Raw genomic sequence first — 132,497 nt, 5'->3', positions numbered from 1 at the left:
TTGATGTCATGTAGGACTAATCATACTTCACATCAGCCATGCACACGTCAGAGGATCTCCAGGCTTTCAGTGATAAAGCCAAGCAGATGATGTGAACATAGCAATAGTAAAACATGCATCATAATCAGCTGTATGTGTCGACTATGTGGCACCTCAGTCTTGTTGGCATGAAGAAAAGTTGTGTAACATGTAGCATAAGGGCTGCAAAGACATCATGTAGACAGCAGTCGTCTGTTAGTCGTAACGTATCTCCTGTTAAAGAGTTAAATGTGCGTTCTCCATCTCTGTCCTCTCACAGCTCGCCGTACACCAACTCCAGCTGTGGTAACCATGGCTGTGCCCATCAACACGCTGAAGCTGAGACGCCACCCGTCACTATGGCGACTCCAATAGGGTTACCTGTCAGCTGTGGACGCATGAAAGGAAAACAGCAGAAACACAGACATGTTTACTGGAACATTTCCTATTGACAGCTTTATGGAAAAGTGGGTTTAAACACTTTTCTATGTTTTATTTTGTTTATTTATGGATTTATTGTGAAAGGAATTTCAAAGGTTTAATTTGACCTTTCCCCTGTTTTTCATACAGACTGGAGACGAATGGATGGTGCTTTCTTTGTTTGTCTAAAGATAATGAATAAAACTCTACAGACATCTTAAACCACCCTCCTTTCTATATATTTTGTTATATAAATGGAAAGTATATAAGACACAAACTGAGCTTATATGATACTAAGGACCCTGGAGGTCAGTCCACCTTTATAATTCAGCACAGCCTGGAGTCTCTTAGTCAAGCTTGTTTGTGTTTTCTGTGAGGAAGTTTTCAGCAGCAGCTCTTTTCTTGGATGTTGGTTCCCTTTGTTTCCATCCTCTGTTAAGATGTTTCAGTAATGTTGAGGTCTGGGGAGGCCAATCCATGGCTGACGTCCTGTGATGCTGCATTAGCAGTTTGTTCATTGTGAAAAATGAAGCCACTGCCAATCAGACATTTGCACAGTGGATCAACTTCTGATGGTACTGTCCTGAATTCCACATCTATAATATGTTTGCACATACTGATGAATATGTGCAGCTGATTTTCAGTCCAGTTCCTGTGTGACAGACGCCAGTCTTTCTGCCTGTGTCCTTCCTTAACAATAGAGCCATCCTTCCACTGAGACTGTTTCTGATGAGGCTTCACTGAGCAGTAGATGGATCCCTCAGCTCATCTAATCGTCCTATTTCTAACACATGACTGTCAGAAACTGTTAATCTGCTGCAGCTCTTTAACTCCTCCACTTCTTTTTTTGTAATCTCTTAGTTTCCTCATCTTTTAAGGTGGCACTGCACACCAGATCCAAAGTCAACATGCTGTTATATGATGGAGTTGAACCTGTAATGGAGTTTGATTTAAACCAATCAGCAATTAAGTGAATGATGATGAGCAAAGATGGTGGAGGTGGTGGATGAAGACCCGGACAGCTGTGGTTGGCTCCTCGTATAGAGCAGAGTGAGGTTGTGTTTGCACATTATTATAAAACCATGTTCATCATATATTTTAGCTGCAGACAATAACATGATTTCTTTGCTGTGGTGATTTTATTCCACTTTGGTAAAATGGAAAACCATCATTTCTTGCTGTAATTCACACATTATTCCAAGAGCCTCAACACGAGCCTTGTAGTCCGACCATATATAGACAAATCAATAGTTGTGTTTGTAACAGTTCACGAACATGAATCGTTCCACATTACTATAAAATCATTGTAAACTAAACTGGAATAAATGAGTGTTTATATATAGTTTTGTCTCAGCTGTTCATACACAGTGTTTCAGTTCTTATCAGAGTCCCACCGTCTCACTGTGGTGAACCTTTAGCTCTGTTGGAAGCGTGTTGTTAGACCAGGTTTCCCTCATTTAAAAATAATCTCTCATTAGAAATGGACATGATGTCTAAGACATAGAAATGCTTATTATGGGTTCACTTGATGTCACTGAAAAGATGCACATGGGTAACGTGCAGGCCATCCAGCTCCGAGGTTTATCTCCTCACCTCGAGTCTGCGACACTCTCTCCGTGTCCTCTCAGATAAGGGCGCGCACATTTCTGCACGATCTTCTAAATTACAAAGAGCGATTCACAAAACAGAAGCTCACAAAACACTCATCACAAACCAAAAATGGCTCCACTGAGCGTCAAACTGTCACCAGAATTTACTGATAATCTAAAGACTCACAGAACTCATTTTGTCTCATTGTGTCTTAGTTTGAGACATAAGTGCATGATCATAATACTGTGTAGTTAGATGAGACAGAGCTGATGCTTGCTCTTAATTATCCTCTTCATGTTTCCCGAGCCTCAGCAGTGGAAGCTACCATGGATAGAAAGACTATGACTCATCTTAAATCTCAAATCTTTGTCTCCAAAGAGCTGCTGATGTGTCCGATATGATCCACAAGCTTAAACTAGGATTATAAGTGTGTGCAGTGATGTGTGTGAAACCTCTGAGGACTCACACGTGTGTGCTTCAGCCCACACACACATATGAAGCACTGCGACCTCACACAGAAGTGTTTTACACATCCAGCCTGAATCCTGATCATTTCTACAGTTTATTAAGTTCAGCTTCACCTGAACATCAGTGATGAAGCTGCTCTGACTCCATCACAGCTCACAGCTGTTGGAATGAGTCAAACAATGAAGAAGGTTCAGAAACAGCTGATGATTTTACAGAAACATGATGCAAACATGAAAATGGACACATGATTTTTTATTAACAGACACCGTTTATGTTTCACTGTGCATGACGTCATCAACACTGACACCAGGGGGCGCTCATCACCAGCCTGAGGAACTGTGATAAGGGAGGGAGACGCAGTGTTGTGTGTACTGCAGTCGGACAGAAGGAAAAACTTCCTCCTGAAAACATTTTCATCCTTCCCAAAAGTGTTTGAGTCAAATGTTACAAATATATAAATACAATAAAACACAGGGTCTTACATAAAATTAGTGATGCAGTTGTGCACTGAGCACCTTTCCAATGTTCCTTCCTCAGATGAGTCCAGCTGCTGAACACATTAACATCTGTATGTAAATGTAGCCGAGAACCAACCTGAGCACTGCTGGGAAAATACAAAGGCAACCATCAAAGTGCTGTATTATCTTATTTATTCTGAATGTTGACTTAGATCCACACCACGATTTATGAAACTATAGAACTAAAATAACAACAATCGTCTGCTTCTTTAAAATTTCTTTCATTACATCAAACCAGTGAAAACTGAAAAAAACAAAGAGCTGTTAGCATGTTCAGACCAACTTTGAGACAGAGACTGTAAAGTTCTGCACTTTAAATCCTGCCTGTGTTCCTGCAAATGATTCACACTGAAAGTATCTTAGTTTAGTATTGAGTGAGCCACAAAGCAGCCTGATAGCTTTAAAACAGGAAAAGTAAATGAAATTGACAGTTTCAGTGTAGCTGGATCTATTATTGGGGGGTCATGACCCCCGTAACCCCGCCTGGTCCTGAGGTCAAATCCACCATCTTTGTTTCAGAGCTTCATGTTCTCCCGTGTTTGTGTGCGTCCTCTCCGGTACTCCGGCTTCCTCCCACAGTCCAAACACATGCAGTTAGTGGGGTCAGGTTAGCTGTGAGTGGTTGTGTCTCTGTGTTATTCCACCTTAATCAATGACTTCCTGTTAGCATGAAGTGCTTCTGTAGGACTGATGTCATTTTCATGGTTGGATCATTTAAATGAAGCTGGACTCAGATGCAGTAAATAAGCTGATTGATCATTAATGAATAAAGCTGGTCAAACACATCACGTGGACACATGTGATTGTGTGTTGTAGTATTGATCCCAATGCTGGTATCAGTCCTGGATCAATAACACTGGATGGATGCGTTCAGCATGGAGCCCCTGAGCTGTGTTACAGACAAACATGGAAACTGACAGGTCTGTGTCATTCACAGTCTGTAACACTTCTAAACAACAGAGGCTGACCCAAGTGCCTCAGAGCCAGGCACGCTCACATCACAGCTCTCTAAATAAGCCAGTTTCAAAATAAGAGCTGAAAGCTGTGTTTGCTTGTGTTAGCTTATTATTGTGGAGACTAACATTCAGTGATCATGTGTTCAGACTCATAATGATTACCAACAGCGCCTCCTGTGGTGAGAGGATGCAATAATGCAATGTAGCATTTTTCCACTCAACACTTGCAGTCATGGAAACTGTCTGTTGGATCTGTGTGACGTTGCTTTCTTGGTTAGAGTTCCTCACAAATGTCCAGATGATTCTTCTAATGAGGCGTCGACCATGTTTGCAGCTCTTTGGAAGAAAACGTCGCCCTTTGCCATCCTTACTTTTCTTTGACTTCTTCAAATGCAGCTGAACTCCAGCTGGTATTTTCTTGGACTTTGCAGCTGTTTCTGGTCATCAGTTCATTCCTGCAAACCTCTGAAGCTGAACAACAATGATGCTGCATTGCTGGCTGATCCCAAAAGGTTGATTCTGTTCATCTGGACCTTTTCAGAAACGTTTGCTCACTGATCAGGTGACTTCTTCAGTCTCAGCTGACTGCAGCTTTACAAGCTTACAAACAGCACATTTGCACAATGACTGAAAGCAGCAGCACCTGATATATATGATACTAATATAATACATATACATATATAATCCATACTAATGATGAAGGAACTGAGCTCACAGTCCATTGTTCATTCAGTGAACTACTCAGTTTATTTTGGGCCTCAGAAATGCTCACTCTGTTTGTACATCACTGTCAGCAATAGACTCATTCTGCTGTGTGGACAGGAACACATGTGACATCACTTCCTGTTTGTTTGTGACTGAAGAGGAAGAAGTTTACAAGGAATCATTTAGAAGAGTTTCAAACATCAACTGATTGAATCCATGAATCTGAAAACGTGTTTGTGAGTGAAAGAGACAGACATGTACAGACTGAACTATCTGTTCAACAGTCAGAGTGTTTCTGTAACAGGAGACACTCTTTACACTCCACTCAGCACAGGGACACTGAGGAACCAGGAGACAAGAACATAAACCCAGGATAAAGAGTTTGAGTGAATGTGGTGTTGAAGGTGTGGAGGTGGATCAGAGTGTCAGAGGAGACTCTGTAGAAGGACAGAGTGCCAGCAGGACAGTCCACATACACTGCTGCTCTGTTAGAGACAGAGGAGGAGGAGGAGGAGATGAGTGTTTGTCTGTTATTGTGCCTGACAGAACCAGGACCATCATCAGAGCAGAACAGACTCCAGGACTGATCATTGTTTCCAAACACACAGTCATCACTGCCTCCTTTCCTTCTGATGCTTCTGTAACTCACTGATATATAAACGCTTCCTCTCCACTCGACCTCCCAGTAACAGCGACCAGTCAGACCATTTCTACACAGCAGGTGAGGATAAAAACCATCAAATCTGTCTGGATGATCAGGATATGACTGAACCTCCTCCACACAATGTGCCTCAATGTTATTGATATTATTATTATCATTATTATATAATAACAAAACCTTTATAAAAAAACCACTAAAAACCTTTATTCTAGCGCAACTTGTAAGCGAACTTGACTTTCAAAATAAAAGCACAAAGCACCAAAACGTTGACTACAAAAAACAAACAGTAATGAACAGCTTAAACAATTTACAATCATGACATAGATCTTGAGATAAAGAAATAATCCAAATTATATACAATGTCATCATGCCAACAGTTACAACATCGATGGAGGATCTGTGTAAGCGCTGAGGATCGTCCTGATGGACAGAACAGAAGGAGAGTGAGACAAGTGAAGATATACTAAACAACACTGTGACATGAACTGAGCCACACACAGTTTGATTCAGAGGTGATTGACACATTATTTGACCACAAGTGTCTGTGAAGGTTCTCAGTCATCCAGGTCATCGTAGTCAAAGGAGCCTCTTTGCTGACTTTAAAGTCAGCAAAGAGGCACAGAAAAGAAGACCAGACACCAGCGAGGGAGGATAAGAAAGACAGACGCAACAACATTGTCATCCCCTATGTAGCCGGAGTATCAGAAAAACTCAGGAGAGTTTTCTCCAAGCATGACATCCTGGTGCATTTCAGACCCAGCAACACGCTCAGACAGAAACTGGTTCACCCGAAAGACAAAACGCCAAAACACAGACTTAACAACGTGGTGTATGCTGTACAGTGCAGCGAGGAATGCCCAGACCTCTACATTGGAGAGACCAAACAGCCACTTCACAAGCGCATGGCACAACACAGAAGAGCCACCTCCACAGGACAAGACTCAGCAGTCCATCTGCATCTTAAGGATAAAGGACACTCTTTCGAGGATGCCAATGTTCACATTTTGGACAGAGAGGACAGATGGTGGAGAGTCCCACTCTCCCACTCACATCCTGGGCCATCTGACCTCAGGAAATCACATGATAAGGTGGGGCCAGGTTTCACAATGAACTCACCCGAAACTCTGGCTGATTGGGACCCACACCCAGTTTCACACCTTGGCTCAGGCGATTAGAGGATCATCAGGGGGTCCTTTTGTCCCTCTGTGGGGGGTTACTCCCACTAGGTTTATATCTGGGACTCTCCACCATTTGACCTTAGAACTGAAGAAGCTTCTCGGATGAGAGGTGAAACGTCTTCAAGTAACTTAAAGAAGTCCAGACACTTTTCTTTGCAAGCTCCTTTGACATTTGACCACGAGCAATCTTTTCTGGTTTGACGCCGTCTTTGTAGCCAGAAACCAGCTCTCTCCTCGGCTTCCTCCACTACACGCTTCCCCCACTCCAGTCTCCTCCGTCACTATAAAGGGGAGAGTCATGAGCTCCATCACCCTCACCTGTGCCGTCCAACGTCCCGCCACCAGCCTCCACTGCAGCAGGCCAGAGACCACACCCCTGCCACAATAAGTAAAAGTATATCCTTGCTGTACCCTTAATGCTAAATGTGCTAAATTAACCGCTGCCTTTGCCCCTTTGGGATTATTCTTATGTCACTGGGATGTTGACCTTTGACCTTCACATTAGAGAGATGGGCAGACATAATTAGTGTATGAATTTTAAAGTAACAGGTAATAAAGAGAGTGCAGCAAATGTAGTCAGGTTTATTACTCTGTATCACACATGAGTGCCCGAGGGAGGCGGGGCTGACTGGGGAGACACAGGAAACAGAGAGACAGGGCTGACTCGACATGAAACGATGAAACGTGGGACACGGGAACAGAAACTAAACACAGGCTGAAATGAACACTGAGGGAGGGAGAACTAAGATTACTGAGAGCCTGATAAATAAGAAGAACAAAAAGCAAGAAAAACAAGAGTCAAAGAAAACCAAAAACACAAAGCATTGGGCCAGGACCCACTGCTGTGACATTTATATGTGATAAAAACATTAAAAACTGCTCAGATGTTGAAAACTTTCTACGTATACTTTAGGTTCAGCTCTCCAGCCTGGCATTTGGTTAAGCATGATTCAAACATTTGATTTTGTTTAACTGGTTTTAATTATAGTTACTTTTTGTGAACATTTGTTGCAGCATTTAAAAATACATCATTTATTTTCAAACTTTTATTTGATTTAGAGCATCATATTTGACCAACGTAAATGTTTTAATTTCATATAAAATAACTGAAACAGTGAACTAAATATCTGAAATCTTTCCTTCCTTAAAAGTTATAATCCTACTTAAGTTATAGTGCAAACGCTTAAGCAACAAATATACTTGATGCTAATTAATTAATATTTCCCTTTGATGTTGCAACTATGCGGTCACTTCTGTCTTTAAACAAAATAATATTTTCCAGTTACAGAAATCATAAAGTCCAAACTAAAGTGCTACTGTTGCTATATGCATTTTATATAAATCATGGATGATGGTCCTGACATGAAGGAAGAAAAAGTTACAGGTTGCATCCTTTGACTTTGTCTCCGTGCCTTTGGGCGATTTTCAGAAGGACAGATGTTTCTGTTCAATTCTTAAATCAATTTTTTCAAACACAAACACTATTTTAAAGCTTCTAGAGAGTAAAATATTAATGATAATTATAATAACAATAATAAAAACAAAAGCTCTCAGATCCATCAAACCAAGCAGCAGAAAGAACAATAACTGAAGAGAAAACTTTAACCTTGTAGACTTCATTATGTTCCAGCTGCTCTACAGACGCTGTGACCTCGAACTTAAGCAGGTCGTAAAGTATGTGCAGCTCAATAACTTCATAATCAGACCCTGTGGTATTTAGGCAGCAGAACAACTAAGAATAACAACTACAAATAATGTTTTTAGGTTTCTGTTGTACTGCAAGGTTCTGTACAGGAGAACCAAACCAAGAGCAAATATTACGTCTCATTTACACCTGAGCACGAAGAGCCATCAACATTTAGCAAATTGAATCATCTTTGTTTAGATGCAAGAAGAATCATATAGAAATGAAAAAGTAGAAATAGAAATCCAGAGCAAAGATATCCTCTAATTCAGCGTAGCACATGTGCAGCTGCTGCGATTCACGTAAGCATTCGGCTCGTCGCTGTTGCAGATTTTTCTCTCGCTGTTCTGGCTCACAGCGCTGCAAACACAAAAATAAATATCCCCAAAGCTGTGAAAGGGAGCTAATTAGTAAGAGTATTGTTACTCTCCGCAGGAGTCGTCCAGCAGTAGAAATCAGTCCAATAACAAGGTGTGTAACATCTAGCAGGGTGACAGAAAAACCCAGGGTAACTTCTAAGGACCTCAACGTCTCTCTCACATTGTGTTTTTTAAACATGCTTCCATTTGTCACTTCAGTCTTTACTCTGAAATACAGGAAGAGAAATCATGGCTGAAACAATTTCTCATGAAACCAGGGGTGTGGTCCAACAGTCAGTTTGGTGAGGAAGGTTCCTAACTGAGAGAAGTGACCCAGAAGTATCTGTGTAGCAGCCACAATGAATCCAGATCATGAGCTTTATTAACTGATCAAAGTCTCTTCTTTCATCTTCTGTATCATTCAGTTTGCATTGGTAATGCCCATTATTGTAATGCTTTTTTAAGACCAGCAAAACTTTATTTCACTTTGGGTTAGCTGGGATAAGTGATGGATGGAGGGAATTTTACTTCAGCCACAGAAATCCTAAACAGGAAGGAGGAGCAGAGTTACAGTGGATCACTATCCAGCAGGGAAACAAGGTTTATTTCAATTTCTTGGCCATGAGTGAGATTTACTGAGTGGGCAAATTAGGGAGACGACACCATCAGATCCCGAGCCCTCCATGTGTTAATCAAGAGACGGCTGCTGTGCTACATCCATAAATAATGAATAAATTAGGAGCTAAAGCTGAAAGGACAGTTTATTTGTACCATCTTCACGTGAACACATTCAAGAACATCACAGATGAAGAAACATTAAAAACTTCCACACTACATAAAGCAAGAAAAATAGTTTTTCTTTCAGGTGGTTTCAGAGAAACAGAAACATCAAACATCTCCAAGACTCTCTTTGAAAGAACTAAAAACCTTTGTTCTCATGGTCCAATCATGAGTGAACTCCCCGATGAAGCCTTGTGTGCTAAAACATGTCAGAGTTTTAAAGGTTAAACATGAGTTTCCAAAACGTTTTGCTGGAGAACAATGAACTATTTGACTGAGTTTCAATCATTTACAGACGAGCAAAACCAGGACAGAGAAAAAAAGGACAAAACTGACTCAGTAAAACAACAGAAAAGAAGATCCCATGTAGATCTGTATTATGTAGAAGTTCAGCCCAGCAACCAGTTCAGTTCAACACAAGTTTAAATGATTCTATCTGAACTCTGTGGAGCCTGATCTCAAGCTTTTTGAGTCTGACCAGAGGAAACCAGAGGATCTTTCTGTGTCTTCAGATTCACTGTGATCCAGTGATGGGAGTGATTTCAGCCCTGAGTGATCGCGCTGATGTTTGCACAGAGCAGACAATGAGGTGAATGTTTGGGCACATTGGTAACAGTGAAACAGTTTATTAGTAACGTGGGATCGTTTGTGTGCAGAGTATGAACTGAGATTCCTGAAGCTCTTGTCACACTGGTCACAGCTGTAGTTTCCTTCCATGTGTGCACGTTCATGAATGTTACGATGACCTGACTGTGAGAAGCTTCTCTCACAGTGTCTGCACTTGTGTGGTTTCTCTCCTGTGTGGACTCGTTTGTGTGTTTTAAGCTGACTTGCAGTGGTGAAGGATGACCCACACTGATCACAGAGGTGCTTTTTAACCCCACTGTGAATCAGTTCATGTTGTTTTAACTCACTTGGTGTGGTGAAGCTTCTCCCACATTCTTTGCAGTATTTCAGTTTGTCTCCAGTGTGTCTACGTTGATGTACTTTTAGGGTCTTTTGCCGACTGAAAGTTTTTCCACAGAGGTCACAATGAAAGTCTTTCCCACCACCACAGTGATGACAGGGTTGAGAACTGGATCCATCTGTGTCGCTCTGCTTCTAAACAAAGACACAAAGACAGTGTAAGTCAGTCCTTCAACATTTGTATCCTGAACGTCGCCTGAAATAAAGAGCATCTCTGCAGACGTCCAACTACATTTGACTGTTTCAGTTAACACACTCAGTTTACTGGGCTGCAATAACTACAATACTACCACCATAATACTACAGTAATACTAAAATCATAACTGAAAGGAAAATCTGAATAATCACTCAGAGCTGCTTTTCCATGCAGTAGAATTGCTAACATGCTAACACAGTTTAATGAGCAGAGTTGTTCCAAACAGTCAGGCTAAAATGACAAGATAACAATATAAATACATACCTCACAGTAGCTGCACTTGTAGAGTCTCTTTCTGGTGTGGATCTGTTGGTGTCGTCTCAGGTGACGTGGAGATTTAAAAGTCTTCTCACACAGGTCACATTGATAAGGTCTCTCCTCAGTGTGGGTAAACATGTGTCGTTGTAAGTCTGTGTGAGTTATAAACTGTTTGCCACACTGTTCACAGCAGTACACATCATGTCTGGTGTGAATGCGTAGGTGTGTATTTCGGCTCCCTCTCTGGCTGAAAGTTTTTCCACAGATGTCACAGCTGTATGCCTTAATTCCAGAGTGGGTAACTAGATGACTCTGTAAGTGGCTACTTTGAGTAAAAGCTCTCCCACACTGATCACAGCTGTATGGCTTAATTCCAGAGTGGGTAACTAGATGCCTCTGTAAGTGGCTACTGCGAGTAAAAGCTCTCCCACACTGATCACAGCTGTACGCTTTAACTCCACTGTGGACGAGTTGGTGTCTTTTTAGGGAATCCTTCCAGGAAAAAGACTTTCCACACAAGTCACAGCTGAACGGTCTCTCTCCAGCGTGGATGACCTGATGCTGTTTTAGTTTATCCCTCACAGTAAAACCCTTCCCACACTCGTCACAGGTGTGTTTTTTCTCTCCCTTTCTTCTGTGAGGTTTGTCGGCCTCCTGAGAGCGCTGACTTCTGGCTCCATGTTGGTCCTGCAGTGACAGAGATACAAACAGAGGCAGTGAGTGAAATGCAGTTGTGGAACAAACTCAACCTTCAAACTCCATTAACACTAGTTTTAAACCTGAAGGTGGAGCGTGGCACCAAACACCTTAAAGGTCTCTTATCCCCACCTGCTGGTAGTTCTAACACATTACATCCAACCTGCTGTTAGAGATAATTCATGACTGTTCAAACACTAAAATCATGCCCATCCCTCCTGATTGTACACACACACACACACACACACACACACACACACACACACACACACACAATTTTATAATTTAGATTATTTTGTTGTTTCCTATTACATATTTCTATAATTTGTATAGATTTATACAGAATTATTCAGTGATAATAAATCCTATGTTTGTTTATTCTAAAGGAACCCCGTTAGCTTCCACAACAGATGTTGCTCGTCTTCCATCAAATACTTACATAAAATATTACACAATAAAGTGGATTCAAGATATCCACATAATTTCACTCTTACATCCACAGTGAGGTTTCACAATTGTTCAAATATAAGCAATCAATAATAATAATAATAATAATATCAATAACATTGAGGCACATTACACAAATTTCAAAAACAAATCATGTCTTACAATATTTACAACAACTAAAAGCTCTGTAAATCGGCTTTTAAGTGTTCATTGAAGTTTTGAATAATTCTCTAATTTTTTAAGGCAACTTATTCCACTTAAAAGTTGCTCTAAATGTAACAGTTTTACAAAACGTTACTTTTAACTCGAGCATTTACTAAATTGCAGCTTGTTGAAAACTGTGTAATATGATGATGTATTTCATCTGGATACTGCAGCTGAGCAGAATAAATGTGGTGTGTTTAACAGAATTGCTTTCTTTAGAACTACAAGTAAGCCATAGAATATTTTAGCCTGTACAGGAAGCCAAGAAAGGTTATTATGCATTTGATCAATATTAGTATAGTATGAACATCTTCACACTAATCTGGACGCCTTATTCTGGACTAACTGAAGTCTGTTAAGATCTGCCTTATTAGCTGCTGACCAAATGATTGAACAATACTCCAGATGAGACATTACTAGTGCATTAATGACATCTTTCATAATGAAGAAGTGATACACAAAGAGCATTTCATAGCCATAGCTATGCCTTGTCGGCAGAGTTATGTGACATTAGTGATGTTTGTACTTTCAGCGTTAACTTGGTTTTAAAGCCTTTAAAATATACGCCGTTCAATAGTCGACCTTCATCTGACAGAGAATGTGATGATTTTGTGGATAATTAAAGTCAGTCATATATCCACAAACACAACAAGCTGAAAGTCAGTGATGCTGCTCGGTTTGCAGTCCTGAACATCACGGCACAAGCAGGATTCACTGCACTGTTAATGTTAGCTGTGTTATATTGCTGCCTCTGTTCGGTGGTGTCGAGCCAAACGCACTTTAACGTGTGTTTGAACGAGCTGACGGTTCACTCGTTAAGCTGAAAGAAAGATGCTTTAATCACAGCAGTCACACATGTGTCCACTGCACCATCTGGAACTCCTCTTGTTTACACTCGTAATAACACAAACACTAAATCCTGCTTCTCTGGTGCTGTTGTGTAGCAGTGTGTACACCTGAGACTGTCACCTGTCTGTCTGTCCTGCACTCTCTCTCTGTTTCTTTCTCTCTGATTGTGGAATAAAAGTATGAACATGTGTTTATAAGTTACACTTGTGTTTGAATCCTGCAGCTTATCACACATTTGATTTCCATGTGTGACGACTGCAAGTGTCCAGAGTGAGGACAGACTGAGGGACACACTGCTGCACATCATCTGTGAGGCTTTGCAGCCCTGATGATCCACCAGGACAAACTCAGCAGTGTGTGAGGAAGAGGAGGAGGAAGAGCCAGCAGCAGCTGACAGATGGAGAGAATAGACAGACTGTTCCCTGTTTGTGAAGGACTGCTAGGAAAGTTTAACATAACTGTCTGTGCTGAATCAGTCTTATTAGGTAATGTTCAAATAATGTGATCATCCCAGTGTTTCTGCTCCGTGGCTGCTGAGTGAGCCCTCATCTGGGACTCTCCTCAGCTCTTTCCGGGACAGTGGCGCAGCTGCCCCTCTGTTGGTCTTCCTTGGTCTCTTGTGTTCTGGGGGCCTCTGGATGTCTGGAGTTTTGATCTCCTCCACACCTGCTTCACGCCCTGGAGGACGGGGCTGTGGCCCCCCCACACCCTCTAGCAGATTATTACATGAAGGAACCTTTTAAAAAAAACAAAAAACAAGCGCGTCCATGCTCACAGGTGTACACACGGGTGATCACACCCACAAACTACACCCTTTTTGGCTCCTACCTCAAAGCACACTGTGTTCTGTTGATCTTATGTGCTGCACAATAATGTTTAACATTTAGTATTTACTGTCATATTCCCATATATCATTGTGATGTTGTTTATTCTATTACTCTTGTTCTCTTCTGCTTGCTTTCTTTTTTCTTTCTCAGCAGGTGATCCAGGTGATTGATATATGCATTTTTTTTCTCTGCCCGTTCTGTTGGTTTTTGTCTTTTGCCCTTCTCCCCCGTCCCTCTTCTCAGCTGTTCCTCTTTCCCTCTTTCTTTCTCCCCTTCTTTCCCCCAGTCAAGTCTGTCCCGTATTCAGTAAGTGAAAATAAAATAAACAATAAAAGGTGAATCAAATGGACCATTACGGCAAGGCTGGGATGGTCAGTTTGGTAAAGTAAATCCGTTGGGCATCTTTCTTTGCCTTTAGACAACAATTCTGATGCAAAAGAGCCAAACGGGACAGGCCAAAAAAAAAAAAAAAAAAAAAAGGTAATGTTCAAATAATGTGTCTTCAGTGTGGGAGAAAGTACTCAGAGTACTCAGGGCCTTCAAGTTACACACTATGAAAGGCAGCAACAAGTTTAATGTTCAGAAACCTAAAGTCTGTATCAGCAGCAGAATGGAGCTAAAAATAAATGTTGGTTTCAGTTCTATGAAGCTTTGAGTGTTTTGGATCAGTAGCTGCTGTGTTTGTTGCATCATATTGCTGTAACTGTTTATATGCTTTATATATTCTGAGCTAAGTTGATCTATAGTGTTACATCATATTCTATAAGGATGTTATGTGTTTGTAGACTTTCTGCCCAGTTTGACCCATTTAGCAGAAGTCAGCCTGTTTAAGGCTCTGATATCTATTCTGTGTGACTTACAGCAGTTATGACATGGTCTGATTTTCTCACCCAATAAAGGAATATTTCATATATCAGTCTACTCTTCATTCTATCAGACACAGTTATCACAGCTCCTACATTTGCTTTTTACACATATATGTAAGCACTGAGCCAAATTTAGTACCAACATATTAAATGAACAATATTTGTCTCTTATATATGATACATCTGTATACACACTGTCACAGATACTTGTCTGTGAGTGAAGTGATTAATATAATAACTATAATATTGGCCATATTATATTTACATTACCACAGTGAGGTGACTTTAGTCTCATGAACAACATCAGCTAATTGTTATTTACAGCTAATCTTAAACGACTGTTCAGCACAGAAATGAAGCCCAACAATCATGTTTCACAGTCCTGTGGTCTCAGCCTCAGATACTCATCAAATCACACAGAGCTCATGTAGAAACAAATGAACTAAATATGTTCTCCTTCATTTCTGTCAAACAAAGCTGTATGAAACGTTTCCAGCTGTTAGTATCATGGTTGCTAGGCAACCTGGGCAGCGCGACGGAGGCTAGACGTCCCATTTCACGAGCCTACGAGCCTCGCACTTCGGCCTTAGCGGTCTTTGAGTACGCGGCCCTTGAGGACTTTAAAGCTGCAGAACCTGAATCGGGATACAGCCATGATGATCTCCAGCCTCGTGCTCGCCAACATTCTCACCTGAGTTAAGAAGACGATCACTGAAATGGTCTCAGCAGGTCCTTTGATGACAGCAATGAAATGCAGTGGTAAGGCTTTTTGGGGATTAAGTTCGTTTTCATGGCAAAGAAGGACGATGCAGTTCATCTGATCACTCCTCATAACATTCTGGAGTGCAGGCAAAATGCTATTATAAAAACTTAAGCAGCAACTTCTCCAGGTTCCAATATTTATGCAATTCTCAAACCTTTTGGCCACGACTGTATAACCTCTTCTGAAGTTTAGTGGATATTATACATGGTTATGCTCAGGATGTGTCGGCCAGTTTCCACTGGAAACGCCTTTTGGTTAAACTGTCAGCGAGCAATTTGCATTTGCACTGTTACATTTTTATATAACTTTAATGCACATAAACAACAGCTGCTTGTTTCAGTGAAAATACATTGATGGGTTTTTAATAAAGTTGTGCAGCTGTAAAGTATTTTGTCTGCTGTCAATTCTATCGTCAGCTACATCGTTATGGCAAATGTTCAAATGTATATGGTGATAAATATCTTTGGTCATATGGTCCTGCTCTGTCTGTCACCTTCTGTGTTGAGCTCATTGTTTCCTCTGTAGTGGCTGAGCTGAGTCCAAGTAGCTGAAAATGTTCCTCTGCTGCTCCGTCAGACTCTCCTCCTCCTGCTGATCAGCTGGGACACAAAACAGATCTTTGTTAGGCTCCACACTGCACTGAAGAGTCAAAGTGTCTCATATGTTCATCTGACAAGTAAAAGAACACATTTTTGTTTCCCGAGGTGGGCAACTTGTTGGAAACAAACACAAAAGGTTTGAGCACTGATACCTGCCATTGCTGGCATTGAAAGATGCAACGCCAGCAATGTGGATTGTCAAGACTCAAACCAATCATCAGGCAAAAACAACAGGGATCAAATGTACCGCATTTTGATCCGGGACGTACTCTGCATGAAAACAAGCGCTCACTCTTCCTGCTCAACAAATGACAAGGGCGGAGCCTTATACCACGTGATACAGAAGCTGTGCCGTGTGATGCTAAAATTAGCAGGGAAAAAACAACGGAGAGCACGTCAGGGATGACGAGAAAGTGACAGGAGAAAATCCGTCCCGGTCAACCACCCAAACATCAATAACGGGAACCTTATACAGCGCTTCCCTATACACGTCGAACTCCCGCAGGCACAAAGACATCACGGAGGCTATCACTTATCACCTGACCAAAGATATGGCTCCATCAACACTGTGCAAAACGAGGGATTTAGGAAAACGATCAACACCCTAGACAAACGCTACACAGTGCCGTCCCGCAACTATTTTTCTATTGTTGCACTACCTGCTCTGTACACGCAGCGTCGAGCAACGGTGGAGACGGAATTTCAAGCAGGACAACATTTTGCTGCAACAACAAAACGTGAGACATTTGTTGTTTTATGTTTATTTATTGTTATGAGAGAATCATGATCTCAATTCTAAGCCAAAAAAATCGTGATTCTCATTTTATGCAAAATCGTGCAGCCCTAACATTAACACAAAACTATTGTTTCACCAGAGAAACACACATGAAGAGAGAGAGAGAGACAATAACAGCTACCAAACAGTCGTCATAATTCGTCACACAATGAGAAAAGGACAAATCAACAAGTAACAATGACTAATTAATATTAAAATCTGTAACATAATGTATTGTTTGGAGTTTAGTCTGATTGGTTCAGGATGAGCTGCCATTATCCAATCACACGTCTGCTTACCTGCATCTTTTCTCTTTTTTCTAACCTGAGCACCTGATGGCTTTGAACTTTTGTTGTCCATCTTCCATTGGTTTGAATTTTGCGCTCCAGTACAAACACAAATCCCCCAACCCGAGGATCAGCACAATTAACCTAACAGACCTACACCTTAGTTCACAGATTCACTTTGTCTAAGGTTGATTTCTGGGATTTCACACAACCCAGGATTCAGATCGTGAATCCATGATGGGCTTGGATTTACATCATTATAAATGAAATGTGCTCTACTTGGAAGCAGCCGGCCCCGCCCCTTTTGACGGGTTGTGTCAGACCTTAAATCATCAAACTGTAAATTATAAATTTAAATTGTTATTGATCCTTTACCCCGAGTCCTAAAGTGTAGATTTATTTTCTTACTCTTCTTATATTTATTGTTTGTTTACTTGCACCGCTGTAACTGCAGCCTCGTCGTCTCGTCTCTCTATATGCTGGACTGTCTGTAGCGGAGATGACAATAAAGTTTACTTTGACTTCAGCAGCGCGCAGGCGCACCGAGGGCTCTCGCGCTCACGTTATAGAATTTAGAAAAAACATCGGTGCAGATTATAAGTCTGTATCATAATATCTGTTTGTTGTGCTGTTTTTATTTTGTTTTGCGAGTTGGTTATTAGATGCCGCTCCAGCCAGCCAGAGACTCCCCGCCGCCCCGCCCTCTCCTCCCTGTGCCGCCAGCAGCAGGCGCACCTCGCAAACGGAGGGCGCCCTTACTCCCAGCAAATGGCTGATAGAAAACCGATCGGTGCCTACGAATTTCCCAATATGCGCTGGCATGACGTCGGGGAAGCATGGGTACGACCGATTATTTTATTTTTTTCTTGCCCGTGATGCCCCCCCCACCACGATGCATTCTATTGGTTTGCACACTTACACACACCCAGCTGTGGTTTCCTGTTTTGCTGGACTCTGGAGAGCCCCGCCTTTAACGCTCTTCTCTCACAGAGAGCAACAGAAAACTTGGAAAAACTCCAGATTGACTGAACTCAGTTCAAAGTTACCTTGACACCTTTAGATGTGAGACGTAGTGATGGTCCGCTTGAAGCTGACGCTCCGGTGCGTGTGTCAGAAAGATCAACGCGCTGCTTCAGAAGCACCGTGTCGAGGCTTGATTCGTTTGGCCAGAGTCACGTGATCAGTGACGTCTGAAGCTTCGTTTAGAACGTACCTTTTTTAAAATCGAACTTTATTGAAACACAATGAGTATACAACATACAAACAGATGAAGTTTACAAAAGAACAGAACATGAACATACAGAACCAGGAGTAAAAAAATTATGATATGAATAGGCGAAAAAAATCAACATATTGTAACGTGCAGTGGAGATGAAGCCAGCCGCGGAGGTGTGCAGGTGGATAGCGAATGAGCAACAGCTTCTGACTTTCCAAAAAGTACTCATTTATTTACAATATCAAAAATAAAAGTGCTACCTCTACCACACATTATGTCCGGTAAATCAAGTCAATGTCCGGTAAATCAAAGGGGAATGGCTCAGAGTCAATGTCAGTGTCTGCAGGGGGGCCAGGGTGGGCCTGAGAGTCAGAGTTCAGACCCTCTGCGGTCTCTCTCTCAGCAGGCAATGAAACAGAATGTTCTTTGGAAGTGAGAGAGTCCCGGGTATGGAACGGTTGCATGTTCACAACATGATAAACACCTGCATCCACACCGGAGTCCACCCAAGTGAGCCTGTAATTAACATCACTGAGTCTCTGAGATACGCACAATGGTCCCTGAAACAGTGGTACAAGTTTAGCAGTAAAGTTAGACTGAGCGTCTGACCTCACAAGGTCACCAACACGAAACGTGGCATGTCGATGTCTCAAGTCATAGTAATGTTTTTGTCTGTCATGGCTATAGTCCAAAGCTGCTTTGGCGTGGTCATGAGCTTCCTGCAGGGAGGCTCTCAGAGTCTCAGGGTAAGGCACACCCGGTTCATCAACACCTGCTGTAGAAGGCTCAGTGATAAGGTCAAGCGGGGTGTCTAACTCACGACCATAAAGCATCATGGCAGGAGTCATACCTGTACTGTCATGGGGGGTGGTGCGCAGAGCAAAGCTAATCTGAGGGAGAAACTTGTCCCATGACCTACATAAGCGCGGATTGCAGTTTTCAGAGTCCGGTTGACGCGTTCAGTAGCATTTGTCTGAGGGTGATATGCCGTAGTGAGTCTGTGCACTGAGCCTAAGGCAGAAACAACATGTTCAAAAAGCTCACTCACAAAAGGAGACCCTCTGTCAGAAATGAGGTAAGTGGGTGTACCATGCCTAGCAAAAATGTCAGTGACGAATTTACCAGCTGCTACCTGAGATGTAGCTTCTTTGACAGCACTGGCTTCAACCCATTTAGTCAAATAGTCAACAAACACGATCAAATAAGCATTACCAGTGGGGGTGCGGGGAAGTGGCCCAACAAAATCCACACCCACATACTGCCAGGGTTTCTGGGGGACAATGGGAACCATAAGACCGGCTGCTTTTTTCTGACTTGGCTTGGTGAGTTGGCACACTGAGCATGAAATCACATAGCGTTTCACATCAGCTGCCATTTTGGGCCAGAAAAACCTAAAACGCAGTCTAGCCAATGTCTTAGAAACACCCAAGTGACCTGCTGTGGGGTGGTCATGGTAATAGTCCAGCAAGGTGCCTCTCATGGAAGTAGGGGAAAACAGTTTCAGCTCTTTCAAAGGGTGCAAAGCACATGTGGACTTGGGTTCTCTGTGATACAAAAGAGAGTCATACACAACATACTGTAACAAGGTGGCGTTGTCCGAGCTGTTCAGAGAGTCTGCTTCAATGTCTCTGAGGAGTGGACCTGTGACATGATCGTCTAACTGCAGCTGTCTGAATTGTGAACGGTCAGCCAGAATGTCGGGGGGCAGAGTACGAATGTCCAGGCTGCCCATAACAGCATGATCTGGTAAAAGATCAGTCGGCCTGTCACAGGTCAGAGGCAAAGGGTTGCGTGACAGTGCGTCGGGAACTTTGTTCTGTGCACCAGGTTTGTGCACTATTGTGAAATCAAAGTCCTGCAAACGAAGTGACCAGCGGGCGAGTCGGCCCGTTGGGTTTTGACGAGACATGAGCCACCTGAGACTGTTGTGGTCAGTGAAGATAGTAACATGAACACCTTCAACATATGGGCGGAAGTGTTCCAGAGCCCATATCACAGCGAGGCACTCCTTCTCTGAAGTGCAGTAGGGGAGTTCAGCTTTGTGAAGGGAGCGACTAGCAAAAGCCACAACGTACTCACGACCCATGTCATCCTTTTGCATCAACACTATCCCAAGACCAATGTCACATGCATCGGCGTGAATGGAAAAGGGACGGTTGAAGTCTGGAAATGACAGGATCAGGGCTGATGTGACATGATCCTTCAAAGTGTCCATGGCCCTTCGACAGCTGTCGTCCCAGTGGAAAGCATTGTCCTTTCTGGTGATGGCGTGAAGAGGTTCGGCATGGCGGGCATAATTCTGAATGAAGCGTCGATAATAGCCAGTCAAGCCAAGGAACTGACGGACGTGTTTCACTGAGGTTGGGGTATCAAACTCCTTAACCGCCTTTACTTTGTCCAGATCGGGCTTAACACCTGATGATGTGATGCGGTACCCGAGAAAGGTGAATTCATCGAGGCAGAATTGGCACTTTTTGAGCTTCAATGACAAGCCAGCAGCCTGGAGTCTGCCCAGCACCTCCTCAAGATCCACTAAGTGCTGTTCAAAGGTAGGTGAGGCGATAACAATGTCATCCAGGTAGACTACGCACGTTTTGTAAATGAGGCCAGCAAGCACAGAGTTCATGAGTCTCTGAAAAGTTGCAGGTGCGTTGCAGAGCCCAAAGGGCAGCACCCGAAACTGGAAGAGACCGCAGTGAGAGATGAAGGCAGTTTTAGGCTTCGAGTCCTCTGCTACAGCAACCTGCCAATAGCCTCGCGCTAAGTCCAATGTCGAGACAAACTTTCCTCTTGCCAGAAAGTCCAAAGACTCATCTACACGAGGCAGGGGATAAGAGTCTTTTCGGGTAACTTGGTTGAGCCCTCGAAAGTCCACACAAAACCTTGGTTCCGTGGCCGCTCTATTTACAATGACTACAGGAGCTGCCCAAGGGCTTGTGGAAGGTTCAATGATGTTGTCCTTCAACATTTGTTGCACTTGTTCTTCAATCACACGTTTCTTAGCAGGTGACGTGCGATAGGGTGGGAGTTTGACAGGTGTTGCATTGCCAGTCTCTATGGCGTGCTCAGTGAGAGCCGTTCGACCAAGTTGACCATCAAACAAGGAGCTAAACTTGCTGAGCAGATTGAGTAAAGCATCCTTGTTGTTCTCTGAGAGACTTGCTTCAGACAGTTTGGCTGTTAAGTCTGAGCGAACCAAGTCCAAAGACATCAGTATTCCAGGTGAATGTGAGTAATCATTTTGAAGGTCCTCTTCATTGTCTGCGAGTGGGCAGGGGATGTCCTCAATATAGACTGTTCTAGTAGGAATGTGAATAGAAACAGAAGCTCTTGCCATAAAACCCATTCCCAGAATGAAAGGAGAGGACAAATCTGGTATTATGGCAAAACGCTGGTAAAAGTTCTTGTTCATGAATCCAATATTGAGCCAAATAACACCAACAGGGATACAGGGAGCATTATTGGCGAGGTTAACTGCAGGACCATTCCACTCACTTGGGTTTCTAGGGTAAGAGTCATTTACTTGAATGAGATCTGTTCGTACAGCCGAGAGGGAAGCACTCGTGTCGAGGGTAGCATCCACAGATGAAGCATTGAAGTTCACTTTCGTTCTTAGTGGGGTATTCCAGTGGACTTGTGAAAAATTGTCTTCCAAGTGTCCAAGACTGTGTCCACCCTGTAGTGAATCGGGCGTGTGAGGCTCCGTTAGTAACTGGGGGAAGATTGGCCTCTGTGAAATGTCCTCCCCCCCCCCCTGTAGTTTCCCGACTGCCTGTATTGTGGCTGGGATGTGGTGCTGCTTAATTCCACCTTTTCATGGCCAGGGTCAGAGGGGCCAGGTGCTGGCAATGGCTGGTATTAGATTATTCTGTTATTATATGTTACCTTATATATGTAATCAAAGTAGTTGAATTATGATACTGCTGTAGATCATATTATACCCTTTAATATAGAGTGTGTGATCAGTATGTAGTTTAGTCCTCATTATACTTTTGAGTTAAAAGAACATAATCATTTTGTAGTTCATTAGATAAATGTGCATCATTCTGTATCCTTGATCGGCTGTGAATGTCTTATACTGTTTTCTCGACATGCTTTACTGCTGAATCATCAAAAGAAGGTTGTAAGCAGGAGACTTGGTGTCTAGGGAGATAGACAACATTCCATACCCCCACCTTACAGAAAGCAGAGAAACAACTGCCGAGGTCATAACTTAGGCGCTGTAACAGAGAAAAAATGTGATGTTTTGGCTTTTACGACTAGCTGGGGGCCACTAGAGACTATAAAAAGCTGAGCAACCCGTCACCATTTTGAGACATGTGCCTGACCCTCTGGTAGCATCTCTCCCGTCCGGGCGTTGTAATGCTCTTATTGTTGAATTGTATGGAAATAAATGATTGTTGATTGAGCATTTATACACCGAGTATTGTCCCTCCTTCAGCCCAAAGATTCAAAGAATTGGGAGATTTCAACACTGGACTGGGCCATGCCTAGCGGTGTTCGAGGCTCGTTGTGGCAAATGAGGTTGGGTGTTACAGTTTGGGCAGGTGCGTGTAGTGAACCCTGGCTGAGAGCATTTGAAGCAGTAAGGTTCAGGCTTATAGTTGTCTTTGCTACATAAAGCAGGCTGTGGTCTTTGTGGTCCAAGCACTGAGTGAAGCTCATGAGCGCGTAGCAGCAGGTCCATTACAGAAGTGACATTAGCACCATACAGGGCAACTCTGTATTTTACGAGAGCATGTTTACTAATTAGGTCAATTCTGTCTTTTTCAGGTGGGGGGCTCTTCAGTTTGTCAAACTCACTCAACATGTGGGCGACAAACGTTGGGAGCTCGTCCTGAGCCTGAACACGATCCAAAATTCCAAGAATGCATCCTGAGAGGAATTTTCAGAATCAGAATCAGAATCAGAATACTTTAAAAATAATTTCCCCCAGGGATCAATAAAGTATTCTGATTCTGATTCTGATTCTGAAAATTCCTCTCAGGATGCATTCTTGGTTGTCGGAGGGCAGAAAAACTGTCTTAAACAGTTGACAGAATTGAGCCCATGATGTGATGTGGGAGCTCAGTGCCTTGAACCATTTCCCGGGCTCTTTTGCAAGAAAGTGTGGCAGTTCGTTTGGCAATTGCCCATCAGTTAGGTTCAATGAGGCTTTGTATGTGCCAACTGCATTTAACCAGTCCTCAGGTTGCACTTTTCCGTCCCCAGCATACACAGGAGGCTCCAGCTTTGCGTGATGTAAAGCTGCCGCAATCACTCTGGAAGTGCTGCTGAGTTCAAGTGAGTGAGATGGGAGGAAAGGATTTGTAGGTTGAAATGGGTTGCTGGGCAGGAACGGATTGGTACTGTTGGTGGGTTCAGTTTTGTCCATCACATGAACATGAGGTGTCGATGTGGCCATTGGGAAAACAGGAGACTGTGGGACTGCAGGAGGGGGAGAGTTCCCCGTTGTGAGTTGGTCCCACTGCCTTAGTAAACTCTGCTGTATGTTCAGTGAGTCACTTAAACAATCACTAAGCTTATTCACCTCAGTTCTTAACTCCACCACTTGTTGGCTAAGGCTAGGAGTCACATTTTCAACTATCTGGCACATAGGTAACGAGGTAAGTTCCATGTCTGAGTCAGAGTCGTCTGGGCAGTGTGCCATTGCGATTTCAAAAAAAATTAAGCCGCTCCAGGGCACAGAGCAGTTATTGATATAGCAGTAAAAGAGTCAGTTAGGTCAGACTAGAAAGACAAAACTGCAAAAATGCATTCAAGATTAAATTTAGAAAAACCACATAAAATTTCGCCCAACAACTGAAATTAGACTGGAGTGATCAGAACCATGTTATTACAATAGCATGTCTGCAACACTAGAGCTCAATGCAAGATTAGTTTTAAGTCGTTTCGTTATACTGAGCCGAAGACCAGCACCAACGGTTGTAGTCGGCCAAGCTATCACTTACATGTGCTACAGTCAGTCTCAGCAGAGGGAAAGGGGAATGAAAAGCCAGCAGAAATGTTCATGTCCAGGCTCTCCACAGAAGAATTAATCCTTAGAAGACGAAACCAACAACAAATAACAAATCCACGGAGTCCATTTGCGTCGCGGAGTCAGCTTCTCTCTTTTTCTTTCTCCCAAGCGGAGCAGCGGCACACCACGGTATCCAGAAATTAGTCGGGTCCCACCTGAGCTGAGGCTGCGGCCATGGCTGGAGAAAACGTCCGAGCGTCCGCAAAACTGGGGGGATTTCCGAGACAGTTCACGTGCTAGAAGAGAAGAATCCTCGGCGGGATGCAAAAATCGTCTGAAGTCCAAGGGGAAAAAGTTCGGGCGCCAGTTGTAACGTGCAGTGGAGATGAAGCCAGCCGCGGAGGTGTGCAGGTGGATAGCGAATGAGCAACAGCTTCTGACTTTCCAAAAAGTACTCATTTATTTACAATATCAAAAATAAAAGTGCTACCTCTACCACACATTACTAAAGAGCACACTAGTCCGCGTACACACGGGAGCATCCATTACAGGAGGAGTGCGAAGAAGAACAAAAAGGGGGTGACACCAGTCGTGAGACAGGAGGCGCCGCCATGTGCCGATACACTGCATTACAATAGCAACTGTTACAATATAAATATTGTTCTGAGAGGCTTTTTGTTGGTTGAGTCTGAAATTGATTGTATGTACAATTCATATCCTTATAAAAAGGCAGAAATATGGTGTTTTATTAATAAACTTACATTTATGGATATAAAATAGCTAAAAGTATTAACATGCCTCAGAGAAATCACTAATAACACTAAGGGCTGGACGGATTTGATTTGCATTCTTCAAGAAGAGTGTGGTGTCATCAGCTAGCTGGCTGATGATGAGCTCCTTATCAGCTGTGCTGATTCCTTGTATAACAGGTCAAATCTCGGGGTGGAGTCTTAATCATTTTAATTGAGCTATTGCCATTCGTGTACAAGGTTTTGATAGCTTTACAGAAAAATGCCAAATTTTTCCAAAGAGTGGAAAATAAATTGATGTTCAATTGTATCAAAAGCCTTTTAAAAATCCAGGAAGAGAATGAAGCTATAGTCAGATACCAAATCAGAGTAATCAAGTAGATCTAAAACCAGTCTCATGTTCTTAGAAAGGTGTCTGTTTCTCATAAAGCCTGATTGTGTCTCATCGATAATTGTGTCCAAGAACTCTTTTATTCTGTTAGCAAGTACTAAAGCCATAATCTCATAGTCATCATTGAGCAGACAGATGGGTCTCCAATTATCAATAAGAAGTAAGTCTTTGTTTGGCTTTGGAATAAGTGTTATGAGACCCTGAGTAAGAGTAGGAGGGAGGATGTTATTCTCTACACTTCCTATGAAAAGCTGCAGTAAGAACGGAGCCAGGAGATTAGAAAATGATTCATAAAACTCTGCAGTTAAACCATCTGTGCCGGGAGATTTGTTGGCCTTAAGTGCAGAAATAGGATTACAAACGTCCTCCACAGTCAGAGGGCTGTCACAGTGACTTCTATCTTCCACAACAATAGTTTTTAGGTTTTTAATATTATTGAGAAACAGCGTTGAGACATATATATATATATATATATATATATATATTCTACTTTTCTAAACGATTGACTATTTCAATGGAGAACCTAAATGACACGGACCTGTGTTTGTTATTACATATCTCCATTTTGAATGTGACAAGTCTATCATTGCCTGTTATTCATAGGTATTAACAGAGTTTTTGGCCTTTTTTCCCTCTATAAAAGTTAATTGACTCTTTACAGTGGCCTGCTATGGTTAATAATAACATGTTCAGTCATGAGTGAAATCAAAGCTTTTCTTCACTTTAGCATTTAACATTCCCAACAATATAATGTGATACCTTAATTAAAACACAGCTAATAAAACACAATTTTCTTAATGCAAACATCAGTGACTCAACATTAGCAACCAAAGGGTTCAGTCTGCAGCTCACACTCATGTGAAGCTACAGCCTCCCCCTTTAGTCTCTGTCATCCTTCTGCTCCTGCAAAAACAAAGCAAGACAAAACCTCCACCCTTCTTCTACAGGCTGGGTGAATTGTTGTGGACATTCACTAATCCTAAAGTCGGCACCGTTTTTGTCTCAGTATCAAGTCAGTTAAACTTTTAGTCGTCAGTCCATCACAGTCCAGTCACATGAATACATCCATATACTTTTTTCTCACATGTCCATCACTCCTACTCTCGTCTGGATTATTTTTTGGTCAGCGATCATGGTCCTGTATCTTTAACACTAATGCACAAGAATAATACTACGCCAAGAAAAAACTGGAGATTTAATATATCACTACTTAAAGATGAAGACTTTATTAAATATTTTAAAAAAGAGTGGACTTCATATTTGAACTATAATGACACTCCCGAAACATCAGCTTCTGTTCTATGGGAAGCAGGGAAAGCTGTGATGAGAGGTAAAATAATTTCTTTCTCATCACATAAAAAGAAAAAAGAAAACAAAAATATTCAGGAATTAGAAAAAAACATCAAATCACTAGAAGAAGCCTACGCGTCCCACCAAGATCAGGAAACATTGAACAAAATACGCAAAACAAAACTAGAATTAAATGAGATAATTGATAAAAAAACAAAATTCTTAGTACAAAGACTACGCCTACAAAATTATGAACATGGTAATAAATCCGGTCAATTTCTAGCAAACCAGCTAAAAATGAATAAAGAAAAAACAACTATATGTGCTGTTCAAGATTCATCTGGGAACACAATATATGAACCGATACAAATAAACAACATTTTCAGGGATTTCTATAAAACGTTGTATTCACCACAAATAAACCCATCTAAAAAAGAAATTGATCAGTTTTTGGACAACATAACTCTTCCAAAATTATTGGACACTCAAGCAATGGCACTGGATTCACCACTGACACCAGGTGAACTCCAGGAAGCCCTGATAAGTATGCACAATAATAAGGCTCCAGGTCCAGATGGCTTTCCTGCAGAATTCTACAAAGAATTCTGGTCGATTCTAGCACCAGTTTTCTACAGAACGTTGTTGGAAATTAAAGAAAAGGGCAGACTTCCATCAAATATGAATTCTGCAAACATTAATCTCCTGCTAAAACCAGGCAAAGACCCTGTATATCCCTCAAGCTATCGTCCAATATCCCTTATAAATGTAGACCTTAAAATAATCTGCAAAGCTCTCTCAAAGAGACTGGAGAAAATAACCCCCCTCTTAATTCATCCTGACCAAACTGGTTTCATAAAAGGTAGGCACTCATCAACAAATACACGTAGATTACTTAATTTGATAGACTACTCATACAGTAAAAACCTAGAAACTACAATATTCTCTTTAGACGCAGAAAAAGCATTTGACAGAGTTAACTGGAAATTTCTATTTGCAACTTTACACAAATTTGGTTTTGGATCCTCTTTCATAAACTGGTTAAAAATATTATATAATTCCCCAACAGCTTGTGTTAGAACAAATGACCAGACATCCTCCAGCTTCTGTCTCTTGAGGGGCACCAGGCAGGGATGCCCACTCTCCCCTTCACTATTTGCAATTTTTATTGAACCACTAGCAGCAGCAATTAGACAGAATTCAGTAATTAAGGGCATAAAATGCAAGAACGTGGAACATAAAATCAGCCTTTATGCAGATGATGTGTTACTCTTTCTCCAAAATTCACAAACCAATATCTCTGGGGTGATTGAATTGATAAACTCTTTTGGAAGAATATCAGATTACTCAATTAACTGGTCAAAATCTACAGTCCTACCGATTAATTGCTCCTTCCATAATTCCTCTTCTACACCACTGCAATCGGGAAATATAAAATATTTAGGTATTAATGTTTCTCCCAAGCTTGCAGATCTAACTAAATTAAACCATATCCCACTTTTAAAGAAGGTAGAAGATGATCTGGCTAGATGGAAATGTCTACCCATATCACTCATGGGAAGGGTTGCCGCTATAAAAATGATGGTCTTACCAAAAATAAATTATTTATTCTCAATGATCCCAACTAAACCGCCACAAGATTGGTTCAGATCTCTAGATTCATGTATGTCCAAATTCCTTTGGAAAAATAAACCCCCACGTATAAGCTTAAAAACACTACAAAAGACCAAGGATAAAGGAGGACTAGAACTGCCTAACTTTCAGCACTACTTCTTAGCCAACAGGCTTCAGTTTATCTCAGGATGGCTAAAACACACCCTCTTAGATGAACCTTGGCTAGATGTAGAACAAGCACTCTGCAATAATCTAGAGATCTCAGACCTACCATTTATCAGCTCAAACATCCAACGACATGAATGCTTTAAAAGCATCAACATCAGCTCTTCTCTGACAGCATGGTGGGAGTTTCTAAAATTGACGGCGTCTTCATTAATCCCATGCAAACGTACACCTATCTGGAACAACCCTGACATATTACAAAACAATAATATGATAAACTTTTCAGATTGGAGTGATAAAGGAATCAAATATTTAGAACATATACTAGAAGGAACAGAATTTATTTCATTTGACAGACTAGTTACACAATATGGGATCAACAAGAAAAGATTTTTAGAATATCAACAAATTAAATCCATAGTAAAAAAGAAATTTAAACCGGGTCAAGTTGAACTACAAACACCACCAAGTGTGGTTCAATTTCTTACTCTTAAACCCCCCAAATTACTATCCAAAATATACATAATGCTTTCTAAAACAGATGAATCAATATCACTTCCTATTGCAAAATGGGAAGCGGATTTATCAGTTAACTTAGACCTAAACTTCTGGTCTCAGATTTGCTTAAAAACCTTTCATCTAATTAGAAATCCCAGTCTTCAATTAATTCAATACAAAATATTACATAGAGTGCACTATACAGGTCATCGGATGTTCAAGATGGGCTTTACGTCTACCAACAACTGCTCACACTGCCAAACCAATTCACCGGACAATTATATCCACGCTCTTTGGTTCTGTCCACCAGTTCAGAAGTTTTGGCGCGAGATATCTGAAGACTTATCGAAGTGTCTGAAATGTAACATTCCAACTTCCCCCTTAGTGTGTTTGTTGGGCAGCTTAGATAATGTCACTTCAGAAAAGAATATCGCCCATATGGTTTTCACTGCCCTATGCATAGCCAAGAAAACTGTCCTCATGAACTGGAAAAATAAAAATAATCTTAATTCTAACCAATATAGAAATTATCTATTAGATTACATTAGTCTTGATACAGCCTCTGCCACCACATCAGATCAATTGCTCTGGGCTCCTTTGATCAGCTCCATCACCTAGTGGGGGTGGGGGGGTCATAGTTTGGTCCCGCCTTCACTGTTGTGATTGGTGTGGGGGTAGGGACAGGCTTAGGGCGTCGGGGGGTTCCCCGGAGGCATCTTCCTTGGGGAGCTCAACCCGGGGTAGCGGTCACGTCCGGTTAGGGGCTCTGTTGGCTCTCCGGTGACTGTTTCCTCGCGGCTGCGTGCAGCAGGGCTAGGGGAGGGTCTGTGCTGACGGACGTGGGTTACTGACCTGGTAGCCTGGCTGGGCCTGGGTGGGTCCGGGATGGGCGTGAGGTTCTGGGGACGCTCCGTCTCTGGGCTGGGACCCGGACTGGGCCTCGGGGGCTTGGGTCCTGGTTGGTGTGTTGCCGGGGTTGTGGGCGGGTGGGTGCATGGGGGCCCAGCCCTGGAGCAGGGTGCCGCCGGTGCGTCGAGCCACCTGGGGGGCTCTTCAACTGGTGGGGGAGATTGTCACATCTTGCAGGAGCTTTCCTCTCCTCAGGAGCTCCCTTTGCAGGAGGGGGAGATACAGGAGAGGTGGAGGAAGATCTCAGCCTGGGTGTTTATTGTCTTATGTAGTCTGGAAGATGAGTGGATGGTGGGGTGGGTGCAGTTTTCTCTGTGGTGGGGTTGGGTGGACTGTCCCGGGCTCTGTGGGGCCGGGCGGCGCTGCTGCACTGGGCCCGGTCTGGATGGGCCTGGGCCCCCTTTCCCTGGCGGGTCGCGGAGTATGGGGGTGCCTACTGGGGTCAGCGGGGGAGCTGGCCCCAGGGAGGGGTCACTTGCCCCTCCCTTCCTTCCCTCCCCATCTCCAGCTGCCTCCCTCTTCCCGCTCCACCACAACCACCCACACATGCAGGGCCTTGGAGTAGGGGTATGTCACCAGGGTGCAGAGGAGGCTACCCCCCCTCTGTCCCCTTCTGGCTGCCTCTGCCTCAATTTTATCCCACAACTTAGACATTCACATTACTCACACTCTCATTACACATACATATAGGATCTTGGGGGTGGGCACGATACACGGAGTCCAAAGTACCATCAGGGTGTATACCCCACCCCTGGCATCGTTGCCCACCTCTCAATTTTAAATACACGTAGACATTGAGGGCTAGCAGGAGGGACCATGCGCTTACCTGCTGCTCTCTGGCAGGTAGCTCCATGCCCTCCTGGGTTTTAAATGCACCTTAGAACACACATGCATCAACATTACAATGAGCGGGTGGAGGGAGGTTTGGAGTCTTCTCTCACCCCCGTTCTCTGCGACCTGCTGGAGCAGGGGGGCTAGGAGGAGGAGTTGGCCGTCCGACTGCGGTCTGGAGTGTGGAGCCTTCCTGCTGCTGCGGAGTCGGGGCGGTCTGCCTCCCCCCACCGCAGGGAAAAGGGTAACACCACCTGGGTCTGGGTGCAGTTCCCCCCTCCAGGGGCGAGGGCACCTAGACCCGGTTTGTAGAGTACGCTTGGGGAGTGTGATCGTGTGTACAACGTCTCTTTATGTCTGTCTCCACGTTGGTTGAGTGTGGAGTAAGTGCATATGAGAGCATGAGGGTGGGAATGGATGTTTGTATCTGTGTGTGCCTGTATGTCTGTGTCTATATGTCAGGTTGGGTATCAGACGCCACCTCTCTGGGGACATCTCAGGCCCTCCAAGGTTTGGAGGCCTATCTCCCCCTACCACCACTTCCCCTGCCAGTGGCGGACCCCCTCAGACATCGGTGCGTTGGTGGTTCTTTGTGTCCGGGGATGGGCGTCCAGGTACACACCGGCTCACTCCTTGGCGGCCGCTTATCGGGGCCTGGAGCCTGGGGCTCGCTCGGGCCACTTCGGAGGTGGGGTGCCCCCGGCCTCTCGGCCTGGGGCTCGGTCACTCAGGCGCAGCTGGCTGCCGGCGGAGCTCACGGGCGCGTCACTGCAACTCCCCCTGGCTTCTGCTCCGCGGCTGCTGAGTGAGCCCTCATCTGGGACTCTCCTCAGCTCTTTCCGGGACAGTGGCGCAGCTGCCCCTCTGTTGGTCTTCCTTGGTCTCTTGTGTTCTGGGGGCCTCTGGATGTCTGGAGTTTTGATCTCCTCCACACCTGCTTCACGCCCTGGAGGACGGGGCTGTGGCCCCCCCACACCCTCTAGCAGATTATTACATGAAGGAACCTTTTAAAAAAACAAAAAACAAGCGCGTCCATGCTCACAGGTGTACACACGGGTGATCACACCCACAAACTACACCCTTTTTGGCTCCTACCTCAAAGCACACTGTGTTCTGTTGATCTTATGTGCTGCACAATAATGTTTAACCTTTAGTATTTACTGTCATATTCCCATATATCATTGTGATGTTGTTTATTCTATTACTCTTGTTCTCTTCTGCTTGCTTTCTTTTTTCTTTCTCAGCAGGTGATCCAGGTGATTGATATATGCATTTTTTTTTCTCTGCCCGTTCTGTTGGTTTTTGTCTTTTGCCCTTCTCCCCCGTCCCTCTTCTCAGCTGTTTCTCTTTCCCTCTTTCTTTCTCCCCTTCTTTCCCCCAGTCAAGTCTGTCCCGTATTCAGTAAGTGAAAATAAAATAAACAATAAAAGGTGAATCAAATGGACCATTACGGCAAGGCTGGGATGGTCAGTTTGGTAAAGTAAATCCGTTGGGCATCTTTCTTTGCCTTTAGACAACAATTCTGATGGCAAAAGAGCCAAACAGGACAGGCCAAAAAAAAAAAAAAAAAGATAATGGAGTCTCACGCGCAACCTATTCGAGCCTCCATCACCAGCAAGTTGACGTCATCATTTTAAAGGAAAACAGCTCCTTGTTTTTGGACTGGATTGACTCGCTGCAATCCTTTTAGGCTCAGGACTTCTCATGTGATCAATGTCACATATCAGTGAATTTCTCCCAAGCCCATTATAATCACGGAGAAAAACAATTTGCCACTGTTTCCAGTAAGAATATTTTATAGCGCTTTAAAGTTCAACCTCTCAGGTCTGGATTAAAGAGCTGATTTGTTAAATGGGGAACTCACAAAATACCAAAATATCACCAGCGGTGGATCACACCTCTCAGATGTTCTTATCTCAGTGCACTGTAACAAAAGCACAAACAAACGCAACCAATAAAATACTAATAAAGTAACAAATACTGGGGCCCATTGCAAACATGTCCAAGCATAAAACCATCTTTCTCTCTCTTAGAGAAAGAAAACAATCCAAACCTCACTGATAAAATCAACCTAGTGTCAAGCAAAACCCAAAAATCAACCAAAACTTCACCAGAAAGTTTTCCTCCCTCCCGGGACAATATTGTGCAGGAGTACAGGCACCGTAACTCCTTTTGCACTGACAAAAACATGTTGGATTTACTTGATTCAATAGTGGACACTGGTTGCACACAAAGGTTTTGCTTTGGCAGAAACTTAAACAACTGAGTTAAATCAACACAACCTTTTCATATTCAGTAAACCTGCATGTTGTGTTCATAAAACACGATTGAAACATGTTCAGATGGAGTAAGTTGAGCTCCTGGAACATTTTAATCCTTCAATTGAAATTGAATGGGTCTACAACAACTACCATCCTCCTATCTCTATCCTGGTTGCAGCAGGGCTGGGAAATAACCCTGAAGTGATAGGTTACCAGGCAGGGTACACCCTGGACAGCTCACCAGTCTATCAGATAGAAACACACAGCCGTTTACATTCATGGATAATTTAGCCCAGGACCTTCTTACTGTGGAGCAACAGCACTAACCAGCATGCCAACAATGGAGGAAATACAGGAAAGCTATGATTTCCTGTATTTGAGGCAGAATTATTTTGTTCTTGCCCTTGACAGGTTAATCCACAATAAATAGCAACAGCATGCATGTGGTGTGTGTGTCGTTGTCTGCCTCTTATAACTCCAGTGATTTTCCTGTAGTTTGAAATCTTATGCGGTGTTGACACAATAATTTGTTGTAAACCAGGAAATTCCCAACTGTGGTAGAAAGCACAGCTTAGCCTGAGCAAATGTTCAAAGAAAAGTCGTCACGTCCTGATTTCTGCTTCACTGATAAATATTGTCACACTGGGGTTTTTGCAAATGATATCAGTGAGCACTGTGTGGCAGCTGGAGTCAGACAACTGAAGCTCCCACAATCAAGACCACAAACAGCTTTCAAAGGAGATTTGAAGCTTTTCTGGCAGCAAGCTTCATGATTTATGGGACTGGAACTGGAACAGAAACTACCTGATCACCAATGGTGAGCTGGCATGGAATTATTTTTATGACATTTTATCAAAGTTATAAATAAGCGTGCCCATTAACACATAGTGAGTGAGCATGTTGTCTTCCCACGCAGTGAACAGCGGATGCTAATGTTTTTGTCACTTTTTACAGAGTCAAACTCAAAGTAAGGTCAGTGCTTCCACGCTTTAAACGCTGCACGCTCACACTCTCTCCACACTCGATAGATTATCCATTGTTCATCTGCACACAGCTGCGGTTTTAGTAACGCAGTAACGCAGCGTGCTTACGGGAAAGTAACAGTAATCTAATTACCTTTTTTGCAATAGTAATCCCTCACTTTACTCGTTTCTTGAAAAAAGTAATCGGATTACTGCCCATCTCTGGTTGGAGCTGTGCACTTGTGGGTCCCACCTTGTGTACACGTTTATCTTTGCTGTGTGTACTTGTACCTCTGAGTGGAAGCTGAACTCTTGAGTTCGAGTATCGAAGCATCAGCTGTGACGTTAAAGTCCAAACAGCTCGTTCATTTGACGTGCAAATGAACGAAGGTAACGCCGTTTTCATGTGGATGTGTCACTGAGACACTTTCCACATCCACAGCTCACAAAATGGGAAAACTATAGAAGTATAACAATGAAGAAGTTACTATGTTACGGGTCCCAAGGATGAAGACCTCGATGACAAATATGTTACCTGTAAAAGCAGGTGAAGAGCAGAGTAAGGAAGACACGATGCGTCTCTGCTTTCCTCCAGAACGTGTCTGAGTCTGATTTATTTCACACAAATAAATGCTATAAAACACTAAACATGAGCTTTCAATATACTGTTCAGCTGGTTCCTCATTCACATCAATTACATTTACTTATTTCACAACATCAGTGAAATATACTCTTTTTAACTGGTTCAGTTTCTCAAGTTCACACTTCTTTCCATAACAGCTACATCCTTTTATCATATCAATAAACACATCACATTGTCTTCTGCAGTGTCTTACTGGCTAAACAGTTCTATTCAATAACAGCATTGGTAAATACATTACATTTGTTCCCTCCAGTAATTTACTGGCAAAATCACTATTTAGTGCATCATGAAACACAGCTTGTTGAATCAACCCATGAATGCCTCTGTTAGCTACACAGAGTTGCTCAGAGTGCTTGTGTTACACTAGCTAATCTACTCAGTCACTTTAACAGAACTATTAACATTCACATCTCACAGAACTGATTTGATTGGAGCATTACAACACGTTTGCACAGAGCATAGGAGCGCACTGACTCTGCTTCACGAGCGCTCCACCTAACGAGCGGGCTCGCGGTGCGGTCGCGCGGGACACTCCTCTGGTTTTCTCCCGTGTTTACATATAAATAACTTTGGCGGACCGCCTTAACTCTCCCATTCACATTAACGTGGGTAACCATGGTGACAATAAACAACATTTTCGGTGCGAGCACCGTGTACCGACCTGTAAAAGCAGGTGAAGAGCAGAGTAAGGAAGACACGATGCGTCTCTGCTTTCCTCCAGAACGTGTCTGAGGAAGCAGCGGAAGGTGGGCTCCACTTACTGCTCCCCGAAACCCCGGAGCAAGCACCAAAGTTCCGCCCTCACTGCTTTCTAACATAAAATGAATCCCTGTTACATGGATTTTCTATCCTCTTAAAGAAACTGAAAATAAATACATATAGCAATGAAAAATGTCCCGTTACATGAGTGTTTTACACAAAATAATATTCATGTGGTCATTCCCTCACAGGGGTGCCACAACTACACTGCTGTTTTGACAGAGACACAGTGTGTTTATCTAACTTGGCTGAAGCCAAAGTTCTCCAGACAAATTCAGTCTGTTTCTGCCAAGTGTGAACTCACTGGATGAGCACCAGATACACAGAATCAAAAAGGGATAAATTACTTTTCTTATGTCATGTTCCCGTCACAAACTGGCTCAAGGAGAGGGGAAGCAGGAGTCCACAGATGAAATGTTCCTATAAATAAAGTGGAATTTATTCAAACTTTACCAAAACTTCAACACATCAAATACAAGCAGTTCAGCAGGGAGTGGATGTGTGTTGCATGTGCCAGGTGGATGCAGAGAGAGGCCAGGGCCACGTTCAAACCTGAACACGCTGCACAGTGTTTTGTTCCATTTGTTAGGGATGAATGAAATGCTTCCTTGAAAGGATGTGTGCAGTCACCAGTGGGCGTGGAAGCATGTGCGCCCTCATTTGGTGGGTGTGCAAGAAAAGTCATCCTGTCACACAGCAATGCCTACATAAATCACACCACTCTGCTTAAAATAATAATGTTTAGTGAAGCAGGTGAAGCAAAGGGCTGCTTTTAATAGGCTGGGAGACCCAGGTGTGCTGCTTTAGCTGCTGAGCCTCTTATGACAGAACAGCGGAGAGTGGTAAGAAGGGAGGAGGGGGTCTGGCTGTGTTTGTGAACGATAGATGGTGTAACTCTGGGCATTTCTCTATCAAAGAGACGCTATGCTGTAAGGACATTGAGCTGCTAGCGGTTAGCATGAGACCGTACTATCTACCACGAGAGTTTACACACGTGATTATGATAGCTGTGTATGTCCCGCCCTCTGCTAACGCTGCAGCAGCCTGTGAGGTCCTGCACACTGTAACCAGCAGACTCCAAACACAGCGCCCTCAGGCCCTTTTCCTGATCTCTGGGGACTTTAAAGATGATGTAACCATTTAATTATGGTTACATAATTAATTATGTAATTAATTATGCAAAATGCAAAACGCTCAGCTGTGTCTCCAATCAAAGCTCTGTAACTTCAGAGGTGATGTTCATATGTTGACTAATGGTTTTCTTTCATTTTTGATGTACTGCAGAATATTTGTATAAAATCCAGGCCAGGAAAATCTCCTTCATGTGTTTCTGTGTTTTGTCTTCAGCTACGTTGACACAAAGGCCTCTGCTGTGACGCTCACACCTTTGATAAAGTCTGGAGAGTGTCAGCTTCCTGTTTATAGATACAAAAATATGTAATGTTGTGAACTCTGGCCGCAGCGGCGCAAGAAAAAGGAGAATTACGGGAAGCACTCACAACAGGTAAAATCAAAATAACAAAGTAAAGTAGGATAAAATAAAAACCAACAAAAGAACAACACAATATACTTCCCCGTACTGTTACTGCTAACCTCTGTTAACCTAGTAACTCTTACCTTCTAACTGACAGCTGGTCAATAAACGAGCTCCATAAACGCTCCATATTCACCTTTACATGGAATATAAAGGGAAAAGAAGAAACACAGTGCTGTGTCAGCGTTAGACATATAGATATATCCTTGCTTTTAATACATTTGAAGGTGGGTGGGAGAGGTGCTTCTCCGCGTAGTCTACGGTCTCTTTGGGATGGGTAAAGCTTTTCCTCACATCACCATGGGTCACTAACAGCTTTGCAGGGTATAGCAGTCTGTACCTGACGCCGGTCATCCCACGTAGTCTTCCTCTCATATTTGCAAATGCGGCTCTGCGTTTCCAACAGAGGGAGGGAAATCTGGGAGGATGTTTATTTTAAAAACCCTTATACATCAGGTTCTTGTTCTCTGCAGCTTTCAGCAGAATTTCCTCACCAATGTGGTAGTAGTGCAATCTCAAGATGATGGGCCGAGGAAGATGACTTTGTTTGGGACGCTGGCGATTCGCTCTATGTGCTCGATCGATGAGTGGCTTCTCCTCGAGAGATAGCGCCTCCGCCAACAGGTGTGAACCAACTCAGTCATCTTGGGTCCCTCTGTGCCTTCTGGTATTCCTGCAGTTCTTAAATGATTCCTCCTGGAGTGCCTCAAGAGCTCCACATCTCTCATCTAACTTCTTTACCTCCGCAGACAAACGCTCCACAGTGGCCTGGAGAGTGGCGATGGTGTCAGAGTGGTTCGAGGCACAGTCCTGCAGTTCAGTCAAAGTGTTATCATGCCTGGCCACGTCGCTTTTTATGTCCGAAATTGAGGGCTGGATGCTCTGGTTCAAGGATGATATCTCGCCTCCTATGGTGGTAGAAATCTCTAATATGCAAGTGTCCAGTGCTAGTTAGTTAGTTCTAGTTCTAGTGGTTAGTGGGGCTTTATTTGATGATTCTAGTGTGTGTTACATTGTTGTCATATTGTTGAGTCGCAGAGCTGTACAGTGTTACAGTTTCTGTAGAGTCTGGTATAAGGAACTCAGATCCCTCTGTGAATAATGTTCACTGAAACTGATCTGTAGTTAATGAACTAGTCAGGATTTACACTAGAGAATGTTTCTGCCATTACATGGCCTGTATTTGTAGAGCGCTTTACTCGTCCCTAAGGACCCCAAAGTGCTTTTTTGTCCAAGGACACAACGACCGAGACTGTCCAAGCCGGGGCTCGAACCGGCAACCTTCCGATTACAAGACGAGCTGCCAACTCTTGAGCCACGATCGGCCCACATATTGTTGTCTTTTGTTGCAGACACCAAGTGTTGAGATCCTGTCTCAACCTCCTACATTCTTCCAGCAGGTTACACATTATTTTTTGTATTTGGAATCAAATATATGTGTCAGTTGGGCCTAGTGCAGGGGTCAGCAACCTTTAACACCCAAAGAGCCTTTTGGACCCGGTTTCCACGCAAAGGGTCAGGGTTCGGGAAAACACTGGGAGCCGCAAATACTTTGTGACATCTAAAATGAAGATAACACTGTGTATATTGTTTTTACCTTTATGCTTTGTGTGAACAACTACAGTGTGTTGCTTATGAAATCCATGAAGTGCTACAGAGAAAATTACATTTGATTTATGTAATGAACACATTTTGAGCTCTTAAAGAAATATAACAAAGGAAAGCTGAACTACAATGATCCATGTAGCAAACACAAACTGTTATATCGCCTTTGGGCTTTTGGAGCCTTGACCTGACTTTTAAAAAAAGCGCGTTCATGCAAACATCGTCGGGTCTGCCGTGATATGTTTACAACGGGACTTCTGCTCCTGAACCTCTGCGCACAGCGTCTGCAGGTAAGGTAACTTTATTTATACCCAAAGGCAAGGTAAATTTGCTTTACAGGAAAATGACAGCATTTGACATCCCTTTAAAAACACACATACCTAGTAAATATATAAAACTCACTGTGACACATACTTTAATATTTCGAATCAAAAACAGTTCTTATTTAATTCAGTGACAGCAACGGGGACAAAGCTGTTTTTATAACGCTTTGTCCTGCATCTCGGAAATAGAAACCTCCGTCCTGAGGGAAGAAGCTGAAATTCACCCCTTAGAGGATGGGAACCATTTTTAAGGATTGATAAAGCCATCCTCTGTACCTGCTCAGAGTACAGGGAGGCTAAACAAGACTGTGGCTCACCTATCAGACGACTGGACCATCTCACTATCTGATTTAGAGAGTTTTTCTCTGTGACAGAGGTCTGACCGAACCATGCCACCAAACAAAAGGATAAAACAGACTCAATAAAAGAACGATAAAACAAAGATAAAATTTTTTGGTCAATGTGGAAATGAACAAGTTTCCTGAGGCAATAAAGGTGCTGGTGACCCTTTTTACAAACTGATTTGCAATTTTGATCAAAGTTCAGTTTTTCATTGATTATGGTCCCAAGATATTTATATGATTGTACTTGCTCTATTTTCTGACCTTTAATTAAAGTGACTCCGTGCCCATTTTGTTGCTTCCTAAAATCAACAACCATGTCTTTTGTTTTAGATATGTTCAGCTGGAGATAAGACTCCTCCCACCACTGAACAAAGTCATCAATGACTGGGCCGTGGTTAGTTTCACCCTCTTTCAGTAAGCTGACAATAACAGAGTCATCTGCATATTTAATAATGACCCTGTTTTCATGTCTGCCCTGACACATGTTTGTATAGAGAGTGAATAATAAGGGCGATAGGACGCAGCCTTGAGGAGAACCTGTGGAGGAGAACACTGGGTCAGACAGAACCCCATTTATTCTCACTCTTTGTGACCTGTCAGTTAGAAAATCTAAAATCCAGCCCAGCAGGTTTTTCCTGATTTCAAACTGTTCTAAAAGTCTTTTAATTAAAATGTGGGGCTGTGTTGTATTAAAAGCCGAAGAAAAATCAATGAAAAGAAGTCTTGCAAAAGTCCCTTTACTCTCTACATGTTTAAGAATCAGATTTAGTAAAGTCAAAAGTGCGTCCTCCACTCCTCTGTTGGGCCTGTATGCAAACTGCATTGGATCCAGCTGACCTTCAGTCTCTTCATAATCACATTTCTGATGATTTTTTCAAAGACTTTCATGACAACTGAAGTGAGGCAACAGGCCTGAAGTCGTTTAGATTTAGGGACAGGAACCACGACTGCTTCTTTGCAAAGAGAGGGCACATGTTGTGTTTGCAAGGATTTGTTAAAAATAACCTGAAATATAGGACTGAGTTCATCAGCACAAGATTTAATTAGGCGGCCACTAATATTATCAGGACCTGGCTCTTGTTCACATTGACTGTATGAAAGGCCTTTTTAACATCGCTGAGTTCAATGATAAAGTGCTGAGTATCTCTCAGTTTCTGTTTCAGTTCCCAAATATCCTCGCTGAAATCAGAAGAACTAAAACGAGCATAAAACATGTTTAAAGCATTTGAAAATCTCTGTCTGAATTAAAACATCTAAAATGACCTGACTGCTGCTCTGGGGATTTTGAAACCCTGCTATGGTTTTCATACAAGTCCAGGCAGACCCAAAAGTTTTTGCAGCAAATTTGCTTTCAAGAAGGTTTTTGTCTGTTTTGCTTTCAAGATCTCGATTTTCATTTCCTTGGTAGCTGTCTGAAAATCGGTAACAGCCCCTCTTTAAAGGCCTGTCTCTTTTTCCTTAAACAGGATTTGACACTTTTAGTGACCCATGGCTTATTGTTAGCGTACATTTTAAAACGCTTACGGGGTATAATCATGTCTTTACAAAATACTGCAGAGGAGCTAGTAACATCCACCAAAGCATCGAGATCATCGCCACAAGACTGAAGACGGGGCTGTACGAAGTCACTTTCTCTCTACAGGACTGTAAGCTGTCGTCTGTGAGGCGTGAGCGTGTTTGTTTGAACACAGTTCACGGTGGAGAACAGCTGCTGACATAATGTGGATCCCAAGATCCATAACTGGCCTACCTGGGGCTGAAAGTCTCCATAAATGCAGGCGTTTCGGCGGCTACACCGGCTTCCACGAGTGTGACGCTTATTTTGAGAAAATAATAGAATATAAATGTATTTTTATATTTCAATATCACAATAATCTTCCAATGTAGAACTACAAGTTAAAAAAGAAGTAACATAAATCAAATCCACTTCAGCTAAATACTTCTCATTTATTTCCATCTTACATGCTGTGACTGCAGCCATTCCCACATCTCTGTGAATGGGACTCATGGACATGGATCAGTGGTTGTTGATCAATGGTCCTGAGAATCTGCATAATTAAGATGAAGGAACGGAGCTCCCAGCCCATCGTTCCTGCAGCTGCTTTCAGTCTTTATGCAAATGTCCTGTTTGTAAGACTGAAACCTGCAGCTGAGACTGAAGACGTCACCTGATGATGACGACACGTTTCTCCCACAAAACGCTGCGTCCAGATGAACAGAAGCAACAGACTCACTTTCCTGGATGATTGAGATGCATCAAGACTTCATTGTGTGTTACTTCTCATTCAGCACAGACACATTATTCCTGTTAGGTCATGTCAGCTGTCACTCAGTACAAGCACAACTGTGAACAACACAAACTTCTCTTCAATGTGTCACAGAAACACTAAGTGTGAGAGCCTGTATGACACACAGGACAGACTGTAAGCTCTGCTGGCTGCACAGCACTTTGTAGCAGTTTTCCAACATGTCCTCCACCCGTGATGTCAGTGGTGGGACCCCAGTCACAGCACTCAGCACCACCTCCTTTAAATGGATTTTATAGCAGTTCCTCCCGTTACTCGGTGCAACGCTTCTTAAATGTGTTTTTGCAGGATAAAACACAGCAGGTGGTGTAGAGAGGACGTCAGCTGACGGAGCAGAGGGAGGCAGACTGTGGATAAATGACAGAGTGAGAGGAGAGCAACCATGACAGAAGCACAGGTGTGGCAGATAGAAGTGGCTTTATAGACACTTATTGTCAGTCCTCGTGCATGCTGTGGAAATAAGTGTCTGTGTCATGAGGTGACATGTGAGCTTATCTTTGGTCAATAAAGCTGAACGACCAGTTTTCACTTTGCTTGTTACGCTTGTTTAGTGACGTCTGGGTTTCTGTGGAGCCCGAATTTTGATGAGTTCTGGTGAAATCATCTGAGATCATCTGAGCATCGGTGAAGAGTCAGCAGAGAAAGTGTGGGACAGAAGTTTGCTTTGGACACATGGACTGAAATCAAAAAGTAACAAACAGGATTTCCAATGGACAGTATGGAGAAGTGAAAGTACACAAAGGCTGTGCTGGAACACGTGTGTTACACTTTTTGACAGCTGAGAACAAAACACAATATTTTGCATCATCTCTGCAGTGTCTCTTCTTTCCTCTGCTGTTGTGCTTTTAGCTCCAAACTGTTTCAAATGGTTTGTCAGCAAGCTGACCTCTGACCTCTGCAGTACTAACTCCTGACCCGTACAAAGAGCGGGCGTTTCTGACCTTTGACCTGCAGCTGTATGTCTCTCAGTCTCAGTTCTTCTCTCCGTCACTGATGGAGCAGGTGTAGTTGCTGCTGACAGTCAGTCGTTTGTTTTCTCAGAGCGAGGCTGAAGTCTGAACTGTTCAGAGCATCAGGTCTCATCAACGTGCGCTGCTGTAACGCCGCTTTGTCCTCTGAGATCACCAGGTATGAAACCTGAGTGCTGACAGAGCAGCATGTTCCCCCTCATTCACCTCCACCACCACAGCCAAGGCATGCTGGGAAACTGAGGACACACAGACGGAGAACTGAAGTGTCTGCTGTGTGTTCATCTCAGAGTCCTCACAGGTGACACATTAGCTCCAGAACACCAAGCCAGGTGTTTGAAGCCTGACAGGGATTCTTCCCATCCAGAGGGAGGATTTAGCTGCACAACAATGAACATTAGTGTGTAGTTTAGAAACACAGACTGTGCCTGCACTGCATCTAGTGAAGAAAAGTGTTACTGCCAGAGAACCAGGCTCCTTTAAAGCAGCTGATATTAAGGTTGAAAAATCAACAATAAGCTGATGTAATCAACGTTTCACAAAATGGTCAGCAGCTAAAATCTGGAGCCGTTCTTTGGTGGTAATTAACAGTTTGTTCTTGTTAGCTAATTATGTCATTAAAGGTAGCAGCAGAAGCCTTGTGTTGAAAGCCCATTCACTCACACATTCACACAGTATGTGTGTGTCTGTGTTACACTGTGGACATCCCTTCTGTTGGAGCGCCATCTTGTGGCAGGTTTAAGAAATGTTCTTCTTGTAAATCCAAACTGATGCACCTCCATAGCAGACTGTGGAGGCTTTCAGTGACATGAAGACTTGATTTATACTGTCATATTCTCCTGTTACACAAAGCACAGCACGCTGAACATGGATGAACTGAAACTCCCAGCATCTGACTGAGGAAAAGCACAAATCATTCTCACACTGACTCCTGCTTGATTTTAGATTTGCTTTCAAATCCTCACACTTTCATATGAAGCACTAAATGGGCTCCAGACTGTTTATCTCAGCTTCCTGTCAAACACACTGCTGCTCACACCGAGGCTCAGTTTACTCCTCCAGCCTGGCTTAACCTGCTGTCTGTTAAAAACAGTCCCACACTCCTCTGTTTAATCCTTCTGATCAGACTCTTTGATTTTGTATTGTTTTTACCTGAAGTTGTGTTTTTGACATGGTTCTGTCTGTGAAATAAAGCTCACACACACACTGCTACAGTCCTTCATACACTTAGAAACGAAGCTGCTCCTTTCCTCAGTGCTGACACATAAAGAAGAGTTGCTTTTATATCCAACACGTCTCTGTTCCAGAAAACAGCTTCAGCAGCCTCTGAGTCTGAACTTGGAGTTGGTTATAAGCCACAGGCCTGTGTGCACAGCAATGAGGAAATATAATGCAGTAAGTGAAACATGGATGTGTGGAACAGATTATCCCAAAGGTTGATTCTGTTCATCTGGACGTTCTCAGTGAAACATTTGGTCTCTCGGTCAGGTGACTCCTTTAGTCTCAGCTGACTGCAGCTTTCCAAACCTTTGTCACTGGATCACTCACTTCATCTCCAACGTGTCCCTGACACAGACAGCTGGAGCCGTTACAGCAAAATCATTGATCATCGTTTTTAGAACATTAGCTGGTGTTGGTGGGCATGCTAGCAGTGCTAATTGTTAGCACTAGTTCTGCTGCTCTCCCTTTGTCTCTGTTATTGTTGGTCTTTAGTGAACAATAGAAAGTGTCTTCATGAGACTGTTGCCTAATGTTCAAATGTAGATAACACCACCTGCACCAACCTGTTACACAGCACAACCCTCTGGTGTAGCTTTGGCTGGAGCACATATTGGCAGCTCCAGTGACATCACCACTCCATGGTGACATCATCTCTACAGACTGTGGCTGTTACATATCCTCACCTGGTAATAATAAGACTGTCCTCAGCTGCACACAGCTCCAAGATGAACAAACTGAAGTAAATACAAATTAGAGTTACGATAGATTGAAATCTTGTAATCAGAGCTAATTCTTAGTGAAACTCTCACAACATCATATCATGATCCTGGGTTAGTGTCTCGGTCTCAGATCACAACATCAGCACAGGCTTGGCTTGGGTGAGGTATTGAGTGGTTCTTGTCCATGACAGCTGCAGGTACAGTGCCATCAGCCATGCTGCACCACATGTCTGCCCAGGAACATTAGTGTGGCTGAGTCTCATGTAAACATTGTGCTAAAGTGGTGGGAAAGTGGCTGCAAGCTGGCTGCACTGTGTCCAATACTCTCAGTATGATATCCACAAACCTCTGAGTGTCACAGAGTGGGCCTGTGCTCAGCTCACTGTGCTCCATTCAATTCTACTTGCATAGTTTTACAAGTAAAATTAAAAGTTGCTCAATGATAAGTTATTGTAGTAACAACTAAGTCCATGGTCATTATTTGTTAATAGTAGCTTAAAGCTTCTGCACCAATCATGGAGCACCAGGTTTAGAGCATGTGGACCTACAAAAGTAAGTCCCAGTAAGATGGGCTGAGCCTTACATACTAGAAGAAACATGTCATTCCCAGCAGATGAAGCGCCCTTTAAAGCAGGATCTCACTTTAAACCTAAAGAACTTGCTATGAGCATGCAGTGCATTCATGGTTATTATTCATACGATTGTGGGGAGCTAATAAAGTGCAACTATCACATTACATTTTATTATTAAATTGTTGTTAACAATCCCTTCACTTCTGCTTATCTAATTCATGGTTGCAGGATGGCTGACAGCTTCCATTAGGCAGGAGGTAATGTCCATTCTGGCCACAGTGCAACCCACAATGTGTAACTGACACTATTATATTGCATTATGTTATCTTTTTAATAAATGATGACAGTCAGCTGAATTTGCTGCCCCCTTGGTGGAGGACATCAGGATCAGCAGCTGCTGCTCCATCACAAACACCACAGAAGAAGAACAACACTGGATCAGATTATCTGGACGTGTTTGACAGGGACAGTGTTCATGTTCATGGACATCAGGACAAAAACAGACGATGGAAACCTGCCAGATTTGAGCTAAACTGCTCGTTTCCATGTGTAGTCCCTGGGAGGTCACATGACCAACAAAGACACACAAGCTGTGTCCCAAAACGTCGGCTGCATCCTCCGGAGGCCGCATTTGAAGGCCGATGACGTCACAGCCAGGCGACGAAGGCTGTCCCGATTCCTCGACTCCTTCAAATGCGTCCTTCATTCCCCCGAGTTTGAAGGATGGGTCGGGTGTGTCCTTCGTGGCCCACCATATCCCAGAATTCATAGCGCGGCCCAGCCAAATTTCAGCTGCCAACAATGGCGGCCGCTACTAAGTTTTAAAATTTAACGAGGGAGTACTACTTACTTACAATGAATTCCTTACACTATATAATTTTCCCGTCAGTGTTGGGGAATTCTCAATGGTGCTTGGTGCCATACCCTCAGGGACTTTAATGTTATATAAAAACACTGACAGCTCAATATCTGCCTCAGTCACTCTCCCTGATCCAGCTGAGTCAGCAGTGGGAAAAATCTGCTTTTCACAGGAACTTGGTAACAGCAATAAGAGAATACGTAGTTTATTCCAAGAAGATATCATGTCTCTCCCATATATAGAATATCTTACTGGAACCGACATGTTCCAGATATCACCTGGAAGACAGTCTGGATGATCCCATAAATATCTAATTGTGAACAAGGTGAAGGAAATCTCATATAAAATTCTTCATAAATGTGACCCAGCCAGTCACTATATGGTAACATTTAAAAGAGACATAAATACTAATTGAACTTTCTGTGGGGATCATCCAGAAACTGTGGCACATCTCTTTTGGTTCCTCTACACAGAGATTCTGGAAGAATTTAGCAGTTTTGTTATTGTCCATATTTTAAGGGAGTTTTCTTTACGATGGAAAATGTTTTATTCTTTTTCTTTAAGTTCCCCAGGAAGAATGATAAATGTTTTTTATAAAAAATTTGTTAATACTTTTAGCTATTTTATATCCATAAATGTAAGTTTATTAATAAAACACCATATTTCTGCCTTTTTATAAGGATATGAATTGTACATACAATCAATTTCAGACTCAACCAACAAAAAGCCTCTCAGAACAATATTTATATGTAGATTTTTTTCGCCTACTCATATCATAATTTTTTTACTCCTGGTTCTGTATGTTCATGTTCTGTTCCTTTGTAAACTTCATCTGTTTGTATGTTGTATACTCATTGTGTTTCAATAAAGTTCGATTTAAAAAAAGGTACGTTCTAAACGAAGCTTCAGACGTCACTGATCACGTGACTCTGGCCAAACGAATCAAGCCTGGACACGGTGCTTCTGAAGCAGCGCGTTGATCTTTCTGACACACGCACCGGAGCGTCAGCTTCAAGCGGACCATCACTACGTCTCACATCTAAAGGTGTCAAGGTAACTTTGAACTGAGTTCAGTCAATCTGGAGTTTTTCCAAGTTTTCTGTTGCTCTCTGTGAGAGAAGAGCGTTAAAGGCGGGGCTCTCCAGAGTCCAGCAAAACAGGAAACCACAGCTGGGTGTGTGTAAGTGTGCAAACCAATAGAATGCATCGTGGTGGTGGGGGGGGGGGCATCACGGGCAAGAAAAAAATAAAATAATCGGTCGTACCCATGCTTCCCCGACGTCATGCCAGCGCATATTGGGAAATTCGTAGGCACCGATCGGTTTTCTATCAGCCATTTGCTGGGAGTAAGGGCGCCCTCCGTTTGCGAGGTGCGCCTGCTGCTGGCGGCACAGGGAGGAGAGGGCGGGGCGGCGGGGAGTCTCTGGCTGGCTGGAGCGGCATCTAATAACCAACTCGCAAAACAAAATAAAAACAACAAACAGATATTATGATACAGACTTATAATCTGCACCCATGTTTTTTCTAAATTCTATAAAGTGAGCGCGAGAGCCCTCGGTGCGCCTGCGCGCTGCTGAAGTCAAAGTAAACTTTATTGTCATCTCCGCTACAGACAGTCCAGCATATAGAGAGACGAGACGACGAGGCTGCAGTTACAGCGGTGCAAGTAAACAAACAATAAATATAAGAAGAGTAAGAAAATAAATCTACACTTTAGGACTCGGGGTAAAGGATCAATAACAATTTAAATTTATAATTTACAGTTTGATGATTTAAAGTCTCACACAAGCCGTCAAAAGGGGCGGGGCCGGCTGCTTCCAAGTAGAGCACATTTCATTTATAATGATGTAAATCCAAGCCCATCATGGATTCACGATCTGAATCCTGGGTTGTGTGAAATCCCAGAAATCAACCTTAGACAAAGTGAATCTGTGAACTAAGGTGTAGGTCTGTTAGGTTAATTGTGCTGATCCTCGGGTTGGGGGATTTGTGTTTGTACTGGAGCGCAAAATTCAAACCAATGGAAGATGGACAACAAAAGTTCAAAGCCATCAGGTGCTCAGTTTATGTATTTATTTTTGGCCTACATCAGTAAGAAATGCCAAATTATATACACAAAGTTACAGGAATCACCACTCCTGTTATTCATGATGATTTCAGTAACATCACATAATAACATGTAACGTTATTATGTGATGTGCGTACTGTTAATGCTGATGCTGTGGTGAAATTCTCTGCTTCTTTTGTGTATTCTGCATCTATTACGTCAGATTGTCTTACCCCTTATATGGTTGAGAATTTTGCCAATACCCTGTTAACTACATGTTCCTCCATCCTCGACACTGTGGCACCTATTAAAATGAAGCGCCCCAGAACTTACTCACAATGTTGGTTAAGTGACTCTGTTCGCGCTCTACGACGTGCGTGTCGGCGGGATGAGAGAAGGTGGAGGAAAGATAAACTCCAGGCATCTTACGACATCCTACGTACTAGTCGCTTGAAGTTTCAAACTGCTGCCAAAATGGCTAAAGCAGCTTTTCTTTCAAAAATTATCTCTACCAATGGTAACAATCCTCGAATTTTATTTAAAATTTTTAACTCTGTGGTCAACCCCTGCCCCACTATGCCGCTGCCGTGCTCCACGGTTCTTTGCGAACAATTTTTAAATTATTTTTTAGATAAAGTCTCATCTCTTAAATCTGCTCTTCCTTTAATGACAGGCTCTGCGTTTACCCCTGACTGTTCCTCTTCCTTCTATCAGTTTGAACCCGTTTCACTCCCTACTCTTAAGCGTCTGGTTGAACAACTGAACAATACTAATCTCGTATATGATGTTCTTCCATCTCGTATAGTTAAGGACTGTTTTAGTGCAATTGGACCTAGTATATTGTCCCTTTTGAACTCTTCTTTGCTCTCTGGTTGCGTACCATCAGCCTTTAAACATGCTATAATTCAGCCTGTTCTTAAAAAAAGGAACCTCGATTATAATGATTATGCGAACTATAGGCCGATTTCCAAGCTTCCGTTCTTGGCCAAAATTCTTGAGAAGATAGTGTTGCTTCAACTCCAGGCCTACCTGGATGAGAATAGCATTAATGATAAATTCCAATCGGCCTTCAAACCACATCATAGCACTGAGTCAGCGCTGCTCCGAGTTCTCAATGACCTTCTACTAATGGCTGACAATGGATGCTCCTCGGTCCTAGTGCTATTGGATTTATCGTCGGCTTTCGATATGGTTGATCATAAAATCCTATTGGCGAGACTTGAGCACGCTGTAGGCATCAAGGGTGTTGCCTTGGATTGGTTTAAATCATACTTCTCCAATCGGCTCTCCTCGGTTCACTTGGCCACTTCCTCTTCCTTCGCTGTACCTGTCTGTTGTGGTGTCCCTCAGGGATCTGTGTTAGGCCCTACTCTGTTCTCATTGTACATGCTTCCATTAAGCGCTATCTTTGAGAAATATCACATCGCTTTTCATTATTATGCCGATGACATTCAGATCTACTTTGAGTTAAATGATGACCTAGCTTTGTCCTTGAATAGTTTTCGAGAGTGCATGTGTGAGGTCAGGCAATGGCTCCTGGCAAATACTCTTATCCTTTATGATAAGAAAACTGAAATTGTGGTCTTTGGCAGTGACGTCCTTCGTGCCAAACTTTGTGATGCTTTTGGTTTTCTCACTAGCCCATTTTTTCGACACTGTTAGGAATTTGGGCGTGTTACTTGACAGCTCATTTAAACTTGATAGACAAGTGTCTGCTGTTGTTAGATCCAGTTTATACCAACTCCGCCTTATTTCTAAGGCCAGGCAGTACATCCCGCATAAAGACCTGGAAAAACTCATCCATGCCTTTGTAACTTCGAGGCTGGATTACTGCAATTCACTCTATTTTGGACTCCACTCTCCCTCCTCCATAGATTACAGACAGTCCAAAATGCTGCTGCACGCATTCTAACCAAAACTAAGAAGTTTGCCCACATTACTCCCGTCCTAGCTGATTTGCACTGGTTGCCTGTGAAATACCGTATCCAATTTAAAATTCTGCTGTTTACTTTTAAAATCACTAATAACACAGCACCGAGCTATCTTAAGGAACTCTTAAGCTTATATGTCCTGCTAGGGCTTTAAGATCATCCTCACAGTTACTGTTGGTGCAGCCTAGATCTCGGCTGAAGTCTAGAGGTGATCGAGCGTTTGCCCTGGCCGCACCAGAGTTGTGGAACAACCTTCCCATTGGCATTCGGGCGTCTGACTCTATTCAATCTTTTAAATCACGGCTTAAAACGTATTTGTTTAATCTTGCGTTTTCTACTGGTTAAATGCTGGCCTTGTCTGCAGTGATTTATTTTACTAATTTTCCTATCTTGCTTTTTATTTGCGCTGTGTATGTCTTATCCCCATTGTGTGTTGATGGCACAGTTATATTGTGCTATAGCTATGCGCTATAGTTATATTTTTTCTATTGGTGGCTTTTTCCTGTGAACATAATTCTACACTTTTATTTTTATGACTCTGATTATACTTGTGTTAATTTGTTCTATGTTAAGCACTTTGGCATGCCGTTGGTTTTTAAATGTGCTCTATAAATAAAGATTGTTGTTGTTGTTGTCCTGTAAGCACAGTCTGCCTGTGTCTTTTCTCTGCAAATGAACATTTTCAGCCAATATAGGTAATACATCAACATGGCTGCCGTGGCTAAGTTAGGAATATTTATAATGTCATTTCCAAAACTTGCATATGATCTGCAATTTGTAGCAGATCTACTGACTGTCACAGAGCAGCTGGAGCAGTCTCGAATGCAGGTCAGTCCACTGCTGCCCCCTGTGGCCAAGTGCCATAGCTACTGCTGGATGAACTCGTGACACATCTGCACCTGTTTCTATGAACACATTGAGTCTGAGTGGCTGCACTTACACTGGTGCATTCAAACATATTGAAAGATGCCAGCAATGTGGATTGTCAAGACTCAAACCAATCCACATTGCTGGCGTTGCATCTTTCAATGCCAGCAATGGCAGGTATCAGTGCTCAAACCTTTTGTGTTTGTTTCCAACAAGTTGCCCACCTCGGGAAACAAAAATGTGTTCTTTTACTTGTCAGATGAACATATGAGACACTTTGACTCTTCAGTGCAGTGTGGAGCCTAACAAAGATCTGTTTTGTGTCCCAGCTGATCAGCAGGAGGAGGAGAGTCTGACGGAGCAGCAGAGGAACATTTTCAGCTACTTGGACTCAGCTCAGCCACTACAGAGGAAACAATGAGCTCAACACAGAAGGTGACAGACAGAGCAGGACCATATGACCAAAGATATTTATCACCATATACATTTGAACATTTGCCATAACGATGTAGCTGACGATAGAATTGACACCAGACAAAATACTTTACAGCTGCACAACTTTATTAAAAACCCATCAATGTATTTTCACTGAAACAACCAGCTGTTGTTTATGTGTTTATGTACTAACAGCTGGAAACGTTTCATACAGCTTTGTTTGACAGAAATGAAGGAGAACATATTTAGTTCATTTGTTTCTACATGAGCTCTGTGTGATTTGATGAGTATCTGAGGCTGAGACCACAGGACTGTGAAACATGATTGTTGGGCTTCATTTCTGTGCTGAACAGTCGTTTAAGATTAGCTGTAAATAACAATTAGCTGATGTTGTTCATGAGACTAAAGTCATCTCACTGTGGTAATGTAAATATAATATGGCCAATATTATAGTTATTATATTGTTGGCATTACTAAATTTGGCTCAATGCTTACATATATGTGTAAAAAGCAAATGTAGGAGCTGTGATAACTGTGTCTGATAGAATGAAGAGTAGACTGATATATGAAATATTCCTTTATTGGGTGAGAAAATCAGACCATGTCATAACTGCTTTAAGTCACACAGAATAGATATCAGAGCCTTAAACAGGCTGACTTCTGCTAAATGGGTCAAACTGGGCAGAAGGTCTACAAACACATAACATCCTTATAGAATATGATGTAACACTATAGATCAACTTAGCTCAGAATATATAAAGCATATAAACAGTTACAGCAATATGATGCAACAAACACAGCAGCTGCTGATCCAAAATACTCAAAGCTTCATAGTCAAAGGAGCTTGCAAAGAAAAGCGTCTGGACTTCTTTAAGTTGCTTGAAGACGTTTCACCTCTCATCCGAGAAGCTTCTTCAGTTCTAAGGTCAAATGGTGGAGAGTCCCAGATATAAACCTAGTGGGAGTGACCCCCCACAGAGGGACAAAAGGACCCCCCTCCTCTAATCGCCTGAGCCAAGGTGTGAAACTGGGTGTGGGTCCCAATCAGCCAGAGTTTCGGGTGAGTTCATTGTGAAACCTGGCCCCACCTTATCATGCGAATTCCTGAGATCAGATGGCCCAGGATGTGAGTGGGCGTTAAGGCGTCTGGGAAGGGATCTCAAAACTGGATTATAGATGGCAGAGAGTTGGTGTCGTAAACCCCGCCTCTGTTCAAAGATGGCCGCTCACAGTGGACATAGATGGCTTCTTTCACTCCTCTTTCAAACCATCTGTCCTCTCTGTCCAAAATGTGAACATTGGCATCCTCGAAAGAGTGTCCTTTATCCTTAAGATGCAGATGGACAGCTGAGTCTTGTCCTGTGGAGGTGGCTCTTCTGTGTTGTGCCATGCGCTTGTGAAGTGGCTGTTTGGTCTCTCCAATGTAGAGGTCTGGGCATTCCTCGCTGCACTGTACAGCAAACACCACATTGTTAAGTCTGTGTTTTGGCGTTTTATCTTTTGGGTGAACCAGTTTTTGTCTGAGCGTGTTGTTGGGTCTGAAATGCACCGGGATGTCATGCTTGGAGAAAACTCTCCTGAGTTTCTCTGATACACCGGCTACATAGGGGATGACAATGCTGTTGCGTCTGTCCTTCTTATCCTCCCTCGCTGGTGTCTGGTCTTCTTTTCTGTGCCTCTTTGCTGACTTTAAGAACGCCCATTTAGGATAGCCGCACGTTTTGAGTGCTTCCTTTACATGTGTGTGTTCCTTCTTTTTTCCTTCAGGCTTAGAGGGAACATGTTTTGCCCGGTGGTGTAGGGTCCTGATTACTCTAAGTTTGTGTTCCAGAGGGTGATGGGAGTCAAAGAGGAGGTACTGGTCCGTGTGTGTGGGCTTCCGGTAAACTTCGATGTTGAGGTTGCCGTTCTCTTCAATGTGCACAGTGCAGTCCAGGAAAGGCAAACAGTTGTCCTTTGTGTCTTCCCTGGTGAACTTGATGTTTTTATCCACAGTGTTAATGTGCGCAGTGAAGGATTCCACTTCTTGTGTCTTGATTTTGACCCAGGTCTCGTCCACATATCTGTACCAGTGGCTGGGTACTCTTCCTTTGAAAGAGCCAAGAGCCTTCCTTTCCACTTCCTCCATGTAAAGGTTGGCTACAATAGGTGACACGGGGGAGCCCATGGCACAGCCATGTTTTTGTCTGTAAAAGCCTTCGTTGTATTTGAAATATGTAGTGGTGAGGCAGAGGTCTAACAGGGTGCAAATCTGATCGGCTGTGAAGTTGGTCCTGTCCTCCAAGGAGCTGTCTTCTTGTAGTCATTTTCTGACAGTCTCCTGGCTCTTTTTCCAGGGCTAGGTGTGGAGGGTTGTGTCCAAAGCAACTGTTCTTTTCTTTTCTTTTCTTTTCTTGCCTTCTTCGCAGCTACATGAGAGTGAGCCAACTCTCTTGCAAGCTCCACCAGGAAGTCCACCCGTCTTTCCTTCATCGTGTTTTATAACATGATTGACATGGCAGCACTGAATGCACATGTGCTGTATCAAGCATGCACCGGGATGAAGGAAAGACGGGTGGACTTCCTGGTGGAGCTTGCAACAGAGTTGGCTCACTCTCATGTAGCTGCGAAGAAGGCAAGAAAAGAACAGTTGCTTTGGACACAACCCTCCACACCGAGCCCTGGAAAAAGAGCCATGTGTCAGGTCAAACACAACTGCAAGAACAATCATGCCACTGTGCGATGTGTTCACTGCAACAGATACACGTGTGGTAAATGCAGACTACAGATACCATGGCAGTGCCAGGATTGTGAGTGATTGCTGAAAATGTTGAAATGTACTCATTCACTTTTTATTATTATTTGTAAATATGTGTACAAATGGTTGGTTTTTTGTACTGTTTTTATCAATAAATGTCAGCAACAAAGGACCTACACCCATGTGTGTTGATTTCTCCCTAAGATGGAAAACTGAAACACTCCACTCCCCCACCCCCTCAATCACACACCCCCACTCCCCTCCCTCCAGAATTCCCAGGTAACAACCTAATATACATATGAATGACTAGCCCATTTAGCTTCCACTTGTCTGAAGCTAAAGCCTAGCTAAAAGCCAAATGGCTGCTCTCCGGGGGTTTAAGTGGTGTTTGGTGCCACGCTCCACCTTCAGGTTTAAAACTAGTGTTAATGGAGTTTGAAGGTTGAGTTTGTTCCACGACTGCATTTCACTCACTGCCTCTGTTTGTATCTCTGTCACTGCAGGACCAACATGGAGCCAGAAGTCAGCGCTCTCAGGAGGCCGACAAACCTCACAGAAGAAAGGGAGAGAAAAAACACACCTGTGACGAGTGTGGGAAGGGTTTTACTCTGAAGGCTTCACTAAAACAGCATCAGGTCATCCACACTGGAGAGAGACCGTTCAGCTGTGACGAGTGTGGAAAGTCTTTTTCCTTCAAGCGTTCCCTAAAAAGACACCAACTCATCCACAGTGGAGTTAAAGCGTACAGCTGTGATCAGTGTGGCAGAGCTTTTACTCAAAGTAGCAGCTTACAGAATCATCTAGTTACCCACTCTGGAATTAAGCCATACACCTGTGATCAGTGTGGGAAGGCTTTTACTCAAAGTAGCCACTTACAGAGGCATCTAGTTACCCACTCTGGAATTAAGCCATACAGCTGTGACGAGTGTGGGAAGGGTTTTACTGTGAGGGCTAAACTAAAACAGCATCAGGTCATCCACACTGGAGAGAGTCCGTTCAGCTGTGACTTGTGTGGAAAGTCTTTTTCCTCAAAGGGTTCCCTAAAAACACACCAACTCATCCACAGTGGAGTTAAAGCGTACAGCTGTGATCAGTGTGGCAGAGCTTTTACTCGCAGTAGCCACTTACAGAGTCATCTAGTTACCCACTCTGGAATTAAGGCGTACAGCTGTGACATCTGTGGAAAAACTTTCAGCCAGAGAGGGAGCCGAAATACACACCTACGCATTCACACCAGACATGATGTGTACTGCTGTGAACAGTGTGGCAAATACTTTACAACAGACGCACAGTTACAACAACACATGTTTACCCACACTGAGGAGAGACCTTATCGATGTGACCTGTGTGAGAAGACTTTTAAAGCTCCACATCACCTGAGACGACACCAACAGATCCACACCAGAAAGAGACTCTACAAGTGCATCTACTGTGAGAGAAGCTTCTCACAGTCAGGTCATCGTAACAGTCATGAACGTGTACACATGGAAGGAAACTACAGCTGTGACCAGTGTGACAAGAGCTTCAGGAATCTCAGTTCATACTCTGCACACAAACGATCCCACGTTACTAATAAACTGTTTCACTGTTACCAATGTGCCCAAACATTCACCTCATTGTCTGCTCTGTGCAAACATCAGTGCGATCACTCAGGGCTGAAATCACTCCCATCACTGGATCACAGTGAATCTGAAGACACAGAAAGATCCTCTGGTTTCTGTGTCAGACTCAAAAAGCTTGAGATCAGGCTCCACAGAGTTCAGATAGAATCATTTAAACTTGTGTTGAACTGAACTGGTTGCTGGGCTGAACTTCTACATAATACAGATCTACATGGGATCTTCTTTTCTGTTGTTTTACTGAGTCAGTTTTGTCCTTTTTTCTCTGTCCTGGTTTTGCTCGTCTGTAAATGATTGAAACTCAGTCAAATAGTTCATTGTTCTCCAGCAAAACGTTTTGGAAACTCATGTTTAACCTTTAAAACTCTGACATGTTTTAGCACACAAGGCTTCATCGAGGAGTTCACTCATGATTGGACCATGAGAACAAAGGTTTTTAGTTCTTTCAAAGAGAGTCTTGGAGATGTTTGATGTTTCTGTTTTTTCTACATAAAGGAATAAACTATTTTTCTTGCTTCATGTAGTGTGGAAGTTTTTAATGTTTCTTCATCTGTTATGTTCTTGAATGTGTTCACGTGAAGATGGTATAAATAAACTGTTGTCAGAGATTTACAGTTATCAAGCAGTTAGGTGAATAAACAACACTGAGACACTTGGAGACGGTTAACGTGCTGCACGGGTGAGGGCTCAGAGAGGACTCACACCGAGCTGCAGTAGTCGTTTATTATTTATAGCAGGGTGAAACAAGCATAGCAGTTTCCTCTAATTTTGCATATATGTGTGTGTGTGTGTCTAAGTTCGTATAAATGTCATAGGGTGAACTTCCTCTTTCTATAAACAGAGCGAGTAGTACATTTTGTTCTTTTCCTATTAAGAGTAAAATATGAACATATACTTTAATGCAACATAAAACTCATTAAAGCGTTTCTTCTTTAACATCCCCTCCTGATGTTAATATTTTTCACTTAATCATACTTTATTATCAGCCAACAATCACTTGCTTATAACATTTTCAATTGTAGCATCATTCAGTATGTGTGTGTGTGTTTCTATACTAAATCTTCTTCATCCGGTTCATCTTCTAGTGGCAGTCCAACATAGGTAATTACTGTGGCCTGTACCATTTTGTCAATCATGGATCTTATGCATGGTAGGATACATGTAGAAAACAAGCATAACAATAGAAGCAGAACTCCTATCAGTACGAGTCCTTTTATCACGAGGGTCTTCCAGCTGCCACTCAGCAGCCAGGTCAGCCAGTCCTCATTGTTCGTGACATAGTCTTGTTGCTGCGCATTACTCAGTTGTCGCAACTTGTCTAGGGCGGTGGTCATGGTCAAGGAGTGCACGTTGTCCGGGATATAGGTGCAACAAGTGGTGTTGAATAAGACACAGAGGCCCCCTCTCTCAGCGAGAATCATGTCCAGGGCGACCCTGTGTTGCATGACCACTATTCTGATCGCGTCGATTTCCTCATTCTGAGCCTTATTTATCTTTGTTGAGCTGTTCAGGAAAAGTCCAAATTGGTAGTCAAGAGTCTCAATTCTTAACGTGTTTTTTCCAGTTCCGACCCATGGGAACAGTGAGTGCAGGACCTTCTGTCCGGTGGTCCACAACTTGAACTCCGCTGGTACATCACTGCCCCAGATTGGGTCATAGGGTTGCACGTCATCAGTGTTCCTCTTGCGTCGTGGTTGGTTCTGATGACACTGTATATGCTTCCTTTAAGTGTCATTTTTGAGAAATACCACATTGCCTTTCACTATTATGCCGATGACATCCAGATCTATTTTGAGCTGAATGATGATCTAGCTATGTCCGTGAGTAACTTTCGAGAGTGCATGTGTGAGGTCAAGCAATGGCTTCTGGCAAATTTTCTTATCCTTAACGATAAGAAAACTGAAATTATGATCTTTGGCAGTGACGCTCTTTGTGCCAAACTTCATGATGCTTTTGGTTTTCTCACTAGTTCTTTCCCTGACACTGTTAGGAATTTGGGTGTGCTACTTGACAGCTCATTTAAACTTGATAAACAAGTATCTGCTGTCGTCAGATCTAGTTTCTACCAACTTCGCCTTATTTCCAGGGCCAAACACTACATCCCGCACAATGACTTGGAAAAGCTTATCCATGCCTTTGTTACGTCAAGACTAGATTACTGTAATTCACTTTATTATGGTCTCCACTCTACCCTTTTACATAGATTACAGACAGTCCAGAATGCCGCTGCACGCATTCTAACTAAAACTAAGAAGTTTGCTCACATCACTCCCGTCCTTGCTGATCTGCACTGGTTGCCTGTGAAATTTCGTATTCAATTTAAAATTCTGTTGTTTACTTTTAAAATTACTAATAACACAGGGCCAAGTTATCTTAAGGAACTCTTAAATTCATATCTTCCTACGAGGGCCTTAAGATCTTCCTCACAGTCATTGTTGGTTCAGCCCAGATCTCGCTTGAAGTCTAGAGGTGATCGAGCGTTCGCTCTAGCTGCACCTGAGCTGTGGAACAATCTCCCGATTGGCATCCGGGCGTCTGATTCTATTCAATCTTTTAAATCACGGCTTAAAACATATCTGTTTGAACTTGCTTTTTCTACTAGTTAAATTCTCGCCTTGCTTCTAGTGAGTTGTTCTATTAATGTGTCTGGTTGTTTTGCGTTGTCCTGCGCTGTCAATGTTTTCTATCACTGTGTTTGATGGTACAGCTTTACAGCTTTACTCTGCTATAGCTGTGTGCTATAGTTTATTTTATTAGTGGTTTTACCTGTGAACATAATCTCTCACTTATATGACTCTGACGTTATAGTGCTAATTATTTTATTGTTGCGTAGCCTATGTCCTCTATCACTGTGTATGATGGTACAGTTCTACTTTGCTATAGCTGTGTACTATAGATTATTCCTATTAGTGGTTTTTACCTGTGAACATAATCCCACACTTATATGACTCTGATGTTTTAGTGTAAATCATTTTATTGTTTTATTGTTTCATGTAAAGCACTTTGGCATGCCCCTGGCTTTTAATGTGCTCTATAAATAAAGATTGTTGTTGTTGTTGTTGTTGATGGAATACTCTGAAGGTGTGGTCTGACACTAAAATTGGGGCGTAGAGTCCGGTACAAGAAAAGCTCACAACTAAGACAAAACTGCTCCTGCAAGGAAAGCTCACTGTTATGCATGCAAGGTGATCAGCTCTAGGTGAGAAGACATTTAAATCTCACACTTGTTCTGCTGCATTTTTGAAGCTCAATTCCAGGAACAGATTGCAGGGTTCATTTTTATATACACTGCAACTGCCATGAGGACAGGGCCATTTTTTTGTTGTTGTTTGTTTTTCCTTTTGCTCTGTGCAGCATTTTGGCAGCATTTTTAAATTTCTCTTTGTATTTTTTCTTTCTTTTACTAGTGAAGAGATGTAGCGTGAACAGTTATACAGTCTAAATATCCCATATGGGTCGTGTGAAATGGTGTTTTCAGTTTCATTCAGTTGAAGTAAAGAACGTTGAATATTTCTAAGTGTGCTGTTTTGAACCAACATGTCACAGTATGATCAGTGCTGTAATTTTTGACAGTCACTGTATCAATGTTATTTTTGCATCTCTTGAATAAAGGTTTTGACCTGCAAGTGCTAATTTCTTTAGTTATTGGGGTAAAATGGGTAATGTTAATAGGAAGGTGTTTGCCAATTCAGTAACCTAATTTAATGTTAATGGAAACTAACATTATCTCAAATTGTTTAGTTATAATTGTTGTTTAACTGAATCTTGATTTTTGATCTTGATTTGTTCTTTCCCAACATTTTTCAAAAGAAACAGTCTAATTTCTTTGCTGTGATTGATTCCAGAGAACACGGAAGAACTGACATTATTTAACTGTTGATTTATGTAGATTCAGTGGAGGAGTAATGTCAGTTTAATTCTTTACCTACTGTCAATGCAGTGAAATTAGACATTTTGTTTTGAAAGGTTACTGGTGGATGCCAGCAACCATCTTGGAAGAGAACAATATAATCTGTTATAAGGCCTCCATTTGAAAATTGTGTATTTGATACTAGAATATAATAGCAAAATGTAATTTGAAGATAACATGTAGTATTTAAGTGACCAAGTAGTATTGGGTAAAAGTTATTGAATGGTGTTGGGATAAAGTGAGAAAATTGTGAAGGATTAAAATATTCCAAGAGCTCAAATTACTTCATCAAAACATGTTTAAGTCACATTTTATCAACACAAATTGCACAGGCTTATTGAACTTGAATAAATTGTGTTAATTTAACTCAATTGTTTAAGTTGCTGCCAAAGCAAAACATCTGTGTGCAACAAATGTCCACCATTGAATTAAGTAAATCCAACAACATATTTTTTTCAGTGTAGTTTGGACTTTATGATTTCTGTAACTGGGAAATATTATTTTGTTTAAAGACAGAAGTGACCGCATAGTTGCAACATCAAAGGGAAATATTAATTAATTAGCATCAAGTATATTTGTTGCTTAAGCGTTTGCACTATAACTTAAGTAGGATTATAACTTTTAAGGAAGGAAAGATTTCAGATATTTAGTTCACTGTTTCAGTTATTTTATATGAAATTAAAACATTTACGTTGGTCAAATATGATGCTCTAAATCAAATAAAAGTTTGAAAATAAATGATGTATTTTTAAATGCTGCAACAAATGTTCACAAAAAGTAACTATAATTAAAACCAGTTAAACAAAATCAAATGTTTGAATCATGCTTAACCAAATGCCAGGCTGGAGAGCTGAACCTAAAGTATACGTAGAAAGATTTCAACATCTGAGCAGTTTTTAATGTTTTTATCACATATAAATGTCACAGCAGTGGGTCCTGGCCCAATGCTTTGTGTTTTTGCTTTTCTTTGACTCTTGTTTTTCTTGCTTTTTGTTCTTCTTATTTATCAGGCTCTCAGTAATCTTAGTTCTCCCTCCCTCAGTGTTCATTTCAGCCTGTGTTTAGTTTCTGTTCCCGTGTCCCACGTTTCATCGTTTCATGTCGAGTCAGCCCTGTCTCTCTGTTTCCTGTGTCTCCCCAGTCAGCCCCGCCTCCCTCGGGCACTCATGTGTGATACAGAGTAATAAACCTGACTACATTTGCTACACTCTCTTTATTACCTGTTACTTTAAAATTCATACACTAATTATGTCTGCCCATCTCTCTAATGTGAAGGTCAAAGGTCAACATCCCAGTGACATAAGAATAATCCCAAAGGGGCAAAGGCAGCGGTTAATTTAGCACATTTAGCATTAAAGGTACAGCAAGGATATACTTTTACTTATTGTGGCAGGGGTGTGGTCTCTGGCCTGCTGCAGTGGAGGCTGGTGGCGGGACGTTGGACGGCACAGGTGAGGGTGATGGAGCGCACGACTCTCCCCTTTATAGTGACGGAGGAGACTGGCGTGGGGGAAGCGTGTAGTGGAGGAAGCCGAGGAGAGAGCTGGTTTCTGGCTACAAAGACAGCGTCAAACCAGAAAAGATTGCTTGTGGTCAAATAATGTGTAATAATAATGAAATAAATAGGCCATTGGGAAAAACGGGATTTTGAAATAAAGACTGACTTTGAAAAAAGGGACATTTTGGATTAAAAATGGCTGGGAATAAATAAAATGCCTCAGGAATAATCTCTGTTATTGTGAAAAATAATGATCATGAAATAATATTTCACAATAATAAGTAAATTTACCGTATTTTCACGACCATAAGACGCACTGTGCTAAAAGGCGCAGTCTCAGTTATGTGTGCCCTTACTGTATTTAACACACACATAAGGCGCATTGGATTATAGGGCGCATACAAGTACCGTATGCGTATTTAAAAATAAAGCGGGAGCAAACCTGAGTTCGGTACCTTACTCACATTTTTATTACCAGTAATCGTCATCATCAACAACACACAAGCATACAAGTGTGCGTATTTAAAAATAAAGCAGGAGCAAAACAAAGTTTGGTACTCACATTTTTATCATCAATCAAACCCATCGAAGTCCTCATCCTCTGTGTCTGAATTGAACAGCTGCGCTAAATCTCCATCAAACATGCCAGGTTCACTTTCTTCACTGTCAGAGTCACTTTCCGTGCCGTGCGGCTCCTCGGAAATGATGCCGGCTTTTGCGAAAGCTCCTACAACAGTGCCAGCAGACATGTTAGCCCAAGCATCTACAATCCATTGGCAAATTGTGGCGTAACTCGCCCGGCGCTGCCTTCCACTCTTGGAGAAACTGTGGTCTCCATCGGTCATCCATCGCTGGATGTGTTTGTCGCCGATGTGTTTGCTGCAGTAGGAGCGGAAGATGGCCAGCTTTTCCTTATAATCCGCTGGAAGTTGCTGCGCTACCGTAGTCCTGGTCCGGATGGAAAAATGGCACCGTTTCATAAAAAGTGAAAGTGAAACTGCTTTTAGCCGAATGGTGACCGTCGAAACGCTTCTCCCGCTCGTTCTTTGCTCGATGATCGCCTTATGTCCGCGGAAACTCAGCTGCGTATTCTTGACCTGTCGGAGCTTGTTTTCCAGCTTCCTCCACTTGCGAACCATCGATTCATTAATCTTAAATTCTCTCGCCGCTGCTCGATTTCCATGTTCCTCCGCGTAGCTGATGGCCTTCAGTTTAAACTGTGCTTCGTAAGCGTGTCTCTTTGCCATTTTCAGGGTTGTTAAAACAACGGTGTCCTGCATAACGCACATACCTGTTCTTTTATACAGGTATGTGCAATAAAGTCAACGCACACACTTCACCCTTTAGCGTTCTCATGGTGTTCTCTACTACGTCCTCCTTACAATACAAAGGGCGCACTGCGCTATAGGGCGCGCCGTACTTTTTGAAGAAAATCTAAGACTTTTAAGTGCGCCTTATGGTTGTGAAAATACGGTAAATAGCAGAATGCAATATATTTCACAATAATGAGCTTTTTTTCAAAATGTGTTCAATTATTTCACAATATCATTCTCACATTACATATCTGTGTCTTATTTATTCACATAGTTATTTATTTCATCATGAGTTATTTATTTATTTAATTTTGAACACTTTGGAGTTCCTTATGGTTGTAGTGGGCTTGTAATGTAAATGTGTCTGATTAAATGTGACATTAATGCTGACGCTGCATCAAACCCTGATAAAACAGTTCTATTAGTGGGTCTGTGTGATCAGCATCAGTGGGTGAAGGTGTTTCCTTGACTAGTAGAACGTCATGTTGGTGTTTAACAACACATGAGCCAACATCAGACTCCGAGCGCTACGATGCTAAAGATCAGAAGATCCAGTGTGACATCATCGTTACCTGGCAACAGCAGCCCTCATCTGACTTTATTGGAGGATATTTACACCAGCAACACGGTTTAGTTTGATATGACGGATTAACAACATGCTGTGATATCCAGTTCATCTGTAATAGATACTGGATCTAATCAGTCAGCAGATATTTGATCAGCTTATTTATAATTATACTAGAAACAAACACAACTGTGTTGGTGATTCATGCAAACTTGCATATCAGCCTTTGAAGGTTTTGTAGTATTGAGAACAAAGAGGTTGTGTTAGGGCTGAAAAGCCCGACTTGTTCTCCTCTGCAGGTCATCAAATGCACCACAGAAGTTTGTATTTGCACAGCCTGTATATGTTTGCTGGCTTTATTATTCTCTGTTCAAAGACAGTAAATATGGAAAATGTCTCATGTAGTATCAGCTTCATTTAAAATGACTGCAAACATTTAGAGAACATGTGCTGCTGTTTGTCCTACATTTCAACACTGAATGAACCCTGAAAACATGATGGCAGCTGGCAGGTTGGAGTTCACATGAAATATCGGCTGTATGAAGACTGGAAATATAGATGATAAAAACATGCAGCCAAACATTTGTGGACATGGATAAACTATCTGATCCAAAAAGCAGGAAGTGACACAGCTAGAAAGTGTGTAACAGCTGAAGTCAAATGTAATGCAGAGTTGAATCTGCACTTGGATCCATCTGTGAAAGGTCCACATGTAGGGATCACATGAGTCCTGATGTTTGTCAGTCAGCTTGATAACTCCATCTACTGTGGCTACATATACTGGGCTGGTAGCTCCACAGTGTTGGAAAGAAACTATTAAATGTGCAAAGTTTAAAATCAGAGGCTCTTCTAACACAGGAGCCATGTTCAGTTTAGATCACAGCCGACCACCGGCAGTCTGAAATGGAATGAAGCCCATTGACAGCCAGCAGGTCTAAACAGGAACGCACCCATTTGTATGTGTGGCAATGATGTGGCTGCAGCTGACACAGGATTGGTTCAAACTAAACATCAGACACATTTCACAGAGTTCACAAATAAACTCACGTTTTTATTTTTGAAGATGATCATAAAGTAGAATTTATGGTCCAGTAGAAACAGCAGGAGGTTTGAGCCCTTCTGATGGTAAGGCAAGGCAAGTTTATTTGTATAGCACAATTCAACAACAAGGTGATTCAAAGTGCTTTACAGAGACATTAGAAACAAAAACAAATAAAAAGCATGATTTAAAATTGATTAAAACAAGCAAACAAACTAACTAACTAATTAACAAACAAACAAACAAAACAGTATATAAAATCAAAACAGATCAGAACAGTAGATAAAATCAGTAGTTAAATGTAAGTTTTGAAATTTAAGCTTAAAGTGTGGATTTGGTGCTTTATTCAAATGCAGCTGAGAACAGGTGAGTCTTCAACCTGGATTTAAATAAACTGAGTGTTTCAGCTGATCTGAGGCTTTCTGGGAGTTTGTTCCAGATATAAGGAGCATAAAAGCTGAATGCAGCTTCTCCGTGTCTGGTTCTGACTCTGGGAACTGATAAAAGACCGGATTCAGATGACCTGAGGGATCTGGAAGGTTCATACTGGGTCAGGAGGTCACTGATGTATTTTGGTCCTAAACCATTCAGAGCTTTATAGACCAGCATCAGAACTTTAAAGTCTATCCTCTGACGGACAGCCAGCCAGTGTAAAGACCTCAGAGCTGGACTGATGTGGTCCACTTTTTTGGTCTTAGTGAGGACTCGAGCAGCAGAGTTCTGAATGAGCTGTAGTTGTCTGACTGATTTTTTTTAGGTAGACCTGTAAAGATGCTGTTACAGTAGTCAAGCCTACTAAAGATGAATGCATGGACTAGTTTTTCCAGGTCCTGTTGAGACATCAGATCTTTTATCCTTGAAATATTCTTGAGGCGATAGTAAGCTGACTTTGTTATTGTCTTAATGTGTTTTTCTAAGTTTAGGTCTGCATCCATCACTACACCCACATTTCTCGCCTGGTTTGTGGTTTTTAGATGTATAGATTGAAGTTCTCTGGTGACCTGTAATCGTTTTTCTTTGGCGCCAAAGACTATTACCTCAGTTTTGTTTTTGTTTAGCTGGAGAAAATTGTACGGGGCCTCGGTCTCCTGGTGACATTGTGATATATATTTGTGTGTCATCTGCATAGCTATGACAGTTTATTTTGTTGTTCTTTATAATCTGTGCCAGTGGGAGCATGTAAATGTTAAACAGAAAGGGTCCCAAGATGGAACCTTGGGGAACTCCACATGTGATACTTGTCTGCTCAGATGTGAAGTTACCTATTGATACAAAGTATTTCCTGTTTTCTAAGTATGTTTTGAACCAGTTTAGTACAGTTCCTGAAAGACCTGTCCAGTTCTCCAGTCGTTTGAGTAATATGTTGTGGTCAACTGTATCAAATGCTGCACTGAGATCCAGTAAAACTAAAACTGACATTTTTCCACTGTGTGTATTCAGACATATGTCATTAAACAGCAGAAACAGGATTTGGAGGAAGATGTTAATAGATTAGAAAGAATTGTACACTGTGAATCAATGCAAGTCTTTCTATATAGACAGATCTGTAATAATCCCTCAGGTAGGTTCCTCTGGGACAGTCACAGATAGAGACACCAATTCTGACATCCTTTGAAAGCCTGACTTTGAATTTTCATCACTCGTCATGCACACAGATGTTAATTCTACATATTCCTGGTACTGAACTCTAAATCAATATGAAGAAAATGCTCCTGCTAATCTGCATCTATGTTGATATCAAATCCTTTTCCAGCACATGGATAAATCTCTATAAATCTTTCAGTCTGATCAGAATGGGCACAGTGTTGTTATTGCAGCTCCCTGATGTTTGAAAAGCTAAATGTCCATTTTAAAGTGCTCGTGTGTAGGATTGTGTTTCCTTCCTTTGTGCAGTTCTTACAGTAAACATGTTTGAATGTTTCCTGTTCATGTCATGACAAGTCATGTCAAGTCATGATGAAGAGATTGATTAGTCAGTCACAGTGTAAAGAGTCCTCCTGCCTGCATTGCTCGCCAGTATAAACAGACCTTTGCTTCTGGAAAACAAATATATCAAAGTCATGTTGTCCAAGAAATGCATTTTATCTCACTAGTGAATCAAAGAAAGTCTGTATGCTTTCTGAGAGTGAGAGGTGAACGTCAGACAGTTCTTAGAAAATGTAGTTTCTCTTTAAGCTTTTAACGTCTCTTTTACCCCCATTTGTCTAAAACTACTTGACAGCCCTTCATGTCAGAGGTTTATTACCTGTGCAGGATGGAGCACATGGTCTCAGTCAGGCTGGACATGATCACTCCTACAGGAAGTAAATGTGATTTTATTTCACCTGTGAAATGATGAAAAACAGCAGAATAGCTCACGCTAACAAACGGGTGTTGAAATGTTTCATTTTCTGCTGTTTCACAGGTCAAAAAGGGCGTCGAAGCAAACTGAAGCTGAGCTGCTGCTGCTGTTGTAGTGCAGCATCTGCTGTGTGCTTCATCAGAGAACCTTCTGTACACAGCAGACAGAGGCTGCTGCCACTGAAGTCCATCTGCTAGAGAGCTTTAAACACTGGTTATTGAAGTGGCTTTGATGATACTGATACACAGTCTTTGCTGCTGTCACAGGACAGGGATCCACCAGGGAGTAGTTGTCAGGATAAAGAGCCTTCGCTTCTCTAAATATAAACTGGATACTTGTAGGAAACTTTGGGAAGCAGCATTTTTCCTCATATCGTCTAAACTGAAGTTAGCTCAGGTGCTTCTTCCATACTTGCTCTGCAGAAAGCCAAAGAGTTTGGAGCTCTGCAAACATTTGCAGCACAGCTGGATGTTTGTAACTTTGGTCACCTCTGTATCATCCCTCAGATTCTTTCTGCACAGCTTTGAAACCACGACAGCACGAGTGATGCTGAGGAGACGTCCAGTTTAAACAGACCTTTATTCCTGGAACACAAACACATGAAGTGATGCTGCTAAAGAAGAACATTTAATCGCACTAATGAATCAAGCATCTGTATGTTTGTCTGTCAGTCTGTCAACAGTTCCTCTGATCGACTTCAGACTTGGTGGGTGTTTTGTTTTTGCAGCGGTCAAAGTCGATCAGCGTGTTGCTTTGTCTGCTGTAAATCTGCCTGTACAAAGGGAAACATGCATGTTTTAGATGCAAACTCACAACATGGCTGCATTTTTGTGATTATGTGTATTTTATATTGATTTATTCTATTATGTTTTGTATATGAATCTTTACAAGTGTGTCGATACAAAGGCTTGATTAAAACAAAGGTCTCAGCTGTGCTGTTAGGGATGCTCTCATATTTGTTTCAAATGTAACAAATCAAAGGATTTCAGGCTTTTCATCCTTTTTATTTGTTTGGTTCTAACAGCAGCTGGATAAAAACATGCAGGTGATGAATATAATTGTGTGATATTATGAGCATTGTGAATAAAGAAAGAGCAGAGATAGTAAAAAGGAAACAGGTGATGGACGTGAGATTTTCAGAACAAAAGCTCCTCAGTGAGACGATCACCTGGACACAAGGTCAGGCAGCTGGGACTCATCTAGAGAGCAAAATGGAAAAGTGATCTGTGCAGAACATCACTGTTGATTGCAGTTATTTACATCAGACTTCTTCTCTGAGATAAGAGCACCATTTGTGGGAAAGATGACAGTATTTCCAGGCTGGATGCTGTTTGCAGGGAGAACTGAATGAAAGTCTCCTGCACCTCAGCGCTGAGGTCCACACCTGTGAACACAGATGAGGTCAATCTGCTGCAGCACGTAGAGCTTTACTGATCAGCAGGTTCAAAGGATTCAGCAGAGCGTAGAGTCAGAGCTAAATGCCACATCACCATAGAGTTTGTTAACAACAGCTTTCTTTGCCCTTTGTCTCGATGGACTGAATCAGGGATACTCGTCATACTTCACCTCAACCACGTCACTGAGAGACCCCAGCCTGACACAGCAGCAGAGATGATGAAAGCAGAAACAGCAAACAGATGCTTCAGTTGTGTTTCTCTCTGTGTGTGCGCTCACGCCCACTTGTGTGTGTGAACTTTCCACGTACCTCAGCTTGTTTCTCCAACATGAGCCATCAGGGCTGAAAAACATCACTAACACATGAATTCTTTCTCTTTTTGTTATCACCTGTGATCATGTGTCTCATGTTTCTGTCATTCACCAGTTCTTGTAGAGTTACGTGTAACTAGACTTCTGTGGGACGTAAATGATTGTTTTGTATGCAGATCTGTACAAAGGATGGAAACACTTGATTACAAAGGAGATCTCAGCTGTGTTGTTGTGGATGGACTTCAACGTATTTGTTAAAAAAGAGAATAAAGCAAAGTGTTTTAGCTGTTTGGGAGTTTTTGTTTGATTCGATTCAGTTTTATTTCTATGGAGTCAAATAATAACAAAGGCTCTAGAACAGCCCTGAGTTTGTCCAGGTGACACTCCTCTGAAGAACAAAGACAAAGAGGAAGAAGGGGATTCGTTTTCAAGTCTTGTTTCTTTCAAAATAAAAGCTGAAATGTTTTGGAAGCATGATAATATTTCAGCCAGGATGCCGTCTCCAAGGAGACCTGCACCTCAGCGCTGAGCTCCACATCACGCCCTGTGAAAGCACAGATATAAATCTGCTGCAGTGAGAAGAACTTTACCCAACACAAGTGTAGAAGTAGACATTTGACTTTACCTACAACCTGTTAACAACAAAGCTTTCATTGCCTCTGCTGTTGATGTCATGTAGGACTAATCATACTTCACATCAGCCATGCACACGTCAGAGGATCTCCAGGCTTTCAGTGATAAAGCCAAGCAGATGATGTGAACATAGCAATAGTAAAACATGCATCATAATCAGCTGTATGTGTCGACTATGTGGCACCTCAGTCTTGTTGGCATGAAGAAAAGTTGTGTAACATGTAGCATAAGGGCTGCAAAGACATCATGTAGACAGCAGTCGTCTGTTAGTCGTAACGTATCTCCTGTTAAAGAGTTAAATGTGCGTTCTCCATCTCTGTCCTCTCACAGCTCGCCGTACACCAACTCCAGCTGTGGTAACCATGGCTGTGCCCATCAACACGCTGAAGCTGAGACGCCACCCGTCACTATGGCGACTCCAATAGGGTTACCTGTCAGCTGTGGACGCATGAAAGGAAAACAGCAGAAACACAGACATGTTTACTGGAACATTTCCTATTGACAGCTTTATGGAAAAGTGGGTTTAAACACTTTTCTGTTTTATTTTGTTTATTTATGGATTTATTGTGAAAGGAATTTCAAAGTTTTAATTTGACCTTTCCCCTGTTTTTCATACAGACTGGAGACGAATGGATGGTGCTTTCTTTGTTTGTCTAAAGATAATGAATAAAACTCTACACACATCTTAAACCACCCTCCTTTCTATATATTTTGTTATATAAATGGAAAGTATATAAGACACAAACTGAGCTTATATGATACTAAGGACCCTGGAGGTCAGTCCACCTTTATAATTCAGCACAGCCTGGAGTCTCTTAGTCAAGCTTGTTTGTGTTTTCTGTGAGGAAGTTTTCAGCAGCAGCTCTTTTCTTGGATGTTGGTTCCCTTTGTTTCCATCCTCTGTTAAGATGTTTCAGTAATGTTGAGGTCTGGGGAGGCCAATCCATGGCTGACGTCCTGTGATGCTGCATTAGCAGTTTGTTCATAGTGAAAAATGAAGCCACTGCCAATCAGACATTTGCACAGTGGATCAACTTCTGATGGTACTGTCCTGAATTCCACACCTATAATATGTTTGCACGTACTGATGAATATGTGCAGCTGATTTTCAGTCCAGTTCCTGTGTGACAGACGCCAGTCTTTCTGCCTGTGTCCTTCCTTAACAATAGAGCCATCCTTCCACTGAGACTGTTTCTGATGAGGCTTCACTGAGCAGTAGATGGATCCCTCAGCTCATCTAATCGTCCTATTTCTAACACATGACTGTCAGAAACTGTTAATCTGCTGCAGCTCTTTAACTCCTCCACTTCTTTTTTTGTAATCTCTTAGTTTCCTCATCTTTTAAGGTGGCACTGCACACCAGATCCAAAGTCAACATGCTGTTATATGATGGAGTTGAACCTGTAATGGAGTTTGATTTAAACCAATCAGCAATTAAGTGAATGATGATGAGCAAAGATGGTGGAGGTGGTGGATGAAGACCCGGACAGCTGTGGTTGGCTCCTCGTATAGAGCAGAGTGAGGTTGTGTCTGCACATTATTATAAAACCATGGTCACCATATATTTTAGCTGCAGACAATAACATGATTTCTTTGCTGTGGTGATTTTATTCCACTTTGGTAAAATGGAAAACCATCATTTCTTGCTGTAATTCACACATTATTCCAAGAGCCTCAACACAAGCCTTGTAGTCCGACCATATATAGACAAATCAATAGTTGTGTTTGTAACAGCTCATGAACATGAATCGTTCCACATTACTTTAAAATCATTGTAAACTAAACTGGAATAAATGAGTGTTTATATATAGTTTTGTCTCAGCTGTTCATACACAGTGTTTCAGTTCTTATCAGAGTCCCACCGTCTCACTGTGGTGAACCTTTAGCTCTGTTGGAAGCGTGTTGTTAGACCAGGTTTCCCTCATTTAAAAATAATCTCTCAGTAGAAATGGACATGATGTCTAAGACATAGAAATGCTTATTATGGGTTCACTTGATGTCACTGAAAAGATGCACATGGGTAACGTGCAGGCCATCCAGCTCCGAGGTTTATCTCCTCACCTCGAGTCTGCGACACTCTCTCCGTGTCCTCTCAGATAAGGGCGCGCACATTTCTGCACGATCTTCTAAATTACAAAGAGCGATTCACAAAACAGAAGCTCACAAAACACTCATCACAAACCAAAAATGGCTCCACTGAGCGTCAAACTGTCACCAGAATTACTGATAATCTAAAGACTCACAGAACTCATTTTGTCTCATTGTGTCTTAGTTTGAGACATAAGTGCATGATCATAATACTGTGTAGTTAGATGAGACAGAGCTGATGCTTGCTCTTAATTATCCTCTTCATGTTTCCCGAGCCTCAGCAGTGGAAGCTACCATGGATAGAAAGACTATGACTCATGTTACGTTCCCCTGGGGGGGGTCTAGGCGGTGAGGGGGAAGTAACAAAAGTGACCGGGTCAGAAAAAGGAGTCAAGAGGCGAAACAGTTAAATAAAACAGTTTTATTGAAGTAATTAAACTAAAAGAGGTGACCGAATACTTATTTTCCACCCTGATTTACGAATAAATTCTTTACAAATCCTACCATGTGGATTCATGGATTTTTTTTTCACATTCTGTCTCTCACAGTTGAAGTGTACCTCTGGTGCAAATTACTGACCTCTGTCATCATTTTAAGTGGGGGAACTTGCACAATTGGTGGCTGACTAAATACTTTTTTGCCCCACTGTACATACGTCAAATCAAAACCACAATGACTTTTAACACAGTTTGAAAAGAACATTATCTCTATCTTCATGGCAGATGTTTCCTGTCAACCTTTTGACTGCCGCTTCTCCAAAACCACAGACCATGCTCTGCAGTAAGATACCACTTCTGCACGCCCGCAGTTGCAAGCAAACATGATTAACCTCTCACCTATAACTGAATGTATCTACTATGTGTGTGTGTGTGTGTGTCACGACCTCACTTGGCACTCTGTGTCACCTCTCACCTACTAACGCTCGCAGTCAAACAGAGGCCACTCTCACATGTGTTAGCAGTTTACTAAAACTATATATGTAGTATATTGAATAAATGTTTTAATCAAGAACCTCTACTAGAAGCTTAATAACAGAATATAAAAGTATAAAAGATAATAATGAACAACCTGGTTATTCAAATAGCATCATCCAAACAGCTCCTCAGAATCAGCTGCACTTACACTCTGCTTTTAGTTTCACTTTTGCAAAAGCACGCTCTGCAAACCTGCAGTTTCCTGTCAAGACTTTGCACAGAGTGTCCTCAGAATCAACAGAATCAGCCCATACACACTTAAGATTATAACAAGCATTCAAAAGCATTTAAGATCATAGATTCAACTCAACAGTTTAAAGTGGTTATAACTGCACCTGTAGTAAAGGCTAATTGGGTACCAAAATGTTTAAACATCTGAATGCAATATCAATGCTGTAGATTATATTATTAATGCAATGGTAATGATGATGATTATTAACAGTAGCAACAAAATAATTTCCCTGATCTCCACATTATATAGGTTATAGTATGTTATATATAAACGTAGCTGAAGCAGTTTCATTTGTAGCTTCACGCTGCACTTCACATGTTTGTCCACCAGATGGCAGCACAGAGGCCTGTGTTGGAAAGCTTTGAGTAATGAAGCGTTTTCAATCCAAGCTTCAGAAAGCTTCATGTGGTCATCAAGGAAGCAACCAGGAAATATCTGCTGTGTGTAAAAACAGCAACACAAGAATCCAGGATGAAGACAAGAAAGTCAAAGCTCACAAAACAGGTGGAGCTAATTTTGTGACGTGTTTCTGTAAAAACACCACAGAAGTGAATCATCAAAGTTTCCATGTGAGCTGATGATGCTGCTGCAGAGTTTCTGTGAACCTCCTGTGACCCCGCCTCCTCATACAGAGACATCTGATTGCTCTTCAAACTGCATCACGTGGACACATGTGATTGTGTGTTGTAGTATTGATCCCAATGCTGGTATCAGTCCTGGATCAATAACACTGGATGGATGCGTTCAGCATGGAGCCCTGAGCTGTGTTACAGACAAACATGGAAACTGACAGGTCTGTGTCATTCACAGTCTGTAACACTTCTAAACAACAGAGGCTGACCCAAGTGCCTCAGAGCCAGGCACGCTCACATCACAGCTCTCTAAATAAGCCAGTTTCAAAATAAGAGCTGAAAGCTGTGTTTGCTTGTGTTAGCTTATTATTGTGGAGACTAACATTCAGTGATCATGTGTTCAGACTCATAATGATTACTCTCAGAAATCCTGATCTTTGTATTTACTGTGTGTTGGATCAATAACTGAGATTCATGGTATCACACAGCTGTGCTGCTGCTGATGTCAGCACATCTGGAACAATACGAGGTATCTGCTACCAGACTGAGCAGGACGTGAGACCTGTGGACTGTTTAAAGCTGTCCCTCCACAGCTCACTCAGACCTGATCCACACCTCAGTGATATTCTCTGACTTCCTCAGTAGAGACAGAAACCATTCAGATCTGGGACCATCAGCTGACTGATGATGTCACACAGACTGTGTTTTTCAGGAACAGTGATTCTGATGTGAGCCTGCTAGCTGACAGCAGACCTGATGAAAGCACATGTTCACATCTGTGAGGACAGACTGGACTCTTTGACTGCACCTTGGTTCTCCTCAGAGGTCTGTACAGGAGCATGTCCACCCCCACTGAAGATCTCAGTCACTGTGAAACATAGAAAGCTGCTTGTGTGGCCTCTGCCTCACATGTAGATACAGCTACAGGTTTCTCTGTCAGTCAGACTGAAACAGTGTCCTGATGCTGCATCATTCAGCTCTGTGCCCCAGTCAGCATCACTGGGAGCTACCAGTGTTTCTGCCCTTTTCCTGTAACACTACACTCAGCACAGGCTCAGCTGGTATCCAGTGTTGGACTTTGGCTTCAGCTGCTGTGATAGATCCTCTAACATAGATCAGCTCTGCTACATGTTGTTAGATAAGTGCAGCTGCTGTCATGTCCTGATGTTTCTCTGGCTCAGCAGCTTCTCCATCAGAGGTTCACATGGAGCTGATCCAGTATCTCCAGTAACTGTGTTCTGTGCCTCACTGGTTCATCCTTCTGTCTGTGTGACGTCAGTCAGATGTTGAAGTTAAACTCTGTAATCTTCACTGTGTCACAGAGTTCAGTGAGTCCCGTTATTCACAGTATCAATCAGATCATCAGAGAACAGCTGATCAGCAATCAGTGGTGCCAACAGCGCCTCCTGTGGTGAGAGGATGCAATAATGCAATGTAGCATTTTTCCACTCAACACTTGCAGTCATGGAAACTGTCTGTTGGATCTGTGTGACGTTGCTTTCTTGGTTAGAGTTCCTCACAAATGTCCAGATGATTCTTCTAATGAGGCGTCGACCATGTTTGCAGCTCTTTGGAAGAAAACGTCGCCCTTTGCCATCCTTACTTTTCTTTGACTTCTTCAAATGCAGCTGAACTCCAGCTGGTATTTTCTTGGACTTTGCAGCTGTTTCTGGTCATCAGTTCATTCCTGCAAACCTCTGAAGCTGAACAACAATGATGCTGCATTGCTGGCTGATCCCAAAAGGTTGATTCTGTTCATCTGGACGTTTTCAGAAACGTTTGCTCACTGATCAGGTGACTTCTTCAGTCTCAGCTGACTGCAGCTTTACAAGCTTACAAACAGCACATTTGCACAATGACTGAAAGCAGCAGCACCTGATATATATGATACTAATATAATACATATACATATATAATCCATACTAATGATGAAGGAACTGAGCTCACAGTCCATTGTTCATTCAGTGAACTACTCAGTTTATTTTGGGCCTCAGAAATGCTCACTCTGTTTGTACATCACTGTCAGCAATAGACTCATTCTGCTGTGTGGACAGGAACACATGTGACATCACTTCCTGTTTGTTTGTGACTGAAGAAGTTTACAAGGAATCATTTAGAAGAGTTTCAAACATCAACTGATTGAATCCATGAATCTGAAAACGTGTTTGTGAGTGAAAGAGACAGACATGTACAGACTGAACTATCTGTTCAACAGTCAGAGTGTTTCTGTAACAGGAGACACTCTTTACACTCCACTCAGCACAGGGACACTGAGGAACCACGAGACCAGAGAAACCTAAACCCAGGATAAAGAGTTTGAGTGAATGTGGTGTTGAAGGTGTGGAGGTGGATCAGAGTGTCAGAGGAGACTCTGTAGAAGGACAGAGTGCCAGCAGGACAGTCCACATACACTGCTGCTCTGTTAGAGACAGAGGAGGAGGAGGAGGAGGAGGAGATGAATGTTTGTCTATTATTGTGCCAGACATAACCAGGACCACCATCAGAGCAGCTCAGACTCCAGGACTGATCATTCCATCCAAACACACAGTCATAACTGTCTCCTTTCCTTCTGATGCTTCTGTAACTCACTGATATATCAACGTCTCCTCTCCACTCGACCTCCCAGTAACAGCGACCAGTCAGACCATTTCTACACAGCAGCTGATAAACATCAAATCTGTCTGGATGATGAGGATATGACTGAACCTCCTCCACACGTGTCACCTTCCTGTTGTTGTCAGACAGTTGGAGCTTTGTGTTCACTGTGTTTGTGTCGATTGTGAGTTGACAGGAATCTGATGGAGAGAACAAACACAATCCAGCTGCAGTTATTGATCCATCATCTGTTCATTGATTGACACTTTGATGATGACTCCTGACATGATGAAGATGGTTGAATGTGTGCTGCTTTGTTTTCATGAATCCCATTAAAAACACACTTACACTTCCTCAGACCTGGTCTCAACCATCGGACTCCAGCAGGCTCCACCCTGAAAGGAGGAGGGGGGTCAGAGCAGCACAGTCAGCATGCACACATGGACATTACATGGCTCTCACACACACACTGTTACACACTGAGCTCAAAGCTCGGCTCCACTGTTTTATTCAAAGAAATCTACATTTATTTATCAGCACATTTAAAAACAGCTTGAGCCAAAGTGCTGCACAGAGTAGAGAGAAAATAGGAAACATACACAGTAATGACTATAAAGACTGGTCAGGATTGAAAGCTACAGAGTACAAATGTGTTTCCAACCGGCTTTTAAAAATGTCCAGTGTTGGTGACGACCTGATGTGAAGGGCGACTGTTCCAGAGTTTGGCTGCAGCCATCGATAAAGCTCACCTCTGTTTTTACGTCTAGTTCTGGTCAGAAGCTGCTTATCTGCAGACCTGAGGGCTCCACTTGGATTCTTTTGTTAAAGAGAGATAAGATGGAGCCAATCCATTCACAGATTTAAAGACAACCAGATCTGGAAGTGGATTCTACCACGTACTGGTAACCAGTGGAAAAAGCTGGTGATGGGTCGTCTAGCACAGACCCACCGCTGGAACCAGACAATTGATGAGGGAGAGAACTGTGACAGCGCCGTTCCTTCACTTGACCTCAGTCGCTCTCGTCTGCTCCCTCGTAACACTGCTCTTTATTGAGCTTCCATGAATATGCACAAGTTCATTATGACGTCTTACACAGGTATGAACAAAGAGTACCAGTCTGTGCATAGTGTGTGTGTGTGTGTGTGTGTGTGTGTGTGTGAGTGTCTGTGCATAGTGTGTGTGTGTGTGTGTGTCTGTGCATAGTGTGTGTGTGTGTGTGTGTGTCTGTGTGTCTGTCTGTGTGTGTGTGTGTCTGTGCATAGTGTGTGTGTGTGTGTGTGTGTCTGTGTGCGTGTCTGTGTGCATGTGTGTGTGTGTGTGTGTGTGTCTGTGTGTGTGTGTGTGCGTGTGTGTGTGTGTGTGTGTCTGTGTGCGTGTGTGTCTGTGTGCGTGTGTGTGCGTGTGTGTGTGTGTGTGCGTCTGTGTGTGTGTGTGTGTGCGTGTGTGTGTGTTTGTGTGTGTGTGTGTGCATAGTGTGTGTGTGTGTGTGCATAGTGTGTCTGTGTGTGTGTGTGTGTGTGTGTGTGTGTGCGTCTGTGTGTGTGTGTGTGTATAGTGTGTGTGTGTGTGTGTGTGTGTGTGTGTGTGTGCATAGTGTGTGTGTGTGTGTGCATAGTGTGTCTGTGTGTGTGTGTGTGTGTGTGTGTGTGTGTGTGTGTTCCAGATGTGACCCTGTGACCCCAAAGCTGGTGCTAAGAGTCCAGCGGTCCCCCTAACAAAGGGCTCTTATACTTAACCAGACACAGAGTAGGTGTCCTCCTACACCAGGGGTCCCAAACTCGCGGCCCGCGGGCCAATTGCGGCCCGCAGGACGATAGTTTTTGGCCCCACCTTAATATGAAAATGTAATGTTAGTTTGATAATGTATGACACTTTACAGTGTTGTGGGCGGAGCTGAATTAACCCACCAATCAGGGTGGGGTATGGATCTCAGGGGACACCAGCCGGGCTTGATGCAAGCAGGGAAACATTTCTCAATGAGTCAAAGTTCCAGCAGCGTTGCCCTGGAGTGTTTCTTTCTTTCCTGTGCCTGGCTGGCTTCCTCCTTTCTATTGGGCAAACGCCGACATTCGCCCCAGCGCGCTGCGTTCACAACACTTCAAAAAAAGTTGTTTTTTTAAGTTGCTGCCCAGCGGGACATTATACGTATATAGATTTATACACACATCAGTGGGATTTAAAGTTATTTTTCCACAGAGAGAGATCTCATATTAACTCTCACAGTGATGCGTAGGCGGCGGGATAAAAGAAAAGTCATGAACTCAATGCAGCCCAATTTAGTCTGCAGTCACATAGCGACACCTGTTCATCGGCAACAACAGTCCCCGGTAACCCGGACTAATTATAGGGTCGCACCGTAATTTGTGGCTCCATGTTTTTATTTGCATCACTGCGTTTGCATTGCAGCAAACATGAACATTACATATATTTCAATATAATGTAAAAGCAGTCAAAACAACTAACATCAGAAACAGCTGATGTTATTTGTTATATGTCACGGTGTCATTTCCGCTTCTTTCTCCTGTAACAACAGCCCGGCGCCGTGAGCAGTCGCCTTTTTTGCGCTCGCTATCCCTGCACTTTCTACCATCTGCAAACGCCACGGTGTTCGTGTCGTCATGAAAGACATGAACATCGAGCGTAAAAACAAAGGAGACTGCTACCGGCTTTTTATCTGCCCATCGCCGTGCTACGGTTGCAAGAAAAAGAAGCAGAAATGACGTTCTCTACGCGTTGAGACGTTCCCCGTCCGTCGGCTAAACGCTTGATTGAAACTTCAATGCGACAGTGACACCAAGTAGAATTATAAATGTCACATAGCCCCAAACATGTCTTTTTCAAAGCCTGCGGTGAAGAGAAAGGTTGGTGATGAGCACCGACAATTTCAGGAAAAGTGGGAAATGCAATATTTCTTTGTTGAGCACAGGGGCACCCCGACCTGTCTTATTTGCACAGAGAAAGTTGCGCTGCACAAGGAATACAATTTGAAACGTCATTACACAACTAGACATGCTGAGCTGGATGCAAAATACCAGGGAGACGAGAGAGCGAACCGGGTTGCCAGTCTTAAAACAGATCTACTGAGGCAGCAAGATTTCTCCAAGAAAGCAACCAAAGAGAATAATGCAGCAGTCGGAGCCACGTGGTTAGTGAGATGATTGCTAAAGCAGGGAAGCCATTCACAGAAGGTGCATTTGTCTAAAAGTGCATATTGCAGGCTGCAAATATAGTCTGTCCGGGAAAGAAAGGTCAGTTTAGCAACATCAGCCTTTCTGCCAACACCGCAGCAGATCGCATTTCTGACCTGTCAAGTGACATTTATGACCAACTGTGTGAGAAAGCCAAATGTTTCAGTGTATACTCAGTCGCTCTTGATGAGACCACAGACATCACCGACACTGCCCAGCTCCCAATGTATGTCCGTGGTGTTGATGACAGTTTTGAAGTGATGGAGGAGCTGCTCACAGTAATTCCAATGCATGGCCAGACCACCGCTCAGCAGATATTTACAAGCTGTGTGATGCCATTGAGAATGTTGGTTTGCCATGGAAGAGGTTTGTTGGAATAACAACAGATGGAGCGCCATCAATGACAGGGAGGAAACATGGACTGGTGGCACAAAACAAACTGGAAGAGGAAGGCGTGGAGGAGGCCATTGCTCTGCACTGCATCATCCATCAGCAGGTCCTTTGCAGCAAATGCCTGAAGTTTGACAATGTGATGTCTATTGTTGTGAAATGCATCAACCAAATCAGATCCAGGGGCTTAAAGCACCGAAGGTTCTGTGCTTTTTTAGAGGAAATGGAGTCAGAATATGGGGATGTGCTCGACTTCACTGAGGTACGTTGGCTCAGCAGGGGAAATGTATTAAAGAGACTTTTTGAGTTGAGAGCAGAAGTGAAGCCTTCATGGAGAAGGATGGAGTTAGTGTTCCTGTGCTAACTGATCCCAAATGGCTCATGGACTCAGCTTTTCTTGTTGATATGACACATGAGCTTAATGTACTGAACAAGACGTTACAAGGCCAGGGGCAACTTGTCAGTGCTGCCTATGACAACGTGAGAGCATTCTCCACAAAACTGGCGCTCTGGAAAGCTCAGCTCTCTCAGACAAACCTTTGCCATTTCCCAGCATGCAAGGCACTCGTGGATGCAGGCACACCATTCAGTGCTGACGAGTATGTTGATGTCATTTTGAGGCTACAGGAGGAATTTGATCACAGGTTTGCTGACTTCAAGACACACAGAGCCACCTTTCACATTTTTGCGGACCCCTTCTCCTTTGATGTGCAAGATGCCCCTTCTGTGCTTCAAATGGAGCTCATTGAGCTGCAGTGCAACTCTGAACTCAAAGCAAAGTTCAGGGAGGTGAGTGGAAAAGCAGACAAGCTTGGACAATTTTTGAGAGACTTGAGCCCTAGTTTCCCTCGGCTTTCCCGAATGTTCAAGCGGACCATGTGCCTTTTTGGTAGCACATACTTGTGCCAAAAGCTCTTCTCCACTTTGAACTTCAATAAGTCCAAGTACAGGTCCAGACTTACGGATGATCATCTTCAAGACATACTGAGGGTCGCAACTGCTTCCTCCCTCAGGCCAAATCTGGCTCGGCTATGCGAGAGGAAACGCTGCCAGGTCTCTAGCAGCAAGGAGTAGGCAAGAGAAGCCATGTTCAGAAGAACAGTTCATTTTCTACAGTGTTCCATTCATGTTCAGAAGAAGGTTATAGAACTGTTAATACAGACATTTCAATCTAAACAATGCAGATATAGAAGACTGAAAGAAAAACACAAGTTCACTGACTAAAAATATCTTATTATTATTTTATTTATGTATTACAGATTGATTTATTTTCTTATTAATTCTTAATTTGTTTATTCATTTTTCATATTTTGTGTTAAAAAATAAAAATAAAGAGATTTGAGAAGATTGGAATTTTTTAACCATGCCTTTCTTGTAGAAAACCTAATGCGGCCCAGCCTCACCCAGACTCTGCCTGCAGCGGCCCCCAGCTAAATTGAGTTTGAGACCCCTGTCCTACACCATAAATCAGTAAGAGAGGGTACGACCTCTCTCACGGCCCCAAGTGGTGTGTGCATGCCAGAGCACTCTGGAAGTCACACAGAGTCTTTACAGACTACTAAGGATCAAACCTCTATCATTATGCAATCAATTATACAACTCTAAGCATATATGAGTAAATATTTCTAAGCATCAATCAACAATATAAACCTTACAGCTGGTTTTAATAACAGAATTCATTTGTTTCTCAAATGAGAAAGAGCTATCGAGAAACACTCCTAAATCTTTAGTTCTGAACTTTTCCAGTGGGCCAAGGTCAACATTATTAGATAATGCTAATTCTTTTCCCTTACATTATAACAATGTGAGGAGTTAATGCTAAGTATACTGCCATTAGCGGCTAATTCTAATTAGGGGTGAATAATTATTAGTAGCTAATGCTAATATCGTTTTCTCTTCCCTTTTAACAATGTGAACAACTAGTGCTAGGTAGGCTGATGCTAGCAGCTAATGCTAATTTGACGTGAATTAGCATTATATTAGTGAGGAGTTAATGCTAAGTAGGCTGCCATTAGTGGCTAATGCTAATTTTAGATGAAAAAGCATTAGCAGCTAATGCTCATATTGTTTTCCTTTGCTTTGTAAGAACGACAGCAGCTAATGATACGAAGTCTACCATTATTAACAATTGTTAATTTGATGTAAATTAGCATTATCTGGTAATGGTAACCCTTTTCCCCTGCATTATAACTATGTCAGGAGTTAATGCTAACTAGGCTTCCATTAGGGGCTAACTCTAATTAGGTGAATAATTATTAGCAGCTAATGCTAATATTGTTTTCCCTTCCCTTTTAACAATGTGAGCAGCTAATTCTAATTTGATGTGAATTAGCATTATATTAGTGAGCAGTTAGTGCTAAGTAGGCTGCCATTATTAACTAATGCTACTTTGACGTGAATTAGCATTATGTGCTAATACTAATACTGTTTTCCCTTACTTTTTAACAATGTGAGCGGCTAATTCTAAGTACGCTCTTGTAAATAGCTAATTCTAATTTAGTGTGAATTAGCATTATTCAATAATGCTAACACTGTTTTCTCTTACTTGTTAAAAATGATAGTAGCTAATACTAATACTCTTTTCCGTTGGGTAACAACGATGTGAGGAGTTAATGCTAAGTAGGCTGCTTTTAGAGGCTTATTCTAATTAGGGCTGAATAATTATTAGTAGCTAATGCTAATACCGTTTTCTCTTTCCTTATAACAATATGAGCAGCTAATGCTAATTTGATGTGAATTAGCATTATATTAGTGAGGAGTTAATGCTAAGTAGGCTACCATTAGCAGCTAAAGCTAATTTGAGGTGAATAAGCATTAGTAGCTAACGCTAATACCCTTTTCTCTTGTGTTATAATGATGTGAGACGTTAATGCTAAATAGGCTTCCATGAGTGACTCCTTTCCCTTGCATTATAAAGATGTGAACAGTTTATGCTAAGTAAGCTGCCATTAGCAGCTAATGCTAATGTTTTCCCTTTCTTTATACAACTTGAGCAGCTATTGCTAAGTAGGCCACTTTTCTCTGCTAAAGATTTCTGTGACCATGATAGAAACTCTGATAAGCTAATGCTGCTAAGCTAATGCTGTTTATGGGCCCTGTTAGAATCAATATTTCATTCTCATTCTGTTGTTTGAGAACAATAACAGAAAAATGTGCACTTCAGAACAAATTTATTGTGAATTCAGCTGTGAATGTACAGTTTGTCATTATTTAAGCTTCCATTTCCAAATGTTAGCTGACACTTTATTAGGTACACTGGTATCTATATCAGGTACACCTGTGACCTAAATGTTCCTGCAAACAGACTCCTTGGGGACCCCTACATAAATATCCATGAACTATCCAGCTAGACTAGTGTGTCTGACCCTGAAAATATTCCTGCATGTGTGATTGTTCATGTGTCATCTGCAGGAAACAAACAGGAAGTGAGTGAAAGACACGGGAAATGTTTCCAGCTCTTCCTCCTCTATCAGATTTTCTCTCCATACCTGAGAGTGTCCAGTCTCCAGCCTGGATCCTTCAGTCCAGCCGACAGCAGCTTAATTCCTGAGGGACCTGGATGATTGTAGCTCAGGTCCAGCTCTCTCAGATGGGAGGGGATGGAGCTCAGAGCTGAGGCCAGAGAAGTACAGCCTTCCTCTGTGATCAGACATCCTGACAGACTGCAAACACACAAAACAACAATCAATCTGTCAACAGTTGTTTTCTCTTTGTCACAATAACATCTATCCATTTACATCCATTCAATGTAACTTTATTTATAAGTGACAATACCCAACAGACAACAACAGTCATCTGAAGCTGTTTAACAGTGTAAGGTGACCGCCTCCACTGTGAGCAGCACTTGGTGATGGTGGGAAGAAGAACTCCCTTTGACACAAAGATCCTCCCAGTGAAAACAGGCTCCAGGAGGAGCATCTACCATGACTGGTTGCAGGGTGAGGGGAAAGAGAAGAGATGAGCTCAGAGAGACAAGAACAAAACAGAGAGACAAAAGTTAAGGACATGCAGTAGTGACATATAAAAGCATCAGGAGTGAAAAGTGGGGAGAAGAAAGCAGAGCATCATGGGAAGTCCACCAACAGCCTGAGCCTATAGCAGCATAACTAAGGGATGGTTCAGGGTCACCTGATCCAGCTCGAACTATAAGCTTTATCAAAAAGGAAAGTTTGAAGCTGATCTTCAAAGTAGAGAGGGCGTCTGTCTCCTGAACTCAAACTGGGAGCTGCTTCCACACCCAGTCCAACATAGCCAGGCTTTCTTTGCTGCTTTGACAAAACCTCAAATCCCAGTCAGAGATGATGAGCATCATCACAGTGATGATCATTTCTCTGTAACCCAGGCTTTCTGCTTCAGGATCTGTGCACGCTCACAGAACAAGGAGACCTTTAAACATCATTTCACTAAATGGATGGACTGAGCTCAGCCTACAGATGAACTGGTGCCAGAGATCATAAAGAACATCAAACAGTCAAATTCAACACTTTAGATGGAAATATGAGATTGATGCTGCAGACAATCATGAACCTGCTGAATTCATGAACATCAAGAATGCAGCGAGTGGTAAAATAAAGATTTGACCTCAGTGTGCTCAGTGTTCCTGTCTATTCCTAACATATTCCTAACATGATAGCTGCACTTTAGAGCTCTAAAACTGGAACTGACACATGTTTAAACTCTACATGTTACTCAGTACATTCAGTTCTGACACTCGCCCACAGTCCAACAAAGGAAACATGGAGATCACATCAGTTTGTCACCAAAGTCTAATTATTAGGGCAACTTAACCTGTTATTATCTCGTTAACTCATTAACTGATTAACGTCAGCAATTATTTTAATCACAGTTTTTAAAATCATGATTATTGTGAAAGTGCTCACTGGCTCTGAATATAACAGCCATGGGTCACAGGAGGGATGTTGATCAGTGCTGGCTTGAAATGGGCGTCATTATGCGTCTCAGCCAATGGGAGCATTGAGGGTGGGCCTAATACTACTGCAGCGCTCACATGACCCAGGACAGAAAGAAAGGGGCGGGGACAGAAACATGGAGACAGGTACAGATCTTTGACATGTTCATTTTAAACTGTTCCAGGAGGCAGTGTTGATACAACTAAAGTTATCTGTTGTTGAAGAAGTCGGTCTGAGGAACGTTCTTAGGATCAACAAATGACGGCATGTATGAGCCTCAAGACGCAGCATCACAAGAAGAACACATGAGCTGTAGAAAAAGGAGAGACTACGAAAGCCACGGCGTTACAATATGAACATGCTTGATCAGAGTGTGATTGTGAACAGGAGGAAGACTCAGCTGAGAACAGTGTGGTGGATACAGAGCAGAGCCCACCATCAGTACAGAGGCCTGTCCATTAGAGTGCTGCTCCAACATGCAGCACATGTACTTGGCCACAGCTGCAACATCTGTACCTGTGAAAGCTTCTTCTCTGTTGCTGCTCATATTGTGCAGAAGAAGAGAGTTTCTTTATCATCAGAAAATGTCAATGAGCTTGTGAGTCTTAGCAGCTGGCTCGGTGCAGAGGAGGAAGAACATGTCAGTCAGAGGAAGATAAATGCAGTTCATGTTGTCAACTCAACCTGGACTGTTGAAAGAGTTTTTCTTTGTCTGGTTTCTGACTGAGATTCTCCAAAGGAAATCCAGCACAAACACACACTTCACACACTCAAAGTCCTGCACAGTAAATGAGCTGATGAGCGTTTGTGCTGCTGCCTGATAACAGAACAATAGTTCTGCTGCTTCCTGTTCTGCAAACACACATTTATAAATGTTCACTTGCTGTTGATCAAAGGTATGTTGGTGGCTCTGGACGCTGAGGGAACTTTGTAAAAAACTAGATCAAATGTTAACGTCCTGGCAGAGGCAAAGAACTTTGATTTGATATTTGATTAGATTCATGTTTCAGCTCAGACTGACAGAAATATTTGAACTGCTGCTGTGTTAAAGGGAACACTGCTGTTAGAAAGCACCTGATCTGTTTCTGCACACTGAATGTTGCACTTCTCATACTGCAGTACTATTAAAATAAGTACACAATACACTACTTTTGAACTCATGATTGAATGTTGCTGTAACAAAGCCATTAATGTGATTCAAAGTGTTCATGGTTTCCCAGCACAACAAATGATTGCACAAGTGTGACTGATCCACTTTCTAATGTGTGTGTAGCCCACACTGTGTGTCACTGTGTCACAGGTGAGTCTGTGTGTCCAGGTTCTATGAGGACAACAGGATATAGTGACTGAGTCCAGCAGCTTAAAGTCTGACTCCATCCTCCATTTAAATAACTCACAGCAACAACTGAATAGCTTTGCCTTTGTGTAGCTGACACTTCATTTTAATGTCCTTTTATTCTGGTTCATCTGGTCTCAGTTTCTATAAACACACAGGTTTCATCAGGACTCTATGACCTCAGTAATCTTTGCTGGGCCTTAATGCTCTGAACAAAGCTGCACATCACAAGACTAAATAGAAATGAATCAGTCTTTCATTCTCACTGCTGTTTGACTTCAGCTCTCAATGTCCCACCATAACCCATGGAAAGAATTACTGTCCATCCAGGCTGCTGAACATGAAGCTGAAGAAGGTGGAGTATTGTGAGGGCTGATGGAGATGATGAATCCAGGAGCAGTGGGTGGATGGCAGCATCAGCATGAAGGATCAGTGTGAGAACACATCATCATCCACAAAGGAAACCAGTCTGAGTGTCTGACGCTCTTGTTAGAAAGACGCAGTCCCAGCAGTTAGCTTGTCTGCTAGTTAGCTGAGAGCTAGCTCACTTGTACATTGAATACCAAACTGTGTAAACCAGGGGTGTCAAACATATGGCCCGTGGGCCAAATCCAGCCCTTGAGATAATTTCATATGTCAAATATTGATGAATTTTCAGGCTTGCTGATAATCAATGTGAGCACGGCTGAGGTTTTATTCTGATGAGCAAACCATGTGGCCAAACACTTTAAGAGACAGACTGGGATCATACCATTATGTGAAAGAAGACATGTCCCAAGGGTAGTGGTAGAGACCAGTACACAGAGAAATGGGAGCTGTATTGAAATGCAAGCGTGTCAGGAAAGAGTGAAAAGGCAAAATGAGCAGCATCTGGCTGCATTTCAGTGATATTGGAGACCACAAAGCTGAGTGCAACATTTATACAGGAGATATACAGGAGACGCTGAGAGTAGAACTGATAAAATTAGGAGCTGGCTAAAGTGAGACCCATTTTTATTTCCACCCATTTTCCACTGTGGAGGACAAAAGGTTTCAAACTGGTCCAGGTCTTAAACCTCACGTGTTCTTCCTAATAGCAGTAAATGGATAAAAATAAGGCTTTTATGAAAACACTGAATAAAACTTGCTGCCTTTACAAAGACTAAATGTACAGTTCAGTATTGAATCCTACATAAAATAAACTATATATAAAGTGTGTCTGAATGGCAGAGATGCAGAAATATGTGCATGTAGCACAGAGCCACGGCTCAGTGTCTGAATGAGTCTCACAGACCTGAATGTGCTGTTGAAGCCATTTATAATTATAACGTAATTCTTTACTCGTTTGATCTGCTCCTTACCACAAGCCACCAGACGTAGAAGGTTTTGGACTTTTAACTATATTTTCTGAAGTTTTACAACTTTTCTTACTGTTAAAAACCTCGTTATGGCCATTCATGCTGTACAAAGTAATTAGACATGTGTGGTATCAACAGAAACGTCAGAATCTCAGCTAAAAGTTCACAAAACCATCTCAACAACCACCAAACAGCTGAAACAGCAGGTGAACAGATCACACAAAAAAGATGTAAACACAAATCCCCCTGATCATCTGTTTTTTAAACATGAAGCGTCGTTTTAGACGTTCATTTACTGCTGGTTCAGTGAATTTTGGTTGGACAGTGATGAAACCTGCAGCCTCAGAATCTGTGAGAAGTCTGCTTTCAGCACCCAACAGCATTGTTGTGTTGTGTGCTGTGGATTCACCTCTGCAAACTCATCACTGTTTCACCATCATGTTTCCACTTAGACAACAACAAAGGAAGCAGTTCCCAGGAACTACTTCCTGTCTTGTTAACATAAGAGTACGTTGCCCTTCAAAACACCTCCACTTCTCCTCTTATTAGAGGACTGCCTTATTATTAATCTGCTAATTCTGTCAGTTGATGAAAGAAAAATGCTTGATCTCACCTGAGAGTTTCCAGTGTACAGTGTGGACTCTTCAGTCCTTCAGACAGAAGCTTCACGCCTGAATCCTTCAGGTTAATGTTACTCAGGTCCAGCTGTCTCAGATTAGAGGTCTGAGAGCTGAGACCTGAGGCCAGAGCTTCACAGCTTCTCTCTGACAGGTCACAGTGACTCAGTCTGAAAAATAACAGATAAACAATTACAAAAATAAAACACTTCTGTTGAAGTGTAATGAGATACTATTATATTTAGCAATATTTCATCTTGTTTTGTCAGGAAACTGAGCACTGATGCAGAGCAACATGTGGAGAGAATCAGAGGAGAAGAAGTGAAGAGAGAACAGCAGTAAAACAACACTGAATTGTTCAGTGTTCTTTTGATATCAACAAAATGTGTCAAATTTCTTTATTTTGTATTTGTTTTAGTAGAATTGATGATTATCACTTAGATAACAACCACAGGCCAGGTCTAAATTGCACTTTGGTGACAGTTACACCCAGAAATATTTCAGAAACGTGGACAATTTGTGCTCCATTGTATTCAGTATTGAACAAACTGAGTACCGATGACCACTTAATATTTTTGATATTTTATTTGAGTTGTTCCACCTGATTTGTGTTAACTAGAATAAACATTTAAAAGCTAAAGCTATGATCACATGTGTACTTACAGAGCTTTGTTGGAGGCTTTGACCACTGGCAGCAGCCTCAGAAGAGCCTTTTTAAAGGCTCATGTTCTCACTTAGATCACTTTATAGCTGTATATCTCAAATTTCTGTAAAGTTATTTATTTCATATTCTGTATAGTTTTTCATATTTATATCCTGTTCATAGCCTGTACATAGCTTTTACTCACTACAGCCTGTACATACTTAGTTATAGAATATTCACAACATACTTCATACCGTGTACATTATAACATACCATAATAGACCCATTTCTGTAATATACTTACATATCTATACTATTGCTAATATATATTGTAATATATCTATATCACTAAAGCACTTCTGGATGGATGCAAACTGCATTTCGTTGCCCTGTACCTGTGCATGTGCAATGACAATAAAGTTGAATTCTATTCTAATTCTATTCTATTTATTTCTACTTACATTTCATTCTGGGAAAAATGGGGATTACTTTGAAAACAGGAAGTATTTTTCCCAAAAATCAGCCCTGGATTAGTAAATCACTCCAACATGTTCTCAGGCAGAAGAAGCTGTCTTGTTATGAGGGAGAGAAGAAAAGCAGCTAAAATCAGGTGTAAAAGTAAAGCAGAGGATGAGCTGAATAAAGGACACTCAAGGCTGGCTTGGAAAGGAATGAAGTCCATGGTGGGGATGCAGAACAAGGAGCAAAGATGAATGTGATGCTGAATCAGCAGAAGACTTGGACTCATTGGATTCCAGCTTCTTTTTTTTTATTAACATTTTAGAATCACTATACAATACCATCAACTTCAGCTATCTTTCAGTACATATATTTTTTTCTTTTTTTCTATATTTAAACAACTAAAATATCCATACAATAAGAATGAAAGAAGAAGAAGAAAAGAAAAAGAAGCAAAACAGGAAACAACAAACAACATAAATAAAAAATACATAAGGAAAAAGAAAAAGGAAAGAAAAATAAATAAATAAATATAGGGAGTGTGTTTTTGTTTCCATTAATGTAACTAATTTTTCCTCTAGTCTTCTAGTAGTTAACAAAGTCAAAATCTAATGCAAAAGCAAAAACTAATTAGTCTGCCTTCCTCCATTACCATACATAAAGCTGTTAATCCTTTATATGTCCAATCTTTGAATCTGGTGTCCAATTTATTTGGAGCAAAATGTGTGTCATATGCACACCACTTAAGAACTGCTATATCCTCTTCTAGTTTATATTCTTTTATTACTGTTTCCCAAATTTTAAAAGTCAACTTGATCCATGGATTTTCAATAGTTTTTATTGAATTTTGCAAGCTTCTGTCTGCTATAATAGCTTGTATGGGGATGGAGGTCAGACCCTCCTCAATAACTTTCCATTGAGCGTCATATGAAGGATTACATCAGCATATCATAGGCCTTAATTGTGCTGCCCAATAATATTCCCTAAGAGAAGGTAAGCCCCACCCCCCTTTTCCTTTGTTAAGTTGTAGGGTTTTAAATCTAATTCGGGGCCTTTTTCCTTGCCATATGTATCTTGACAAAATTTTATCCCATTCATTAAACTGTTTCTGGTTAATTTCTATTGGTAATGTTTGAAATAAATATAATAATTTAGGAAGAATATTAATTTTAATTGAGTCTATTCTCGAATATAAACTTAAATATGGAATTAGATTCCATCTCGCTATATGTTCCTTAATTTTTTTCTGTATTGGTAAATAATTTCGTTCTAATAGTTCTGTAAGATCCTTAGGTATTATGACTCCTAGATATTTAAAGTACTCTGTTTGCCATGCTAATTGATACTTATTTTTAATTTCTTCTGATGGAATATAATTGTACTTAAGCAATTGTGTTTTACTCATATTAACCCTATATCCAGATAGTCGACCAAAGTATTCAAATGATTGCATTAATTTAGGTAAAGAGTTTGATGGTTGACCCAAAAATATTAAAATATCATCTGCATAGCAGGCTAATTTATGCTCCTTTTCATGGATATTAATACCTTCTACTTCTTTATTTTGTCTTATATATTGAGCCAATGGTTCCAGATATAACGCAAATAATAATGGTGAGCACGCACAGCCCTGCCTTGTTCCTCTTTGCAGCTTAATACTATTTGATAGGTAGCCATTAATTTTAATCCTTGCCGTAGGGTTATCATAAAGTGCCTGTATTGTCTTAATTATATTTTCGTGAAAGCCAAATGTATGCAAGACTCGGTAAAGAAAGTTCCAATTAACTGAATCGAATGATTTTTCTGCATCGATACTGATTACCATTGCTTCTATTTTATTCTTTTGAATATGATTAATAATTTGTAATGTCCGTCGCACATTATCTTGTATTTGGCGCTCTCGAATAAAACCTGTTTGATCATTATGAATTAGATTAGGTAAGAACTTTTCTAATCGTCGAGCCATGATAGATGTAAACAGCTTGTAATCTGTATTAAGAACAGATATTGGTCTATATGACGCACATTCTAATTTATCCTTGTTTTCTTTTGGGATGGCAGAGATAATTGCTTCTTTCCAGCTAGAAGGTACTTGAGCCTTCTTTAGGATCCAATTCATTGTTAGAAGCATCACTGGTATTAATTCTTCTTTTAGCTCCTTGTACCATTCTGCCGTATATCCATCTGATCCTGGAGATTTATTTATTTTAACTTTACTTATTGCTATTCTTAGTTCCTTTTCTGTTATATCTTCAATCAAAGTTTTATTCTGTTCTTCATTCAGTACTGGTAAATCAAGAGAATCTAAAAAACTGTTAATTTCAACTATACTACTCTCTGTGTTATTAGCATACAGAGTCTTATAAAATGTTTCAAATGCACTCTGAACTTCTATTGGTTTATTTTTTATTAGTTTTGTCACTGGATGTTTAATTTTGTGAACTGTATTATCTGCTATTTTCTTTTTTAGTTTCCAGGCTAATACATTCATTGCTTTTGATCCTCCCTCATAATACCTTTGTTTAAGAAACATTGATTTTTTTTAAATTTCATATGTGGTCAAATCATTTATTTCATTTCTTGCTTTCCTAATTTCCTCCAATATATCCTGAGATGTTTTTCTTTCATGCCTTTTCTCTAATTCTTATTTTGTAGCTCTTCTAATTTCTTATTTCTCATCTTTTTCTTATAAGAGGATATTGCTATAATTTTCCCTCTCAGGACAGCTTTTAAGGCATGGTAAATGGTAAATGGCCTGTATTTATATAGCGCTTTACTAGTCCCTGAGGACCCCAAAGCGCTTTACATATCCAGTCATCCACCCATTCACGCACACATTCACACACTGGTGATGGCAAGCTACATTGTAGCCACAGCCACCCTGGGGCGCACTGACAGAGGCGAGGCTGCCGGACACTGGCGCCACCGGGCCCTCTGACCACCACCAGTAGGCAACGGGTGAAGTGTCTTGCCCAAGGACACAACGACCGAGACTGTCCAAGCCGGGGCTCGAACCGGCAACCTTCCGATTACAAGGCGAACTCCCAACTCTTGAGCCACAATCGCCCCGTATAGGAGGCGCATCCCACAGTATAGGAGGAGACACCTCACCATTGTCATTAGTTTCCATATAGAAGTGAATCTCTTTCTTAATTTGTCCTTTAAAGTGAGGATCATTCAGTCAGCTTGAATTTAATTTCCAATTATTGAGTTTTGGTTGCACGTTTAAATCAACAGACAGGTATACTGGTGCATGATCGCTTAACTCTATTGCTCCAATTGCACAAGTGTTTATTTTATCTTTATTTTTCCCAAAAGTTATGAAATAATCTATTCTTGTGTATAACGAGTGCGGTGAGGAAAAATAAGTATAATCCCTTTGGTAGGGATGCAAGTCTCTCCATATATCAATTAGTCCCACCTCCTTCATCAATGTATTTATATTCTTAATTAATGTTTTAGTATTCTGTGCTTTTCTATTGGAAATATCTAGCTTTGGTTGTAGATGTATATTTAAATCTCCTCCGCAAATTAGGAAACCTACTGTCTCTGTTACCATCACATCTATAATTTTCTTAAAGAAATAAATATCGCTTCCAGGGGGTGCATATATATTTAACAACGTGACTGGGTTCCCCTCAATGTTTCCCCTTACCAAAATATAACGTCCCTCTTTATCACTTATCTCGGATATTTTTTCAAAGAGTAATTTGCTTGATAACAGGATAGCCACTCCTCTCCTTCGTCCAGTTTTATAGGAAGAGGAGAAACTGTTGTATAACCCATTCTTTTCAGTTTTTCATGCTCCTTACAGTCTAGATGGGTTTCCTGTAGATACACTATTTGTACTTGTTCTTTCTTCATTTTAGTTAAAATTTTATTATGTTTAATTGGATTCGACAGGCCATTTACATTATATGATATGATTTTTACCTTATCTTTAAGCATACCCTTACTATTTGAATATTATTAATGTAACAACGACATGTACCATCAGACCACTCCCTAAACATACATAAGCAAACATTAATATTAACATTAAAGCTGTATAAAACAACAGCTACAGAAATAAGCTTTATTTGGTCAAAGAAAAAAAAAAAAGACTTCCAACTGTGGGGTCCCCGATATGACCCTAAGTAAGCCCCGATAAAAGAGGGGGCTTCGAGGGGGGCCTCTCTCACCTCTATGTGAGACAGGGCCTTCCTTAGCCAGCAGGCCAATGTCCATTCTACTAATAGCATAGGTAGCACGTCCGCCTATTTTCAATTTCTGCATTGCCACTTCAGTATATTATTTCGAGATAAGAAGTCTTTACCAGTGTATATGGCTATAGCTTGATTCCAGCTTTGATATCATTGATTTCAATGAAGAGCTTTGTGATTGTAGCAAAGGGCTGGTAGCTCTGAGAGTCCCACTGATGAGGCGTTTGTGAAGGTTCGCAGTCATCTAAAGAGCTTAGAAAAAAAGGCATCTGGACTTCTTTAAGTTTTTTGAAGACGTTTCGCCTTTCACCTCTCATCCAAGAAGCTTCTTTATTTCTAGGGTCAAATGGTGGAGAGTCCCAGATTAGCCTGTGTACAAACAGACTTCAGCCATATGAGAGTGAGTGTGAGTGAATGAGAGCACACACAGGACACTCTGATCTCTGAATGTGTGTGACGCAGTGAAAAAGAGGATTGTACTGGATATACTGTGACTGACAAACAGAGTTTAAAGAGAAAGGTGTTTGGATTAAAATGGATTATGCTAAAGTGAACGTGCTAATGAAATCTGAACTGACTGAAATGTGAAGTGAAGATAATTCAGATGTAAAAGAGAGAAACTGATAATAAGGTGGGGCTGGAGATCAGTGAAGGGCATGTAAACACCTGATTGGTTGAGTAGATATCAGATCGACAGTTTCACAGTTTTCCCTGTGGATTATAACTTTAAGAAGATGTGACATTCATCAAGGAATCCTGCTCTCCGGATTATTTCCATGAACACTGAGCTGGATCACATCTACAGTGCTGGAAGTGCCCGTCTCACCACCAACCTCTCTGTGCACATTCACTTTTTAACCCTTTGTGAGACACTAAAGGTGTAAATCTGAGTATTTATCTATGTTAGTGCGAACACCTCTAATAGGTTGGTTTAGTCTTTCCAAGTCATATCTTCCCTTAGATCTGCGGTCCAGGCTCCTAAAATCATCCTAGTTTTACAAGCACTACAATCTAGAGGAGAGCTGCACTAACAGGTGTGACAGATGAGATCTGACCTGCAAGGATACTCATGTTTATGTATATCAGGACAAGCAGGGAAGACCTGGACATCAACTCTGTCAGGCTGCCTGAGTCCTCTCACCCACATCAGCTCAGAACTCTGCATTATCTACTGAGTCAGAATCAGTGGATCAGGGATCAGAAGTTCTACAAAGAGTAGAACCAGACTTCCTGTATAGAGGTGTGTGGGCCTACTGATCCACAGTGTCAGCACAACTTTCACATCATATTCATCTCAGCACAACTAAAACATGTGACTGACCTCAGAGTTTCAAATCGACATCGTGGATTCTCCAGAAGAACACACAGCTGCTTCACTCCTGAATCCTGCAGGTTGTTGTAGGTTCCACTCAGGTCCAGCACTCTGGGATACGAGGGGTTGGACTTCAGCGCTGCTGCCAGATAATCACAGCTGATCTCTGACAAATCACAGTCCTTCAATCTGAATAAAAAATGAAAGATGTAAGTTTATTAGACAAAGTGTGAGCTTGAAATCATTCAGTGTTTCATCATCTGTTCAGAGCTGAAGAAGGTTCAGAATGTAGAAGTTTAGAAAATGGAAACTCCAAACAGCTGAAGCCAACAGGAAGCAGCTTCAAACAAACAAGAGAAAAAAATGAATTTTTCACATTGAAGTCGTACATTTATCATAAAGTTGTCAAGTTTTGCCGTGTGAAATAACAAAACTGAACAGGAATCCTCAGAGTTGAACCCTCTGCACAGAGGTTCAGGTTCCTGTTCAGGTCCCAAAGTGCAGAACAACAAGGTTTCAAACAGCTTCGTTCCAGCAGCATCAGCCACAGAAATGCAGAGATAATTCTTTGGATCTCTTGGTTGTGTTGTATGATGCTGTGTTTGCATATCTGGTGTCTGTGTTGCTTTGTGAGGACGGATCATTTACTGCAGCTCCAGATAAACAGAGCTGGACCTGAACCTGGTAGCTTCACTTAGAAGACACTTGTGACGGGAACGTCAGGTCAAAAAAGTGCCCCTCCGACAGCCAAACCCATCTGTTCTCTGATTGGATAGTTACATTTGTGATTGACATGACATTGACCAATCAGATGAAAGGAAGAAAAATAGGGTCAAAATTCGTACTTGTAACTTGCAGGGTTTTTTTTTGGCTAAGTCCACACACAAATCTTTTTTTACACACACACAAATCTTTTTTACACATACAAAGTTTTTTTCACGCACACACAAATCTTTTTTACACACACACAAATTCTTTTTACACATACAAATCCTGATTTACAAGTACAAAATATTTATGACCACATTTTGAGCCCATACAAATGTTCTGCAGACGAGTCCATGCGCTCACAACAAAGCTCAGTGTGGACGACGCTGTGCACGCTCCAATGCTGATTGGTTAGAAAGTGGGCGGGAACAGGGAAGAGAGCGACAGCAGTGTTCAGGACAAACACGAAGGATCAAAGAAGAAGAACATGACAAGCTCAGATGGAGGCTGCAGTGGACACTTTTCATTGTTTTAACATTCGCTTTCACTTCAGCTTCACCAACAACAGCACAAGCAGAGCAGCCCACTGACTGCGTGGCCGTGACGGCGCCCCCTGGTGACTGTAAACCACTACAACATGTAGACGGCCGTCTGCTGCTCATTTCTTTGCCACCATCACAGGAGCTCTTTATCATGTTCTACACTCTCATTGGTTCTTTGTGTGCTTGTTTTTTAGAACAGTAGTCATTGTGATTGGTCAAAGAAGACAGTCAGCTGTGACTAAATGTAGCTCCTACAGCAGTGATTGGAATAACTACTGAAGCTAATCCAGTATCAAAGCTCAGGAATCAGCAGCTCCCACCTCGTTTTCTTTGAACAACTATTTTTAGCTGCTGTGTTTTTGTGTTTCTGCGGACCTCAGACATCCTGCTGCTCTGGAGAACTGAAGCTCTAAAAGCTTCAGCCTTTATCTCCAAGAAACAAAGCTGATCATGGAGACCCAGCAGGTCAGCTGATCTGTGGACAGCACCAGCATCTTTAAATAAGTCTGAGAGGTGAGCAGTCTTTGGAAGCCTTTACTGTCTGATAGTCTCAGAGCAGGATTTGGATCATTATTTGGCTTTTCTTCTATTATTATGTTTAGTTTCTGCTTCACAGATATTCTCTGAGATGTTCTCTGAAATGTTTCCCACTGTTGGACAAACTTTCACAGTTTCTTCATAAAGGAGATCTCCTGTGCAGTCCATCTGCCTCATAACTTTTGCACTGTCCACTTCCTGCTGTGACAAAACAAATTTCCCACGTGTGGGACTAATAAAGGTTATCTTATCTTATCTTATCTTATCTTATCTGTGATAATATGTTAAACACTGAATCAGAATCAGAATCAGAAAGAATCAGAAAGGGTTTATTGCCAAATGTTGAGCAGGTTTACAACATTAGGAAATTGCTGCGGTGCTTCAGTGCAAACATGCTGTCATAAAAAATATAAAAATAAGAATAAGAATTAAAAGTGCTAAGTACATAGATATATACATGATATATACATGAGTGCAGGTGGTGATCAGTGCCAAACATGAAATGATGCAGTGACACAGCGTAGGGTCATGTGTTAGTGGCGGGGACAGTCATACGGTTATTGTTCATGTGTCCAACAGCAGAGGGGAAGAAACTGTTCTTATGGCGAGAGGTTCTGGTGCGAATGGACCGGAGCCTCCTGCCTGAGGGGAGCAGGTCAAACAGACTGTGTCCAGGGTGAGAAGGGTCAGCTGAGATCCGAGCTGCACGCCGCAGTGTCCTGGAGGTGTACAGGTCCTGCAGAGATGGGAGTCTGCAGCCAATCACCTTCTCAGCAGAGCGCACAACACGCTGCAGTCTCTGTTTGTCCCTGATAGTAGCTCCAGCGTACCACACGGTGATGGAGGAGGTGAGGATGGACTCGATGATTGCAGTGTAGAATTGCATCATCGTCCATGTTGGCAGGTTGAATTTCTTCAGCTGCCTCAGGAAGTACATCCTCTGCTGGGCTTTCTTGATGACGGAGGTGATGGTGGGTTCCCACTTCAGGTCCTGGGTGATGGTGGTACCCAGGAAGCGGAATGAGTCCACAGAGGTGATGGGGGTGTCAGACAGGATGATGGGGGGGGAGTGGAGCTGTGTGCTTCCTGAAGTCCACAATAATCTCCACTGTCTTCTGGGCATTCAGCACCAGGTTGTTGTGGCTGCACCAGGACACCAGACGTTCAACCTCCCTCCTGTAGGCAGACTCATCCCCGTCCGAGATGAGTCCAATGATGGTGGTGTCATCTGCAAACTTGATTAGCTTGACAGACTGGAGGGTGGAGGTGCAGCAGTTGGTGTACAGGGAGAAGAGCAGAGGAGAAAGAACACAGCCCTGAGGGGAGCCGGTGCTGATGGTCCGGGAGTCCGAGACATTCTTTCCCAGCCTCACGTGCTGCTTCCTGTCCGTCAGGAAGTCAGTGATCCACCGGCAGATGGGATCAGGCACATTCATCTGGGAAAGCTTGCCTCGGAGATGGTCTGGAAGGATGGTGTTGAAGGCAGAGCTGAAGTCCACAAACAGGATCCTGGCGTAGGTTCCTGGGGAGTCCAGATGCTGCAGGATGAAGTGTAGGGCCATGTTGATGGCGTCGTCTACAGACCTGTTGGCTCTATATGCAAACTGCAGGGGGTCCAGGAGGGGGGCCGTGAGGGTCTTGAGATGGGAGAGAACCAGGCGCTCAAATGACTTCATGACCACAGATGTCAGAGCCACGGGTCTGTAGTCATTTAGTCCAGTCATCCTAGGTTTCTTGGGGACAGGGATTATGGTAGAGGACTTGAAGCAGGCAGGCACATGACATGCCTGCAGTGAGGAGTTGAAAATGCCAGAAAACACTGGGGCCAGCTCGTTTGCACAGTGTCTGAGGGTGGCAGGAGACACGCCGTCTGGGCCGGGAGCTTTCCGAGCATTCAGACTCTTAAACTGCTTCCTCACATCTGCTTCATGAATATGAAGAGTTGTGGTGGGAGGAGGTGGTGTGAAATCCTCTTTTGTGTGGGGTGAGGAGGGGGGTGTTGTAGGTGAACAGTTTGAAGGTGGTGATGGCTCTATGGAGGGGGGAGAGGTGGGGGAATTAGTGTCCAAAGTGTCTCTATTGTTGGGGCCGTTGGAGGTGTGAAGGCTGCCTGATGGCTCGTCAAAACGGCAGTAGAAGTCGTTAAGGGTGTTGGCCAAGAGCAAGTCATCAGTGGAGTGGGGGGTTTTAGGCTTGTAGTTGGTGATATTCCTAAAACCTTTCCACACAGAGGCCGAGTCATTCTCTGAGATCTGCTGCTGCATCTTCTCAGAGTGCTGATGTTTAGCAATGTCCACTTCTTTAGTGAACTTGTACTTGGCCTCTCTGTAGCAGTCCCTGTCTCCGCTTCTGAACGCCTTACTCTTTTCCAGCCACAGCTTTTTGAGTTTAGGAGTAAACCAGGGTTTGTCATTGTTATAACTCACCCTGGTGCGTGATGGCACAATGCTGTCCTCACAGAAGTGGATATAGGAGGTGACAGTGTCCGTAAACTCGTCCAAGCTGTTAGAAGCAGCCTTCAATGTGTCCCAGTCTGTAGACTCCAAACACGTGCGAAGCTCCTCCACAGCCTCGTTGCTCCACAGTTTTTTAGTCCTCACGACAGGTTTGGAGAGCTTCAGCCTCTGTCTGTACGCGGGGATTAGGTGGATCATGACGTGGTCAGAAAGTCCGAGTGAAGCGCGGGGCACCGCGCGATAGGCCCCGCTGATCGTGCTGTAACAGTGGTCTAATGTCCTCTCCTCTCTGGTCGGGCATTTAATATACTGCTTATATTTCGGAAGCTCATGGCTCAGATTGGCTTTGTTAAAGTCCCCAAGAGCAATGATGAGAGAGTCCGGGAATGTCCGCTCCATGTGCAGTATCTGCTCCGCGAGTGCGCACTGAGCTGCCTGCGCATCTGCGTCTGGCGGGATGTAAACAGCGGCCAGGATGAATGAAGAAAACTCCCGCGGAGAATAAAACGGTTTGCAGTGAATAAAAAGGTATTCCAGAGAGGGAGAGCAGTGCTGAGCAATCACTGTTACATCTGTGCACCAGCCTCTATTAATGTAGAAGCAGACACCTCCACCTTTGGTCTTACCAGAGAGAGAGGCCTGCCGGTCCGCGCGCAGCAGATGAAAGCCCTCCAGCTTTAGCGTGCTGTCCGGGATGTCCTCACTGAGCCACGACTCCGTAAAACATAAGACACAGGAGGAGGCAAAGTCTCTGTTCATGCTTCTCATCAGGGCCAGTTCGTCAATCTTATTCCAGAGTGAGCGTACATTGGAAAGGAAGATCCCAGGAAGAGCAGTTCGCAGTCCACGTCTCCTCAGACGCACGAGTGCGCCGGCTCGCTTACCTCTCTTTCGGCGTTTCACTTTCCTGGTCAGAGTCTGCAGTAAATCTGCCGCGGATGCGACAAATATTGGAAGAAAATCCACAGGTGTTGTAGTCCTGTAGTTAAGAAGCTCTTCTCTGGTGTAAGAATATCCAGAGGAGTGCCCAGACACAGAAGTTATGCACAGAATTATGATTCATATCTGAATGTACTGACTGTTAATTACTGATGAGAACATAATCAGTAAATATAAATATGTTTGAGTTTGGCTTTGATGAATCAGAATAAAAGTAATAAAATAATGATTTTAGAGACAGGCCTAACTCAGGCCAGCTGACAGCCTGTGTACAAACAGACTTCAGCCATATGAGAGTGAGTGTGAGTGAATGAGAGCACACACAGGACACTCTGATCTCTGAATGTGTGTGACGCAGTGAAAAAGAGGATTGTACTGGATATACTGTGACTGACAAACAGAGTTTAAAGAGAAAGGTGTTTGGATTAAAATGGATTATGCTAAAGTGAACGTGCTAATGAAATCTGAACTGACTGAAATGTGAAGTGAAGATAATTCATTATTTACTGAGTCAGACTCAGAGGATCAGGGATCAGAAGTTCTACAAAGAGTAGAACCAGACTTCCTGTATAGAGGTGTGTGGGCCTACTGATCCACAGTGTCAGCACAACTTTCACATCATATTCATCTCAGCACAACTAAAACATGTGACTGACCTCAGAGTTTCAAATCGACATCGTGGATTCTCCAGAAGAACACACAGCTGCTTCACTCCTGAATCCTGCAGGTTGTTGTAGGTTCCACTCAGGTCCAGCACTCTGGGATACGAGGGGTTGGACTTCAGCGCTGCTGCCAGATAATCACAGCTGATCTCTGACAAATCACAGTCCTTCAATCTGAATAAAAATTGAAAGATGTAAGTTTATTAGACAAAGTGTGAGCTTGAAATCATTCAGTGTTTCATCATCTGTTCAGAGCTGAAGAAGGTTCAGAATGTAGAAGTTTAGAAAATGGAAACTCCAAACAGCTGAAGCCAACAGGAAGCAGCTTCAAACAAACAAGAGAAAAAAATGAATTTTTCACATTGAAGTCGTACATTTATCATAAAGTTGTCAAGTTTTGCCGTGTGAAATAACAAAACTGAACAGGAATCCTCAGAGTTGAACCCTCTGCACAGAGGTTCAGGTTTCTCTTCAGGTCCCAAAGTGCAGAACAACAAGGTTTCAAACAGCTTCGTTCCAGCAGCATCAGCCACAGAAATGCAGAGATAATTCTTTGGATCTCTTGGTTGTGTTGTATGATGCTGTGTTTGCATATCTGGTGTCTGTGTTGCTTTGTGAGGACGGATCATTTACTGCAGCTCCAGATAAACAGAGCTGGACCTGAACCTGGTAGCTTCACTTAGAAGACACTTGTGACGGGAACGTCAGGTCAAAAAAGTGCCCCTCCGACAGCCAAACCCATCTGTTCTCTGATTGGATAGTTACATTTGTGATTGACATGACATTGACCAATCAGATGAAAGGAAGAAAAATAGGGTCAAAATTCGTACTTGTAACTTGCAGGGGTTTTTTTTGGCTAAGTCCACACACAAATCTTTTTTTACACACACACAAATCTTTTTTACACACACACACAAATCTTTTTTACACACACAAATCTTTTTTTTACACACACACAAATTCTTTTTTCACGCACACACAAATTCTTTTTACACATACAAATCCTGATTTACAATTACAAAATATTTATGACCACATTTTGAGCCCATACAAATGTTCTGCAGACGAGTCCATGCGCTCACAACAAAGCTCAGTGTGGACGACGCTGTGCACGCTCCAATGCTGATTGGTTAGAAAGTGGGCGGGAACAGGGAAGAGAGCGACAGCAGTGTTCAGCACAAACACGAAGGACCAAAGAAGAAGAACATGACAAGCTCAGATGGAGGCTGCAGTGGACACTTTTCATTGTTTTAACATTCGCTTTCACTTCAGCTTCACCAACAACAGCACAAGCAGAGCAGCCCACTGACTGCGTGGCCGTGACGGCGCCCCCTGGTGACTGTAAACCACTACAACATGTAGACGGCCGTCTGCTGCTCATTTCTTTGCCACCATCACAGGAGCTCTTTATCATGTTCTACACTCTCATTGGTTCTTTGTGTGCTTGTTTTTTAGAACAGTAGTCATTGTGATTGGTCAAAGAAGACAGTCAGCTGTGACTAAATGTAGCTCCTACAGCAGTGATTGGAATAACTACTGAAGCTAATCCAGTATCAAAGCTCAGGAATCAGCAGCTCCCACCTCGTTTTCTTTGAACAACTATTTTTAGCTGCTGTGTTTTTGTGTTTCTGCGGACCTCAGACATCCTGCTGCTCTGGAGAACTGAAGCTCTAAAGGCTTCAGCCTTTATCTCCAAGAAACAAAGCTGATCATGGAGACCCAGCAGGTCAGCTGATCTGTGGACAGCACCAGCATCTTTAAATAAGTCTGAGAGGTGAGCAGTCTTTGGAAGCCTTTACTGTCTGATAGTCTCAGAGCAGGATTTGGATCATTATTTGGCTTTTCTTCTATTATTATGTTTAGTTTCTGCTTCACAGATATTCTCTGAGATGTTCTCTGAAATGTTTCCCACTGTTGGACAAACTTTCACAGTTTCTTCATAAAGGAGATCTCCTGTGCAGTCCATCTGTGATAATATGTTAAACACTGAATTATGATTCATATCTGAATGTACTCACTGTTAATTATTGATGAGAACATAATCAGTAAATATAAATATGTTTGAGTTTGGCTTTGATGAATCAGAATAAAAGTAATAAAATAATGATTTTAGAGACAGGCCTAACTCAGGCCAGCTGACAGCCTGTGTACAAACAGACTTCAGCCATATGAGAGTGAGTGTGAGTGAATGAGAGCACACACAGGACACTCTGATCTCTGAATGTGTGTGACGCAGTGAAAAAGAGGATTGTACTGGATATACTGTGACTGACAAACAGAGTTTAAAGAGAAAGGTGTTTGGATTAAAATGGATTATGCTAAAGTGAACGTGCTAATGAAATCTGAACTGACTGAAATGTGAAGTGAAGATAATTCAGATGTAAAAGAGAGAAACTGATAATAAGGTGGGGCTGGAGATCAGTGAAGGGCATGTAAACACCTGATTGGCTGACTAGATATCAGATCGACAGTTTCACAGTCTTCCCTGTGGATTATAACTTTAAGAAAATGTGACATTCATCAAGGAATCCTGCTCTCCGGATTATTTCCATGAACACTGAGCTGGAACACATCTACAGTGCTGGAAGTGCCCGTCTCACCACCAACCTCTCTGTGCACATTCACTTTTCAACCCTTTGTGAGACACTAAAGGTGTAAATCTGAGTATTTATCTATGTTAGTGCAAACACCTCTAATAGGTTGGTTTAGTCTTTCCAAGTCATATCTTCCCTTAGATCTGCGGTCCAGGCTCCTAAAATCATCCTAGTTTTACAAACACTACAATCTAGAGGAGAGCTGCACTAACAGGTGTGACTGATGAGATCTGACCTGCAAGGATACTCATGTTTATGTATATCAGGACAAGCAGGGAAGACCTGGACATGAACTCTGTCAGGCTGCCTGAGTCCTCTCACCCACATCAGCTCATCAACTCTAAACAGGAATGAGCAGCTCATTTCAAAATAAAAGGTTGGAATTGTAAAGAAAACAAACAGAGCTCATAAACTGAAACTGATTTCATTTTTCAGCTGGAACATTTTAGTTGTTCCTTTTTCAATACATACATAATTATATTTACAGTAAGTCTTATCAATCCCCTTTTCCCTGCCAGTCACCGCCAATGTTCCCTCTAATGTTTCACGTGTCTGAGCGAACACAAAAACTCCCTGAGCGTCCCTTGGACCACTGTGAGCAACAGCAGACGTGTGCACTGTGGTCACGCCAGCATCTTATCCATCCAAGTTACACGGTTTATTAAAGTAATCAAATTACAGCATTTACATTTATGTTAGACTACTTTTAATTAACTGCTTTAGCCCACTTACAATGAAAATTAAAAACAACCTTGTTCATGACCTGTAGCATGTTAACACTATTGGAAGTAAAAATAACTTGAACTCCAATTTTGAAAACACAACTTTATTTTTTCTATTTTTATAAAGCTCTGACTTGTATTATGAGTCTGTGGTCTGGGAGAGAGTCTGTAACTCTGTCTGCAACATACAGGATATAATGACCAATGTTGGCAATTAATTATATAGTTACTTCTTCAAAAAAGTAACTGAGTTTTGCAAACAACAAAGTTTGTTGCAATAAATACTGAATACTATCGTTGTTATAAACAACAATACTATTCAGGAAGAAAACCAAACATTGCAGATATTTTATCATAACTCTGGTTTTACGTGGCCGATCAACACAATTTAAAAACTGGTATAAAGTCCACACTTTTTCCCTCAGTTGCTCCGTCTGTCCTGCTCACATCTCCAATGGTTGTACACGTTGTCATTAACGTGGCTTCACCTCATCATCAGCCACTTTGCTCGCTATAACACCGGTGTTGGCACATAAGGACGCTGTCATAGCCTGTCAGCGACGTTGATTAGCTGCGTATATACGAATGTGAATCGCGTGATTGGCTGGACTATGGGATAAGGTGGCATCGTTCTAATCCCATACGGGAGCAGCCAGTCACTGACTAACACTGCAAAACAGAATTGTTAAAGTATTAATTTTAATTTCAATTGAGATTTGATTTTTTTTGTGCGCAACACAGATTTTCTGTGCGCAGAGACGTGTCAGCAGCGCGCAGTTGCACGAGCGCAGCTTAGAGGGAACATTGGGCACCACCACAGTTCACTTCAAGAAAACTTTACTTCAGATTTGTTTTCATGGTTTGATCCAGTGATGAGAGCCGTTTCCCCCATGTCCAGTCCTTGTACTAAGCTAGGCTAAACATGTCTAGTGCCTGTCTCTGTGCAGCTTTTAATCTGATGTTAATAAGGTAGAAATGGAGGAAGAAGAAAATGACTTCATCAATCAACATGCAGCTACCAACCCAAATGGTGAGGTGGTGGTTAGTTATTACTGTTGTTTCTGATCCCCTACATTATCCTACATCCATCCATCCATCTTCATCCGCTTTATCCGAGGCCGGGTCGCGGGGGCAGCAGCCTAAGCAAAGAGGCCCAGACCTCCCTCTCCCCAGCCACCTCCTCCAGCTTATCCGGGGGAACACCAAGGCGTTCCCAGGCCAGCCGAGAGATATAATCTCTCCAGCGTGTCCTGGGTCTGCCCCGGGGCCTCCTCCCGGTGGGACATGCCTGGAACACCTCACCAAGGAGGCGCCCAGGGGCCATCCTTGTCAGATGCCTGAACCACCTCAGCTGGCTCCTGTCGATGTGGAGCAGCAGCTGCTCTACTCTGAGCCCCTCCCGGATGGCCGAACTTCTCACCCTATCTCTAAGGGAGAGGCCAGCCACCCTTCGGAGGAAGCTCATTTCTGCCGCTTGTATCCGCGATCTCGTTCTTTCGGTCACTACCCACAGCTCGTGGCCATAGGTGAGGGTAGGGACGTAGATCGACCGGTAAATTGAGAGCTTCGCTTTTACACTCAGCTCCCTCTTCACCACGACGGACCGGTGCAGCGTCTGCATTACTGCAGCTGCAGCCCCAATCCGTCTGTCGATCTCCGGCTCCCTTCTCCCATCACTCGCGAACAAGACCCCGAGATACTTGAACTCCTCCACTTGGGGCAGGAACTCATCCCCGACCCGGAGTGGGCACTCCACCCTTTTCCGGCTGAGAACCATGGCCTCAGATTTTGATATCCTACATTCAAATATATTCTCCAGCTACAATAGTGTTTGTGTTCCTAAAAGGATTTCATGAATGTGTTATTGTTCATGTCACATCTGTATGAAACAAAGGGGAAGTCAGGTTTATCCTTCATGATCACAAACTGTTCCTACATGTAAACCTGAGATCTGTGTGGAGCAGCTGACCTCCACGATGTGCTCAACACAAACATTATTTACCATCAGTTACTGTGTGACTGAACCACGTGGGTGTATGAAACATCGCTTTCAGTTTTAATAGCACATGGCAACATTCAGACGTGAATCTATACAGTAACACTTTGATTTGTTACAGTGAGGAGACTGTTGAAGGAATGATGAGGGGAAACTGTAACAGCAGCAACAGAAACCAGGAGACAAAGCTGAGGTCTGGGTTCCTCTATGCTACACACAGCCTCCTGCTCCTGGACTTTAGTAAACACATAAATGTCTCCAAGTACACTTACTTCAGAAACTCTATTAAACTCATTATAACTTTACTTCAGCTTTAAATTACTCACAACATCAGCACACATGAGTAAACACATGAGTGATGGTGGCTCAAGAGTTGGCAGTTTGTCTTGTAATCGGAAGGTGTCCGGTTCGAGCCCCAGCTCAGTCAGTCTCGGTCATTGTGTCCTTGGGCAAGACACTTCACCTACTGCCTACTGGTGATGGCCAGAGGGGCCGATGGCGCGATATAGCAGCCTCGCTTCTGTCAGTCTGCTCCAGGGCAGCTGTGGCTACAACTGTAGCAATCCCAGTTGTAGCTACAATTGTAGCTACAAAACCTTCTCACAGTGTGTGAATGTGAGAGTGAATGAATAGTGGAATTGTAAAGCACTTTGAGGTTCTCGAAAAGCACTATATAAATGCAATCCATTATTATTATTATTATTATTAAACAAAGTAACTCACACAGCTACTGTTCAAGTTTAGTCATCTTTAATACAAATATACCTCATTATTATGAATCTCACAGCTACCTGCTCATTGAACTGAACAATAATTCTGTTTGACCATTAAAACAAAATATGTGACTGTAAAAAAATCTTCAGACAGTAATTAAGAATCTCCTAAGCAATCCAAAGATAAAGAAAAGTTCACCTGCCAATTCTATAAAGCTTGGTTGTTTGTACAATAATATCATTTAATGATATGTTTGGATCCTGACCTGAGAGTTTCCAGTGTACAATGTGGACTCTGCAGTGCAGCAGACAGAAGCTTCACTCCTGAATCCTGCAGGTCATTGTTACTCAGGTCCAGCTCTTTCAGACTAGAGGACTGGGAGTTGAGAACTGAGGACAGAGCATCACAGCTTCTCTCTGAGAGGTTACAGCCACTCAGTCTGGAAGAAAACAAACAAACAATTAAATCAGTCAAATGAAACATTTTTAATGCCAGCATGCAATACAATTATTGGTTAACTAAATAGCTTCATTAAAACACAACTCTTCTTCTATAGCAGCACTTACTCCTTGTAAGCTCCACCTGCTCCACCTTCTGAGTCAGAAGACATGAAAACAAACTGTAAATCTAGTAGAAACATGATTGGAAATCTTCTCAGATCCATTTGTACATTTAGAGCCTGATACTGAAATATAGCAGCACGGACATTCACAGCAGCAAAGGGTTCTTGCTGATCTGAGCTGGCTTGGCCCTGGCTTATTGAAGATTAAAGAAAGCGGAATCAGCTGTTCAAACCCCCACAAGGCTGCCCGCTGTGACTGAAACAATGGGACGGGTCGTGACTTCTCAAAATGGGCTCAATGAATGCAGCACGGATAAGATCTTGAAGAAGCTCATGGCGGTCGTGAGTTTTCAGACTTTGCTCTTTGAGCACAAAACCGATAACCTCTCGGAGAAGCTCGTGGCTCTCCAACGGGAGATTGAGAGACGAGTGACGGACTGTTAGATCAGCTGTGAAATTGACATGCAGTTGTTCGCACCAAAGAAAGCCACCATCATTTCATGCGGCTAACATACCGGCGCGAGCTGTGGTCTCAAGGCTGGAGCTGAACATAACAAATCTCACCCTGATAACAGACGGTGTTTAGACTGTTCCTTCCCATCCTAAGCATGCTTATCCCCTCCCGGTGCAGACGGTGGGTTGAGGGGACCAGCGCAAATGCTGCAGGCCCGGGTGCGCTGTCTACACCGGCTGTCTCTCGCCTTTTACCCATCCCTGTTGCTTGTCATGTGTTTCTATGGCGCATTAAGAGTTTTCATGTGCTCTGCGCTAAGGTCATTTTTTTCTGTTTTTAAACTGATCTCCCTGTTGGAGCTCAGTCTGGGGGGAGTTCTTTTTTGTCCTCATCTTTCCTGATGTTGTGCATTTTCTGCTGTTCGGTTCCAGGTCGCTGCTCTAGCGGCTGAACGGCCAGCTACCTAGCCTGACCCTTCTCCCCAATGTGATGTTTGTGTATTGTATGTACGGTTGGCAAGGTCAGTATCCTAATTGCCCCTTGAAAATAAATACAGTGTTCTGAATCTGAATCTGAAAAGATTACAGAAGACGACTCTGTTCAGTAAATATTACGCTCATGCTGTCAAGAAATACCAAAGGTAGGTAAAACTCTGGTTGTTGCAGCCATCCAGTATGACATGCTTTGTACTGTCCTGCTGCAGTTTGTGACACCTGGTTGATGAGCTGTGAAGGATGATGAAACAAACACTTCACTCAATGTTTGCCTTCTAAACTGGATGTAATTTTGGCAGCCGATAGTTTTTCTTAATCTATCCCAGCTGCAAATAGGAAAACAACAAATAAATAACTTTACCCACTTGGATCCTTATCATTCAAGATTGTGAAAAGATTCTCTACTCAGAGAATACTGGAGATTTTAGATGAGAGAGATGGAAGATGATGAAGGGGAAGAGTTTTCAGAACTTGAGGCCTTTTGTCTTCACTGTATAGGACAGAGAAGACAGGAAGGGAGGGAGAAGTGAGGAGAATAGCACACAGGAAATGGTCTTGGGCAGACTCAAACCAGGCCCTGGAGTCATGACTCTAACCTTCAGTGCATGGGTCACCTGCTCAGCCAGGTAAGCTACAGCAGTCAGCAGTGTGTGAGTTAATTTGAAGACAATGATGACTATAAGTCAGGTAAAAAAAATACTATCATCAACCAACAAGAGGAAAACAGTGAGCTTGAATGACCAAGCCTTGACCGAGGGTGGCTCACTCCTCGGTCTTCTTGCCCAAGGAGTGAACCACCCTGCATGGCCATCAATGTGGTGCAACCAAGGCCATCCAAGCTGATTTTTAACTTTTCGTCCCAGATACCACCTTAGAAATCATCTAGATTAGGATATGTTGGCTGTTCTAGATCCAATCACAACAAACAGAGAGCTGTTGTGTGTCCAAGGTGAACAGGAAGAATATATACATCCATAAAGTCAATAAAGTCAGAAGGTTTGCTTTAGACTGTGCTGCAGTTTATCATCAAAGACAAACAGGCACCATGCTGCCAACAAATGGCATCAAGTCTGACTTGAGGTTTTTTGTTCTTTGTTTTTTTAATCAAGATTAAATTTTATAGCAACCACAGCAGAGATGACCAGGGAAGGTGTGCTTGAGGGGATATAGCTACAACAGCTGGTTTCAGACTGAAGATGAACTGAGGTGCTGCACCCAAGTCTGCAGGTTCAGGGAGGGACAAACATCTGCTGCAACCAGATTGGAGTGAGAGGAGAGAGCAGGCCAACAACAACAAAGAAACAACAAACACACTGTGGAAGACCGAAGCAGAGTTTAGTTTAAAGTGGAACTAAGGATGTTTCTCTGGCTGCCAGGATTCACTGAGTAATTCAAATGCTTTCTTTAATGCAGGACCCACCATGCATGTAAAAGCAAGTGTTTCACCAATATTTGTCTAAAAATAGACCTGCAGTAGAAATGTATCTAGGAGCATGCATGTGAATATAAAGTATCACAACATTAGGCACATGCAGCCTAAGTGTTTAAAAAAAGACTGATAACATAACAGCAGCAGTGATGATCAGAGTTTATGGTGAATCCAGCGTCTCGAGTTCTGGAGGCATCAAAGAGGTCACAGTTGTATTGGAGAAATCCCAAAACTTTAGGATACAATTTCATACAAAGACAGAAAACCTGGTGAAATAAATTACTGACACAGTTGGATGTTAAAAGTAAAGACATGAGTACAAATGTACTTACAGAGCTTTGCTGGAGGCTTTGACCACTGGCAGCAGCCTCAGAAGAGCCTCCTCTGAAGCAGAGTATTTCTTCAGGTCAAACACATCCAGATCTTCTTCTGATGACAGTAAGATGAAGACCAGAGCTGACCACTGAGCAGGAGTCAGTTTATCTGTGGAGAGACGTCCTGATCTCAGGGACTGTTGGATCTCCTCCACTAGAGAACGATCATTCAGTTCATTCAGACAGTGGAACAGATTGATGCTTTTCTCTGCAGACAGATTCTCACTGAGCTTCTTCTTGATGTACTGGACTGTTTCCTGATTGGTCAGTGAGCTGTTTCCTGTCTGTGTCAGCAGACCTCGTAGGAGAGTCTGATTGGTCTGCAGTGAAAGACCCAGGAGGAAGCGGAGGAACAAGTCCAGGTGTCCATTTGGACTCTCTAAGGCCTTGTTCACAGCACTCTGGTGAAGAGATGGTTTAAACCACCAGGAGGTTGTTTGTTGTTGTTCCAGCAGATTGAGTCCAGAGTTGATGAAGGTCAGATGGACATGAAGAGCAGCCAGAAACTCCTGAACACTCAGATGGATGAAGCAGAACACCTTGTCCTGGTACAGTCCTCTCTCCTCTTTAAAGATCTGTGTGAACACTCCTGAGTACACTGAGGCTGCTCTGATATCGATGCCACACTCTGTCAGGTCTGATTCATAGAAGATCAGGTTTCCTTTCTGCAGCTGATCAAAAGCCAGTTTTCCCAGAGACTCCATCATCTTCCTGCTCTCTGGACTCCAGTGTGGATCTGTCTCAGCTCCTCCATCATACTTAACCTTCTTCACTTTGGCCTGAACCACCAGGAAGTGGATGTACATCTCAGTCAGGGTGTTGGGCAGCTGTCCTCCCTCTCTGGTTTTCAGCACATCCTCCAGAACTGTAGCAGTGATCCAGCAGAAGACTGGGATGTGACACATGATGTGGAGGCTTCGTGATGTCTTGATGTGGGAGATGATCCTGCTGGCCTGCTCCTCATCTCTGAATCGGTTCCTGAAGTACTCCTCCTTCTGTGGGTCAGTGAACCCTCTGACCTCTGTCACCATGCCGACACAGTCAGGAGGGATCTGATTGGCTGCTGCAGGTCGTGTGGTTATCCAGAGGCGAGCAGAGGGAAGCAGTTTCCCCCTGATGAGGTTTATCAGCAGCACATCCACTGAGGTGGACTTTCTAGGGTCAGTTAGGATTGTAGTTTTGTGGAAGTCCAGAGGAAGTCGACACTCATCCAGACCATCAAAGATGAACACAACCTGGAAGTCTTCAAAGCTGCAGATTCCTGCTTCTTTGGTTTCAGTAAAGAAGTGATGAACAAGTCCCACCAAGCTGAACTTTTCCTCTTTCAGCACATTCAGCTCTCTGAAAGTGAATGGAAATATGAACTGGATGTCCTGGTTGGCTTTGTCTTCAGCCCAGTCCAGGGTGTATTTCTGTGTTAGGAATGTTTTCCCAATGCCAGCCACTCCCTTTGTCAGCACTAGCACTGTTCTGATTGGTTCGTCTCTTCCAGGTGAGGCTTTAAAGATGTCTTTTTGTCTGATTGTTGTTTCTGGTCTGTCTGGTTTCCTGGATGCTGTTTCAATCTGTCTGACCTCATGTTCCTCATTGACCTCTGCAGTCCCTCCCTCTGTGATGTAGAGCTCTGTGTAGATCTGATTCAGAAGGGTTGGGTTTCCTGCTTTAGCGATCCCCTCAAACACACACTCAAACTTCTTCTTCAGTGCAGATTTAAGGTTACGTTGACATACCGTAGGAAAATGTTCTGGAAAAAGAATGCAAAACATTACGTCTCATTTTTTTTAAAGTATGGATATTTGGCTACATGTTGGTCCATCTCTTAAGAAAATAACAAATGTTCTAGTCATCACTCCATCCATTTATATTTTTACGCTTATCCAGGGCCGGTCAAGGAGGCAGCAGCCTAGGTAGAGAAGCCCTGACAACCCTCTTCATGACCACTTCCTCCAGCTTGTCTGGGGGAAAATCAAGGTGTTCCCAGGTAAGCTAAGAGATATAATCTTTCCAGCGTGTCCTGGGTCTGCCTCGGTGGGACATGCCCAGAACACCTCACTTAGTAGGCGCCCAGGGGGCATCCTTGTCAGACCCAAACGACCTCAACTGGCTTCTTTCGATGAGGAGGAGCAGCGGCTCTACTCTAAAGCCATCCCAGGTGGCTGAACTTCTCACCCTATTACTAAGGCAGAAGCCAGCAGCCCTTCAGAGGAAGCCCATTTCCACCGCTTGTATCTGCAAACTTGCTCTTTTGGTCACTAACAACATGACTATAAGTGAGGTTAGGGATGTAGATCGACAAGTGAGACTTTTGCTTTTAAACTCAGCTCTCTCTTCACCATGACGGACTGGTACAGCGTCCGGATCACTGCAGCAGCAGTACCACCAATCCATCTGTTCTCCCGTCACTTGTTAACATGGCCCCGAGATACTTGAACTCCACTCGGAGCAGGAACTCATTCTTGTCCCGGAGTGAGCACTCAACCCTTTTCCGGCTAAGGATCATGGCCCCAGATTTGGAGGTGCCGATTCTCATTTCCACCACTTCACAATCAGGCATGAACCGTTCTGGTACGAGCTGGAGGCCATCATCTGATTAGGGCAGCAGAACCACATTATCTGCGAAAAGCAGAGATCAGATTCTGAGACCACCCAACACTGCTGAATACCTTCTCCAGGTCCACAAAACACATGTAGACTGATTGGACAAACACCAATGCATCCTCAAGTATTTGAGAAGATAAAGAGCTGATACAGTGTTCCACAACCTGGATGAAAACCAAACTTTTCTTCCTGCATTCGAGGTTCAGACGGACAGACGGACTCTCCTTTCCAGCATCCTGGCATAGACTTTCCCAGGTAGGCTAAGGAGTGTGATCCCCCTATATTTGGAACACATCCTTGGGACCCCCTTCTTAAAGATGGGGTACCGGAGGAAATCCCCTAGCAAAATTGTATAGAGGCGTGTCAACCAAGACAGCCCTATAACATCCAGAGTCTTCAGGAAACCTCATCCACCCCAGGTGCTCTACACTGTAAATCCTAAAGTACAATGGGCTCAAAAGTTTTATAATCATAGAAATCAAAAGTAGCAACCAAGTCAAAACACCGTAAAAATTATAAGCAGATTCAACTTTTACTTAAGGGATCTTTATTAGAATAGAAAGTTATGAGCAAATAAAACCTTTGTGTCAAAGTTATTAAGTTAAGAGGCTTGATGACATCATGGCGTACGTTCGTGAACCTGAACTACATACTCTGAAAAGTTTTCAAGATGGCGGAGGTCTGAAGCGAAGTGAAGTGAAGAATAGCAAAGCAAGAAGATATGTAAGTAAAATGAAAGACAACATTTTCTGTTTGTTTTTTTATTCTTTGAGCTGCTGTCGATTATTACCAGAGGAATGTTGCGTCCGTGTTGAGTCATTTTGGTTGAAAAACTGAAGTTTTTTGTCGACGAGTCGGCGCACACTTTGGAGCTAACTGCTCACTATTTTAATGCAAGCCTAAATTGAGACTAAAATGCCAGTGGCAGCCACGTACCAGTTGTTGGGAATTATTATTGTGAGTGGTTTACTTATTTTCACCATAAGCTTTGTGATATGGTAATGGTTCCGCTTTGGCAAAATATGTTTTACATATTAACCTAATAACCGCTGCGGTGTAAATGTGGGCTAAGCTAGCTGTCTCAGTTGTGGTTTTTCTTTTCGTTCGAACAGCTTGAAGTGGGATTTGAGCATTAAACACAGTTATCGCCAAGCTCCAAGGTAAGTTTTTTTTTTTATTGTATTTTAATATTGTTGTGGTCAGTGCAGCAGCTGTAGTGGAAGATGAGCTTGTGGTAGGCGACATTCCCAAGTGGGCTGATGCATTTGTCTTGTTGTTCAGATTGTTTTATGTCTTGCATCTGGACTATCCAAAAAACCTGGTTAACACATTCATCCAGAAACTCCTGATGGGCCTTGAGGATGGTAAACAGTTGAAACCATGTCTTCTTCGCCTCAAAAACAATCTTTTACTGCCAGAGTAGCACGTACAGGTGCTGGCACTATACTGCTGGCAAAATTCAGACTGTTCCAATGAAGTTGATGCCTCGCATGACTAGTTGTACTAAACTGTAGTAAAGTTTCATACAAAGTTCTGTAGGTTTAGGACATCTGCTGCTATCTGTTCTCCATAGCCTGAGACAGACTGAGACAAACATGCCTCTAGATAGCTTGTTTTATATGGTGGGTGTTCTATTTAACTTAGTCTTATAATGAAAACGTGTAAGAAAATGCTCATACATATTTTTTTGTTTTAAATGTTTCTATTTTTAAAAGTTTTAAAAGGGAACAACTGGAGAAAAAACTGATGCACTATATTATTTGTTATAAAAATACTATTTATGTTGAAGTTTAAGGGAAAAGCTAAAGAGTAGATTGAGACTATTTATTTGGTTTAAATGTTTATAAAAATGCCTTTTATTAGTTTTATAACAGCATCAGGCTGATACTTTTTTTATGTTGTTTCCAGAATTATTTTTAAAAGAGAGCCAAAGAAAAGGCTGAAGCACTATCTTGTTTAACATTTTCACTGTACAAGTTGTACAATAAGCACTAAAAACATGTTCAAATGCAGAAGCATGTAAAGTTTTGTGCAGGTGGTTATAAATAAACTTGCAATTGCAAATCTGTCTCAGTTTCTTTTCTTTACAGAAAGACCCTGTCTATGAAGGGTTAGACTTAGCGTGTGCTTTAATAGGTAAATGGTAAATGGAGTGGTTCTTATATATTTATTCTTTTCTACTCATCTGAGCACTCAAAGCGCTTTACACAACTAGGTCCATTTAGAGTTTATATAAGTTATAATATTTAAGTTAGTAAAGTAATGAAATAAAGTTCAAATAAAATAAAATATACAAGTTTAGTGAAATTAAACTTTGTAAGTTACTTAAATACTAAGTTACAGGTTGGAGGTAGTTCAATTCCTTGATCTTATTGAGGTCATATTTTTTAAGTTACAGTGAACTTATAATTTTTAAGTAAGTTAACTTAAAAATTATTATGTAATCAGTTTCCTCATAAATGTTGAGTTCACTGAACTTATTCAGGTTTACAGTGTACCCAACAAGGAGTCATTTATCTCTCTTAGGGACCTCGCCCCCGGAGACAGGGAAGTCGTCCCCTCATCCACAGACTCTGCTTCTTCTACAGGAGGAGGAAGCCAGTGGGATTAAGGAAGTCCTCAAAGTATTCCTTCCACCGCCCGACAATATTCTCTGTCGACGTCAGCAGTGCTCCACCTGCACTATACATACACTATGCACAGAAGTCCAAAAACAAAACACCACTCGGATTCAGATCCAGGAGGCCGTTCCTCCCAATCACGCCCCTCCAGGGCTCACTGTCATTGACCACATCAGCGTTGAAGTCTCCCGGTAGGACAACAGTGGTTGTTTAATGACTGTTGTAGTCATCAATCAGCTTAAACGCTTACAGAAATGCTCTTACTGCAATAGAGACGGTCAGCCAGCTCCTCCTGCTTCAGCCTCCTCAGGAAGTTCACTGTGATTGTCACAAGTGCTTCTCTGCTCCTCCTCTCCTCCTCATCCTCCCTCTGACTCGCTAAGCATTCTGGGTAATCTGGACTCAGAACCTTCTGGATCTTCTTCAGCTCGTTCAAAAAAGTGATGATGTTGTCCTCCAGCAGCTGGAACAGAATATTTATGAATGAGCCAATCACAGTGAAATCATGTAATCATGAAAACATGTAAACACAAAGTGTGGATCATTAACCTGATGTTTCCACCTCTGATGAAGTCTCAGCTTTGTTTTTATACCACAGTAGTTTACACGGAGTTTGTAGTTGCAGAGAAAGACTCAAATCATTTGGAAATAAATGTTTTTAATTTACAAGGTTTACAGGTTCTTTCAACAGTGAATTTCAAGATAAATAATCATGATTATAATATTTCTGACTGAGTCAAAACTGAATTTGTGAATCAGAACTGGATCATTGTAAAAATCAGCAAAGTACACAACGTCTGTACTTTTTGTTTAAGTAGAAGGACAACTACTATTAAAAACTACTCCAGTAAAAGTTGAAGTACTCATTAAACTTAGAAGTAGCTCTTTGGAAGACATTTCTACTTTTAAAAAGTAGAAAGTTCAGATGTTTGTTTAAAAATGTACGAAGTAAAAGTAAAAAATAGTTACTACTCAAGTAAACTACAGATACCTGAAAATAGTAATTAGGTTATGTAATGAAGTATTTGTACTTTGTTCTCAGCCCTACAGACAATCCACTGGTCTACAAAGAGCAGCATGGAGATGACTGTGAACAGAACAGATGTAACAGTAGTTGTTGTACATGTACAGACCATAAATATGGAGTCCAGCTGTGTTTGATGCTGCTGGGCAGACTGACCACTGGGAACTTCTGAGCTCTGCTGGTCCACTCTGTGGAGGAAACATGAAGGATTAGATCATCATTAAGAGATTTAAAAGCAAATAAGAGAATTTTAAAAACAATCCTAAAATGTACAGTTAGCCAGTGGAGTAAAATTAAAATGGGGGTAGTGTGCTCAGACTTTTGTGTTCCGGTTAAAAGACGTGCTGCAGCATTTTGCACAACCTGCAGGTGCCTAATGGACGCATCACTAACCCCAAAATAAAGTGTGTTACAATAATCCAGCCTAGAAGTAACAAAGGCATGGATTACTGTCTCAAAATGCTGTTTTGATAAGATAGGCTTTATTTTGCTAATTCCCTCAAATGAAAAAAGCTAGATCTTACAACAGCTCTGACCTGGCTTTCAAGTTTAAGATTTGCCTCTATTTTAACTCCCAGATTAGTAATGACTGGTTCAGCATACTGTGCCAGTGAACCAAGATCTATAATAGTGGCCTCAGAAGCACCACCAAAAACCATCACTTCTGTTTTCTGTTCATTAAAATGTAAAAAGTTCAAAGCCATCCAGGACCTTATTTCATCAAGGCATCTGAGCAGCGGGTCTACTGAGAAGCCATTTATCTTTTTAAGTTGGAAATAAATCTGGGAGTCATCGGCGTAGCAGTGGAAAGAAATCCCATGTTTCCTGAAAATAGACCCAAGGGGTAGGAGATATAGAGAGAAAAGAAGCGGGCCTAAAACTGAACCCTGTGGGACCCCACATTGAAGAGAAGCAGCAGAGGATACAAACTCCCCTAGTTTCACAGACAAAGTTCGCTCTGCCAAATAGGATCTGAGCCACTGCAGTGCGGTACTCCTAATTACCACCAACTGCTCTAAACGGGAAATTAAAATATTATGATCCACTGTATCAAAAGCAGCAGTTAAATCTAACAGCACGATAATAACACAGTCACCTGAGTCATTTGCCAAAAACACATCATTAAAAACTCTTAAAAGGGCAGATTCGGTACAATGTAAAGCTTTAAAACCAGATTGGAAAACTTCTAAAATACCGTCTACTAGGAAGGACATTAATTGCTTGTAAACTACCTTTTCAAGAATCTTTGAGATAAAAGGCAGTTTGGAAATAGGTCTGTAATTTGCAATAATATCAGGATCAAGAGCAGGTTTCTTGAGTAGAGGCTGAATCACTGCATGTTTGAGATTGACAGGTACAACACCACTTTGACAGATAGCACTTTATCAATAAAAAAGTGTAGGAAGTTTTCACAAATTTCCTGAGAAGACTCGACACCAGCAGTCTGTGGAGCATGAAGGACCATGTCAATAGTCTTAAATAAGACATGAGGCTTACGACAATTTGCCTGAATAACAGCAGCAAAATGTTTCCTCTTAGCATCTTTTACAGTTTTCTGGTAAGAATTCCAGTAATCTTGTTCAAGGTTCAAGGTTCAAGGTTCTTTATTTGTCACATGCATAGTTATACAAGTATAACACACAGTGAAATGTAGCCTGACACGCTGCTCGACAAATTTGGGGGGGGGGGGGGGGGGGGGGGTGTAGAGGAAGAACATTATATATATATATATATATATATATATATATATATATATATATATATATATATAGTATATGCACTGGGTGAATGTGCAGTAGTAGCAGCAAGCAGGTGAATTCTGTACATTAATATGAATAGACATCTGACTATTTTACAGGATAGACAATATAAACATATTTAAAATTAAAGGAATTTGGAATGTACATTGTGCCTTGGTTTAGAGCAGGGGTGCCCAATCCTGGTCCTCGAGAGCTACCGTCCTGCAGCTTTTAGATGCATCCTTGTTCCCACACACCTGAATCAAATGAATGGCTTGTTATCAGGCCTTTGCCAAACATGATGGCATGCTGAAGAGATCAAACCATTTGATTCAGCTGTGTTGGAGTAGGGATGCATCTAAAAGCTGCAGGATAGTAGCTCTCGAGGACCGGGATTGGGCACCCCTGGTTTAGAGTGTCTGGAAGAGAGTCCTGTCTCAGTCAGTTATAGATGATGTGAGAGGGCGGGTGTGTGTGTTTAGGGCACGGATGGCTTGGGGATAGAAGCTCCTCTTGAGTCTCTCTGTAACATTTGGTATGACACCTGAAGTTGATCCTTCTTCCATTTACGTTCAGCTCTCCTACACTTTCTTCTGGCAGCCTGGGTGTCTTCATTCAGCCAGGGTTCAGATTTGGCTTTTACTTGCCTAAGCTTAAAGGGGGCCACTGAATCTAAAACTGTTTGACAGATAGAGTAAAACCACGTACTCAGCTCTTCTGTATCATGCATATGAAATCAGGAAGGCTGCCGTTCTGATTAAAAACAATAGAGAACTGTCCAGCAGAGGAAGGGTTAAAAATACGACAGCTCCTAGCAGCAACAGGAGGAAGATTAACTTTAGTACAAGGAAGGAAAACCTCAAACAGGACAGGCCTATGGTCTGACCATACAACATCACAAACCTCTAAGTTAGAGACAGGTAAATTGTGAGTTAAAACAAGATCCAACGTGTGCCCATATTTTTTGTGTAGGCACAGACACAGGTTGCACAAGATCAAAAGAGTCAATAAGATTTAAAAAGTCCTTTGCCATTGGCTTGTCAGGGCAGCACACATGAATATTGAAGTCCCCAATAATAAGGACATGATCATATTTTGGCATAATTTCAGCCAACACATCAGAAAAGTCATTTAAGAAGTTCTTATTGTATTTTGGGGGTCTGTAAACCACAGCACAGAGCACTGTGTGAGAGCGACCCAGCTCAAACATGCTCAGTTCAAAGCTACTAGGTGAGGTTGATAATGACAGTGGTTTACATTTATACTGCTTTTTAAAAACAACCGCTAGTCCTCCTCCTCTGCCTGATATTCGAGGAGAGTTTAGAAAGCAGCAGTCATCAGGTAAGAGATCTGTGAAAACGCTGGACTCACCGCCCCTCAACCATGTCTCAGTTATACAGAGGAAATCCAGTCCTTGGGTCATAAATAAATCCCTTAAAATAAAAGTTTTATTACTCAGTGAGTAATAAAACACTTGACGGCAGCTGAACCAATCAGCTCAATATGGAAGATGATAAACACACACTGACCTCTCGATGGAAAGTTTGAGTGTTAAGGGTGAACCTGGGACCATTTCGTGGCCTTTGCGTTTTTTAATTCCACGCCATTTCCACTGTGTTTAATGGAATATAGCCAAATTTTCAAAAATTTCTTAAGTTTCCTAAATGAGCTTAAATGGCTGAGCGACAGACATCAACTATCGAACCTCGTTTTAATCTACTGACAGCACTAGTGTTCACTCTTGTGCCTCCAACTGTTTTACGCCCTTTCAACACCTTCGTGGTCAAAAGTGTACACGCACAAAATCTACAATAAAACCCTCACGCAGCAATAGGACAGACACACAATCCATTTATCTCTGTGTCTCAAACACACACACGTGTATTCAAAGCCTCGATTTGTTCATATTTCATCTGTTGTGTTTTTATCTTCAGCGTTTTCAGTGTTGCTGCATTTACACCAAAAATGTTTCCATTGATGAATCAGATTGATTTGAATGTGTTTCATCCATACAAATCCCTCCCTGGTGGTCACATGACTCTATAACATAACAGGAGTCATGTGACAAGAGTTTCATGCTGTAAAATGTCAAAATGGTTGAATGTGGTGGAGTAAAAATGTGAGATGTCAGCTACTTTTCTTCAATATGAAATGTTTGCAGGGCCTGACAGGAAGTGGACGGACGCTCTGATCACTTCCTGTTTGCTGAAGTGGGTTTTCAGTTGTTTAGAAACCAAAGGCTTGTTTTAAAAGACAGTTTAAATGGGACTGAGGGAACAACGTGTTTGTAGTTTATATCCAACAACATCAAGCAGTTTAATCAAAGAGTTCCTGTTACTAACAGCTCACCTCTCTGCAGCAGACACAGGCTGGACTTTAAAATTAATGAAGCGACCTTTAGACCCGTCACTCTGTAAGGACACAGAGCTGGGTGGAGGTCCAGGCTGGTTCCTGTGAATAATGATGCAGCAGTGATGTGAGTGCTGAGCTGTGACATGGAGAAGAGTCATGCACAGTTAGAGATGGTCATCTCACCTCTGAGCTTTGGTCTGGCTCTCATGTTCCCCACACAGAGTGCTTTTAGAGGGAGGGACTCCCTCCTCTCTGTCCTCACACTGATCCATGCTGCTCAATTCAGCTCACACACACTTTCTACCTGCAGAGGAAACACAAATCATTCATGTGCACATCAGCTGAAATCCTCCTTTCATCATGTGTGCTGTCCAAATATCAGCTGCTTCTTTCCTGCTTCATCTCAGTGTCAGCTGGATGCAGTCAGACAGCAGTGTGAGGCAGAGGAAGCTGCCATCAGCTGCTCTGCTATCAGTCCACTAGATGGAGCCTGAAGCACACACGATGCATTCACTGGCACACACGATGCATTCACTGACACACACTGATTCACTGTGACTGGAAGCTTCAGTCAGTCCAACACGTGTGAACAACATTTTAAACATTTCAGCTGATCCAGGATTCAAAGAGGATCAGCAGAGTTAAAGCTTCACACTAATTCTTGCTGCTGAGTTTGCAGAGAACTGCACACACACTGATTCACTGCTAATGAGAAGCTTCTTCCATCCAGTAATTCATCATCCATCAGCTCTGCTGCTGCTCTCAGTCCTGGACTCTGATCACACACTAAAAGCAGCTTTTTAACTCGTGTCTGTAAGAACTCTTAGTTTAGTTAGTTAGCTGAGTTTGCAGAGAACTGCACACACACTGATTCACTGTTTGGGAAACTAGAAAAATGTTGGTCTTGAACTGGCTGCGTAATGCAGACAGGGTAGGACCCGAATATAACGGCGAAACATCTCCAAGCAACTTACAGAAGTCCAGATGCTTTTCTTTCCAAGCTCCTTCAACTATGATGACCTGGATGACTGAGAACCTTCACAGGAAAAATGAAACACACTGAACAAAGAATGCAAGACTTTCACAATAAAACAGCAAACAAAGGAACGCAACACTGACACGTGAGCTTGACAGAGGAGTGGAGGAAAGTGTTACGGATTCAAATATTGGGGATGGATACAAGAGGAAAAACCACAATAACAACACTGGTCCGGTCGGGTTGAGTCAAACGATGATTTTAATGATCACACACGTGGGAGATGGACACTGATGCAGACAGCCTCAAATCTGAAAATGGTGGAGCATTGCTCAAACTCTTATAGCCTCTGGTGCCTCCACCTTATCATAAAAGCCTAAACATTCACATGCTTTCTCTCACACAGCGCCTAAGCTACGACCTTGGCTCCCTGTTTATCTGCTCCTGCTGAGATGGGGCAGAAAACTCCAGCATGTTCTCTTCTAATCAGACAAATAAGGCGATGACTTTCTGCAAACAGTATTTCTTATAACTCAGCAGTATAATGCATCATAAAACAATATCATTCATTCACAATAAATCAGCAGTCTAATGTAATGCAAATCAGTTTAACTAATGCAATAGTTATCAGCTTCTTCTAATTCAGGAGAATAATGCAAACTAAAACTACATAATAATTCACAATCTTTAATTAGGGGTATAACATGGCATAAAATAATATTATAATCCCACAAAAGGCAGACGAGAGTGAGCGAGGGAAAGAGGAGACAAGAGAGACATGACAGGCTGAGGAAATATAGAGCACCAGGCCTCACACAAACACACACAAACACAGACACACACAGACACACACAGACACACACAGAGGCACACAGGGAATCTAATGATCAAGGAACTAAACAGGAAGTATAAGAAACTCAAAGCAGCATAAATAAGACTTATTAGATTATTCTGTTATTATATGTTACCTTATATATGTAATCAAAGTAGTTGAATTAGAATACTGCTGTAGATCATATTATACCCTTTAATATAGAGTGTGTGAGCTGTATGTAGTTTAGTTCTCATTATACTTTTGAGTTAACAGAACATATTCACATATTAGTTCATTAGATAAATGTGCATCACTCTGTATCCTTGATCTGCTGGGAATGTGTTACACTGTTTTCTTGACATGCTTAATTGTTGAATCATGAAGAGAAGGTTGTAAGCAGGAGACTCTGTGTCTAAAGACAGGGGAGATAGATAGACCACATTCCACACCCCCACCTTACAGAAAGCAGAGAAACAACTGCCGAGGTCATAACTTAGGCGCTGTAACAGAGAAAAAATGTGATGTTTTGGCTTTTACGACTAGCTGGGGGCCACTAGAGACTATAAAAAGCTGAGCAACCCGTCACCATTTTGAGACATGTGCCTGACCCTCTGGTAGCATCTCTCCCGTCCGGACGTTGTAATGCTCTTATTGTTGAATTGTATGGAAATAAATGATTGTTGATTGAGCATTTATACACCGAGTATTGTCCCTCCTTCAGCCCAAAGATTCAAAGAATTGGGAGAATTCAACAGACTGTAAATGAACCAGAACATAAACCATAATACAAAAAATGCAAAGTACTTGGTCAAAAGGACCCAGAACCATTAAAGTTCTTTTCTTTGCTCTTCACTGTTTGAGTGCAAACAGACTCCACGTTAAACTCTGACAGCACCGTCCCTGCTGCTGCTGTCAGACCTGTTATTCACTCACTGCTCGCCAGTGTTTCTAATGAGTTTTACTCATCCATGAGAGCTTAAAGCACTTACAAGCTTTAAGCTCTAATGTTTCACGTGTCTGAGCGAACACACAAACTCCCTGAGCGATCCACTGTGAGCAACAGGAGACGTGTGCACTGTGGTCACGCCAGCGTCGAATCCATCCAAGTTACATGTTTATTAAAATAATCAATTTACAGCATTTACATTTCTGTTAGACGACTTTTAATTAACTGTTTTATCCCACTTACTATGAAAGTTTAAAAAAAATCTTGTTCATGACCTGTGCAGCATGTAAACACTATTGGAAGGAAAAATAACTTGAACTCCAATTTTGAAAACACAACTTTCTTTAAATAAAGCTCTGACTTGTATTATGAGTCTGTGGTCTGGGAGAGAGTCTGTAACTCTGTCTGCAACATACAGTAAATAATGACCAATGTTGGGCAGTTAATTATATAGTTACTTCTTCAAAAAAGTAACTGAGTTATGAAAAGAAAGTTTTTTGCAGCTGTTTACCTAAAAATGCAGCCAAGGCAATTATTTTAAATAAACATTTCAAACTATTTACAGAACAATCAGCTGTTCTGCATCAAATCTGATGCCACACAAATTATTTGTGTCACTTCAAAAATAATTTCTGTCCACTATGAGATGAAGGAGAACAACAGCCTGATACCTGCAGGCCTGACAGCAGCAGATGTATCACTGCTGTAACACCTGTAACACTCAGCAGCCGCCTCATTGTTCTGACACACACAACAACACTATTGACTACACACTAACTACACACTAACTACACAAGATTTGCTCTAAACATCTCAAATCTCTCACATCTCAAACACGCCGTCACTCCGTTTCTTAACAACTAAATGCCATGTTTTGATTGGTTGACATGGTACATTTTTCGACCAATAGGAAAGGTTGGGGGTTGGTGTTGTTTTTGCTCACAGGCTTTCAAGCGTTTTCCTTATAAAACGGCGTTTTTACCGTTTCTTCCTGCAGTAAATATAAACAACGACAGTATTCAGGAAGAAAACCAAACACTGCAGATATTTTATCATAACTCTGGTTTTACGTGGCCGATCAACACAATTTAAAAACTGGTATAAAGTCCACACTTTTCCTGTCAGTTGTTCCGTCTGTCCTGCTCACATCTCCAATGGTTGTACATGTTGTCATTAACGTGGCTTCACTCCACATCAGCCGCTTTGCTAAAACACCGGCACATATTTACTTTAATTTCAATTCAGGTTAGAATTCTTTTTGTGTGCGCACCACAGATTTTCTCTGCGCAGAGACCGTTCCAACAGTGCGCAATTGCGCACGTGCGCAGCTTAGAGGGAACATTGCTTACAAGGTGACTACCCATAAAAACGAGTGTGCTTCACTGTCAGAGCTACGGTGATTCAACCAGTAGGTCGAATGACTTGATAATAAAAATATTTGTTTGATGCTTTGCATTGAGGCGCATTGTTGAATTTGCAGGGACACAATTACCACAGATCAATTGTTCAAACCACTACAGTAGGGAGCCATGTTATGAATAATAAACAAATACTACTACTAATAATAATGTTATTTTTAAGTAATTGTTTTCGACTAAACATCACATATAATGTAACAAGCAGAAAATTCAGGTTAAGTGCATTATCAGCATTTGGAGGAGCTCCTTCTCTTTACTGCTCACCTCTTACAAAGTGTTCACACAGTTTGCTAGCCTCTGTCAGCCTGCTAGCTATGCTAACAAGTCTACTACACACACTTGACTCGGTCACATGACAGACAGCAGAGATAGCTCCTCTGCTAGCTAAGCTAACTCATGTTAAAGGTCAAAGAAATGAGGCGATGCTGGGAGTTACGTCACAGACTAGCAGAATTTAGTTATTCAGCATAATATTTAATCCTTATTATCTGCTCCTCTCACCTCTGTTTACCTCTGAAAACAAGAAAATTTAGCCAACAGTTTATTAGCTTTGGTGAAATTATAAACAGGCATCAGCGCAGTCACCTATACTGTGCTTTAATGCTGGAGCAGCAGGAACACCAGTTAATCTAAAATCTCCTTTTCTCTCTAAAAAGTGACAGCAGACTGAGTCAAAGACAGAAACCTTATTTAAACACCAAATATTCACTTCCTGATCCAGGATTCAAAGAGGACGTTGAACTTACTCAGCTTCTTCCAATGAACGTCTTCACTCTGCAGCTCTCTGCTGTCTGGACCAGGTCTGTGTAGAAACAGAAAATCCTCTGCTTCTTCTCCGTCAGCAGTCCTCTGTGTCTGCAGACTGCGTCAGATTAAACACTTCACACCAGCAAAGAGGCTGAAGCTCACAGGTCAAAGGTCAGCTGCTGATCAATTTGATCAATAGTTAAGCTGCAGCAGGTTTCGGCTCCAACTCCAACACACAGAAAACAACCCTGAGAACAAATCAGATGATGTGTGGGTGTGTCTGCAGGCTTCAATAGCTGAGCATTAAACACTCAGCAAAGAGGCTGAAGCTCACAGGTCAACGGTCAGCTGCTGCACTGTGTATAACAATTCACTTTTGAACAGTAGATAGCCTGTAGGCGTCTCTGCAGTGATAAACAGTTTACACATTAAACACTGAACCATAAAAGAAGCTTAAGCTGCAGCTCACAGGTCAAAGCTCAGCTGCTGCACCCAGTTATGAGTTTAAATAAATCATTAATCATGATCTTTTCCCTCTCAGCACTTTCACTTGGCCTTGGAGTGTTTTGACGGAGCTACACTGTATGTTTCAAATGTTGTAAATAAATTGGGAGTTAGGGCTGGGCAATATGGCCTAAAATCCATATCGCGGTATAATTTGAAGCATGTGCGGTAACGATATATATCGCGATATATTCTTTTCTTCTGTATAACATATTTTCCACACTATAAGGCAGACTTACAATCCTTTAATTTTCTCAAAAATCAAGAGTGTGCCTTATGTATGAATTCTGGTTGTGCTTACTGACCTCGAACCGATTTTGGCTGCAGAAATCTGTTAAAAAATGTTTTAGTAGAACTTTGGTAAGCTACGAAGCCGCACTGCTTGATGGATTGTCAGAGCATTACGGCTGCCGTGGTGAGGAGCTTCGCGGAGGAATCTGGGTCCAAAACACCCTGTCAGCTTCAGGTCCCAAAGTCAAACGAACACTGAGAGTTAAAAACGGTCTAAATTATTTCATCTTTAATTAAATCATCAGCGTTGCTGCTTTACCAGGTGTAACAATTAAGTTTAACATCCAGGCATCCATGGAAACAGAATTTATTAAATTTAACGGAGTTAGAAGTTAACAGGAAGTCAGCTCGCTAGTGTACACCTAAACATTTCATACCATGTTCTGACTGAGAGATTTTTGAAACTAATTCAAACGTACAGCTCTGCTACCACTTCCAACATAAATGAAGACAGGAAACTAAACAGCAGTGACGTTTGCAGGGTTACTGAAGTTGGACTACCTGGTATATAATGTTGTGCTACGTGATTGCTAGCGACACAGCTATGTTAGCATAACATTAGCACAGTGAAGCTGGAGGATGAACGCCAACTTTTTTTCCACTCGATAAAAGTTAACGTGAGAGATTCTGGTGGTCAGGGACAAATGCAGTCGCATAGCAGGTACACGGGCCAAACTTCAGTCAGGAGAACAACTGAGATCATTCATCCACAACACGAGGTTAGTTATTAATATACTGCCACAACATGGGAATAGAGCAGCTGCGAGAGAATTCAACATTAATGAATCAATGTTACGGAAGTGGAGGAAGTGCAGTTTTTGGCTTTCCCCGCGTTTCAAAAGTGCTTCATCTCTTTGCTATGACTGTCGTCCACCATAATTGCAGATGATAATTGTTGTAGCCGCTGCGATGCTTTCGACCAAAAAAGGCGCAGCTTGATGACATCATCAACACGCGATAGAGCGATATAGTCAGAGGCCCTTTCTCAATTCTAAGTACGCAAGTACGTACTCGCGTTCTCGGCGAGACCGGACTTGCCGAGACCGCACGGGAGCACGGACTCGCGATTTGTACAATTGGAACACCAGCAGACTTGATGATGTCACAGGTCCAGAGTTTTTACTGCCGTCCCCTCTTAATTTAACTGTGAGTAATATGTTATGAAGCTTAACTTTAATCACAGCCAAACCGGTTTACTCAGGAACAAATAAAACACTGAAATAAGCCAAACATTAACATTTAGAAATGATCTAAGTGACTTATATATCATGTTTAACCTCAGTGGTGAAATCTCTATTAATAAAAATAGTGTACATGTACATACGCGTACCTACCTTAATAAAAACAAGCAGGTGAGATGTTAGAACGCTTTTATTTTTATTTTAGTGGACACTCAATACAATAGACAGCGCAACAGAAAACGATGCGCTGTTCTCGCCAGCTCTAATGATCCTCGACCTCGCTGTCTGCTATGGAGCTGGCGGGTCACAGACGTCTCCAAAAACGTTGGAGCGCGTTTGGAAATATATGATATCTTGATAAATCGAGCAGATATTTGAAGTTTACACAGCTTGAAATAACTTAAACGTTTATTTTGTGACCCAGAAAGAGTAATATTTAAAAGTTTTTAGCCCCGCTCGTCCGCCATTGCCGCGTTTGAGTTTTGGACGAAATGGATTCTGGGATATTTAGCTGTACCAAGTCCACACAAGTCACCACCGATGCATGCTCGATGAAAAGGGCGGAGCGAGAACTCGGCTTGATGCGTACTTCGAATTGGAACAGTACTTGGTCTCCGACTGATGACGTATCACGAGTAGACGAGAACGCAAGTACGCACAAAAACACATATTGAGAAAGGCCCAAAATCTCTATCGTTGACCAAATGTAATCGATTCTATCGTATATCGTTTATATCACCCACCCCTACTGGGAGTAATTTGGTTGTATTGGTTTGTTTTTTGGTTTTATGTTTTCCATGTAGATGAATGAAGACAGATTCACTCTTACCTTTTCAAAATGGCTATAAGGTAGACGAGGTCTATGCTTTTCTGCCCCTTCACAGATAATCCCAGTGATTTCCCCTTGGTCTGAAATTTCACCTGATCTTGTGATATTGAGAGTCATCTGCCTTTGAGGCAGCTAACCAAACAGTGTTCTCTAAACTCTAACTTTAATATACTTTGATATATTTCAGATTTCTGAGCTCTGCTCTGACTCCATGCCAATAGCTCCTTAATATGACTTTAGTTTGATCAATAATTAACCTGCAGAAAGTTTCTGTTCCCACTCCACCACGCCGAACAACCCTGAGAACAAATAATATGATGTGGGTGTGTCTGCAGGCTTCAGCACTGTGAGCATTAAACACAATAAAAGACTCACAAGTTCCTGCTCAAAGGTCAGCTGCCTTCAGATCAATCATTAACCTGCAGCAGGTTGTGGCTTGATGTGTTTGTAAGAGTTTAACTTTCAGGAGGAGAAGATTTAAACGAGTCACACAAATGTGAACTACAATGTCTGTGACACACAATTTATGCAAACTGCATGAAATCTGACCTGAAGAAATCCAGTCTTCTGCCTGTTGTGGTTGTGACAGCTGCTCGTAGGAGAGTTTGTTTGTAGGAGGTGGAGATGTTCTCAGATCAAGTGCGTAATCGTCTCTTTGTGTAGACGCTAAAAGCTGTGAGCCAAAACTCTCTGCTCTGAAACTCTTCACTCAGTCCTCACGCTGAGAGTTTAGAGGCTGAACTTCTTGTTCCTCCATAACACTTTTCATGAAACAGCAGAAATGAGCTTGTGTTTCTCAGCAGTGCGCACACAGAGAACCGATCCTCTCTGCTCAGTCTGAACAAATCAAAGTGAAACGTCAGTGAAAACACAGCTGCTGATCAAACTGTGTCAGATTAATGCCTCAATGTTTCACTGTGACGTTAAAAAATACATAAAAACGATTTAAAGAAGTAGGAGGCAGATTTTCACAATAAGAGCACTTTGTTTTTAATTCAGTTAATGTCAAACTGTCATCAACACCTCTGTGTTGTCTCCGTCTCTGAGCAGATTCAGGCATTACTCAAATAATAAAGGCTTTTTTTCACTATTATACTTTTCATTAGTCTCCAGGTTGATGATTATAAACAGAATTATTAAAGTTTTTATCATTTCAGGCTGAAAATCAACATGAATTTGGTTCTAATCAAAGAAGCTCCTTTAATGTGTGTCATTAAAATCCTCACACAGACTTAAAAAGGCGACATTAACATGAAAATAAATGAAAGAAGCTTCAGCTGAGAGCTTCATGCAGTCATCATCAGCAACTCATAGCAGTCACAGCTCTTTATTACGCAGCTTTGCAGGAATTAAAGTGGCTGAAGTGTCAGAGTTTGTGTGAGAAGCTGCTTCATGGACAGCTGTACACACGTCTTTATTATTTCTTCATAAATCAAACACACAGGTTTGTCTGCAGATGATTTAAAGTGTGTCGTTGTGCAGTTAAAGCTGTTTGTGTGACGCCCTGACCTCCTGTGAATGAAACAGCCAATCAGATCCATCAGAGAGAGAGCAGGAAGTGTTGTGTGTTTGTGACGGAACAAGGAAACAGTGATGATGATGAACATAAAGGTCCTCTGATGTTTCCTGTTACAGTAACGCTTGTTCATCTGTTGCTCTCCTACACTTTCCTATAAATAAAGGAGAACACACTGAGGCCACCTACAGGGCAGCTGGGGAACAGCAGGGATCTGAAATCATATGAGACGTTAGTGAGTGAGAAGAACAAACGGACTTAAGATGGCTCGAAGTGATCAAAGTTGATCTAAAACAGAAGATAAATCCACTGATTCTTTGTAAAGTTCACCTGCTGCTCACATGAATCCATGAAAGATTTATTTCACTGAATGTTTCTTCAAAGCTCATTTCAACCTGTTGAAGTCATGAATGAAAGTGCAGACTGAGAGTGGATCACATGATGTTTGAGGTGTGTCATGTGACATGTTCAGTATTGTCACACATGTCTAGATTGTCCCTGATATCATAACTGCTCAAACACTGATGATTATATTTGAAGAATTATTCCTGATGGCAGCAAAGTTTGAATGGAGCTCTCTGTCTGTGCTGATTTGTCGCCCTCTGGAGGTCAAAGCACAAACCTACAGGGCAGCTGGGGAACAGCAGGGATCTTAAATCATACGAGATGTTAGTGAGAAGTTAGAACAAACGGACTTAAGATGGCTCGAAGTGATCAAAGTTGATCTAAAACAGAAGATAAATCCAAAGCAGCATCAGATGAATGTTACCATTTCCAGTTACGGTGCCCTTCATCTAATATGGAAATGTGTTGTTGTTTTTTTAGCCGTGTTGTTGTTCTTCCTATTGTGTTTAGGCCAGAGATGCTCTTCAAACAGCTGACAGACATGACCACATTACAAGAACATGGTGTGAGTCCGATTTGATATTCCAGTCAACGCTGAGAGACCTTAACCAGGAAGTCAGAGGTCAGCTGATGCTGCGAGCAGGAAGTGAACCAAGGGAAAGGTCCACTCTACTCAATCTCAAAGAAAATATGCTGGTATTTGTTGATGTTGATGGTACAATAAAAATATATAATATAATAAATAATAAAATATCATGTGATGATGAGATGTGTTGTTGGTGTTTGTATTTTCTGTAAATGTCTTTTTTAACGTAAATGCTTTGTTCCAGACGGACAGGGAATCAGTTGCTGTACGATGACATCATCTTGATGTTGACGAGGAGGGCGAGAAAAACTAGTTTTGTCCTGCAGATGGCGATCTTGCACCGTGTTCAGAGAGCCGACACTTTGATGGTGCTGCTCTACTCAGCTTACTTTAGCCTGGGTTGGACTCTATATGAGCAGCTTCCACTCTGGTTTCACTCTTAAACACACTTGTTTGATTTCACTTGTAAAAGTTGAAGAATAAATATTTTATTACAAAATTATTTGTTGATGCATTTTTTTAGGGTCAAATATCTTGTTTGATTTGAGGAATGAACTGTTAGGGTGGAAAAAGTGAATCAGGTTAAAATAGTGGTGCTTTATATCAGTGAAGATGTATAATGTAATTTAAAATGTTGATGATGGGTTGTAGTGGGCTTGTACTTACAAAACTGCCTCATTTTATTGGAACGATCCACAGTTGCATCCATTCACGGATGACATCTGACATCATTTGACATCTGGTCTGAACACGTTTGTACACAAGATGCCTCAGTTCTGGATGTTTCCACAGACTCCTCTGTGCACCTAAAGAAAGGTCAAAGGTCAGCAGCACATGTAGTTGGGACAATTCTTCAGTCGCACAAACTACACAATGATTTTCCTCCAATGACGACTTTTCACTTGCAGAAATGGTCCTGTGTGATTTCCAGGCTGTGATATAAAAACTAGTTCCTAATGGCAGCGACTCACTCAGTAAACATGTGTTTCCTTCACCAACCTCACACACAGATCCAATAAGATCAGGAAGTGGGCAGTATAGTACAATATGTGTTATTCTGTGCTGCACTGCCCAAACTAAAGATCTGCTGAAGTGTTGGAAATGATCCAGATGTTTATTTTGGACGATACAGCAGAAGATCAGACATGAAAGTGGAGATAACACAGAAGACCTGCAGCAAAGGTCAGAGGTCAGACTGGGCCCCTGGATTCAACAATGAGCCAATGATCATCAAGCAGTGACTAAAGCAGAGCCCTGACGTTCTGACATTCATCACACAGTCAGAACAAATGTCTGCTGATGACTTCATCTCATGAAACGACTGATAGATGTCAGTTCATTGATCAGCTGAGCTGCTGATCTTCATCGTCACAGAAACATTCAGCTTGTTTCAATCAGTAAATAACTCCCACTACTCCCAGTTTGAACTGTTCCCACTCAAAATGCTGTGAGAACAATGATCATTGTAGAACTTCACAAACATCACGTGTTGTTTTCCACATGTAAGATCAGCAAACACACAGAAACTTCCTGTTGCCACACACGGCCTCTAAAATCTCTTCCACGCTTTCTGTCTGAAGTCCACTCTCTGTGTCGGATCCACAGGAAACAACAAGATCTTATTAACATGGTTTTCAATGTGTCTCCTTCCAAAAAGTCCAACCAATGAACAAATGTGTGTATTTGTGGAGGCCGAACAAAAGCATGACACATTTCTCTGTTTCTATAAACTGGAGTCAAACACAAACATGAAGAGTTTCACTGACAGACTCCAAAATGCCCCCACAGTGGATCAAAGGGAAATCCTACAGTGTGGCCAGAGACTCTTAATGGCTCCAACATCAACACATCCACAATGTTGGATCCAGTTCTGCCTCACAGAGTTACTAAGACACACCCTCTGCCAGCATCACAACAGCTCCACCTGCTTCACCTGCCTCCTCAGCATCTGTACACCTGAAGAGAAAAGAAAGGCTCCAACAGCTCAAATCTACAAAGGATTCATGAAGTTTCATCCAACAATAACATGTTTGCCTTCCACAGTGTGCTGTTAGACACCACTGTACCTCTGCCATTTCAAAAAGAGCAGCTTGGGAACATTTTGGCTCCAAACACTTTGTGTTTAAGTTCTTTGTTTTCTTTGTGAAGCCGACAACATCTGGAGCTTTGTGACTCATAGAAACATCATTTTGTTCTTTAGATGACAGCAGATTGGGACTGAATAATCAATCACTATCAAACCAATAAAGACAAACATGCTGATTTTACAGGAACTTTGTTGGAGAAGCTGCAAAGACATGAAACTGGTGGAGATCCCAAACCAGTTGATAGTGCTGGTTATTCCAAATAAAGCTGTTTCCCTTTGAGATGAAATGACTTTGTGTCCTGATATATAATAAAGATGTTGTTGTTTTTGAGCCCCTGTATTAAAAGTAGCTTAAAGTCAGCTTGAGTTTGATGTCTTTATGTCAAAGCTGCTCATGATGTTGAGCTGCTGATGGAATAAAAACAATATAAAAGCATGTAGTCCAGACTTAAATGTAGCCTGTTGTTAGCTGAGGTCCACACACAGTGTTTGACAGTGTAAAGTGTGTGAAAGGGCTGCTGGTGGAGCTCACTAGGATGAGCAGGTGACCACGAGGTGGAGAGCAGCTGGCCTGGCTTTGACCCGGGCCACGCCCCCTTTCTCTCTGCTTTGCTGTCACTTATCTTCACTGCTCTGTCCAATAAAGCTGAAAAAGGCCCCGAATCAAAGAAATCTGCTGCAGCCTCTGAAATGTCTTCTGTTTCCTTCCCGACGGCTTTTTCACCGTCAGCCCATCAGACAGTCCAGCAGCATTTATGATGATGTCATGATGTTGAAGAGGCTGCTACGGTGGCCTCCCATGACCCCCAGCCTCATCACAGCTGAGATGCAGACATTTGAAAACATTCAGCAGACAACTGAATAACAGTCCAACACAACAGTCTGTGTGCAGACACACACTGACCTTTCATAGAGTCAAACACAGCTGGTTGAGTCATTTCTCTGTGAGTCTAAAGTGAATCTAGTATTTGAAAGTCCACTTCCTGTATTTGTTGTTGAAGACTTCTTCAGCTTCTTCTCAAGGACATCAGCTGCTTGTTTGGCAGCAGAGGCAGTTAAGAAGCTTCCTGAAAAACACTGAACAGTGAGTTCACTGTGGCATATGACAGATTCAGCTTTCTGTGTGCAAATGTGTCTGTGTCGACCTTTCAAATGCTGTTGAATCCAAAACATCAGCGGCTCCTCGGCTGCTCACTTCATGCACTTCTGTCTGTGTGACAGTCCAATGACATCACAGCTGTTTCCAGCCCCAGTGTCTCAGGACTGGACACCTTTAAACATGTCGAGGATCAAACAGCCGTCATGTATCTGTAGCAACAACATCATTGAATCTAGAACAACTGGAGCCAAACCAGTGGCTCTGCTGGGATCACTGGTGAGCCAACACTTCCTTGTTGATGCAGATTTCAGGGCTTCCTTTTGCTCCTCCGTTATAACTGTTCTCTCTTCTCAACACATGATGACACAAAGGAATCAGC

The 132,497-nt window shown here is 42.1% G+C and overlaps 3 protein-coding genes and 1 long non-coding RNA gene across 4 annotated transcripts; 1 reads left to right on the top strand and 3 right to left on the bottom strand.

The window, feature by feature from the left end:
* Positions 1 to 9,300: 9,300 nt before the first annotated feature.
* On the bottom strand, positions 9,301 to 18,807 carry LOC143420428 (uncharacterized). Its single transcript, XM_076888592.1, has 4 exons — positions 18,117 to 18,807; positions 15,903 to 16,008; positions 10,764 to 11,444; positions 9,301 to 10,438 (listed from the first exon to the last, which is right to left on the bottom strand). The coding sequence occupies exons 2-4, from the start codon at positions 15,918 to 15,920 to the stop codon at positions 9,770 to 9,772; spliced, it is 1,368 nt and encodes a 455-aa protein (XP_076744707.1). The 5' UTR covers positions 15,921 to 16,008; positions 18,117 to 18,807; the 3' UTR covers positions 9,301 to 9,769.
* Positions 18,808 to 46,724: 27,917 nt separating this feature from the next.
* On the top strand, positions 46,725 to 56,337 carry LOC112432838 (uncharacterized). The gene is made up of 3 exons (XM_076888603.1): positions 46,725 to 46,818; positions 50,940 to 51,045; positions 54,286 to 56,337. The coding sequence occupies exons 2-3, from the start codon at positions 51,028 to 51,030 to the stop codon at positions 55,573 to 55,575; spliced, it is 1,308 nt and encodes a 435-aa protein (XP_076744718.1). The 5' UTR covers positions 46,725 to 46,818; positions 50,940 to 51,027; the 3' UTR covers positions 55,576 to 56,337.
* An 18,192-nt stretch (positions 56,338 to 74,529) lies between these two features.
* Positions 74,530 to 115,794, bottom strand: LOC112434115 (NACHT, LRR and PYD domains-containing protein 12-like). The gene is made up of 11 exons (XM_076876298.1): positions 115,786 to 115,794; positions 113,930 to 114,128; positions 108,405 to 110,190; positions 105,399 to 105,572; positions 99,102 to 99,281; positions 93,273 to 93,452; positions 86,644 to 86,817; positions 81,936 to 82,109; positions 75,217 to 75,263; positions 74,772 to 75,068; positions 74,530 to 74,543 (listed from the first exon to the last, which is right to left on the bottom strand). Exons 1-11 carry the CDS (start codon positions 115,792 to 115,794, stop codon positions 74,530 to 74,532), a joined length of 3,234 nt encoding a protein of 1,077 aa, XP_076732413.1.
* Positions 115,795 to 118,804: 3,010 nt separating this feature from the next.
* LOC143420453 (uncharacterized) lies at positions 118,805 to 123,846 on the bottom strand. The gene is made up of 3 exons (XR_013100287.1): positions 123,681 to 123,846; positions 118,964 to 119,084; positions 118,805 to 118,879 (listed from the first exon to the last, which is right to left on the bottom strand). It is a non-coding gene; the product is annotated as an uncharacterized LOC143420453 (long non-coding RNA).
* Positions 123,847 to 132,497: the final 8,651 nt, after the last annotated feature.

This window comes from Maylandia zebra, linkage group LG2, assembly GCF_041146795.1.
Source record: "Maylandia zebra isolate NMK-2024a linkage group LG2, Mzebra_GT3a, whole genome shotgun sequence".
Classification (NCBI taxonomy): Eukaryota; Metazoa; Chordata; class Actinopteri; order Cichliformes; family Cichlidae; genus Maylandia; species Maylandia zebra.
Note: the sequence above shows the minus strand (reverse complement) of the source record. Positions and strands in the feature narration are given on the sequence as shown.

Excerpts from the sequence above, each read along its gene's own strand:
- LOC143420428 (XM_076888592.1), bottom strand. Across the intron at positions 10,439-10,763 it reads ACAAGTGCAGCTACTGTGAG|AAGCAGAGCGACACAGATGG; the intron begins GTATGTATTTAT and ends GTCTTTGTTTAG.
- LOC112434115 (XM_076876298.1), bottom strand. Across the intron at positions 86,818-93,272 it reads TGTCGATTTGAAACTCTGAG|ACTGAGTCACTGTGACCTGT; the intron begins GTCAGTCACATG and ends GTTATTTTTCAG. Across the intron at positions 75,264-81,935 it reads TGGAGACTGGACACTCTCAG|GGTGGAGCCTGCTGGAGTCC; the intron begins GTATGGAGAGAA and ends TCCTCCTTTCAG.